At 46.8% G+C, this 136,261-nt stretch overlaps 2 protein-coding genes across 2 annotated transcripts; both read right to left on the minus strand.

Moving 5' to 3' along the window:
• Positions 1-18,835: 18,835 nt before the first annotated feature.
• On the minus strand, positions 18,836-76,449 carry LOC119377316 (centrosomal protein of 290 kDa). The gene is made up of 13 exons (XM_037646847.2): positions 76,386-76,449; positions 74,512-74,673; positions 60,640-60,754; positions 59,556-59,733; positions 56,473-56,574; positions 50,235-50,417; positions 41,075-41,284; positions 36,362-36,507; positions 32,122-32,181; positions 26,491-26,734; positions 24,041-24,136; positions 20,288-20,378; positions 18,836-19,234 (listed from the first exon to the last, which is right to left on the minus strand). Exons 1-13 carry the CDS (start codon positions 76,447-76,449, stop codon positions 19,146-19,148), a joined length of 1,740 nt encoding a protein of 579 aa, XP_037502775.2. The 3' UTR covers positions 18,836-19,145.
• A 3,018-nt stretch (positions 76,450-79,467) lies between these two features.
• LOC119377317 (uncharacterized) lies at positions 79,468-116,971 on the minus strand. Its single transcript, XM_037646849.1, has 11 exons — positions 116,837-116,971; positions 114,153-114,220; positions 90,945-91,023; positions 89,950-90,055; positions 89,854-89,891; positions 87,779-87,898; positions 86,687-86,821; positions 85,146-85,262; positions 83,937-84,086; positions 82,615-82,688; positions 79,468-79,579 (listed from the first exon to the last, which is right to left on the minus strand). The coding sequence occupies exons 1-11, from the start codon at positions 116,969-116,971 to the stop codon at positions 79,468-79,470; spliced, it is 1,134 nt and encodes a 377-aa protein (XP_037502777.1).
• Between the last annotated feature and the right edge of the window lie 19,290 nt (positions 116,972-136,261).

Consider the following 136,261-nt stretch of genomic DNA (forward strand, 5'->3'; position numbering starts at 1 on the left):
ACAGACACGATGTTTCTGTTACATCATCTACAATGGCAACTCAAGGACGTTCAAGAAACGCAATGATGAAGTATACTCACGCAAGCGTGATGTCAAGACGAAAAAAGAACATAGTGCGATGCAGGTTGCTCAGATAGTGACGTTCGCCCAAGTTTTTCTCGAGTTTGCTGGAAGACAGTGGGTCCCAGAAGAACACACTCACCTAAAGAGCGGACGTAGGGCCCTGCGGATGAACTGCAGCAAGTGGCCCCAGCGCCTGATCAAACCGGTAATATTGCCTTCGTAGATTCCGTACGCCTCATTTAGCCCTGTTCTGGTTTCGGTTTTGTTGCAACCCTTTCGAGTCACGTTCGCATTCGGCTGTTAAAATGTTCAACTACATCGTGTTTAACGGAGCGCAATTAAGAGTTGTTACATGTTGGTGTCATTTTCAGCCGGTGTCGCCAAGTTAGAAATCGATAGTGTAATTCAGGACGATGCTTCCCATATCGCAAAAGTGGTTAAACGAATATTTTCAGTCTGGTTTCATTCGTACTTTAGGACCTCCGGAACACGTCCAAACGCCAGTCCACGATTCAACATTGACGCCAGTAGAATTTTCAGAGCAAGAAATTTTAAACCCTCTCTTCCAAATGGACGTAAAACAGTCGCCTGAACCCGACAATATTTCAAATATGTTTCTCAGGCGCTACGCAAAGCAAGTGACTCCCTTCAATAATGAAATTTTCACAGCATTGTGCTAGCGTTCCAGCGGGATGGATACGTGCAAAGATAATCCCTATCCACAAAGGCGGGAGCAAGCTAGAGGTAAACAATCACAGACCCGTATCACTAACCAGCTGCTGCTGTCAGCACACGGAGCACATTATTAACAAAGCAATTATAACATTTCTTGAAGAAAAGAACTTGCTATACACTAAACAACTTGGCTTCCGCATAGGTCTTTCGACAACAACAGCTTTTGGAAACCGTTCACGACTTTGCTGCAGTAATTCTAGACTACAATTAAACGCTATATTCAGAGGCTTTTCAAAAAAAAGTCACAGTTTCGCCGCAAGGGCGAAGCAATGAATGCGATAGCAAGAAATTAATGCTATACGAAGTAAGGCTCGCCAATGGATACTCTCAGTTTGAACAGCGCTTCTGTTGCAAAGGCGGCCGAAGCAGCGAAGGAAACTAGCGTGCTTCAAGTGTCGAGCTGTGATACTTGATAGTTCGCGCTCATCTTCTGTTTGTTCGTTTAGCGGCGTCCCTGAGCTCGAGTTACATTCGTACGCGCCGTAACATGAGCGCGGACATCACGGTGAAAGCTTGAAACATTACTCTTCCCCTCAGCACGAGAAAACCGCGCGAGCAGACAGCGGAAGGGCAAGGTTCTCCCACGCGCAAATATAAGAAGAAGCGGGCGAGCTCGCCGACGACTTTTAAATGCGCCCGTCGGGCTCCTAACGCCATCTCGCTGGTAATGAAGAAACGCTTATTATCGCCTGCCGTCTCTGAGTCCGTCCAGCGGTGAAGGGTGTGTATATAATGCTCGCCGTTAGCTACGTGGAGGATCTGCGTTTCGTGGCGTAGTGGATAGCGCCACTCGCTGCGGAGCAAGAGGTGCCTGGTTCGATTCCGCGCCTCGGAAGCATTTTTCTGAATTATTTTTCTTTGGGGCTTATATATATATATACATACTTATACATATACGGTGCATGACGGCGGCGTCGGCGACGGCGACGGCAAAATCCAGCCGAGACTGTCCATATAATTGCTATCGCAATAAAACGTTTGACAGGGTAACCCACTGGAAGTCAACAAGAAAGCTTAGGGACATTGTAATACACGATAAAGTAGCATCCTGGATAAGCGCGTACCTTTTAACCGTATACAATTCGTTAAATTAAACAGTGCTAAATCAGAATGTTTGGAAGTCTTTTCGGGAGTACCCAAGGGTCTGTGTTAGGGCCTGGTCCTATCTTATTCTTAATATACGTGAATAACATGCACTTTGAAGTCGAATCAGACGTCACACCAAGATTATTTGCGGATGATTTCGTCATAGACAAAACAATACGAACGGAGGCGGATCAGGTTAAACTAAACTTATCCTTGCTCAGTATTTCCAAGTTGTCCGACAAATGGGGAATGCAAATAAACGTAACTAAGACAACATGTACGTCAATAACACGGAAGCTAAAGCCAGCATACCGTTCACTTACAACCTCATGGGACCAAATGTAGCCCATACAGAATCGCACAAATATTTATGGGTCATGTGCGTGTCACATTGAAATGTGACACGCACATGAGCGATACGTGTCAAAAAGCGTTCAAACAACTGCGGTTTCTGCGCAGTAAACTTGCAACAGCATCCCCGAGTGTTAAACTATCGTGCTATAAAACTCTGGCACACCCCATTCTCGAATACCGCAGTGTAGTATGGGATCCTTACCAAGTGTATCTTACAACAAGTTAGAGGCAATTCAAAACAAGGCGCTTCGTTTGATTTATTCTAGATGCTCTAAAAATGAGAGTGTGATGCTACTGCGCAGTCGCGCTGCGATACAGACACTTGAAACCCGCCGACGCGTTGCTTCTTTGAAATTGATGCACTTGTTATATCACGATATGCTGGCTGCTGATAAGAACGACTACCTCAAAGCACCCTACCAGCGCTCTTCCAGACTCAATCATACAATGTGTATCAGGCCATAAAAAACACGCTGTGACGCAGGTATTCTTTTTTCCTGTCTACCATAGAAAAATGGAACGCTCTTGCACATGCTTGCATGAATGTGGGATCCTTGGAGGCGTTCATCTCTATAATCGAGCAAATTTTTTTTTGTGTAACCGCTTGAAATTTCTAGATCTCAGCATTTCAAAAATTCACTCTTACACTGCGATATTAGTGCGTGCATAACAACGAGTTATGTATAAATGAAACTCTGTTGTTCTTTTCGAACTATGTAGAAAAGTTTGTCGCACAAAACACTGCACCGAAGCCGAAGTGTGATAGCTATTGTTTTGTTATTCTGTTGCGAAATTGACCTATGTATTCATTGTTCACTCATGTATGGACCTGTATAGGTTGACATTATGAATAAATAAAAAAAGTCACAGTTTCGCCGCAAGGGCGAAGCAATGAATGCGATAGCAAGAAATTAATGCTATACGAAGTAAGGCTCGCCAATGGATACTCTCAGTTTGAACAGCGCTTCTGTTGCAAAGGCGGCCGAAGCAGCGAAGGAAACTAGCGTGCTTCAAGTGTCGAGCTGTGATACTTGATAGTTCGCGCTCATCTTCTGTTTGTTCGTTTAGCGGCGTCCCTGAGCTCGAGTTACATTCGTACGCGCCGTAACATGAGCGCGGACATCACGGTGAAAGCTTGAAACATTACTCTTCCCCTCAGCACGAGAAAACCGCGCGAGCAGACAGCGGAAGGGCAAGGTTCTCCCACGCGCAAATATAAGAAGAAGCGGGCGAGCTCGCCGACGACTTTTAAATGCGCCCGTCGGGCTCCTAACGCCATCTCGCTGGTAATGAAGAAACGCTTATTATCGCCTGCCGTCTCTGAGTCCGTCCAGCGGTGAAGGGTGTGTATATAATGCTCGCCGTTAGCTACGTGGAGGATCTGCGTTTCGTGGCGTAGTGGATAGCGCCACTCGCTGCGGAGCAAGAGGTGCCTGGTTCGATTCCGCGCCTCGGAAGCATTTTTCTGAATTATTTTTCTTTGGGGCTTATATATATATATACATACTTATACATATACGGTGCATGACGGCGGCGTCGGCGACGGCGACGGCAAAATCCAGCCGAGACTGTCCATATAATTGCTATCGCAATAAAATAAAAACAAATGTGAGCATGCCGTACATACAGACGCAATAAGCAACATTTTCACTGAAAAAACCGCGAAGAGCCTTGATGGACCCGATCGAGATAGAATTACCTGGTTCCGACTCGAAAAGAATACTGAAATAAGAGCTATATTATAACAATTCTTTGCTGTTTGTGAGCAATTTCACATAATAGGAAGCAGTGGTGCCATACAAAAATGCTTATTAAGTGCGCATCTCTTAGCGAACAAAATGCACTTTCACCGTTTCTATCTATAGATAGATAGATAGATATCTATCTATCTATCTATCTATCTATCTATCTATCTATCTACCCGCCTACGTCTTGGCCCTCTCGTGGCGTTTTCTTCAACTTGGTACCTGCCAAAATTAGTACAAGAGCACGTGAATGAATGAAGAACCAGATGCGCCGGTAGTGACATGAATAACGCGACTTCCCTGTCGAGTACGTCATGAAATCATTTCCATCAGTCACGTGCGGGACACACTCGCATAACACAGACCGTTGTGTGCGGGCATGCGCCGTAGGTGATTCACAGTACAAATGAGTTCACACTTAGGAAATCTGAACACCACAGTGTGAAGGAGCCCACGTGACAGAAAATGCGGTGTCGGGGTCGACGACGTTGTCGATGGTTTAAATGTCCTGATGGAAGCAAGTAATAAAAATCGCAGCGCCAGCCGCAATCGAACCCGCGCATTCTGCATGGCAATCAAGTATTCCACCACAAAGCCACGCCTGTGCTTTAAACTGTTTCGGAAAAAGACCTTATACATGCGTCATGTCAGGACGACATTTGGTGTGGCAGTGTCGGCTATCCGCTTTGATATCAATGCCATAAACATTACGTATCTGAGTTCTGAAGCTAGTCAAGCGTAGTGCGAATACCCCTTCGATTGCTACGTATGACAGTACATTAACGCCCTGTAGCGTGCACATCGTAGTGATGAAACTGACGTCTATGCTCTTCCCTGAGTGGCCGCGTTACGTTGGACAATGAGCTACCCTTTACGCGCTGGTGTACTCGGCGTGCCTGGCAAGCCGATGACATGCGCACAACAACTGAATTTACACGAAGACCTCAAACCACCCGGTAAAGCTTGTCGCAAAGCGAAGAACCCGGCATAGGCTGCAACTGCCCGACTGCGTCGTACGAAATTGATTCCTACAACGCATGGGTTGTGCCGGATTTCTTTCTTGTTTACTTTGGTAATTGCACAGGAAATTTAAAGTATCACGCACTTGATAATATGTCAGAAGTTCAGTGAAGGATGGGAGCGATGAAAAATCCTCGAAATAACACGGCTTGTCGCATTCCGACAAGTGGTCTTGACCCGAAGAAGACAAGGCGAATCCTTGGCGCCAGCGACATACCGCGTTCAAGGATTGATACCATAAATCATATTACAAAGAGCAACAAGGAGAAGTTGTGGGCACCATGTCGAGAATAAGACGAGAAAAGTCCGCGTACGCGCTGCTTGTTTTTCCTCTAAAACGCAGCCCATGAGATCAGCACAAAAATGTTTTCAACGACGGGACACAAGCAAGGCAGCGCTTCAGACTACAACAAAGTTTGAGCCATGGCAGGCGACGTGTCGAGTAAAACTACCACTTGCTAACGAACCCCGGCTGGCGTCACGGCGTATATTCTATGCTGCACAAACAAAATACGCTGACATCACAACAAGCGTCTTGATATAACATCGCGTTTAACGCAAGAAACAGTAAAATTATGTCTGGAGACAGAAAGAAAGAGCTTACCGCTAGAGCGAGTCGACGTGTTCAAAATGCGGCGAGGCGGGTGTAACCAGCGGGAGATTACTGGCGAACCATCAGCGTCTGTATGGAAACGGGACTCGTGAACGCAACCTGGCGGATGCACGATAAGCTGTCGAACTTTGTAGTGAAGTGGACATCTCTACGCCGCCTGGTGGCTGATCACAACCACCCTTCTCAAAACGGCTTGTGTGCCGCTCTTTGCGTATCTGGGTGACTCCACGTAAGATCGAACAAAGAATGGCCGGTCGACCTGTTAAATTTACTTCAAAATTTTATATATTGTTGCTTGATGAGTGGAAGGAATAGATCTGCACTTGGTTTTGCTGGATAATTTTTTTTGAAGCACCGGGAATGAATAATGACGAAGAGGTGGAGTGCCGCTCTTACGTGCCCTGCTGTTTTTTCTGAACTTGGTGATAAATTATACAAAATATGTTAAATCTACGTACCTCAAATTTCTTTAGCTAAATATTTGCACGAATTTGTTTGCGTTCAGTTATTTTTGGTTTCTCTGGGTAGGGTAGATATTTTTATAAAAAATCTCGAAAACCACCTAAGAAACTTTTTTTGTGTAATTTGCAGGTCTTTTTCTCAAACAAGGCGTACGGCAGAGTGGCAACTATTCCACATTAAGTTCTAAGCGCACGTGTTTATCAAACCGCCAAGGCTTATATTTATATCACTTTTTAATAAAGAGATACAACCGGGCGAACTTCAAGAAAAAAACCCTACAATGGAAATTTCTGACGATAATTAAAAAAACCATTTTTGATATTTATTAAGCTTTTCCCACTTATTCTCTTGCACATCAGCTTTCATAATCATAAAAAACATATAGCTTAATTTTGTTTCGCTAATAGTTACGGCACGTCGTATGAGGCCCTGGCGCAAGGATAGGCAATTGTACATCCGACTTCCTGCCCGCTAAGTGTATAGAATGCAGGCTTAGATTTTAGCTTCTTAAAAAGCCAGCAGCACTGAAAATACTGTCGGCGGCACTGAGGACGCCAATTTTGAAATGATTTGGTCACCGGAGCGACCATGAGAGTGTGTTACCAAGCAGGCGCGCGCGCACAGTCCAGCATGTTCTGGCGCAGTGAGAGCTTGTTCTCGCGTACTCAGACCAATAGATTGCAAAACAGCCACACCTCCCGGGTAACTTTAGCGCATGTGCACTGCGTCGCTATTCTGTCCGCCCTTTGCTCGCATCGCAGCCAGGCGCTGATAACACGGCCGAGATGGAAGTGTAGACGAAGCGGATATTGTTTACGAGATAATTTGTGTATTCACAAGTAAACACAAGCAAAGGCACGTCTAGAATACCAACTTGTATATTTAAACAAAAGCGTTCCGAGGCGACAGATGCTTTTTGGGCACGGCGGCTGGAATTCCAACGCACGTGCATGGCGCCTAAACAGTGACTATCGACCAAGGTCATAGATGCACTGGCTGTAGCTGAGTTCACCTTCAATTTTCAGCGGTCGTACAAGAAACACTTTACGGCGTGGCCGTGGCAGCTGAAATTTGACTGCGTTCCCTCGGTGGTGCTGCTGTAGAAGAAGCAAGATGAAAACTCTTATCAGGGAGCTAGGAGCACTGGCTTTCGCCGCAGAAACGCGCTGCGCCATTTCAGATTAGTGGAAAACATGAGCGTGGCGTTTCAGCGGAAATACCAAAGAACCAAACGCAAAACTAAAGGTAACCGGATGCGCACGCCTATCTCAGATGACGGCAGCAGACGGCCGCTACTGGCCATGCGTACGATCCGCTGCTCACACTTCGTTCGACCCCGAGAATGCTTGTGGTTTGCTCTGCTCCCGTGCGTCTCATGGACGCAAAGTATAGCTCTGAGTGAGCGTAATGTGCAGACTACCTTTCGAAGCACGAGAAGCTCATTGTAATGAAGCGAGATTTTCGCAAAGTTACCGACCCAGACATCAATGTCTTGAAGCAGCTTTTACCATCCGAAAAATCAGCGACTGTCAAAGAGACGGGCTACTTGTGCTACCCATGCTTTCGCTACTTCTGTAATTAAATATCTTGACGCAACACGCAGTTTAGCGATGACATTTTTATGCCCCCTGAAGAAGAAATTGACGTCATCAACCAGACCGTTGCGACTACCGGCGTGTCCCCTTTGAAACCTCCAGCCGCAGTGAGAAGTCGGGACAGGCCTGCCGGCATCAAGAGAAAACAAACGGAGGTGAAGAAGGCGGGAGCCGAAAATGTTCGCTGCAAGATACGCCGGGCCTACAGTCACGGTGATGCATCGGGAATTTCATCCGAAGGAAAGTGCTCCTTGCGCGTGCAGTGGACCGAAAGCTTTCGACAAGCCTATCCAGCATCAGTGATACCACAGGAACGTTGTTAACCTCTCACTCTCCTGCCATGAACGCTAGTGAAAAATGATATTAAGAAGCTTATTCCTGAAGCATCGATGTATCGTATCAATAAGTGAAGGAGATTGAAAGAAAATCACGACGTATGGTATCGACCAGATGCTTTGACCAGGTGAGCCCTGAGTGCGTGTCTGCGGCGCGTGAATACTACACGAAGGTCAAGTTGGAATGTAGAAAGGACGTCCTGTCGGTTACGGTCGATGGAGAAAAGACATTCGTAACAAAGCGTTTCATGATAAGACCTGTTAGAGAGCCATTACGCATATACAAAGACGACCATCCCGATTCTGGCATTGGCCTATCGAAATTCTACACCTTGCCACCGCGCTGGATAAAATGTTATACCCAGCATATGTGCGCTTGTGTCCTTTGTGCCAACTACAAAGTTTTGCCTTGCCGCTCTTGAGAACCTTACTGGCCACAGAATCGACGCTGATGATCTTCACTCAGCATTCATTTGCATTCGGTCATCCCCACAGTGACTTTTAGACGAATGAAATCAGTGTCTAAAAGGCAGGTCTCTGACAGCGGAGGAACTTAATATCCCAGAAGACGAAGAAGTACTCCTAGCGACGTGAGAGGCTGCCGACCTTCTGAAAAAGGTTTTGTATGCTGACACTTTTTTAAATCATCTTCGGGTGTGATCTTCGTAAAGGTGGATCATGCACAACCACATCAGCAAGACACAAGGTGAATCTATCTACGAGGAAAACCAATGCACACAACGTGGGAGCATTGTTTTCCACTTTGATTTTGCCGAAAACTGGACTGCCGCGCTTCTTGACTAAGTTCAGGCATACCATTGGCAAAAACAGCAAGTTTCCGTGTTTACATGCGTGGTGACAAGGAAAAAATCTACGAAGAGTTTCGCGATTGTAATTGACGACTTGAGCCACGACTCCGCACACGCCTGCTTGGCTCTATAGAAAGTGAATGAACGGGTGGACGATAACCTGCCGGTGTACTCCAAGTGTCAAGGTGACATATGTCAGAGATGGAGCCGCCAGCCATTTCAGAAATGGGTACTAGCTTTTCGAGTTCGGAAAGAGCGATTGTCCCAATAGCCAATGGATATTCTCAGCAACTGGGCAGGGGAAAAATGCGTGCGACGGAGTTGGGGGACTCGTCAAGCATCAAGCAATGCTCAACAACTTGAGAACAAACCCTGAAAGTGCCATTTGTGCAGCCAGATACTCCGTAACTGTTTTGTAAGAAAAACTGAAAGGTGTGCATCTGATACATCTGGAAGGAAAAGAATTTGTTGCCTTCCGCAAGTTAGAAAAGGAATAGTGGACCAGAGTGCCCGCCTTCTATGGCATTCAGTCGTGGCATACCTGGCAGCTATCCAGGTCACCAGAAGTATCTCCTGAATTGTACGTGGCACGCATAGCCGGGTCTGCATGGAAGAAGCTATGTGTACAGGATTGAAGGCAATCTGCGTTGCAGAATCATTCAAGTGAACGATTCCTGCCCAGAAACAAGTTATTTTTCAATGAAGCGGTTCTCCATGACCTACACAATTTTTCCATTTCGCTAAAGATTATTTCGAATATTTTGCTTCCTTATTGATTATTGTCCTATTTTTTGTGCGCTGAGCCTTGCGCAAGGGCCTCATTGGAGTGGCCGTAACTGCTAGTGAAACAAAATTATCTAATATGTTTTATTGATTGTGAAAGCCGATGTGCAACAGAAAAAGTGAAAAAAGTTTTATAAACACCAAAAATAGATTTTTTTTAGTTGTCAGAAATGTCCACTTTACGGTGTTTTCTTGAAGTTATCCCGGTCGTATCTCTTTACTGGAAAGGGATATAAATATAATCTTTAGCAGTTTGATAAACAAGTATGCTTAGAACGTAATGCGGAATTGCTGCAACTCTGCCGTATGCCTTTTTCTTTTAGATAAACACCTGCAAAGTAGACAAAAAAAGTTTCCTGGGTCGATTTTGAGATTTTTCATAAAAATATCTGCACTACCGAGAGAAACCAAAAATAACTGAACGCAAGCAATATCATACAAATATTTAGCTAACGAAATTTGAGGTACGTAGATTTAACATATTTTGTGTAATTTATCCCCAAAGTCGGAAAAAACAGGAGATCGGGTAAGCGCGGCACTCCATCTCTTCGTCATTATTGATTCCCCGTGCTTCGAAAAACATTTTTACAACAAAACAATTGCGGACCACTTCTTTCCACTCATCAGACAACCATATATAAAATTTTGAAAGGAATTTAACAGATCGACCGGCTATGCTTTGCTCGATCGTACAGGAAATCACCCATCTTCATCTAGGAGTCGATGAACTTACACAGCGTGAAAAGCAGCGCGCAATGAATGCGTAGATAAAGTCACATTTCAACTAGAGCGCACCCTATGCAACTTTCTTGCTTTCAAGCACTGCAGACTGCGCAATACAACGAGGCAGTGCCTATAGTTGTTATCAAGGAAATATTGCAACATGTAAATACCGGGAATAACCGTTATCTATCCGCATACTTACCGTAAGCCGCAGAAAGCCGCGTCACGCCTTTCTCGGGTGCGTCGAGGGCATGTCTCCTGTTTAGGGTATTATCTTTCTATCCTCAGTCGAAGTTCGAACGCAAACTGGGCACACGCGGCGCATTCTTGCTCCTGCCCTTTCCCTCATTCGAATACGTTGGCATGCGACAGATAATATATTAGACAGTTCATTTCAGTAAGTATGTGTTTTGCATTTGGAACGCAATAAAGATTTAATGAGCAGCGAAGTGTAAAAAATTTCGAACTTTTCATCTCTAGCGGTGACACAGCGACGTTATTTTAGATGTGTTTACAGTTGAATTGATTGGAACGGCGATCACGCGGGCCGAAAACAGAAGAAGAGTGGCCTGGATGCACGATTCACTTACAGGGCCCCTCACCACCCCCCGTTGAAAGACGAGGGAGTGGTTTCCTCCTCACCTTCGCTACCCTTCCTTAGCCCGTATCTCCCGCACGCCACTTATTTCTTAGAAGCATGTATACCATGTCAGCACTAGGCGTTGTCTTTATCAATAATTCGCACTTATCGACTACACGCTCTTATCTCCGTTTGCGCAGTCGCAAACACAGAGAATGCAGTGAAATCCGCTGATCGCGCACGATATTCATGTGAGGCAAGGAAGAACGGATAGGCGGCTGCATGGTAAAGCAGTGCAGGAGACGACACACATCTGATATTTCGCGTACATGGACTGATCGAGAGTATGTACTATATAGCCGTCACGGGAATTACTGTTCTGCGTTACGAAGTGCGCCGGAAAGGCGAGAAACGCCAGGAGAAAATATTGCGTTGGTTTTTTGTATTTTCAAAGGCTGGTGAGGGTCCCTTTAAGCTCCTTCTGCTTCAAAAGACAGTTGGCTCCTGCAACACGCTGAGGCTGTTTGTTTCATTCGTTTAACAACGCAATAATATTACATTCGTGGCGTATTACACTCTCTGTCAATATTAAACGATATTCTAGCGCTCTGTTTCCAAGGCAAGTGTTTCCAAACAGCTCGTGCTGTTTCTTTCAGCATAGGAGTGCTGAAATCTAAAGTCGTGCTTTAGATTTCAGCACTCCTATGCCGGGCGTGTATACAGGCCATCGTTCAGTCGTAGTCGTCAACTGCGTTGGTAATTCTGTGCAAGGGGAATATTAACACATATAGCAAATCAGTTCTGCGGAAACCCGCAAGGTGGCGGAAGGGTTAAGAAAGGGAAAATAGACAACCACCCGTTTGTAGCACGAAGCCACAAGGAAATCCGTACGGATTTCTCAGAAATAAAGCCTCGTTGCTCTTGGATTTCCTTGTGGCTTCGTGCTACAAACGGGTGGTTGTCTATTTTCCCTTTATTAACACATATAGCCCCGCTTTGTTTGTTTGTTTGTAGACTTCCAAGTTTGGCACATACCCATTCTGGGGGATTGGCCTTCCACGTGACTTTGTCTTCTTAAGAACGCGAAGTACCCCAGTACAACAACGGAGACAATCGGCTAAGACAATCGGCTAAATGAAGTAGAAGTGAAAAAAGAAAAGCATAGAGAGAGGTTGCATATCGCAACTCCAAAGATGTTGCCTTGCGGAGTGCGCAACTTATTGTCACGCGCTCCGGCAAGAACAAAGGCACAGGCAGACGCGACTATCGAAATGTCAGACAAAAGAGAGCGTTCTCCGTCTAGTTCCTCGTCTTCGTCTTCTTCGTTGCTCGTGCGCGCCATGTTTTACAGGAATAGAACACCAGGTGGCATTACTGCTCCTTCCAACGGAGCATCCCCTCGATGCTCAAAAAGCCGGCAGATCCCACGCATTGTGGGAATCGATGTAACGCGCAGCAGCCAGCAAAGAGCTGCATACATCGTCTTGTATGTCTTTTAGGAAAATGCGTGTCATGGCTTTCATGTTAACTCCTATTATTAATGTTCGTCACACAGTAACGTCGCGCAATACAAACTTCGGGGTAGATCAAGCTAGCGAAACGGCCGCCAGCGCACCATGAGCCTGGCACGTAAGTCATGCTGTACATGACACGTGTGTCATGACTTTCGTGTTAACACGTGTTATTTATTTTCGTCACACAGTCACGTCACAAGATACCAATTTCGGTGTATATCAAGCTAGCGAAAGGGCCGCCAGCGCACCGCGGGCCTGGCACGTAAGTCATGCTGTACATGACATATGTGTCATGACGTTCGTGTTAACACGTGTTATTTATGTTCGTCACACAGTCACGTCACAAGATACCAATTTTGGGGTAGATCAAGCTAGCGAAACGGCCGCCAGCGCACCATGAGCCTGGCACGTAAGTCATGCTGTACATGACATGTGTGTCATGACTTTCATGTTAACACGTGTTATTTATGTTCGTCACACAGTCACGTCACAAGATACCAATTTCGGTGTATATCAAGCTAGCGAAACGGCCGCCAGCGCACCATGAGCCTGGCACGTAAGTCATGCTGTACATGACATGTGTGTCATGACTTTCGTGTTAACACGTGTTATTTATGTTCGACACACAGTCACGTCACAAGATACCAATTTTGGGGTAGATCAAGCTAGCGAAACGGCCGCCAGCGCACCGTGAGCCTGGCACGTAAGTCATGCTGTACATGACTTATGTGTCATGACTTTCGTGTTAACACGTGTTATTTATGTTCGTCACACAGTCACGTCACAAGATACCAATTTCGGTGTATATCAAGCTAGCGAAACGGCCGCCAGCGCACCATGAGCCTGGCACGTAGGTCATGCTGTACATGACATGTGTGTCATGACTTTCGTGTTAACTCGTGTTATTTATGTTCGTCACACAGTCACGTCACAAGATACCAATTTCGGGGTAGATCAAGCTAGCGAAACGGCCGCCAGCGCACCATGAGCCTGGCACGTAAGTCATGCTGTACATGACATGTGTGTCATGACTTTCGTGTTAACACGTGTTATTTATGTTCGTCACACAGTCACGTCACAAGATACCAATTTTGGGGTAGATCAAGCTAGCGAAACGGCCGCCAGCGCACCATGAGCCTGGCACGTAAGTCATGCTGTACATGACATGTGTGTCATGACTTTCGTGTTAACACGTGTTATTTATGTTCGTCACACAGTCACGTCACAAGATACCAATTTCGGTGTATATCAAGCTAGCGAAACGGCCGCCAGCGCACCATGAGCCTGGCACGTAAGTCATGCTGTACATGGCATGTGTGTCATGACTTTCGTGCTAACTCGTGTTATTTATGTTCGTCACACAGTCACGTCACAAGATACCAATTTCGGGGTAGATCAAGCTAGCGAAACGGCCGCCAGCGCACCATGAGCCTGGCACGTAAGTCATGCTGTACATGACATGTGTGTCATGACTTTCGTGTTAACACGTGTTATTTATGTTCGACACACAGTCACGTCACAAGATACCAATTTTGGGGTAGATCAAGCTAGCAAAACGGCCGCCAGCGCACCATGAGCCTGGCACTTAAGTCATGCTGTACATGACATGTGTGTCATGACTTTCGTGTTAACACGTGTTATTTATGTTCGTCACACAGTCACGTCACAAGATACCAATTTCGGTGTATATCAAGCTAGCGAAACGGCCGCCAGCGCACCATGAGCCTGGCACGTAAGTCATGCTGTACATGACATGTGTGTCATGACTTTCGCGTTAACTCGTGTTATTTATGTTCGTCACACAGTCATGTCACAAGATACCAATTTCGGTGTATATCAAGCTAGCGAAAGGGCCGCCAGCGCACCATGGATCTGGCACGTAAGTCATGCTGTACATGACATGTGTGTCATGACTTTCGTGTTAACTCGTGTTATTTATGTTAGTCACACAGTCGCGTCGCAAGATACCAATTTCGGTGTATATCAAGCTAGCGAAACGGGCGCCAGCGCCCCATGAGCCTGGCACGTAAGTCATGCTGTACATGACATGTGTGTCATGACTTTCGTGTTAACTCGTGTTATTTATGTTAGTCACACAGTCGCGTCGCAAGATACCAATTTCGGTGTATATCAAGCTAGCGAAACGGGCGCCAGCGCCCCATGAGCGTGGCACGTAAGTCATGCTGTACATGACATGTGTCTCATGACTTTCGTGTTAACTCGTGTTATTTATGTTAGTCACACAGTGGCGTCGCAAGATACCAATTTCGGTGTATATCGAGCTAGCGAAACGGCCGCCAGCGCACCATGAGCGTGGCACGTGTCATGCTGTACATGACATGCGTGTCATGATTTTCATGTTAACTGGTGTTATTTATGTTCTTCACACAGTCACGTCGCAAGATACCAATTTCGGTGTATATCGAGCTAGCGAAACGGCCGCCAGCGCACCATGAGCGTGGCATGTAAATCATGCTGTACATGACATGCGTGTCATGATTTTCATGTTATGACTTGTCATTTATGTTCGTCATACAGTCATGTTACACCATACCAACTTTGGTGTACATTCGATTAACCCAGCGACGAGGAGAGCACAAAGTCGTAGGCCGCTAGATAGATAGATAGATAGATAGATAGATAGATAGATAGATAGATAGATAGATAGATAGATAGATAGATAGATAGATAGATAGATAGATAGATAGATAGATAGATAGATAGATAGATACGCTCAAAGTCGCAGAAGTTCGCTAAGAAATGCTTGGCATTTAATAAAAATTCGGCAGATCCCACGCATTGTGGTAATCGATATCATGCGAAGCAGTCAGCGAGTACTTTTATGCTGTATTTTATGGCTTTGAGCCGAGCGTTGCGAGGTGGGCCAACGTGGTTTTGTAAGTGTAGTAGCTGTCTGCGTCGTGGGCTTACCAGGCACATCGTCAACACTGGCGTTTAAAGGGTAAGTTATGGTGCGACGTAACGTCAGCTCTCACGTTAGAGTGCATACGTCAGTATTATCGAAACTAAGTGCATTTTATGGTGCAGTCATGTGAGTATCATGCATACCTTTCGTTAATGTATTCCTCCGGGGTCGAGCAGTTCTTCAACATAGCTTGCTGAATTATAGGAATAAGAATATAATGTTATTAAACTGCTATAAAAGCGGAGCCAACACTGGAACCACAGACGTTATTCTGATATGATGCCTGTATTGCAGGAGTGCATATGTAGTGTTTATTGCTTTGTTATAAAATTACATAGCCAGCTCAACAACCACAACTGACGCTGCATTACGCCTGCATAGGCGTAATGTCGATGGAACAAAGTCATTCGGAGTCGCTCCGCCTTTTTGACCCGTTTTAGGGGCGAAGCTCCTTAAGGCGGCACCCGTTCGTCCCTCGTAGTCGTAGTCGTAGTCCGTAACCAGTCTTACGCTTTGACCTCCAAGGTGGTGCCGGTGGGAGATTTTTCCTGTGCGTTGTTGAACAATAAAAAATTCGCAGCGGTAGCTAAAAGCCGACTTCTTGTGTCTCTCATTCCCATTAGCAGCCATTCTTTACCTCCAAGGTAGTGCCTGGTGAGATTTCTCCTGTGCGTGATTAATCAATAACAATTTTGTTCAAAACGCTGTTGATTGATGAAATAAACCAACGAAAGACGCCAGATATTTTGTAAAAGCAAAACGGAAGAACGCCAGATGTTTCTAAAGCAAGAGGAAAAGACGCCAGCTGCTTAACGAAAGACGCCAGATGTTTTCTAAAGCAATGGTTTTCTAAACAATGAAAATTGACAGCGTACATGTAAAATTAAAGTGAGCTGCATGTCGTCATAACTAATCGAACCTTTAGTATAAACGCGCCCTATCTCACGTCGGTGATGATGTACTGGGCAGAATTCACGGAAGATTCACGGTTTACCGATGAACCTCCGCAGCTTCGCCCACTCATCATCATTCACTCCGTGGATATGCTGTGATTTTTTTGGTTTCAAACTCCATGGAAATCGTAGACTACCCAAAGGGAGATGATGAAAGGGCTTGTGATGCCTTCAGTGTTGATGTTGTTGTTCTTTTATATTCCGTTCCACACGGTCCCTTGCTACAAAGTGTAAAAGAGTGCATCACAAACAAAAATGATGAAGTGGCTTTTTGTAACGTCAGTGGGGTGTCTGTAAAGGTTTAGATATTGGCATTGTATCTATGTTCCACGCTAGTGGGATGGAATGACGAAGTGTACGTCCAGAAAGATCGAATTTGTATTGGTTCTAGTGTTGCCCCGATCCTGTGCAATTTTTTTGAGCACGCTCGACACAGCTGTTGAGAAGCAGCTAGATGGCATGGGTCTGAAGCTGTTCACATTCGTGGATGACTACCTCGTTTTCGTAAAAGAAAATCCGGGCACGAGCACGCTAGTGAATGTTTTGAAAACTTCAATGAAAAACGGGTGCGGCCTACAGTACACATTTGAAGTGCCAAAAGAACGACGTATTCAGTTTCCCGACCTAGTAATTAAGTTTTGTCCCTTTCACACGTTTTGGATGTATGACCCTAGATCAGAAAAATTTTTGCTATACTATCATTCGGCACGTTCAAAGATAGTAAATAACGCGATCGATATTACCTGCATAAAAGGCGCCCTCACAAAATCGTGCGTGCATTCGATGAATGAGAGTGTTTCCGCGCAAATTGAGCGTTTAAGGGGAGCCGGTTATCCAGACGAGTGTCTCCTCTTGGCTTGTGAAAAGAATCGTAGAGAAGTAAAGAAGAAAATAAGCAGCACAAAAGACGGGGACAGACAAGTTGAGGGCGGTACAGAGCGGATAGCTGTCATCCCTTATCGGAATAACGTTTCACATCGGTTTAAAAAAGTTGCGTCAAGGTATGGGGTGCGGGTTGTTTTTTCAGCCAAAAACAAATCGTCAAACATTTGCCCGGCAGTGCAAAGGTTGGCCACAAAGAAAAGCACGGAAGAAACACATGAGTGTGAGATAAAACATGGCAGGAGGTATGTTGAGTGCAAGAAAGATGCCGCCTACGGAATTCCTTTCACATGTGGAAAGGAATACGTCGGCCAAACAGGTCGTTGCCTGAATGTGCGCCTTCGCGAACATGAGAGTTCACTAAAGGGGGCCTTGTACTCGCACTTAGCGATGCACTGGAAGGAGTGCACTTGCCAGCCAAAACTGTGCGACACAAAAATAATCGACAAGCACAAGAAGCGAACGACAAGAGAAAAAATTGAAGAATTTCGAATTAAGAAAGGAGGCGATAAGTGCGTCAGCCAGGCGTATTGTGAATTTGCTTTTTTCGACGTAACATCACTCAGTGCATTTCTTTTCTTGTTTTTCGGGGGGTTTAACACGTACTTACCTGCTGTATGCCATCGGTTATCAGAGCGGTCTTTCGTTAATTCACGCTGTTTGTGACAATAAGGGTGGTTTGTGGTGACGTGCATTCATGTGATGCATATATAAGAATGTTCTTTCCGAAATAAAATTTTCAGTTGCTAGTAAGCGCTCCGTCCTGCGTCCTTTCTAAGTCTTCGTGTATATTGTGCTTGTTTCATCATGAAGTAGTTGTGTGCACATCGTGGCTTTACAAAGTGCGTCGACTACACTGGCGTTTAAAGGGTAACTTCCGGTCTGATTTCACGTGAGCACTGACTTTAGAGCACAGACGTCAGTATTATCAAAACGAAGTGCACTTTACGGTGTGATGGTGTGAATATCATAAGTAACTTTCGTTGGCGTATTCTTCCGGGGCCGAGCAACGCTTGAATATAGTTAGCTGAAATATAGGAATAAAAAAGTAATGTTAATTAGACTTCGATAAAGGCACAGCCAACACTGGAACCACAATTAACGTTAAGCCTGCATGACGCCTGTATCATAGGAGTAGATATGTAATGTTTATTGCTTTGCTTTAGAATTAGATAGCAAGTACCGCAACCACAATTGACGTCTCACCGACATTACGCCTGCATAGGGTACTTTTCTAAAGCAGTTTCAAGACGTGGCGTGGCTCTGTGGTAGAATATCTGACTGCCACGCTGAATGCTTGGGTTCGATTCCTGCTGAGAGCCGGATTTTTATTCTTTCATTTGTCGGGTCAATGCTGCCAATGTCGGTTTTTCTTTACGCTCTCACATTTAAATTACCATTGTTTGTTGTAGCCCTTCCTGGGGAGATATAAACTGTCAGTCACTTGTGGCGCATGCTCGCTTACCGTAGCCCGTGGTATACGGGTATGTGCCACACCTGTCTGGAGGGAAGGGTTTGACGACGTACGGGGCAGGATATTTACGTTATTAATGTCTTGACCAGACAGTCAAATTCGTCAAACGCTCTTACCCTGCCATGGGAATTTTCGTCGACACCAAGCTAAGCAGATGCAGGGCAGCTAGATATGTAGATAGAAACTCTCGAAGTGCATTCGGTTTTCGAACAATTCCTTCGCATTTAAAAATACGGCTTGAGACACAGAAGTCATTTATTCTAGAACGCGGTGTGTCGATAAAGTACAGAGTGTCGCCTGACTTCTTGACCACGCAGTGAATTGTACATTTATGTTGTAGAACAGAATGAAGACACTGCCTGCTTTCTATGGTTTCTCAAGATCATTTGGAAGTGTTAACCGGACGAGGCTGTTCATAAGGTGCGTCAGCAATCCTGGAATAATATCCCGAGCTGCAGTGATAATTCGACCGCCTTCCAGTCCACAGGGTTGGCTACGTCCCACGTCTTGTGGGAGCCTTGTGGAGCTTCGTCGTCCGCAACCTTTCCTCTTGGGCTTTTCGATGTTTTTCTTTCAATGCTTCTGCGGAAGTAAAAAAAAATTAATATGTTAGGAAAAGCCGCACACTATACCACATTTTCATGACGGTTCGACAAATGCCGTGACTTTACATGCCCTGATAAGCTTGAGTTGTCCCAGTGCTTGATATCTTGTTAATTATGAAGGGAAAGGTAACGTTAGTGCGCAGGATATTTGACCACCAAGCGCGTTTATCACGCAGTAAGCTTCCCGTGATGTTATCACCCATTGCGCGCATTTAAAAGCCTTCTTTCGAAGTAGTTCAAGCTTTTCCTAATGATAGAGACGCGAGAAGTAATAATTTTATAACCTATAGCCGTATACCGGGCTGCGCCATTAATTTATATACTTCTTGTGATCAAACAGTCAGAACAAAATCTATTTGCTTCGAATGTCGAGAACACTAGCGCCTGTATAATAAATCTTCTTAGTAATATGGCTCCAGATTAGCAATTTACATTTTACATTATATCCAATAAAAACTTATGAAGTTATATTATTATCGCCACTGATACACATCACAGAAAGCGCTATTACATTAAATGTAGTTCTTGAGATTACCTCATTTAAGCCCCGCAACAGTGGTCTAGTGGTTATGGCGCTCGACTGCTGACCCGAAGGTCGCCGGATCGAATCCCGGCTGCGGCAGCTGCATTTTCGATGGAGGCGAAAATGTTTGAGGCCCGTGTACTTAGATTTAGGTGCACGTTAAAGAGCCCCAGGCGGTCGAAATTTTCGGAGCCCTCCACTACGGCGTCCCAAAAACACGACATGATTATGTCGTGTTTTTGGGACGTTAATCCCCAGGTTACCTCATTGTCTCATTAATATTACCTCATTTAACTCAAATCGAGAATGTGTAAAAAAACGTGTGCAATTCTCCAATGAACAATAACGGCTTTTCTGACCTTATCACCAACCTACGCAGTTCCTGTACGCCACATTATCACACCGAAAACTTCACTCGCAATTGCTGCTGAATTTCCTCGTTCAGTATTAATTAGAAGAACAACGCCAGCTTCTTTGAGCATGAAGCGAAAAGGCGAAGCATCTCACCGTTCTCCTCTCGAAGGAGGCGAACTTCATCCTCGAGAAAATGTTCTCTCTCTTGCGCAGCTCGCAGTTCGTTCTGCAGTTGCGCCGTGTCCTGTACGAAGAGTTTCAAAAAAGTTCTTGGTGTAGAAATTGGTGTAGTTCTAAATCCTGCGTTAAATGCAGCTCCACTGCTGTGAAACCTGAGGATTGGTCAGTGTTTTATATAAGCATGTATAGGGTTTCCCGGGCACGAGTAGAATCTTGTTAATGAGATTCGTAAACTCGGTGTGCGACATGCACGCTACTTTTTGATGCGCTTCATCGACTTCCTGCTTGTTACGGCAGTTGATACACGTGTCGTCTGCAGCGAGTTCCGCCAGGCTGTTTCTCCCTTGCGATGTAGCGACGAAGGCGCTGGAGAAGCGCCGGTGACAGGATAAATCGAGTGCTTTGCGAGGCGATGGCAAGCACTCTCGCGCGGCGCAGGAATCAACCGCATGTTTACGAAGCGTCTTAGGCATTTTAGGTTAATTATTGCGATTGCTTCTTGGTTATATCTGTTAATTATATTATTTTAGATCTCGTTCATTTAATTCAATCCCGTTTGTAGCATTGATATCCTTGTTGTCGGCCTTTATAGACCATTTGATTTTGAGCGCGATCCCGCCGCGTCAGATTTAAGAATGGGCTACTGCCCCTCAAGTGCTACGCACTAAAAAAAAAACATTTTTGAACGTCTGAATGCGATGTCTGTCCGGCAATGGTGGCTGTGACACTCCGTCGCTCTCGGAGGTTTGGCCAAAGGCCTTCGCAATATACAACACTCTTATCATTGTTTCACGCGTGCTTCGCTGAATACATGTTTAGAAAAACTCATCATCTTAATTAATTGTAAGCTTTGTAGAACGAATGTCCTTCAGGGTTAAATGTTTTTTTCTGGGAAAACACTGACACTTCTGCAAATGACACTTGGTTTGTTCTCCCATAATTTCCGCTAAAGTAGCAGTTTATTTATCCTCAATATCGGTCTCGCCAACAGACACATGTTCACAAGCACAAAACTGTTCCACCTACTAGTTCCTTACTTAACAACGCGTCGATGAACTAGTAAAATCGAGGTGGCGCACGAACCACAGCATTCGGGAAAATAATTCAAGAGCTCTCCTTTACAAATGCCTCAGTGCGAGTTATTCAGTGGCCGAGGCGGTGAAAACTTATTTATTTGTAGTAAAATTTCTGCGGAGAAGCTCCGAGCATTCGGAGGTTCTTGGCTTGCGGTGGGGGTGCCCTCAGTCCAGGCCTCCGATTGCAGCAGCAGCAACTTCAAACCGGCGCGTTTCTAAATCTGCACGCCCTCAGTGACCCAGGCCCATAGCCAGGGATTTTTTTCGGGGTAGGGGCGGGAGAGCACTTGTTGAAGGCCTTGGCTATTTCAGAAAAACACCTATTGTCCTTATTTATTTTCGGTAAAACCCCCTCCTTCAACAACATTTCAGGGGGAAAGGGGCCCGGGTCCCTAGCGCACCCCCCTGGCTATGGGCCTGCAGTGGCCCAATTAACTGCATTTCTGGGTTATTTTCTGCTCTGTTGTTTTAGGATTAGACCAACAAAGAAATCAATTTTGTGCACAGTCATTAAAAATATGGGCAACGAACTTTGAGATATTTGTTGTGGTTGTATACTGATGACTGTGACCTTTACAAAGAAGTACCATTAACTAATCAGCACACCTTGCTATAGAACAGCATGCGTGCAATCGGAGATTGGTGTGATCAAGGGGGGATTAATTTAAACTCACAGATAATATTACTACTAGGTGCTACCAAGAACCAAATGCCGGCAAACTCACTCATGAGCCGACTGACTTCGACTAACGCAGACTCAGATCGAGTCGCGAGCCTGGGTCTGAGCGAGTGCGGATGAGTAATAGTGCGGATGAGCGAGTGCGGATGAGTAATAGTCCGAGTGAGTCCGCTTGAAAAAACATTTTAATGAGTCCTAAGCACAAAATACATATCTTGAGTGAGTCTGAGTGAGTTCCACTTTTTTGCCGACCTGTGCCGAGAGCAGAGTGGTTGATTCATTTCCATACCCAATTAATAGAAATACTGTCTCCGAAGTTTACAGCTTTCAATGCCTAGGCGTTACACTAATAAGCAAGTTCACGTGGTCAAAGCATGTATCCGATATTTGGTAGCCAGTCTTAGAAAAATGTGGTTCCTCTAATAAAAACTTAAAAATCACCGATTAGTACAAAAATTTTAGCTTAAAGTGCGTGCACATGATAAAAACAGGAGTGTCCTTGCATTGTATAGAATCCGCATTAAAAGAAAGATAATATGCAACTGGAAAAACGTTAAAAAACAATTAAATTGATATTTCGAATGTACAAACGGCTAGACTCTTCTTCAGGTTTAATGAAGCCCGATAGCATACATATGTTGGAAGGCCGGAGAAAATTTATTCGGCTTTCATCCCTTCACAGCTGCCTTTCTGCAAGCTCTCTTAATGTTCGTTAGGCATCTTTATACCAGGGCAACGTGGTTACACACTCATGAATTTAAACCTAGGAGGTTTAAATACAGATAAATTCCCCATAAGGTGGACGATAGGATGACCGCCTCCATAGCTCAGTGGTAGAGCATCGGACGCGTTATTCGAAGGTCGCAGGTTCGGTCCCTGCCGGCGGCAAGTTATCTTTTCGTCTATTTTACTTTCTTCACATTTATATCCTAATTATTACAAATACACCCCCTATACTTTCCTTGCCATTATTGTCTGTTAGTTCTCATTAATAATAATGAAATGCAGTATTTTGTATTGAACCCCTAGCGCCCTTAGTTGTATTATGCTTTTACTGGTTTTGTTCCTACACTCTAAGGCGAACGGGAATACTAGGGTCGTCTTTCTGTCACACAACAGTTATCGTCGCCGGGCTTGCTTACATTTCTTTTATGGAAAACTGTGCGTTCGTAACATTGCTATCAAGAGTGCAATGTCACGGTGACCGGGAAGTACACGGCTCGCAGCACTAACGCAGGGAAAGCACGCGAGATACGTGACGATTATTGCAGAAGGACCGACTGCTGGGCGAGTTGGTGAAATTGAAGAAGCGCACCTCATTCACAAAGCAGGCGATTCACGTGTCGCGAAACCCTGGTCACGTTACTTGCCGCAAAGTTAGACTTCTTGGAAGGGCGTCACTGAGACAATCTTTGCTCGTGGACTTTTAACACGTGTTCATTTAACCACACATATATAGCTTCGCTGTTTCAATGAATTCTGAGTTGCTAGTTTGCGCCATGTTTCGTTTTCCTTTCTCCTGTGTTGTCATTTCTTTTTGCGCACCACCGTTCTAGGAAGATTATTATTGTATAGCAGAAAGACGGCCCAAATAAGTTTTTTTTTCTCTTAGAGCGTACCATGTGTGTGCATACTTCCACCATTTCGATAGTCAGATCGGCAAAAGAATTTTCATGATTTGGATTTTAAATTTCTTTAGCACATCTTTGGTGTCCTGTGTTCATCTCATGCTTTGCTTGGTTTTACACTTTTGTATTGTACATAAAGCCTCTCCGGTTCGAGTCAACTCATTGCATTATTTCAAATGAAACAAGATTTCAAAATAAAGCAACATTTTGTTGCAGATAATAATGATAGCTACAGTAATATATTTTAGGCCATCCCCGGAACTTTGTTGCATGCCACAGTATCAACAATTAAGTACTGTACAATAACTACTTATTGTGTTCCAGCAGTGGCAACCACACTCACCCTGCTGTCCTCGGCCCCACTACTGGCAGCGACGGTGTGGAGCTCTACGGCCCGCATCATTTCTGTGCGCAGTTCCACCAGAGCTTGACTCAGTGCCTGCAGTATGCATTGCTATATGAGTACCTGTGCCCGCGTTACACAGCGCAATTATTTGTGTCGAAAGTGCAGACACGCAAGTTGTGCAGTGTTCCTGTACACCCTCACAAGACAGCGAGCAAGTAAGCACTGTGCTACGATTATCCAACACACAAAGGAACGCCAGATATACCACGTAAAAAAATTGGCCGCGTATCTGCGTGCTTCGCTGCAAATGTCGTGTAAAGACGATAGAAGAGGCGCTGTGTGAGATATGGACGCCATCTGGCAATACGTCGGGAAACATGAGTGCTGTGTTGCGTGCTGGTAGTCCCGGCGCAGCAGCAGGCGAAGACCGGCGGTGACCAACGCGACCGGCGGGGACGCCAGCCAGCCCGAAAACGCGGTTTGGCGCGAAGCGCTGAAGCAGAGAAACGTCCGCACTCAACGAGTACTCTCCACACACTCTTTTATTTACACGTCGCCTGGGTAAAACAGGAACGCCAGAGCGGCGCCCACAACCGGCAGCCTGAAGGCCGCCCACAACGCTGCTTTTTCATTTTTTAAATATTTTTTTTCACCTTCTTGGCCTTCTCAAAAGTAAAGTTTTTCAACACCAACCCATGGCATTCGTACAGTGCAACAGAACCGAAACCGAAACACAACAATGAGCTCGTGCGAAGGGCACGGAGGAAGGCAAATTTCAGCGCAGTCGCATTTTCAGCTTTGTTGAAACAGCGCTCACTAGACGACGACGAAGTAAAAGAAGGCACAGGACAGGCGCTGCCTGTCCTGTGCCTTCTTTTACTTCGTCGTCGTCTAGTGAGCGCTGTTTCAACAAAGATGAACGCATACCAACTCGCTCAAGCTTCCATTCTTATGCATTTTCAGCGCAGCTTAAGAAACTAGGGTCCTTAAAATTACGTATGTATGCATTTTCAATTAACGGAACACGCCACCTAATACTTACCTAGTGATGTTGCACCTCAGATATGCATGATATTTACTTTTTGATCGACAACGTTCACAAGTATGAACAGCCGTACCAGTTCAAGACGGCTGGCCCTTGGGCAAGTGGTTCAACTTTGGCCGAGTGGCTGAATCGAGGGACGTGCCGACAAACAGAAAGACAGACAGACCAAAATTTCTGCGTTTAAGTTCCCCAAGAAAGACTATCGTCTTTAATATCGTCTTTAATAACACAATGACACAACGTTGGGTACCGATGTATTTCTCCCAAGTGGCGCGAATCCACGCAGATGACTTTTCTCGAATTGCACTAGCTAAAACTTTTCGGCGGTTTTAGCACTACGGCGGTTTTAGCACTAGCTAAAACCGCCGTAGTATCTGGAGGAGTTCCTGAAGTGGGACACATACATTACGGTACACATGCATTTTTAATTGCATTTGATAAGGCCAGATAGGCGGCAGAAAGTGACATTAGCCCACAGCTAACCTACATTACCCAGCGCTCATGTATGGTGGGCTTCACATTAACTATACTCTGTTGTCAAAATTAGTAAACCCTTAGCGTGAATTTTCTCTAGACCAAAGTTGTATGTGAATGTTCGTATACTCTATTGATGTACATTACATCACGAAAGATTAGACAGTTATAGTTTAGCGTTAGCGTGATAGCGGGGGTTAAGGGAATAGCGTTACCGTGCCGCAAACGTTGGTTGCGGAAAGCGTGTTTTAGTTTAGCGGGATAGCGTTTACGTGCCCAAGCGCTGGTGGCGCCACCTAGCGAAGGGTGAATGCGTTAAAAAAAGTGAAAAGAACAAAACCGAGAATGCTTGCCTGTATCCCCGCACGCAGCAATATTACTCATTTTTTTAGTGAAAATAAAAGTAAATAAATATGAACTAAGCACCAAAAGCGAAAATTTTCATGTTACAGACTTGTTTACACCGATCTTCTAGATAGGCCTAGGGACGTTCAAAATGGGAAGCGATCTCAAAAACTACGCTAAGTTATCCGTAATACCGTGTCGTCGAAGCTACCTGAAGGCAAGCGAAGCAATTTCGCACAGTCGTTTGCTACGAAAGAAGTGGATCCGTCCACATCAACGCTAAATTCAGTTCGAAGCGGGCGTCGAAAACCGCCGCCATGTTTTACGTACACTACGTTAACCACGCAAACACGCGTGGTTTGCGTGGTTTTCTCCCCAGCTCGGAAGGAGGTTTTTCTTATTTTATTTAACCCAGAACTGTATCTGAGGCCTATAATGCCCTTCACTAAAACGTTGCTCATTAAAAAACTATGATGTATTGCAGATGTAATGTGCTTTAGGAAAGGTCTACAATGAATTTTTCCGTCACATTTCTTCGTAGCTACGGAAAGCAGGGCCGTGCGAGTTTGGGTCGCCATCTCACCTTCAGCTGCTTTTCTTTATCGTCGACTTGCGATTTCAGCACGTGCACGAGGCTTCCCAAGTCTTTTCTTTTGGCAGCTTCTTCCAGCTTGCTGTGAAGTTCAGCCAGCCTCCCTTCTAGGGCAGCGATCTGTTCGTCTTTCTGAACGATCACCGAATCTTTCTCCTCGATAACCTTCTGGAGTGAAATCACGGTGTCGTGGAACATTGTAGACGTCTTTGTGATCTGCTCCGGCTGTACTTCCCTGAGAAAAGCGGGTGGCAAAAAGAACATGTAAAGAGGTGCCGGAAACCTGTAGCCGCATATTCCCTGAAAGCGATGAAGGCAAGGAAATGCTGCGCACACGGGACCACCTTCACTTTAGGAAGGCACAAATATATCCTTTAAAATTTCTACAGCGCGGCTAGACGCGGACGGAGGGGAACATGCAAACACACACACGGCGCTGCTTTTTTTTTCAACCGTCCGCGTCTATTCGCGCAGTAGAAACTTAGTTGAAAAAAGTCACAGTTTCGCCGCAAGGCCGAAGCAACGAATGCGATAGCAAGAAACTAATGCTATATGAAGTGAGGCTCGCCAATGGATACTCTCAATTTGAACAGCGCTCCTGTTGCAAAGGCGGCCGAACCAGCGAAGGAAACTAGCGTGCTTCAAGTGTCGAGCTGTGACACTTGATAGTTCGCGCTCATCTTCTGTTTGTTCGTTTAGCGGCGTCCCTTGAGCTCGAGTGGCTTTCGTACGCTCCGTAACATGAGCGCGGACATCACGGTGAAAGCGTGAAACATCCCTCTTCGCCTCAGCACAAGAAAACCGCGCGAGCAGACAACGGAAGGGCAAGGCTCTCCCTGCGCAAGTATAAGAAGCGAGCGAGCTCGCCGACGACTTTTAAATGCTCCTGTCGCGCTCCTAACGCCATCTCGCTGGTAATGAAGAAACGCTTATAAGCGCAGCCGTCTCTGAGTCCGTCCAGCGGTAAAGGGTGCGTATATAATGCTCGCCGTTACCTACGTGGAGGATCTGCGTTTCGTGGCGTAGTGGCTAGCGCCACTCGCTGCGGAGGAAGAGGTCCCTGGTTCGATTCCGCGCTTCGGAAGCATTTTTCTGAATTACTTTTCTTTGGGGCTTTTATATATATATATATATATATATATATATATATATATATACATACTTATACATATACGGTGCATGACGGCGGCGACGGCGACGGCAAAATCCAGCCGAGACTGTCCATATAATTGCTATCGCAATAAAAAAAAAAAGCAGCGCCGTGTGTGTGTGTTTGCGTATCCCTCTACGTCCGCGTCTAGTCGCGCTGTAGAAACAGCATGAACAATCAACTAGCCCGCGAACGCACTTTGGCCAACTTCATATTCCTTAAAGTAGCGACACGTGGTTCGTTATCTCACGTATAGTTAAGCACTTCCGGCACGCTCTGTGAAGAAGCTCTGCTACCTAGTTTGTAAAAGCGTAAGCGATACTAAATAAGAGCGATAATTCTTGAAGCTCTCAGACGTTTGATTTAAAGGTAAAAAATAAAGAAGCCCAATAAAAGACAAACAAAGAAGCCCAATAAAACAACGAAGCAAGTTTTCCCCTTTTCTTCTGCATACTACTGACCTCGTACATAAACCGGGCAGCCTCTCTTAAGATAATATGATTCGAACCGACACCTTTCCACTCGAAGATTGTTGGTGCGGATTCCACCGACAGAAGCGGTCTTTTTCGTCCAGTTTAGTTCGTGTCACTTTACGTCATAATTAACAGCTGTCACTGGTGTCCTTAGAGTGAAACGTAATATAATTATTTCTAAGCATCTTTACACTTTCCGCGTGGCTGCTGTAGAGCGGTCATCGTTCACAAAACTTGGTCGATGCAGTATTTGGCTTCTTTAAAGTAAAACTTAGTCGAGTCTTACAGATGAGAGATTGATGGTACGGCGATTTAAGGTGGCGGTTCCACTACCACCATCTTGCCAATAGTTCGAAAAACAACAACAGACGACGCCACTCATCCACGTTTGCAGAAAGCGAGAAAATTGCGCGCGCAAGTATGGTCAGCGTCGCCTCGCGCGTGTTTTATATGTTATATGTTGTGCTAGGTGACGGAAATCGGCCGACAAAAAGCAAGGAGCACAAACGCGGACGGCGTCTTTCACCTACAATCGGGGCCAACTGTTGGCGTCGTTTCAACGACATGACGATAAGTGCCCCAGTTTGTAAGGACAAACGCTCGCTTCCTATTGCAGCCCTTGAGAAAGGACAGCGCAGCGTCTAAATACAATCGCTTGAAAACAAAAGAAAAAAAACACGCACACACACGCACACTGGTGCGTACAATAGCGTGCACTCACACACGCTCTCACCCACACGCACGCGATGCGCTCTCACTAACGCACTCACTCACACAATATAATGTGCCTCAGTGAAATAGTATTGAACAAAACATCAATCAAACGCTTCGCAGCGTTTCAGTGGAATTCCACGGCCGCTACTAAAACAATCATTTTGGTTCATTTTAGCGACCGTGCCAGTGACTTTTATAGCATCGCGCGAGCGCATGTCTTTTGTGTGTGTGGGTGGGGGGGGGGCGTGCTTTTGCTTATTACAATTGGAGGAGGAAAAAATGGACAAACAGATTTCAGCAAATTATAATTCGAGAGTTATCTACGAAATTTCATCCTCTCAAACTGCAATAAACGGTTACCAAAATAAAGTACATCTTGATGATCAGTTGAACACATGACTACCACTAATTACCGGAGTTAGAACCTCCTAGAACACATGCTTCTGCCAGCTAGACGTCTGACAATGAATGCGTTTGCGTGAGGAAGAAGACAATGATTTTTCCATGTGAGCCATGATTTTTTTTCTCTTGGGAACAGTAATATACCAAGATGGTTTGTGCGTTGGAGGGCAAGACACCCCGTTATTTTCGTCTCTTTGTTCTCATTTGTAACCTTTCGCGACGCTGTGCAGGCGCGTTCGTGGTCGTCTCGCACGAGCGTTTACAACGATGAAAGCCAGGCGCAAGACGCGCGTAGTCACACATACTGCTGACTGAACTTCTTGTATAGCTTCCACAGCGTTGCATATATTGTATGAAACTGAGTATAGGTACATCGGCCAGCGTAGGCGTGCACACGAGGGGGCTGGGCGCCCCCCTCCCCTTGGGAGGGAGAGAATACAACATTTATTGGTAGAAATAAGTCGCTATTGGGGGTGGGCCTCCTAGTCCGGAAGACCATTGGCTCTTGCCGCCGCCCGGGCACGACGGTCGACCAGGGCTTGTTGCTGCACTGGGTCAGAGCTGGACAGGGTCGCCTTGGGAGCTTACATGACCGGTCATGTAGGCTTTTACAGAATCCAGTTTTTATTTATGCTTGTTCTATAAAAGCATGAATACACTTATTTGTTGTGGAAAGCTGTGGTTTTCCTTTATTTTGACTTACAGGCACCATCGACAAGTTTTCCATTTAGGTTGCCGCAAAAGTTTTTCAACAAAATGTTCGTCAGTAGCATATGTATCGGCACTGTTTTGTTCATGTGGCCACTCTCACGTGCGTCTAAGTCAGGTTATTCTTCGTTGACCAGACATTGCACTGTCCGCCTTGTACTTTGCTACGAACTAGTTGTTATCCGATCATTAGTAGTAGTTCTGGCTACGCAGCAAGTCGCTTTACGACAAAGTAGCAGTGCGCGTTATCACTAGGTAGAGTAGTCCTCTTCAGTCGAACTGTTTCCTGACACCGTAGCGCTCATTAGTGGCAAAGACAGTGATCGCCTTATCCGAAGTGAGTGCGTCTTTTCACAAAGCACAATATAACTTTTCCAGGGTCCCGTACATTGAATATTCTGCCACGTTGACTAGAACGTTCTGCATATTCAACAAAGTCTCGCTTCTGTCGCATCGTTGCAACTAGGATGTAATTACCTGATTGGGTACAACTTACCACTACTGGTCAGTGGAAGTTGTCGGCACAGTGCTCGACAGGCATACTTTGAAAATTCCGGCAATGACAAGCTTTCATACGTTCACCATCGTGTCCCTTTTGAAGCGGCGCTACATACGTATCATTCACACGGCATGTCAGCGTCCTTCCTTTCACAATTTCGAACCTCACAGGCACGAAAACACTCAAAGGAACGCGCAAAACACGAGCAGCCGAACCACAAAGAGATGCACATTACTAAAGACGTGCCGGGGAACACCGGTTCTAAGAACGCGTGACGAACGCGCAATCTTCCTGCATACCGAAACCATTTGCCGCTTGATGAGACCGCCCCACCTGCTGACGTGGGGCGAGTGGAAAGGGTTTATCACTAAGCCCTCCTCCCTTTACGGTTGGTGTTTGTTACGCGCGGCGACTAGACTTAGCTAGTGAAGCGAACTATGAGGCCTGGAGATATAATTCATGCCTGTTCTACCCGTTTTATTATGTTTAATTGCGCCACTTTTGGCGAACGCTTGAACTCTCATAAAGCAACTTGATGTTTCATTTCATAGATGGAGCTACCACCAAAAAACGCCTGTGAGACTTATGATTCATTGAAAATATTTTGTTTGAAGCACTGAGTGGTCAAGTTAGTGAGCACAAGTAGATAAAAGACACAATATGCATCTACTAATGTGCAATACTCGTTGGCAATTAGCGTCTAAAAGAAAAAAAAAGCGAGTTTCTACGGGACTGGTCAGCAGGAAAATTACGTAAATTCACTGCTGTCTTGCAGGTTCCCTAATAAAGATAAAGGAATTTTCTCTTCATAGAATCATAGAAAGGGCCTTGCTTCTTCATTATGTAGAAGTTCACAGTATCAACTTGTATAGTTTTGTCGCTTTATCGGTAATGCGTGACCAAGTACAGCCATAAAATGCCGCATTGACACAATAATATTTCATCAAGTTTTCGTCAGAACACAAAGCAACATCGCATGGAAAATAAGTGTAATGTAGTCTACGTAGCCACTAAATATTATCGTTCTGCTTTGAAAAGTAAAAAAGATATTCTCACAAAAACTTTTAATATTTTGCCCATTTTCATTGGAGCGTAATTAAATTACTAATTATTTTGTGCCTAACATCTCTTCATAGAAACCTTAAATAGCACTTCTTCTAAAGGCACGGTAAATTTGGTCTTGTTATGTTGAACAGTTTCGCCGTACTGGCAGTACAACGGAGGCTTGTACAACGAAAATGCCTTTTGTTGCTCACACTATTTTCATTGCTATTAGGTAACGCTTCCGAACAGGCATTAACACCAGGTGTCATTAGAAAGCGGAGATCATAAGCTTTCTGAATTATTACAATTAATATTTATTTGTCAAGCGCAGCGAGCACAGTGCATCCGCAAACAATGCGTAAAATGCGGAGGGGGGTTCGCCGGTATTGTTGTTCTGTCATTATCAACGTGTCGCCAGTAGCTATTAAGGAAGCTTTCTTAATAAGCCTCCCCTTCCCGTAATATGATTCATTTTGCTAGTATACCACTCTTTTTCACTAATGCGAGTGAACTTGTTATCCTTTTTAGTGCACGTGAAATGTTTTTGTCAAGTTATATTAGTGTCGAATTCATCATCCTGCAGGGAGCAACGATTCTACACAGTTTCTGATATGCAAAATCCACATACACACCTGTCAAATGGAACATCGGCTGGACGACCAGCTGACTGCAAATTTGGTTTAGGCAGGGTGCTGAAAAAATGAATAGCGCAAAGCGTTAGACAAACGTGCATTTTGCAGTTATCACCTCAGATTTCACATCAAAGTCAACTTGTATTGACAAAAACTCAATGCGAAAAAAGGAAGCAAAAGCGTGTTCACATTCAATTAAATTTTCAAAACGTGTCTGCTCGATCTCACGAATAATGTCTGGGCAAAAAGAGCTTGGTTTTAGCTATGTTGTGTACAGCACTTTTTTTATTGTAACTTTGAAATCCACATAACAATAAACTTCGCAGACACTTGCTTGGTCCCATAGCCTAGCTGGCTAGTAGCGGGACCAATTTTGTGACATGCCAACATAATTACGCAAGCGCTTAAAACAGCGTCAAAGGACGACAAACTAGATACAAATAGTTAAAACAAATACATGATTCGAATATACAGAGAAAAACAGCAGACAAAATAACCGCCATATACAATTGTAAGACTTGTAAGACTTGTAATTGTAAGACACTGCACATGAAGCACTTCATCTGCGAAACATCGAGTTATATAGAGCCTCGTTATAAAAACAGCCTCCTTTTGGGTAGTAATGGAGATGGCAAGGCCATTTGACACTTTCTGCAATGAAACCGTTATCACGGTTATATATATATATGTCGACATTTCGACGGGAGCCCCGTCTTCTTCAAGACATAACATAACAATATTTACAGCGTGTGCGTGTCTTCTTATAATATGTTAAGAATAGAGCGGAAAACACGGAAAGGAAGGAAGACAGGAACGTAACAAAGAAGGGGAAAAAAAGAAGAAGAAATATAAAAAAAGAAGAAGAGGATGTCAAGAGGGTCAGTAAGAAGGATTTTGATTAACGCGAACATTGTGTTTGTTCAGGAAGCGATGCCATATTTTGATAACAATACAGTCTCCGCGCCCCCACCTTCCCCTCAACGGGCATTGTAATGACCCCGCGCATCTAGTACGGCACCTTCCGGTGTAAGGCCACGGGTGGCGTTTTTCACGTCCTTCTACGTCGTTTACCGTGTTAAAGTAATTGGTGGGGTGGAGACTGAGGGCTTTCAGCGTATGCTTTTACGTGTCGGCCTGGGTGTAAGATCAGAAGTAGCCGGTAGTGTTGCCGCGTCGTCAATATTTATTAAGCGCATGGGCTTTTTTTGGGAGAGGAAAAGATGTAGAAAAAGGGAAGGGTTGTAAAGGGAAAAGACGGACTAAAAGCTTGTTAGCGTAATGACAGCTTGGACAAGTGAGGAGGGGGCAGCCAAATCATTGGAGCTCGACTAGGGACTACAGGAATGTACTTCACCTGGACCATCTGTGTATATCTACGTAGTTTTTTTTTCAGGAAACACGTGTTGTTCGTATTTCAAGGATGTGCACATGGTGTGTTCGCGACTCTTTTTTCTTTTTCCTCAAGTTTCTTACTTCTCTCTCTTTGTTTCTTTTTATTTACTTTTTCTTTTTTATTACCTTTTTTTCTCTCTGTCGGCTCGAAGGACGATGATATAAAAGCGCATCGAAGACTGGTAAATTTTGTCTTGATGAAGATCGGTCTCCGATGGAAACTTCGACAAATAAACAGGTTTTTAGAAGCGTATACCTTCTTCCTAATTATTTTACGGCAACCGAAGACAGACTCTTCTTAATCTCTCTCTCTCTCCAAGGAGGTTATATACTATTTCTTCTGGAGTGGAGGTGGCGCCCCCGTAAGTGAAGCCGGTCGCCGCCATATTGCAAAAGGAAAAACTCGGAAGCAGACGACGGAGTGCGCTCCGTTGCCCCGCCGTCGCAGTTGTCTTTGGGGACGGTGGCATGCTTTTGTAAAGCAGTTAAACATTTTACGAGGCCATGGCGACTTCGTGCGTCGCTTATGGCTGCACAAATCGCAATAAGAAGACGCCTGGGATCACTTTTCACGTGTAAGTGTCCTCACTTAGTTCGCTGACGATTGTCTGTTTTTCGTGCATGCTGTTAAACTGGAAACAATTTGAAAGGTGCGCATACATGTAATACATGCGTGCAGTTGTAGCGACGAAAATTTTACGCTTTAAATGTTCGCTGACACGACGTTGTACGTGATTTTAAGTGTATACACGAAGTGGGTGCAGTCCAGCTGGACGTACCGAGCAATATTGGTACGAGTAGGAAGTCAGAACGCCCTTAGAATTCCGAGCTTTCTGGTGTTTTCTTGCAAGTCAAGACTGACGGCGTGCATGCATATTTATCCGGTGCATGGATATCGAATTTGATGGATGTTTATCGAGGAATTGGCAAACGCAACATTCCATGACGTGATTATCCGTGTTACATGTTTCCAAAAGACTGCGCGCAGCGTTCTACCTGGGAACGTGCCGGTCGAAGAAGTGGTTAGAGAGCTAAGGACGGTTACCAGCTCGACCAGCTCTGACCACCTCTGCTCCATGTAAAACAATTTTATCTCTAAAATAAGGTGCCGCCCGTTTCATGGCCGATACCCCGCGGTGGGTTGCGCCAGGTTGCCAAGGAACAACCAACCAACCAACCACCTCTGCTCTATTCACTTCGCAGAATGCTGCTTCGACAGAACGGGGCAGATCGACGCCCTGGCACCTACAATTTGTACCTACAATTTTTCCTGCTTTCCCAGCGCATCTACAAAAGCCTGTTAGTTTCTACCTCCTTGACGTAGCTAATTTCAACACAAATAGTTACGAAAAGAAAAAATTGCGGCAAAAGCAAGATGTAACTCTTTTGAAATCCGACCAAACCGAAATCGAAACACCGAAGGACGCGGCTGCTTTACTTTTTTATGCGTCTAGTCTGAGAGGGCGAGAGCTACCTCGTTTCGAGGCTGAGCGCGCTGCGCTTGCCGTGATGGCACACGTCGCCCACGTAGGTTAATGCTTGCGAATCCTCCTTCTGGCCAAATGTTCGCGTGATTGATGTGTGCTTATGTAAAGAGAATAAGTGCGTTCCACGTTAGCTTGTGGTTACCCCTTGAACACTGACGCCGTTACAACACAAAAACCCAGTTCCTAGTAACACATATGTAATTACAGCGCGCTCGATATACGAAGCACCCCTTCGACAACAGAGTATTCTGAAAGTCTGCAGCTGACATAATAGTATGACATAATTTGTTTCATAAACGAGAAGAGGCAACTGTTCGTGGGTTTAAAGCAGTTTCCATCTCATTTTTTGATTGTGGGACTGCAAACCAACGCGCTCGCCGCGCGTATTCCATTGCCGTCTATGGCGGTCGCGCCGTGTTTTTCCTCTAGCTACATGGCCGCCGGCGGCTTCACTTGCTCCCGTTGGCGGCGGCCGGGACTGCCACTCCAGAGGTTCTATAGAACCTCCTTGTCTCTCTCTCTCTCTCTACATATATATATATATATATATATATATATATATATATATATATATATATATAGAGAGAGAGAGAGAGAGAGAGAGAGAGAGAGAGGAATAGATGAAAAGGAATTGCTGGGAGGTTAACCTGGCGCGAGTGGCCAGTTTGCTGCCCTGCACAGGGGAGGGGAAATAAATAAGTGTATGACTATATCGGAATCACCCGAACACGTGGGCATCGTCACATATTATGGATATGAGTCATAATTTCGAGAAGTGAGTTTTTGATAGGCACTTCGTACCCAAGTAGCTACGTACCAACGCCCTACCGGTCAGGTTATGAAATGGGCTTCACGATATATCACAGTAAGCGCGCCACGTAACAAGCGCTTGACTATTTTGACAAGAAATGTAAATTTAAGCGCGCGTTGACTTTATCTAGCTGGAGGCGGCTATAACGCGCTGACATTGATAGTCTGTTTAGTGTACTGTTACAGACTATCCCCACCTTGTCTGATTGAACTCTAATGGCAGCTACAAAGGCATTTCGATTTACTATAGTGAAACGCTTACGAAATTTTCAGACATCGCTGGCTTAACAGAAGGTATAACGTAATATTTTCACAAATTTGTAACAGTGCACCGAAAACAGATATAGCAGTTTTATGCGACATCTGGGTGCTCTTATTTGTCTTACGTAAATCGAACAAGCACGAAAACAGCATACCAAAACATCTCATGCTGTGACACTTTCGCCCACCTTTCCGTAGGATAACAGGCGCCATGAAATCCCCTGGGCAACACCTAACGCCAACTTATTGGTAATCTGGGACTGATGAGAGATTTAAGAATGTGGCGGTACCCGATAGGGGAGAGGGGTCTTTCCACGCTAGAGGCAGGTCTCGTTTGTATCGCTGGTGCAGGACCCGGTGCCACTTTTGCTGCCTCAAGCAGGAGTATTCGCACGGCTTCCCTGTGTGCCTCGTCCAGTGCGCGTAGTTGATCCAGCTGCATAGGAAACATGACGAAGAACGGGGCAATGTAACCTTTCACCTCTGTGGAATTATTTGTCGAACTATTGCAACAGTCTGAGAGGCTGCCTTCCTACGTGAAATGTGGCCTGCAAGCTTGAGTACAAATGGTAAGCTAGTGCCGCGAAAACGACCGTGAAGCAAAGTACAGTCTTTAAAATCCTTGAGTAACCATTCATTCAGTTGAATGACCATGGTTTGTACGTAATCTGCAACGCTCTACTGTGCAGCTGCCCTAACAAGACGCTCTGCTATGCGCAGTGTCAGTCCTTTTCGGTGATCGCTCTCGTCTTGCTCCAAATTATTGCCAGGTCTATCCGCATGATTCCCGAACTTAGTGTTTAGAAGCAAAGTCCTGTAACATTCATACACAAATTCACTACTTGAGCGTCATAGTTTTTGTAAGTGTTTAATTAGCCCATAGCGTGAACTAAATATTAAGTTCCTTGATCACTAGTTATCAGACCGCTTGTCCATTTTAGGATTGCGCTTCACCTGCGCAGAAGGCATGTAAGCGAAGCTTACGTTACATTTACTTTTCGAGGATCGGTGCAACATGTCAGGAAAACGCCCATGCTGTATCCCGAAAATATTTAGGTGTACATGAAGGACATGGAGCAACACTGCAAGCTGGGTCAGTTGGTTAGGATTTATTCTGAACATCGCTACAGCGAAACGCTAGAAGGAAGGAACACGCAACACGGCGCTGACTCTGAACTACTATTTTATTGAAGAATTGTGGAAAATATATGCACCAAGTACAAAAACCGTGACACTCGCAAGACACAGAAATACATCAAGGCAGCGTTGTCAAAACCACAATAATCAAGATTGGCAAAGGCAACTAAATTCCTTGTTATGAAAGGTGACTGACGGTTCACTTATACAATTCTCGTCCCTAATAGTTATATTGTAGGCTTCAGCGATTTCTTTTGTCAGTTGGCTCGCACGTTTAAAAATGACGGTGGTTTTGTTAAAAAAACATGGCTGATCCCTGTGTCATAGGAATCGGTATAACACGAAAGTGAAACGTGTCTTCCCAAAAGTAGTGCTTATTGTGCAGTGATCTATGAGAGCTTGTACAATGTGTATTCGTGTTTGGCAGCTACAGCACCGTTTTGACGTGGATGCACCCATGTTGACGGCATGTCTCTATCGCGACGACTAACGCCCATGATCATGATTAAACCGGTGTGGTAGCTGACGTTGTGAACATATATTTGGACACAGCATATCGTGAATCCCGCGTAAGGATATCAATAAGCTCATAATCAACATTGGTACCCGATGTGCACTTCTTCAAAGCGTCGTCAATTAAGGAGAGAGACGGCACCATGTGCGCTTTCTAGCAATGGGTGACCGACGCCTGCGCTCATGCACACACTACCACACACTACGCTTCAGCAACACGGGAGGTAGAGGTTCGTAGCCTGAGCCGCAAACGCGTGCGTCCCGCTGGCCTCTGTCTCGCAGGCGCTCGTCTCACTCCACCAAGGCACGACATTCGCCCCTCGAAATCGCGTCCTTTCTGCAACTTATATTGCAGCAGTTTTGCTAGTCGGTGCTCTCGCAATCGAAGCAGTCGACGGCAGAGAAATCCCGTTCGTGCACGTGGAAGCGGCACCACTCCGATGAGCCGACACACGCTAACACGAAGCGAAAGGCAAAGAACGTAACCAACGTAACTGTGTCAAGGGTGCCTCGGTGACGCCAGCGCGGCCAGTGTACCTCGCTCGTATCGAGACGCTTTAACCATGACCTCCGATATCGCACGCAATCTCGGAGTAAGCGCTAGTAAGTGTCGATCACGGATATGACGTTATCAACGTGATATCCGTGACGGATGTACTTGGTAAACCCCGACATAAAACACTTTCGTGTTAAAAATTGGCCACGTATCTGCGTGCTTCGCCGCAAATGTCGTCGAACGACTGTAGTCATATGCCGGCCATTTTTTTATGCAGGGCGTTTCTGCGTCGTTTCAGCACAGCCTAAGAAACACCTAAGAAACACTAGGGTCTTTAGAATTACGTATCTATGTATTTTATAGCAAAGGAATACACCACCTAATACTTACGTATTGATGTTGCTCCTCAGATATGCGCAATATTTGCTTTTTGATCGACAATGTTCACAAGTATGAACACAGCTACCAGTTCAAGATGGCTGGGCATTCAGCATGTGCTTAAACTTTCGCCGGGTGGCTGAATCGTGTGACAGACAAACATACAGGCAGAGAGACAGACCGAAATTACTGCGTTTAAGTATCCCAAGGAAGACTATCGTCTTTAAAAAAAAGTGCACTCGACAGCGCGAGGCTTGTGACACAGCGAAGCATGGCCGATATGATGGCGTTCTCGTACAGCGGCACGCCTCGCTTCACGATGCGCTGCTTCTTCGGGAGTACGCACTTTCTTTGCGCGTCCCACGGCTGTATCTGATCGAGCGGCGGTAGCGCGGCGGAACTCGGTTGCGCGAGATGTCTCCGTCGCTGGGCGTGGCTTAGTGGTAGCAGCTGCGTGGTTGTCGCTGACGCGCATGCGCGGCTTCGCACGACGTAACCAGATTATGCCAGGTGTTCTAGCAGCTGCAGCGTGGCTGGTTGCCATGGCTACGGCGCAGCTGGCTTTTCGTGAAACGCACACTTTTTACGGCTGGCTTCAACAGCTTCGCTGTTAAAAAGTCACACTTTCACCGCAAGGGCGAAGCAATGAATTCGATAGCAACAAATTGTAATGTTACACGAACTGAGGCTGGCAGCTCTTTTGGATCCGATCTCGCGTAACTCTACAAAACGCTGGCGTAGGAGAATACGGCCGCTCCAGAGACAGATGCTCTTTCCGCACAGCCGCATCGCGTTGACAGCGTTCTCAACGCGGGTCTGTTCGCGTTGAAAGTCTTGTAATAAATTACACAGTTCACTTACAGAGCTTAAATAGGTCTTCCAATGATTCTTACGACTTGCTTTACCGGCTGAATGCGTTTATACAAAATCGTCAAAACCGTTTCAGGGTCTCTTAAATAAAAAGAAAGCAGTTCAAGGAAGGCTTGTCAACGAAGCAGAACCGCGTCGGCGGTGGGTGGCCAGGCCTACTAAAAGACGCCGGACTCGAATCTTATTGATTTGACAATAAAATTTACGCTTCTTCAACAAAGGCTTCTAATGAAGTACCGAAACCATCGATGAAGGCTGCTTCATGATTGTCATACAATAAGCAGTCTTTTATGCATTTCATAACCTGGGCATGTGGAAGGGAGTAATGTAAGTTTTCCACATCTACGCTGAAGGCGCCACGGATGTTCAGCGAGCTACTCTTCAGGTACTCTCACAGAAAATCAGAATTGGGTGTCCAGAAATGGTCAGTCGCTCTTCATGAGAAGGAATTTATTTACCTTTGGCAATCTTGATTATGTGCAATTTTGACAATGCTGCCTTGATGTATCTTTGTGTCTTGCGTGTGTCACAGTTTTGTACTTAGTACATATATATGCTTCACAAGTATTCAATAAAATATCAGTTGAGATTCAGCGCCGTGTTGTTCGTTTTCCTTCCTTGTGTCCGTAACAAAATTGTATCTGTAACAAAAATCAACATGAAGGACATTACCTGGGAAGTTAACGCATACATAAGTGTAGTGCCGAAGGGGTGTTTTATTTGGTCGTGACAGAAGTGGTTTCACAAGGGCATTGTTTTTGTGTATACGCGAGGAGCACTTTTTTTATTAATAAGTATGCGTTATTTATGAGCGCGCATGTATGAAAAGCACAGAGGTTTACGGTTCCCCTTGGTGTTCTTTTGATGTATGGCTAGAGGCACATAGAGCTAGCAATTATGATGTCTAGAAAGGTGGGCTTCAAAGTGAACAGCTTGTGTTCTACGTGATGAATGTTGTGATATGCAGAGCACAATTGGCTGTTAACACTAGAATAACAAGGGAAATTCGTTCTGTACAAGTACGCAAGGTGGTAGCATGCTCACGCAAGGAAGAGTATTGTTGTCCACCTAATCCTTCCTGATAAATCCTAAAAATTTCCTTTCAAGCAGGGCGCTACAATGAATGGATGAGTTTTCTTTTTTTTAATCTAACTTATATAAATTGCTGATTGCAATGATGTCTTAAAGTTGGCCGTAGTTTCTTTCCTTGGGAACATTTCGCTGTTCATTTTCCTTGCTAAATATCATTCGCAGAACTTATAGGCAAGCGAAACGTTAGTTTCGCGGAACGATCTGCTGCGAGGTCAGTCAGTTGAAGAGATTATTTTTTTGTCAATCTGCACGTTACACACGCAGCAATAAACATTATATGATTTGCAGCCACATGACTCTGACCCTTCCAGCGCTGCAACGTTCCGGATTTCGTCCATATTACAGGTGTATATGCACAAACCCTTCATGAGAGATCGCAGGTGTACATATCTAGTCACACACGCCACCCTTTAGGATGTAATTCGGGTGCGCTTGTAATGTCTTCTTATGGGCTATCTTTGACGACTAAATAATAACACATGCAGGCCGCCAGTAGGTTGTTTATGTGCCTCCTCACCTTGTCCTGGAAGTGGCGCGGCTTGTCGTGGGCAGCATCGTCGCCGTCTTGTTGAGACTTTTCCCGGACAGATGCTGTGTCCAGCAGCTTTACACGCAGGACGTGCGCCTCAGCTGATAGTTTCTGATTCTGTTGCTGCATCTCGCTGCGCAAGCTGGCTACACATGCTCGGTAGCGTTCTATAGTGGCCTCCTTTTGTCGCATGAGCGCCTGCACTCCAAGAATACAAGCTTTTAAACTTTGAGATGACTAGGTACAATAACATGCTGAGAATGTACTCTCCCATGTAAACACAGATGTCACATCCTTTCTTCTTTTAAGGAAAGTTGGCAGACATAGGGCAGGAACACATGCGACACGTTCCTGCAGCATGCACGTTAAAAAATTCGGCAGATCCCACGCCTTATGGGAATCGGTTTCATGCGATGCAGTCGCGGGTTATTGTCTACGCCGCGTTTTTTTTTTACTCTGAGCCAAGCGTTACGAGGGAGATGGACTAGTTTTTGTAAGCGTTGGAAATGTGAGCACATTGTGGGTTTACCAGGAACGTAGACTACACGGGCTTTTAAAGGATAAATTATGGTCTTACGTAAAGTCCCTACTCACTTTAGAGCACAGATGTCAGTATTATCGAAATGAAGTGCACTCTAAGGTGCGATGATGCGAATATCAAACCTAATTTTCGTTAGCGTATTCCTCGAGGGTCGAGGAACCCTTCAGTATTGCTCGCTCAATCATGCAAATAAAAGTGTAACGTTTTTTAGAGTGATATTGACACGGGGTCGTGACGTCGACGAAGGCAGCAGTCGGCGTGCTGAAGATGAAACTCTTTATTTGGCCGAACATGTGGCCGGGAAACGGAAAGTCAAACTGCAGCAATACACACTGTACACTGTTAGCGGCGAACAGAGCGTCGGCCGTCGATGAAACTGATCATTGCTGGGACGCGCCGTCTTTTATACATCATCCATCGAGCTTTTCTAGCGTTATCGCTGGTGGTTGCGCAAGCTCTGGAATAATTTTGACGATTCGCGTCATGTGCAAAATCTTGACAAAATGATGTACTACAATCTCGAATGTTCCCAGACATTCTGGCGCGGCCCGCGCAAGGCAGCGATCACACGTGCAACGGACCAGTTACATAAACATAGCAAAATAAGCGCGCGTGGCAATATAAAAGCGGAGCCAACACTGGAACCACAAGTGACCTTAACCCGACATGTCGCCTTCATCATAGGAGTGCTTATGTAATTGCGCTGTGTTTGTACTTTTCTTCTTCTGTCCGTCTTTTCATCGCGCAGTTTCATTGATGTGATGCTTATGTAATGTTAATGCTTTTTATAAAATTAGATAGGCAGCACTGCAGCCAGAATTAACGTCGCACAAACATTACCCCTGCCTATGTAGGGTCTTTTTCCAAAGCAGTTTCAGGACCTGGCATGGCTCTGTCGTAGAATACGTGACTACCACGGGGACTGCTGGCGTTCGATTCCTGCTGGGATCGTGATTTTCTTTCTTTGCATTCCTCGGGCGAACGCTGGGGATATGTCGGGTTTTCTGAAGGCTCTTGGATTTAAATTACCAATGTCTGTTCGATTCGTCACTGGGTAGATATAAACTGTCAATCACCTGTGGCGAATACTCACATACCGCGGCCCGTGGTGTACGGGTATGTGCAACACGTGTCTCGGGGAAAGCTTTTCGCGACGTACGCGAAAGGATTTTCTTGTTGTTCCTGTGTTGGCGAGACAGTCTTATTCGCGATGCCCTCTTACTCTCCCATAGCAGTTGCGGTCGATACCAAGTTAAGGAGGCGATCACGAGAGCATCCAGACGTAGGAGGCTAGACAAATAGATAGAAACGCTCAATGTGCCTTTGGTACGCTAAGAAATGCTTCGCTCTTAAAATAGGATAACCGACATTTGATAACCTCCTGCCACACGCGTGACGCGCTTTGGTAAATGCATTTTCCTTCACGTTACTAAAAATATGCTGACCATGTCCTGTGTTCTAAAGCCATGGCTTTTCGTGCCGAAAAAAAAAGAAAACATCACCGACGATTACAATACGGCCTAAAGCGAATTCTGAGCGCAGCTTCCTGTTGAGGCAACGCCAACTGTGTTTTGAGTTTTGGCTTTCCGCAGTCTTCGCAATGTAATATTGTCATAGAGCATGTAGCGCAAAAATTACGGGGACACAGGAAAGCAACATACACACGAGACGAGCGCTAACTTGAACTTCCGGCAGACATAGCGATGCCTTCGCATACCAAGATGTCGTTCTTGTGCGGCAAATGTAGATTGCGATCAATGATGAAAGATTGACGGGATTCGAGAGAAGTAAGTGAGAACATAAAAAATGAGCCCTGTGTACTAGAAATTAAGCTTACGAGAACGAAAATCTGGGGGAGTTTGTGAGAATTCATCATAGAGCATGTGGCGCAAAAATTACAAAATTTCTAGCGGCAACTTTGAACTTTGAATCTAAGGGCGTGGTCGCGATCGCTGGCGCGCGCGCTGTTTCGACAGCCATCAAAGCGGGAGGCTCGTATACCCTTCTACGTGCTGCGCTCTCAACGCGAAGTGACTATGCAGACTGAGCATCTCTCCCTGGAGCGGCCGTATTCTATTACATCAGCGTGTTGTAGTTCTGCGAGATCGGATAGAAAGCAGTTAGCTGCCAGCCTCACTTCGTATAACACTACAATTTAACAATGTGCTTGATTGGGCTGGTTGGTGCTGCATGGTAGACGAAGAATAAAAACAGCGCCGTGTATGTGTCCTCTTCTCGTCCCGTGTTTAGCGCTGTTCTTATTCTTCGTCTACCACTAAAATTTGTTGCTAAATCATTCATTGCTTCGCCCTTGCGGTGAAACTGTGATCTTTGTGTATTGTTAACTTGTCAACCACAAATTATTTTTATTTAAGAATTTGTGGCATTAGGGACGTAGTACATTCTTTATACTCATCACATCTGTATCGTTTGGAGCGTGCGAACTTCATTGCAGAAAACAGTACAATACGAAGACAGCAAATACCGAACAGGACCAGCGCTGGTCCTGTTTGGTCTTTGTTGTCTTCGTTGTATTGTGCTGTTCTATACGTTGCTTGGAAGGCCCTCCGGCCCCTCCAAGGAAGTACGCCTCTGCAAAGTGTGTTAGCACAATTTTTTTTTGAAAAAAATGTGGGTGATTATAACGTTAAACTACCCCGCATTGTCTCCTTCCGCATTGGTCATTAGCTGCTTATGATTGGTCGACATTTTCTTGGTCATGCACGCAGCACCTGCTCATAACGCGATGCAACAAATTACCACAAAATGATCCATTGCGTAATGACCACTCAAGCACGGCTACATGAAAAATAAGAGAATACACAATTTTCAACAAGGCATATTTTTGGTCATTGGTTCTTCGCCATGAGTCAAAAATTTTCGATATGCCTTAAGATCGCGTGCTTGTAACGCGACGTCACAATTCTGTGAAATATCGAGGTATTAAAATGGCGTGTGCTCACTAAATAGCGCATTGTTATGCTGAATAATACGTACGTTTTTTGGAATAGCCGCACAGTGCCTCATTCTGAATGTAATTCAAGAAGGCTTCCCGGCGATCACATTGGCAACGGCTACACATAGCAGTTGACGAGATGGACTCATATGAGTATAATAAATATTTTTAGTTGTAGTATAACGATGTTGGAGCTGTTTGCGCGCGTGTACAGGAGAAGGGAAGGAGAGAAATAAACAGCGCTGTGCGCACGTGCATCTTTGCCGCCCGAGTTGTATTTTGACCTGTACAAGTCAACTCGAGATGAGTCAAGACCAACTATCCCGGTTGTCAATTAAGTCTCCTTAGTCCAGAAAACCCAGGTCGCGGGATCGAATCCCGACTGCGGCGGCCACACTTTCGATGGAGGCAAAAATGCTTGCGGCCTGCGTGCTTAAAGGGGTCATGAAGCACCCCTTGGGCTTGTTGAAAAAACACATCCTGCGGAAAGCTGACACGACTATGAACTGCTCTGCCAAATATTACAGTCGTGCGCGCCGCGTAATGGCCACAAGCGGAGCGCGAAGTTGCCGTTTCCCCAGGCACCCTCTTTTCAAACAGAGGCCGGTTCTCACTCTCGTCGGTGGGCGGGGCGTCTGTCCGTTTACGTCGCGGATCTGTCACTTTACGTCGCAAGAGACATAGCATGCTTATTGGCCGATAGCCGACGTAAATCGAGAGCGGCGTTCGGATCAGATGCGCTTCTTGCCGCGGGGTGCCGCCACTTGCCGGCGCCGCACTCCTCAGTACACGGTAGCCGCACTCGCGCAAGCGAATCACAGCGGGAGAGCGATCGCGTCTCATGACGCGCGCTGACGTAACTTCTTTCCCCCGTGCCATCCCTCCCTGTCTAGCTTCCAGTGCGCTTGTCGGCACGAGAAAAGAGAGAAAGCGCTGGGAGCGTGCGCCAAACCCCCGTAACTCCGCTCATTCTTGACGGATTCGAGAAATTTTTGCGGCAATCGATCAGGGAGGCAGTACACTCCGATACTGAGGTCATTAGATCATTACTTGGGAAAGTGGTTCATGACCCCTTTAAACTTAGGTGCACGTCAAAAAATTACACCATCTCCCGCTAAAGGGGACCATGAGGCGATGCGAAGCCGGAGCACTTGCACGATCGCGTTCCGTTGGCGTTCGTTGGGCATGCTACCGACCTCGCGTCGTGGAACGCGAAGAGGGACGCTACGCGCGTCGTATCTTCCATCTAGCCTGGCCGTTAATTCTCACAGGGCGAGCGGGGAACGCGGCCTACAGGCGGGCGAGAGGGGGGCAGCGTAGGAGAGGAGAGAGAAGGGGAGGGGACGCGCATGCGCTCGAGCTCATCGCGGCGTTGAGCAGGGGAGAATTTCGGCATGTCTAGCCCGCGTTTCAGAGGAAGAGTGGAAAGGGGGAGGGGAGAAGGGGAGAGGGAAAGTGGAGAGGGGAAGGGGAGAGGGAAAGTGGAGAGGCGAAGGGGAGAGGGGAAGGGAGAGGGAAAGTGGAGAGGGAGAGTGGAGAGGGGAAGGGGAGAGGGAAAGTGGAGAGGAGGCGTGGAGAGGGGGAGGAGGTGTGTGGAGAGGGTATGCGCATGCGCAGTAAGGGTGGTCAGAACGCACACCACCACCACCACCACCACCACCACCGGATTGAGCTCCGCCTTAAGACACTTCGCATCTAAAACAACCCCAGGTAGTCGAAATTTCCGGAGCCTTCCACTACGGCGCTTCTCATAGTGATATCATGGTTTTGGGATGTTAAACCCCAACAATTCTTAGTCCAGAAAACCGTGGACCTTGACCATTTTGCTGGTCCTGTAGATCAAGTTGCGAGACTAGCTTGAAAGCTGGGCTTCCCATTGTAGTCGAGTCCACTGCCTTATTCCTCGCCTTATTCCACGCCGCCACGATCGCTGCGAGCTACCATATGATAAGCAAGGCCGACGTTTTTAGATTAATCTAAAAACGTTGGCAAGGCAAAGCACGTTAATCGGAAACACAAGCGGAAATATTATTCAGCTCCCCAATGCGGCCCAACTAAAATGCTGAACAGTTCTGCACACTCGTCGACACAAAGCAGCTTGCATATAGAACAGCGGTGATGCTAATCCTTTCTGATTAAAGAAAATTAATTTCCTGAAAGAGGAAGATCGTTTATCGGTCCATAAAACGCTTTCTAGTTCCCGCCAATATTTGCCTCGTCAATTGTGTAAATTTTAGGCCAGGCAGAGCACAATAATATCATGACAGAGTTATCTAACGTTAAGAGCCCATACTCAGAGACAGCCTTCTCTGCAATGCTGTAGCGCAAAGCGTGAAAGCATCGCATAGGCGGCCTGCGCCACAGGGAACCTAGAGTGCGTGGGCATGAGACACGGGAGACAATCTCCACAGCAGAAGCGCAGGACAAATTTCATTATATGAGGGTTCATCAAAAAGTAAGGGCCGCTTGGTCCCCAAAAAATAAATATTCGCTAGTAAAAATTTCTATCGGCTCGCTTAGTGCAGCACGAAGCTACTTCACTTTTCTACATAATCACTGTTAAATTCCAAGCATTTTTCGTACCGCAGCACCACTTTCTTTAGTCCCTTGCGTAGAAGTTCGCCGTCTGGGAATTCTTTGGTGTTTTTTGGTCGACAAGCTTATTTAGTACCCAACTTGCACACTCTATGGCCCCACCACGATGGTCTAGTGGTTATGGCGCTCAACTGCTGACCCGAAGGTCGCGGGATCGAATCCCGGCCGCGGCGGCTGCATTTTCGATGGAGGCGAAAATGTTTCAGGCCCGTGTACTTAGATTTAGGTGCACGCTAAGGAACCCCAGGTGGTCGAAATTGCCGGAGCCCTCCAGTGCGGCATCTCTCATAATCATATTGTGGTTTTGGGACGTTAAACCCCAGATATTATTATTTTTTGTGTTAGAAACAACTTGTAGATTTGGGCGAGTCGGTTCGTGATGCGAAAACTAGAAGCAGCGCGAAAAAAACGACGACAAAAAATAGGAACACACACAACAGGACTAGCGCTAGTCCTGTTATGTGTGTTCCTATTTTTAGTCGTCGTTTTTTTTTTCGCGCTGCTTCTAGTTTTCGTATTATTATTACTGCCCACTCTCTGTGATATTTGAGCTTTCAGTAACAATTGTGCAAATTGTAGCGCGGCTGACAGAGGAAATGCATCCGACAGACGACTAACGGTCAGTCGTGGATGTAATCTCAATTCCCGGTCCACTTGTTGAACAGTATCATTGGCCTGGATTCTGGCCCTCCCACTCCACTCTTCGTCGTGCACATTTGTGCGGCCATCTGTGAAGTCTCGACGCCATTTATGGCCTTTCCTTCACTCATCACTTCATGTCCATAAACTAGGTACAACTACGCATACGTATGCGAAGCTGACGGTCCTTTTGCAAGCAAACAGCGAATTACAGCTCCCACTTCTGAACACGCGCCAGCAGCGATTTTCGCAGACATTGCATTTCCCGACAAGCAGAAGACTACAGAGTCAGAACAATTCCTTCTATACCTTCGCGTAGAATTAACTAATGGGGCAACATAAATAAATCTTCATTTTAACGTGAAAATATTTAAAAATTAGCAAGCGGCCCTTACTTTTTGAGTAGCCCGCGTATTACTAAGTTATTTGTGTGTAGAATAAAGCTTCGCCTCAGTTGATGGTTTCCCAGTGTGCAGCCTACAGTGACCAATGTCAAAAGTGGGCGGGCTCCACCTTCCTGTGTTCCACTACAAATCCACTACAAATAAATCATAATTTTTTTGAAGTAGGAAAGCACCCACTACGCCATCATTCATCTTTCTGAGGATAAACGAGGTACCCGCTACACGTCTGTAAGGTAATATGTGCCCTTTGATGATGTTGTATGTGGCTGATGACGATGAAGAATTATGGCTGATCACTTTGCAGTGGGTGGGAAGCTTTAAGCCACACACTCGTTGCGCAATTAGCATTGTGTGGTGCATGGGCGTCTGTGGCGTAGTGGTTAAAGCACCCGGCTGTCATCGCCGGGGTCAGAAAGTCGTGCGTTCGACTCTAAGATGATCCATATTAACGAAATTTCTTCTGCTGTTGTTCATCACCATCTGTTCGTATGCTTTTTACCGTCGTCACATCTGTGACAGAAATAATGTCAGTGAAGTCTTGGTGGACCTCGGCACGGAACACTTTCGTGTTTAAATGCTTTCCAAACGTTGGCTTTTGAAACGTTCATTTTAACGGCAGAGCTGTTCTTAATCGACCCTTCGCCGTCCGCCGGTGTTCGCTCAGCTCAGGTCTTGCGGTGTGGCGAGAGTGAGAGGGAGCGATAAGCCACGACTAGAAAGGCGACAGTGAAGCTTGGTTGAAAGGAAAATGTGGTGTCTAGCCAACATAGTGGCGAGGGTGATGCTCGGCTGGGAGGGGGTGAGATAATGTGAGAGGCGTGCCTGTAGCAGCGAGGGTGGCGCACGGCGGTACGAGTGTCAGAACTCAACTGTCTCCTAGAAGTAAGATCAAGGAGGGATGATAGAGGCGGGTGCCAGTTCTTTGTGGCGTTTGCTCGCCAGGGATGGCCAAGAATGCTGGCACTCCCAAGGTAGAAGCCGCCCGACGTGAGCCACCACATCATAGCCTAACAAAGAGTGTCAAATAAAGAGAAACGATACAACGCAAAAATACTTAAAAATTAGGACGCAAGACATTGGAACGCAACAGTCTGACGAAGCGGGAATCAAATTCTCTGTTTCGACGGCTTCCACTGAGTGGAGGTGGCTGCATTTTTTTTTCGAACGACCGTGCACCCAGTCTCGAAGATGACGTTATTTATGTGGCGCTTTTTGCCGCGGCTTTCTGACGAGAGCGAGTCACGAACGAGTCAAGTAATGCTCTCGCACTGAAATTACTACGCCTGCACATCGCCTTGCTCTTAGACAGCGGGTTAGGGAATATTTAGGAAAGCACCCGTGCTAATTGTGCCTGAGATGCCAAAGGTGGCACTATTGTCACTCCCGTAAACCATACTAACACCGCGTCTCTTAAAAAACCTACGACATAAGTCACTTTTCTTTTTATTACTATGAGGAAAAATCGACGGATACAGAAATTTGTCATAACGTTTTGCCGTGATAGTATCAGGTGTACGAAAGTTGCAAACAACAGGCTCTTTTAAGCTCACCAGTAGCTTAAAGCATGACCTCGGAAGGAGATTTGTTAGATCCGCCGTTGTGGACGCACGCGGATGCGGGTTCCATTCAGGACCACGGTGGTAGCATTTTCAATGTGACGACATTGAAAAAGTCCCATGCACGTTAAAGAATACCGGGTGGTCACAAACATTCCGGAGACCCTCACTACAGCTTGATTCATAATGGTATGTTCGTTACTACATGTAAAGCCCGAGAAATTAATTTAGTGAACATTTTAGAGACGACCTGAACCCACAACATCGCATTAGCACAGCTTTACTAAATGTAGCACCAAGAAAAAGGGGGCGAGCTCGTGAAACTTGCACTAGAACGTGGTACCCTGATAGAACCATGCCAGTCTATTCAGAATGTTCCATGTTGATCATCCGACCGTATCATCAAGAAAATACTTCGGAATTGGTTCTTTTCTCGACAAATTTCAAGAGGTCCTACCTGTAAAGAGTTGATTGTCAGCATTGCGACGTGCAAGGTCTTCTTAAGTTTCGCCTTGTCCCACGGTATATGCTCCTCTGCAGCTGCCCGAGACAGTGCTTGCTTCAACTCCTGGATTATGGTGTCCTTGACACGGAGAGAGTTGGCAGAAATCTGCATGTTGCGGCGCTCCTCGTCCAGCCTCTGCACGAATTGATAAAAAAATAAGAAATTACCATAATATGTCACAACTTCGCTACTCGTCGTAACAAGATGGCGAATTTCCCAAGTTGTTGCACGGCACAATCAGCTGGTCGTTATCATGATCTGGCTCGGAGCTCAACGATGCAGAGCATGCCCTTAATACGAGTGTACGCTAGCCGAACGTACAGCCAGGTCAAACGGAAGCCGGGAGACGAGACACGTTCTTGTGTCTTCTCGGCCAACAAGGCACGCAGGCCCCGCGCGTGCGACGAGCCAAATGCAGAAATAGATTTATTACAACGACTGGTAAAAGCAAAGCGCCTAAAACAAAGAGATGGAAAAGCTTCCCTGGGCTTATGAGCTGTGTTGGGCCTTTTTGTACGTTCTATTCTTACCTTGCTGTCACTAATGGGCACAGAAACTCTGCGCAACAAAGCTTTGCTTTTTAACACTATAGCGTTAAAGAGCTCGTTTCGCAGAAATTCTGATGTCGGCGTCGGCGTCGTTGGTTGTGAGCGAAACACCAGTGCTGTCCGTGACCGCAAGGTCGGGAAAGATGCAAATAAAATAAATAATAAATATCTTCGGTCAGAGCGAGAATCGAACCCAGGCCTTCTGCATGGGCAAGCAATTGTTCTACCACAGAACCACGGTATTTTTTCTTCCTTTACTGCAGTGCTTCAGCTTTCAACAGTGAAACAATTTTAGAAAACGTGTACTTATCACAGAGACACGCCCATTGCTTGAAACTGCTTCGGAAAAAAAAAACACTATATGAATGGCATGTATTGGGAGGAGTCTCTTTACCGCATGTTTAACGCGCCAGCTAGGCGTCAAAACATGAGAATTGCGCAATGAGTGGACGATTTAGAGGCCCAACCAGACATATCTAATCATCATCATCAGTAAAAGCATCTACAATGTGATCAGGTGCGTAGGTTCGCGTGTTGTCTTACGGACCCATAGTGGACCCTTCGCTGATTTGCAAAAGGAAGTATTACGGCGTAGTGGGCACTGTGCAACTGCGCTTGCAGTAGGCATTGTAGGACAGTTTGAAACAGCCAATGTTACGCGCACAGACGTTTGTTTCCTTGTGGCACGGTTGAGGCGTGCATCGAGAACCGAAGCTAGGCTAGTAATTCAGAAGGCGATGCGCACCGGGCCGCGTAATTTTGTTTCCTCGAGGGATCGCGCACGGCAGAAAAAAAAAGGGAGGAGTGCGAGGAGGAAACCGCGACCGGCGGACGGCTGTTCTACCGCCGGACTGCAACACCGGGAGAACGTCCCGAGCAGGGAGACGTTGTTTTCACAACTCGCCCGTCTAGGGCGGGGCTTCTGCTCCGCGACGTCATTTGTCACGTGCGAGGCAGTTTCTTTTTCTCTCTCTCTCTCTTTTTCTGTTTAGTTTGATGCGCGCATTACGCGGGCGCTTGGGCTTTTCTGAGCAGTCTGCGCAAGCGTGCACGCATGTGCGCCATCTAATAGGGTTTAACTTTTTTCCAATCTTTCTTGTAATAAATTTCAGTTTCAAGTTAGCGCTCGTCGTGTCCACTCTTTTTCGTTTGTCCCTGTTTTTTAGCGCTTTGAAGTTGTGCCAGGAGTACAGTCGTCCAATGTAGCGCGGGCAGTGCCGGTTTGGCCACACTTTGTGTCTGCGTTGTCGGCGTACCCGCGCGTCTAGAGTTTGGTGTTCAGCTACTAACTACGGACATATCTACTAGCGTGAAAAACAAAGGGCGAGGTAAACACGGCAGACAGGACGCAGCGCTAATCTGCCGTCTTTACCTCGTCCTTTTGTTTTTCGCGCTAGTGCTAGTAGATATGTCCGCAGTTAATACGCACCAACTAGTCCAACTCGCTTCTCTAATTCAGCTACTACTTCGCGTACGCAGCTGCGAGAAACGGGGCAAATAAGGAATTAATGAATATAAGTGTGTTTAAGGCGGCTCTTCGTCCCGGGTCAGACGTTGCAACCACGTACTACTCTGGTACTGCGTCTTTTCTGTTTGTGTTTGTGCGTTTTACAGTACATCAGAAGGGGGGAAGGCCCGTTCCTAGGAGAAGCTATCGCATTGTGTGCGTGTGTGCGCGCTTGTGCGTGCGCGGCTGCTCCGTAAGGACTACACTCTTGACGTTTCTCCGGCGTACTAATCAGCGGCAATGTTGACCTACGAGCGCCCATTCTGGAAGTCATACAAGCATCCGCGAGGACATATGTAAAGAGGAGTCAGACAACCTTCCCACCCGGAATGAACTCCTGGAACTACGCCCCTTACCGCTAGGCTTTTTTGTCTTTTCTTTTGCATGGTCGGCTCAGGACCTTGAGGTCATGTATCCATCCCGTTGAGGGCCGATTATATGATCCCTGTATTTCTCACAATTATACTCCGTGCTTGATAATACGCGCTCGTGTAGAATATGCAACCAGTGGTGTTCATCGTAGCAGTGTTTGTAGATTTCGCAATTATTGATTATTTCCAAAGCTAACCAACCAACTGAAATGCTGAACAGGAAATAAGTCTCAATTTATCAGCATTATGTGCATTTCATATATACTCGGATTTGTATCTGTAGACTTCAGCCTAATGAATTTGAAGGCTATCAGCCATTAACGTATGAGAAGTAAGCATGCCATTTGAGATGAGGTTGTTGGGACTGCCTCCTCTAGCTTGATATTTACCAGTGTTGCGGAGTTGCCACTCCGGAATTGGAATGAATCCGGAATCATTCCGCATTTTCGCCGCGACCCTGTAATGGAATGGGAATGGCATGGGGACAACGCTTGGAGGAATGGAATGGGAATGGAATTACGTCTTTTTCCGTAAATATAGCACGTTTTCGTCTATGCGCTGTTTTTCAAACGTCAAACATTAGTAAGTTAGAGCCTCGAATTTAGCAATAAAGCCGTATTTTTAAAATGGCTTGGCTGATTACAAGCGCGGTACATTTATAAGCAACGCGCCTACTACAAACCGAGGCATAAGCTAGTGTACAAACAAATGTATTGTCCCAGCAGATACTCAAGGGAGAAACAAATTATCCCTGCGAATTTGTTCCCATTGATAACCCCACACGAAAGTAACAAATACTTTAAGCACAGCCTGAGCTTTATCTCACGAGCACTTTAGTACCTGACACACGTGAATAACCTTTCCGATTTTAGGTATCCAGACCAAATGCCATCTTCATGCTTTAAGTCCTGCAAATGCCTTCTGAGAATAGGCTCCTGAACGTCAACAGTACTGCTCATTGTCGACACGCAGATTCGCACTACGCTGAAAAGCTAACAGGACTCCCGCAGCCGCATGAGTGCTTTCGGAATCACTCGTGCCAAACCAGTCAAACTCGGTCGGACAGGGAGCCGGCGGCGCGCGCGTGAGCCTCCCCCCCCCCCATAAAAAAAGAAACAAAAAAAAGAAAAATAAACTGCCACACAAGTCTCCCTTCCGAGCTGTCCATCAGAGCGGTTTCCTCCTCGCAAACGGAGGAGTGCGAGGAGGAAACCGGTCTGCTGAACGTTCCTGGGGGTGCTGACCGGCGGTGGAACAGCCGTCCGCCGGTGCCGGTTTCCTCCTCGCACTCCTTGGTTTTCTTTCTCACGTGCGCGATCCCTCGAGCAAGCAAAATTACGCCCACCGGGCCCTATTACGCTATCGCGTGCTACTCTTGAAGGCCACGTGCAAGCGTCCTCCATGTTTTTTTTTTAATTTCGGCTGTTACGTAGGCAAAAATATCAAGTAATGACAGCACTACGCTGGAGTCCCTGATTCACAATTCACACGGGAGAGTACAAGGCATCCCCGCTCGCTTTACTTAAACAAGCTCTCCCCACCCAGTCTGAAATCTACAGAAACAGCGGTTCTCCTGTGATTTGCTTGCATTTTTTTATTTTCAGTGATGTTTTGAGATTTTTTGCGTATGCCTGTGATTACGTTAGCTGTAGATTATAGATGCATGGGAAAGCATGTGTGGCGGCCCCTGCTACAGCGACTTAAGGCACTATGCACGCTCGAGCCGCTATTCTCCGTTTCAGTGTGCGGCTACCGCTTCGTCCACGACCGAGGCTGTTACGCCATCTATGAGTCCGTCTGGGAACCGGAGCGTGACATGCGACGCGGACACTCATCTGTTGTCAGGCCCAGCCCTGGAACAGCCCCACTGTTAAAAAAAAGTGCATCAGACTGGACAACGTCGTCTGCATATCTTTTTGGCGAAGAAGCACTCCAGGCAGAGCTCTCCCGTAACGGACACTGGCAACGTCACGGGAATGAGACGGTGTACATTACCGCTAAGTGCATCAGCAAATGCTTATCTTGAGCTAGTGCACGTTGCGTCATATTCGACCAAATTCTTCGCGCCCGTCCTTCTACCCCGTCGTCTCTGTCGCACCGCGAGTTTTTTCTAGTGTTAATCAGGCTTCAGTGACTCGCACACTTAGTAAGATCGAAACACGCAGTAAAACTGTTAACTATGCACTCTCTCAAGTCTGCGTATTTACAAGCCGTGAGGAAAGGAATATATATCCAGCCCTGAAATACATATTTTACTGATTTGAACTGCGTGGTTCCTAGGACACAAAATCAGCATGCTTTTAAGCAGACATTTCGCCAGCTAGGCAGCGTTTTAAGTAGCAATATTTGAGATGGTCATCTTCGTATCAGAGGTAAAATGAGAAAATTCCCGATTGATTCTATCAGTGCTTCGCAGCACTATGAAAAAGTGAAATTATACCAATGTGAGTGTTGATGGCCACTTGTACGGTAGGTGAGGCTGTATCGAACCTTTTATTCTGTTTTCGCACAACAATGCACGCAATGTAACGTCTTAGATTAAAAATTTTAAAAAAAGTTTACCATCGTAGGTCATACTGAAATACAGCATGCGACTGCTTTGTCAATTATGGACCTACCTCGTGTGATATATTAAATTAAAGAAAGCAATAAGGCGCCATAGGATGCCGAGACCCATTTTCTTTGTGAATAGCCAATTTGACCGAGAACTGTTATAAGCGTACTGAAGAAATGTATCTTCCTGCATCTGTCGTGTGTTTGTGGTGCGTAATTCATCCTGTCCCAAAGAAAGTTGCTGTGGATTCTCAACAAAGAAGAAACCTGGTGCGAATATTTTCTGCTTTTGAGTTCATCATGACATTTACCATGAAATTTAAGTTGCTGTAGTACACTATCACGACGTGACTCTACCCTGTTGGTCCGTCTATGGCTTGGAGTGGCCTCCTCAAATGCCTATTCGTTTATTATTGGAATCGCTGAGAGCCCGTCATATGAAAGTCTGTGGGTGCAGCGAAACAGTCGCGCCATCTTCTCTGTGAGTTCACCCGCTTCAACTTCGAAAGAGCGATCCTCTCAGCCGCATTAGGCCAACTGGACAACCACCCTCTCACGGAGAACAAAATCCCAGGCCCTGGCCTACCCGGTCTTCAGCACGAGCCGCTCTGAGGGCGTTGTTGCGGTTTCTACAAGCAACCGGACTCAATGTCAAACTGTGACTGTTGGCAGAAAATGTTGCTTTGTAGTATTTTTGCCTACGGTCATGACTGTGCTCTTTGTTGTTGTTGTATATTGTCGCGTGCTGTCGTCACATAACTTTTTCTTTTTCATTCTTTTATATCTCATTTCCCCTTCCCACGTACAGGAGGCTTCTTCTGGTTAACCTCCCTGTCTTTCCTTTCTCTTCTCTCTCTCTCTCTCTCTCTATAGTACACTTAGCAATGTCGAATTTGATCATAAATGGAAATGAATCCCCGGTCTCAATCAAAAGTGCAGGTTAGTGGATGGCATAAAAAGGAAGGTAAAGAAAAGAACTGATAATTTTTCAATGATACAACATCTCGCTAAACATGGTAGTTTTATAGGCACAGTTATGACGTGTGGCAGTGCTCGGCAATCTGAAATGACCTTTAGCAACATACGTTGCATACACCACGAATCAGTGCAATAAGTTGACACCAACTAAAATATGCTAATTTTCTATCGTCATCAATTATCCAACCCTCGCCATGGCACCATATCAGAGGCTACGAAGGAAGTGGGCATACCTTCTGCAGAAGCTTTGCGTTCTGTCTGGAAGTGATCAGCTCTTCAGTCTGTGCTTTCACAGTGTCCGTGAGGGCTCTGCAATTCTGGCACGAAGGTTTCTCCTAAAAAGAAAACGGGTGCACTACTACAGGTGCTGTGTGACATACAGTGCTTAGTAATATCAGATGAAAGAAAAGTTCATATCTTATATCAAAAAAGCAACTAGGGCGCTGCGATGCTCCCCTCGGGCCATGGACCGAAAGACGCGTAAGTACTGCCTTGCACCAGCATCTCGACTCTTATTACGGTAAAGATTTTTTTTATCGTGCAGAGGAGAAAGTCAACTGTGCTCTTAAGATAATACTTTTCATGCTTGATTTCTGCAGATTATGGCCGTGTATGCGTGGTACAGGGGCGTAGCCAAGGGGACCCCCCCCCCCCCCGAAATTTTCCAGTTTTGCTTGCGTATATATACACGCACACATACAAACGCACGCACGAACATACATAAAGTATGGTTGACCCCCCCCCCCCCGAAAAAAATTTCTGGCTACGCCCCTGACGTGGTATTTCAAATGCTCAACGCTAGAAGTGCAGCACACTTGTGGCACTAAGGTATGACTAATCTCCTAGTGACACAGTTACAGCATATGTTAGAAAAAGACAACACAGCCAAAAAAGATTGAAAATAATGTCTGAACATTACGGTAAACGAAAATCAAAGTGCACGAAAACATCATTGGCAGTAGGTGAGAGCCACATTCCCAATTTAAATTCGAGATTCTTACGTGCAAAACCGATAATGTGATCATGAAGCTCGCGGATGTTAGAGAGTGCCGATTATTTTTACCACCTGCGGTTTTTGAACGCACACCAAAATTAGGTACCCGGGTAACTTCGCTTTTCACACCCATCAAATTTCGATCGCCGTGGCTTGGAATCGAACCCGCGCTCTCGCAGCCATTAACCTACCACAGCGTGCGCAGCCGCATCATTCTGAGCATTAATCCTCTGATGCGGCCCCGCCACGGTGGTCTAGTGGTTATGGCGCTTGACTGCTGACCCGAAGATCGCGGGATTGAATCCAAGCCGCGGCGGCTGCATTTTCGATGTAGGCGAAATTGTTTGAGACCCGTGTACTTAAATTTAGGCGCATGTTAAAGAACCTTGGGTGGTCCAAATTTCCAGAGCCCTCCACTACGGCGTCTGCCATATCATATCGTGGTTGTGGGACGTTAAACCCCAGATATTATTAATCATGTGATGCAGCAGTTTGGAGACTTTCGTAATCCATTTTGACGAAAAATAAAGCGCACGGAAATTACGGAAGAAAAAAGGCACACACACAGGCACATATAGCGTCTGTGCGTGTGCATATGTGTGCCTTTTTTCGTTCGTCATTTCCATGCGCTTTATTTTTCTTCGTAATCCTGTGATGTTTTAGCGATTAAGCTTCCAAAACGGCCACCATGCTGTTAACTTTCTCGAACATTTTGGGCGCATTCTTGGGGTGTTATCGAGTATACGTGTCATAGCATCGCTCGCGGCAATGACAACGTGGCTTAGCGTTCTGCTGCTTGGTTAGAGGTCGCGTGTTCGATGCTGTGTCGCGTTAGAAATCTCATTATATTGAAACGTTATATTTAATGTGCTTGCAACCAGCCTGAAATGTATACTTACACGATATGCAGGAGATCGAAACGGTTGGTGTCGAAACGCCCCACTTCCGTTGACACGATAGTATTTCTAACATTTCCACGCAGGCTTCTTTTTGTATTTCTATGTAACCGCCCTATTGCACGTGTAACCAACGCTCCCTCAGGTCGCGTCGAAGTATCTGGGGACCTTCGCGATTGTTTCACACTCGTCTGGTAAGGTTGCAGACACAACTCTAGCAGCCGAGTTTCTTCCGGAACTAATGTGACTCCCAACGGTAACGCTGGAATCTCTGATCCTGCATGCATAAAAGACAACGGGTTGCACCAACGATTACATTATCGACGACCGACAACTGTGCCTGCCGCTGTCAGTTTCGCTATCATTGCCTGTAACTCGAGTTTTCATTTGCTGCGCTGAAATTCGCCTAATAAAGCGTTTAGTCTTTACATCTTGGATTTCGTGTAATAATACTATCTGGGGTTTTACGTGCGCCGAAACCATGGTTCGATGGAGGCGAAAATGTTTGAGGCCCGTGTACTTAGATTTAGGTGCACGTTAAAGAACCCCAGGTGGTCGAAATTTCCGGAGCCCTCCACTACGGCGTCTCTTATAATCATACCGTGGTGTTGGGACGTTAAACCCCAGATATTATTAGATGCGAAATAGCTTAAGGCCGAGCTCAATCCGGTGGTGTGCGGCGTGACCACCATTACTGCGCATGCACATACCCTCTCCATACACCTCCTCTCCCCTTCCCCTCTCTACTTTCCCTCTCCCCTCCCCTCTCCCATACCCCTCTCCCCTCCCCCTTTCCGCTCTTCCTCTGAAACGCGGGCTAGACATGCCGAAATTCTCTCCTGCGCAACGCCGCGATGAGTTCGAGCGCATGCGCGTCCCCTCCCCCTCTCTCTCCTCTCCTACGCTGCCCCCCTCTCGCCCGCCTGTCGACCGCGTTCCCCGCTCGCCCTGCTAGAATTAATGGCCAGGCTAGATGGAAGATACGACGCGCGTAGCGTCTCTCTTCGCGTTCCACGACGCGAGGTCGGTAGCATGCACAACGAACGCCAACGGAACGCGATCGTGCAAGTGCTCCGGCTTCGCATCGCCTCATGGTCCCCTTTAGCGGGAGATGGTGTAATTTTTATTTGAAACCACAGTATGGTTATGAGGCACACCGTAGTGGAGGGCTCCCGAAATTTAGACCGTCTGGTGTTCTTTAACGTGCACTGACATCGCACAGCACACGGGCCTCTAGCATTTTACTTCCATCGAAATGCGACCGCCGCGGTCGGGATCGAACCCGAGACCTTCGGGTCAGCAGCCGAGCACCGTAACCACTGCGCCACCGCGGCGGACTTGGATTTCGTGTGCTTCATCGTCACAACCACGTGACAGTATGATGAAAATTTCCTTTCATATGAACTCCTAAGCTGGCCGTACTTACATGCTCTTGAGCAGTTTGGTTTCCACTCTTGAACTGTGAAAGGATGTTCTCCAGCTTTTCCAGCGGGACTGAACCACTGCACTGAATTCTCATTTGCGCCAGTGCCTCTTTTTCTTCCTCCGTATGTCTGCGCGATTCAGCTATGGCTCTCAGTAGCTCTCCATCCTTTTGCTCGTACCTGCGCAATACAAACGCTAAATAGTAAGAACGTCTACAAGGAGAGTGAGAATTAGCTGCTTCCCAGAGAGACATATTGTGAGTGTCTCACCAGAGTAAATCGTCCACAACGTGCTTATTTTGCTGCTACGTAATGTAGTTCTATGGTAGCAATCACCTATTCTTTAAACCAGAAATCTCTAGTCTAGCATGTGATGAAAAATTAAGAATCAAATAATTATTGCCATACTCATCGTATTGAGAGGTTCTGGATATTTTAATTATCTTCCATACACAACTTCTTGCCCGGTGTACTCTACCAGCTATCTAAATTTTCATTCGTTCATATTTGCAAGAGATACTTTGCAGGTAAGATTTTTCTTTTGCTTTTTTAGTGTAACACTCTAAGCAGACAGATTAGAACTAGTGCTCTGCTAATGAAAACACTTGCACCGCTGATATGTGCTTCCTTATAGCAGCGATCGAGAATTGACAACAAAACAATTCCCGCGTTGCTCACTTTAAAAGGTACAGGTGGGTATGATACAAAAAAGAAGTAAGTAACTGAAAAGCAGAATTTCGCAATCTCAACCGCTCTTACGTGTTTCTGCTCTAGCTGTGATTGGCGCCCACATAAATGTAGCAACACTTTGAAGACCAACTTCTACTAGGAATGCAGTAACACTATTAGCGAGCAGTAGGGTCTGATGCTTATAGCTGAGTGACTTAAGAATAACCTAATTCTTATCTTTACAAGTTCACCGCTGACTTCACTACACGGAGAAGCGCAACACGACAGGGAGCGAGAGAGAAGACACAGATACAAACTGAACTTTGAGGCACCATTGAGGTTCCGTTCACTGGTTTCTAGTTATGTCAGAATTGACTTTAATAAGTATAACTATTTTTGAGTAACACAATATTTCACCTTTTCTGCAACTCTTGAAAATGCGCCCACAGTCTTTCCAGCAGCATCTTGAGGCTGTCGACTTGCTCCTCTGCCGAACCTATGTTGTCGTTGCCAGACGGAGAGCTTGGCAATTCTGTGTGAAGAGCATCGAAGTCTCTCACCGAAAGTATTAAGAACCTCTCTATAACACTGACGATTTACATTTTTTTTAAGGAAACAAGTTTCTTTATCAAAGTCTTGTTGATATATAGATAGTGCACCAAAAAATTTTATTCTTCGTAATAATGCAAATAGCTGCCCATCTTCAGCATCGGTTTCCTTTAATGCCACATAAGAAAAAAGTGTCGACTGTATGCAACGGTGGTAAAGGGATTGTATACAGCCGTTACCTTAAGAACGTAGAAAACTTCTTCATATTGCAGACATTTAGCCTTACAATCTCCATAAAGTTGCGCTTTTGATCTTTCGGAAATATTTCTTCCTTTAACATTTTACCAGACAATATTTAGCACAGATACCCGGTAAATGATTTAGAGCCCGTTCGAGCTTTATTTTAAGTAGCGCCGCTCTGCTTAGTTGAGTTCAGAACTTCACATAGAAGCTTGTAAGTAGCGCTATAGTGGAGCTATCGAGAATGCTCAACAAATATTTAGTTCAGCTGACATCGTAAATAAAAATCTGCAGAGCTTGCGATCCGACGCATCCTGACGGAAGCCGCGGAAACCTTTGCAGATAATAGCATACATAATATCATAAGCCATGCTGCTTTAAGAATGCTTGTGCTTCTACTACAACGTTTTATAAGCAGTGATGCCATGCTTATTAGAGTGCCGTGTCCCATTAAAGGAAAACCGCTGACCTGGCCACGCAATATTGTTGCTCGCGAGCGTGCGGCTGCCGCATTGATTGTATTCTTTTTGGAGCATCTGGTCTCGCAGACATTACTGCCCTTGCCTGGTGACGTAGAACTAAAAATATATGACTGCGCCTGAGCGAGAACAGATTTGTTAAACTGAGGAAAGGCTAAAGGTACTACAGTTGGGGCAGGCACCCCTGTTGGATAAGTTGTCGTGCATTGCGAAAACTGAAGATAAGCCTCGGAAAAAATTTGGCAGATCTCACGTACCGTGGGAATTGATGTTATGCAAAGCATGCGCGGAATGGTGACTGTACAGTAATTTTTCACATTGAGCGGAACGTTATGTAATGACGCTAGAGAAATATGGAAGTGCTATACGCACACTCATATGTTGAAGAGTCGCATATCTATTATATAACCAGTTGTTTACAGTGGTGTAACGATGGCAACAGCAACATTGGTGTTACCAACACCAGACGCGGTAAGCTGATATGTAGTGCTTATATTCTGCAATACTGGATAGCGCGAATCCGAACAGGACATAGAAGGAACACAGATGCACAGGACAGGCGTTACTCGCAACTGAGCTTCATTCAGGCAAGTTTCCCTAGATATATACACAGCCGAGTGGCACGCGCAGGCGACCTGCACGTAGGTTACAGTCACAGTTAAAGTTGTTATGCTTATACTTGTCCGTTATTACGGAGAACGCACACACGTTTCACGAACCCGTGTGTATGTGCAGAAGGGGTTCTTGACAGTTCTTGAACAAGGTCATCGTCACCGTGATCAGTGTGCACCAGCAGCTGGACCGGACTTGTTAATCAGATCCGTTCCTGATCGCGGCTATGATGAGGCAAGTGTAGTGAAGTACGAGGTATAGTGCATCTGGTGGAAATCGTGGATGCCTCTTACGATGAATGATCTATGATGCCTCCTATCGTGGACGTGGCAGCGAGGTCTTTTGATGCTCTCTCCACATCCAATCCGTCTTTCACGCATTATAAGGACCAAACGTTGTTGGGCCTTGATAAATCAATGTTGAAGTCACCGTAATGATGAGAGGCCTGGTTATATCAGCAGATTTATTGTAGGAAGCACTGACGCCGGTTTTTGAGTAATCCACGTGATCCACGCTGCGCACCACGTGGACAAGTGGATAGTAGTTGAGCGTCTTCCAGGGTGTTCTGTGTTCAGTTTTCTCACTTTCCTTGTGTCCGCCGCTGTGGTGTAGCGGTTAAGGTGCTTGGCTGCTGACCCGAAAGTCGCGGATCGATCCCGGCCGCGGCGGTCACATTTCGATGGAGGCAAAATGCTAGATGCCCGTATTCTGTGCGATGTCGGTACACGTTAAAGAATACCTGGTGGTCAAAATTTCCGGAGCCCTTCGCTACGGCGTCTCTCATATCATATCGTGGTATAAAACCCTAACAATTATTATTATTATCACTTTCCTTGCGTGTCAATGTGTGTGTTCGCGGTTAATGTGTTGGTTGGAGACTCTGTATCACCTGCGGCACATACCCGCATAACGTTAACTCTGGTTTACGGGTATGTGCCACACGTGACTGAGAGAAAGGGTTTCATGACGTACGCGACAGCTATTTTGCGTTATTCATGTCATCATCAGTGAATCGTGTTCGTCATACACTGATCCTCTGTTGTGCCAATTTTGGTATATTACAAGTTATGGAGACGACCAGGAGAGCGCCCAGACGTAGGCGGCTAGATAGATACGTAGATAGAAACGCCCAAAGTGCATGAGGTTCGCTAAGAAATGTTTCGCATTTAAAAGCTGGACGACGTGATAACTAAAGCTAATGTAATTGAAAACCGTCTTACTACACTCGACGAAACAGAAAAGACGCTTTCTGATAAACTAAACGACTTGCAAAACAGAAGCCGGAGATCTAATTTGGCATTCTTTGGAATACCAGACAGTCATCCAAAAGAAACTGGGGAAAAATCTGAAGATCTAGTCAAGTCTATTTTTACGGACGTATTAAAGCTGCGAAATATATCAATTGAAAGGGCTCACCGTTTGGGAGCCTACAAAACGGAAAGAATTAGTCCGATAGTTTCTAGGTTTTCAGAGTAGAAGACAAGAGAATATTAGAAAAAATTCTGCAGATCCCACGTACCGTGGGAGTCGATGTTATGCGAAGCATGAGGCGGCTAGGTGACTGTGGCGTAACTTTTTTACTGACCGACACGTTACAAAGTGACGCTAAAGATTTGTATAAATTTTATACGCACACACATATATGTTGAAGAGCCGCATATGTGTTATACAACCGGTTGTTTACGGTTGGGTAACGCTGCCAGTGGCAACGTGGGTATCATCAACACCAGAAGCGGTAAGCTGATATGTAGTGCTTATACGTGTCCCAAGAACGCACACACGTTTCACGAACCCATGTGCATGTAAGCAAGAAGTTCTTGACAGTTCCTGAACAAGGGCATCATCACCGTGATCAGTGAGCACTAGCAGCTGGTCATGACTTGTTATGGGATCCGGTCGTGATCGTGGTGACGAGGGGTCCATGTGTAGTGAAGTATGTAGTATAGTAGAGCTGTTGGAATTCGTAGATGCCTCGGTCATTTTGTCGATAAATTATCTTTCGAAAGAGCCGGCGTCATGTCGGAACCTGAAGCCACCCTTCGCGTTGGTGAGGTATAGGCCGTCGAGGCTGGTAGGCCTGGATAGTGCTATGTAGACCAACATCAGTGGATGGTGTTTGTCGTATTCGTAGACTACCTGGGCGTATGTGGCCTACGTAGCCTAGCCTACAAAGCGGCTATCAATCAATCTGGCATCATCCTCGTTCAGCATGAGGCCATCGCCCAGCCTCGTAAGAAATGAAGAGGACGCTGCGTCGTTCTGGTGGACGAAGTGCACTTTATACGGTGCGGTGACGTGGATAATATGTAACTTTCGTTAATGTATTGTTCCGGGGTCGAGCAATGCTTCAATATAGCTTGCTGAATCATAAGAATACAAACGTAATGTTTATTAGACTGCTATAAAAGCGGAGCCAATACTGGAACTACAGACGTTAATCTGATATGACGCCTGTATCGTAGGAGTACACATCGTAGGAGTATCATAAAGTGTTTGTTGCTTTCTTGTAAAATTAGATAGCCAGCACCACAACCACAATTGACGTGGCACCATTATTACGCCTGCGTAGGCTGTTTTTCCAAACCAGTTTATAGACCTGGCGTGGCTCAGTGGTGGAATACCTGATTGCCACGCAGAATGCTTGGGTTCGATTCCTGCGGGGATCCTAATTTTCATTCTTTCCATTCATTGAGTCAACGCTGCCGATGTTGGTTTTCCTTAACGCTCTAGCATTTAAGTAGTTACCAATGTGTTCTCGCCGTTCCTGGGCAGATATAAGCTGTCAATCACCTGTGGCGCATACCCGTACACCGCGGCCCGTAGTAAACGGGTATGTGCCACACGTGTCTAGTGGAAAGGGTTTGACGACGTACGCGACAGGATTTTAACGTTATTCATCTCATGACCCGGCAATCATATTCGGCAAATCCTCTTACCCTCCCATGCAAATTTTGGTCTACACCAAGTTAAGGAGGCGATCATGAGAGCACCCAGACGTAGGCGGCTAGATAGATAGATAGATAGATAGATAGATACGTAGATAGAAACGCTCAAAGTACCAGAGGTTCGCTAAGAAATGCTTCGCATTTAATAGAATAACAGAGAGCTGAACTACTTGGTAAATATTCATTCTAAAAAGACAGGGCGTGCAAACACGGACACAAGAAAGAAGTCAGGACACCACAAACGTCGACTAACAACTGAAGAGACGCACAATGACTGAAAAGAAAGAAGTCACTAAAACTTATCTGCGCATGCTCATGCAACAGGCGAACCTATCAATCCGGTACGCTTGGCGGTCTACGTGGAAGATAACTGTTAAGGCATTTGATTTCATCTTTATGCAAGTTAATCGGCGGTTGGCTCACGCATGCGCTACCAATATTCTCCATATGCCATGCTTCAATCATCAGGCGCGTTTCTTCATTTCTATGCCGGTACAACACCGCGCATTCATCGAATTTTGGCGTGCACTTACAATCTCGACAATGTAAAGATAGATTAGAAGGTGAGCCTCCTGTTAGCGATCTCTTATGATCCAACAATCTCTGGTTGATGCATCGGCCCGTCTGTCCTACGTAGAAGCGGCCGCAGCTGAAAGGGACCTTATACACCACACTCGTACGGCAATCAGTGAATTTGTTGGTGAGTTTTACGAAACAAATATCGGTCCGCTTCTTGTCTTTTACGCGCTCATTCTTCCTCTGCACAGCGGCACAAATCTTACCTAGCTTATTGGCAGCCGTGAAAACAACATTAACGCCGTATCTTGTTCCTACTTTCTTTAGCCTCTGAGATACGCGATGAATGTACGGTATACCTACGACACGTTTCTTCCTATCGCGTTCTGCAACCATGCTCGGACTTAACACAATAGACTTCTTTAAACGTTCAGCGACCGTGGCCACTGCATCACGAGGATACCCTACATCTAAAAGACGTGTAACCTGTGCGTTAAAGCTATCACTCATTTTGTGCTCACACGACTTGGTGAGGGCTGACTTAAGGCAAGACATGGCGATGCCGTTTTTTACAGCCTTCGAGTGCTTCGACGAAAAATTTAACAGCGGTTCCGAAGATCTAGGAGAATACTGCCAACACACGTGGTTCTTCTGGAACGTTAAGGAAATGTCTAGAAATTGTATTCCATTATTCTGAGGCACCTCTTTAGTAGAGCTCAGCTCTCCTCTATTTAATTCAAATTTTTCGCTCACGGAAGTTACCACCTTTTCAATGTCCTCACCACTGCAAAAAATCAAGTAATCGTCCACATAACGAAAAACCTTAATAACCGAATTACCTAAGGCGCCTTCCAAAAGATTGTCAATGTTGCTAAGGTATAAATCACTAAGAACCGGAGCAACTTTAGAACCAATACATATCCCTGATTTCTGCACATAAACGCCTTCCTTTCAACCTACCAGCGTCGACATTAAATGCATGGAAAGGATTTCTAGAAATGCCCCGGTAGAAACACCACATTTATCGGTGAAAACTGTATGGTGCCCTTGTTCGTTAATACATTCATTAACACATTTTAACAAGTCCTCCTGCGGCAAAGAATAATACAGGTCTTCAATATCCATACTAAAAGCTTTACAACAGCCGGGGTTCTCCTCTGAGAGGAACTGAACTAGCGCCTGAGAATTGCGCATACGAAAAGGGTCTGAAAAACTCAAAGAGGTTAAGCAGTTCTGCAAATAACTAGATACAGCGACTTGCCAGGTGCCTTGCTCTGAAACGATTGCTCGAAACGGAATCTCGTTCTTATGTGTTTTGGCTGAAAAAAAACAATTCTAAAGTAAGTGATTTAGCCTTCTTGACATTACAAGCTATTCTCTCAAGATTATGTCTTAACAAAAGGTCGACAGGACGTTGCCTAACTACCGATGGCTTAAGCTTTACCGTCCTAAAATTCTTTTGTATGGCTGTTAATGCTTTTTCTGAGAACAAACTTTCCGGCATAATTACAAAGTACCCTTCCTTATCTGAAATTACTGGCCTGAGTTTTTTCTCGACACAGTAATTAACCAAAGGCCGGATAGGATCAGAACACTTGAGATGCATATTAGAACCCTTGAGCCGTTGTGCGTCTCTTCAGTTGTTAGTCGGCGTTTGTGGTGTCTTGACTTCTTTCTTGTGTCCGTGTTTGCACGCCCTGTCTTTTTAGAACAAGAGAATATGTTCTGCACAACGCATTCAAATTCAAATGGACGCCATGTAGCGTATCATAAGGTTTCAGCAAGGCAGTTCGAGAAAAACGCCGGCAGCTTTGGAGTATGATAAAGAAAAACCTTTCCTTTGAAAAAATAAACAGTTGAGAGTTAGCGCTCGTGTGTCTCTTGCTTGTCCTTGTCTTTTGTGCGCGCTAAAAAAGTTTAAATTATGGATCCATACCAACTTGCCCAGTTATCTGTCTTACCGGAAAGAAAAACAGCTGTAAAAGGGAAACCGAGAGCATTTAAGCTACAAGCTGCTACTCAATGGGCAAGCATTTGCCTGGGATACTGACATGCACCAACCAGTCCCTCTTCGGACGCATGCTCAGTAATGTGGGCATTGAACGTTATAGCTGAAGAAGGAATGCAGAAACTACTATCATGAAAAGTTTTACACCAGTGTTGTTTGTCGTCAATTGTCGAAGCTTAAACAATAAAATTGATGAATTTACCATTTTTCTTTGAAACGTGAAAGCACATATCGTTGTGGGTACCAAGTCATGGCTTGGTACCCAGAACTATTTTTGCCGGGCTTTACAGTAAATCGTAAAGATCGAAAGAGACATGGCGGTGGCGTGCTTGTTTTAATTTCAAGTAGCCTTCCCAGTGAAGAAGTTGGTTTTGATAATGAAACTGAATCAGTGTAGTGCCGCGCCCAATTTTCCCAGGGTAACAATATCGCTTTTGGATCATTTTACCATCCACCTGACCACAGCAATGAGCCGATAATTGAGCTTTCCAAGATGCTATCGCATATACCTGATTGCGTAATACTGCGAGGGGACTTCGATCTACCCGACATGAAACGAGATACTGACAACACAGCCCCACAGAAATCTCGAACTTGGTCTGCTTTCTCAGAGCGTCTATGACTTACAGTAATATGTGAACGAGCCATCAAGGCGTAACGCTATACTGGATTTATTGCTAAGGAATGATTAAATTGTTATTGCTCGCACAAATGTATGTCCACAAATTAGTGACCATTGTTCCGTTATTGCAGAGTTAAGCGATCCTAGAATACAGGCATGTGAACAACCACCTCGCAATGTCTTCATGTACGAAAGAGGGGACTTCGACGTCATTTAGAAAGAGCTGGTCTTCTTTCATCCCATTTTTTATGCATATCAGAGGCATGCGGCATTGATGAATTGTGGCTAATTTTCCGTAACAAAATAACTAAGCTGGTGAATGCACACGTACCTCGGAGGTGTCTAAGATGCAGAAAAAAGCACAAACCTTGGTTTAACTCTGAGATACGCAAACTTGTCAGAAAAGCAGCTAATGCACACAAAAAGTTTCTTAAAATCAAAACAGCAGTAAATGAGAAAAATCTCAAAAGTGCAAACAAACAGCTTAAGTTAAAGCAAACACGCAAAGCATGTCTCCTTTCACAAGCTAAACGCAGACCTGAAGCGTAACCCAAAATTATTTAATTAATTAGCTATCTCTGACCTAATAACTGAGGACAAAACTGTAAAGGATGACTTGGAGGAAGCTGAAGCATTCAACGCATACTTTCAGTAGTTGTTTTCCAAGAGGACTGAACACTCACCGATGTTTTTTCCTAAAAATATTGGTAATTAAATGGCTGAACTCGAAATTGATTATGCTGGTTTGGATAGTCCTGCCTACTCAGGACACCTCCAAGGCTACTGGGAAAGACGGTATATCATCTCATGTGCTTTAAAGTGTCACATTATTGCTTCACAATACCTATGCGTAATGTACAAATTGTCTCTCGATACAGGCCTGGTTCCAAAGGATTGGAAAACCCCATATGTTGTCCCTATGCATAAGGCTGGAAGCAAAAAAAAAACATGTACAAAATTATTGTCCCATATCCTTAATTTCCAACTGTTGCAAATGATTAGAGCAAATTATTGATAGCGCGTTGTTCAAATATGTTAAATCCACTCATTTTTTTGCTAACTCTCAGCATGGATTTCGGCAGGGTCATTCGCGCATAACACAACTATAGCTGAATTTCAGCACGCCATACTATTTGCCCTTGATGGTATCAACATTGTTGATGCTTTGTTTCTAGATTTTCGCAAGCCATTTGACACAGTACCACATAACCTGTCAGATAATCAACTCACTTCTTTAAATAATAATGCTAAACTACAAACTATTCGCAGATAATTGCGCCGTCTACCGTCGCACTGCTTCAATAGCAGACGCCGAATTATTACAAGATGCCTTAAACACATAAACACGTTGGTGCTCCACCTGGAGTATATCTATTGCTCCACCTGGAGTTGTATATTGAAGTGCAACCACGTTAGCTTTGCAAAAATAATTTAAAAAATCCAGTCCACATTCAGTATCGATGGCGGTGCAGTCAAAAAGTACCGGCGTGTAAGTACTTGCGAATTTACTTAACCGAATTATTCCACTGGAACACACTTATAGACCAAATATATTAAAGGCTAGTAGAATGCTCTTTTTTATTCGCAGAAAATTTCGTTGTGTAACAAAAAAAGTAACAGTTTCGCCGCAAGGGCGAAGCAATGAACGCGATAGCAAGAAATTAATGCTATACGAAGTGAGGCTTGCCAATGGATACTCTCAGTTTGAACAGCGCTCCTGTTGCAAAGGCGGCCGAAGCAGCGAAGGAAACTAGCGTCCTTCAAGTGTCGAGCTCTGACACTTGATAGTTCGCGCTCATCTTCTGTTCGTTCGTTTAGCGGCGTCCCTTGAGCTCGGGTGACTTACGTATGCTCCGTAACATGAGCGTGGACATCACGACGAAAGCTTGAAACATTCCTCTTCCCCTCACCACGAGAAACCCGCGCGAGCAGACAGCGAAAGGGCGAGGTTCTCCCTGCGCAAATATAAGAAGAAGCGAGCGAGCTCGCCGACGACTTTTAAATGCGCCCGTCGCGCTCCTAGCGCCATCTCGCTGGTAATGAAGAAACGCTTATTATCGCCTGCCGTCTCCGAGTCCGTCCAGCGGTAAAGGGTGTGTATATAACACTCGCCGTTAGCTACGTGGAGGATCTGCGTTTCGTGGCGTAGTGGCTAGCGCCACTCGCTGCGGAGCAAATTTTTCTTTGGGACATATATATATATATATATATATATATATATATATATATATATGTATATATATATACATATATATATATATATATATATATATATATATATATATATATATATATATATATATATATATATATATATATATATATATATATATATATATTTATACATATACGGTGCATGGCGGCGGCGACGGCAAAATCCAGCCGAGACTGTCCATATAATTGCTATCGCAATAGAAAGGTAAACGAAGCTCTTCACTTCCTACATGCGCGTATAAGACCAATACTTCACTATGCTTGCGCTATTTGGGACCCGGCTCAAACGTATCTTGCAGAAACAACAGAAAATGTTCAAAACCAGGCAGCCCGGTTCTTCAGCAATAACCACTATTCCTTTGGTAGTGTCTCATAAATAAACGCCAGATTAGGGTGGGAAACTCTACAGTCCAGAAGACAAAAACTTTGATTAAAACGGTATGTCATCTCATGTGCTTAGAAGTGTCACATTATTGCTTCACAATACGTATGCCTAATGTACAAACTATTAATGAGAACTAACAGACAATAACGCCAAGGAAAGTATAGGGGGTGTTATCTGTAGTATTTAGAATATAAATGTGAAGAAAGTAAAGTGGACGAAAAGATAACTTGCCGCCGGCAGGGACCGAACCTGCGACCTTCGAATAACGCGTCCGATGCTCTACCACTGAGCTACGGCGGCGGTCATCCTCCCGTCCACTTTATGGGGTATATATGTGCATTTAAATGCACATATATACCCCATAAAGTGGACGGGAGGATGACCGCCGCCGTAGCTCAGTGGTAGAGCATCGGACGCGTTATTCGAAGGTCGCAGGTTCGGTCCCTGCCGGCGGCAAGTTATCTTTTCGTCCACTTTACTTTCTTCACATTTATATTCTAAATACTACAGATAACACCCCCTATACTTTCCTTGGCGTTATTGTCTGTTAGTTCTCATTAATATTGTGTCTAACAAAGAAAACGAGCCCTTAAGAGTCATCATAATGTACAAACTGTCTCTAGATACAGGACTGCTTCCAAACAATTGGAAAACACCAAATGTGCTCGCTATGCACAAGGCAGGAAGCAAAAGACATGTACAAGATTATCGTCCCATGTCCTTAATTTCAAACTGTTGCAAATGATATATTAGCATATAATAAAATCAAACAGGAATTGATAAAATGGAATACCTACTACCACCAACGTATCGTTCTAAATAATGTCAACACACGCATAAAATACAAGAATACTCCTTCAGAAACACTGGCTTTGCCAACTCCTTCTTTTTAAAAAAACAATTAGAAAACAGAATGCACTCCTTAAAGATATGGCAAACGTAAGTGACAACAGTGCTTTTGCTCATCGTTGTGACTTGTGACATGTGTATTAGACCTTTTATACGTGCTTGCTATTGCCATAATGTACTAAAGTTTTGGTTGTATGCCGTCATTGTTATATGTTATTATTATTGCAATAGCAATTATATGGACAGCCTCGACGGGTTTTTGCCGTCGCAGTCATGTCCCGTACGAAGTCCAAATTGATAAGATCCCCCCGCGCAGCGTATGCTCTACAGCATGTAAAAGGGCGCGAGCGGGGGCGACGAACGTGGCCGAAGCAGAGATCAGACGAGCCGGCCCATTTCCGTAGTTGGGTGGGTGCACGCGATAACATCACACCGCTCGGGAGGCCTGCCGTCGAAGCAGACAGGAAACGCCTCGCCCATCTTTAACGAGCACGAAAAGACGCGAGGGGGGGGGGGTGACGCGCGAGCAGCAACTTTGAACTTTGGATCTAAAAGCGCGGTCGCGATCGCTGGCGCGTGCACTATCTCGACAGCCATCACAGTGGGCGGCTCGTATACCCTTCAACGTGCCGCGCTCTGAACGCGAAGTGACTATGCGGACAGAGCATCTCTCCCTGGAGCTGCCGTATTCTCTTACACCAGCGGTCTGTAGTTACGCGAGATGGGATTCAAAACAGCTGCCAGCCTCACTTCTTATAACGCTAGAATTTGTTGCTATCGCTATCATTGCTTCGCCCTTGCGGTGAAACAGTGACTTTGTTATTTTTGCCTTCTGTTTTTGTCTTGTCACAGAAATGTCAAGAACTATATGGACTTTACTAGTTAAAGGGATCCGGACACCGACCAAATGATTTAAAAACGAATGTATTGACGTTTCGGCTCCCCCACGGGAACCATGTTCACAATAAAAGATCGGCACAGCAGTTCGCCTTTTTAAGCGCGGCGCATCACGTGACCAAGACACCTGGCGTACATCGGAGGAAGATTACCCTCGTTGCGATTAAGGGTGTGCGGCGTAGTTTGGATGAACAAGGACTCCAGATAAAGGCGTGTAGCACGATTTTTTTCCTTGGCAATCACACGGGCGTCTTTCCAGCTGATAGCGTGTGACGTAGTTGCGCAGTGTTCGGCCACGGCATTGGACGCAACATGTTTATTCGTGACGTCATTCTTGTGCTGTTGAAGTCTCGTCTTGAACTAGTATGTTTCATCCCGGCCAGACGGGTTTCCGTCATACTCTCAACTTCATCTATATGGACTTTCTATGTGCACTTCCCTCAGGCCCGTAGCCAGAAATATTTTTCGGGGGGGGGGGCACTTGCTGAGAACCTTGACTATTTGAGAAAAACACCTATTTTCATTGTTTATTTTTGGTAAAACCACCTACTTCACCAAACATTCGGGGGGGGGGGGCTTAGGGCCCCGTCTGACTACGGACCTGACTCCCCTGCTGCAATGCCACTACGGCGTTGCAGGAAGTATGTAAAAAAATAATTAAAACAAAGAGCGAATGGTACAGCAGCCTTTATTGTGATAACCATCAATAGCTCTTATGGTTTTGTTTCACTATGCCAATTAGTGAGGAGCAGTTAAGCACGAAGTGTAATGCAGAATATGGCATTACTTTTATTAGGCATTACGCAAGTAAAGCAAACAAGAATGCTGTTCTCACCATAAACATGGACAGCAGATTTATACCATTATCTGTGGGCTTTGTTGGGGTGTACCTGACACACAAGCTGGCGCTTCGATTCATTCGCCTTGTCTTGTAGGGTTATGTGGAACTAAAGGCGTGACCTTTATGTTTAGACAGATTACTTATTATAAGCACTAACACAGCTATGAAATGGAGGTCACTAGGCGTAGGTTACATAAAGGGGCTAGAATAACACAGTTTCCCCTCTTCGGTTACGCCATGACGCGCTTGCTGAAAGCAGGAACATTACAAACTGCATGCTTTGAATATCGGTGTACGCAAACATTAATGGCAAGTAATGGTAATGACAAGGAAGCGTTCAAAGAAGTAAGTGATAAATGCGGCACCAGTTCGTAGCCTCGACGCCTTTGGGCGAGTTAGGCATTCACGCTTGTGGGAACCACACGAAATAATGTATTTCAGAGGCGGTTAAGGGTCTCGTTTCCACCGCAGCGGTTTGTTCGTTGGGCAATTGGTAAAACGCAAGATTAGGCGGAGCGGAATAAGCGTTATGGCTAGTCTAAAAACAGCTACGGTCGCACAGTGATCCAACTAGACGCACATTTCGGAAAGATATGATGAAAGCAAGAAGGCAAAGGGACATCAGCCACGAAGAAAAATGAGCTGCCCTAGGATTGTGTGGACCCTTTCTGGACTCCGTAGGGACAGAGAGCGAAGCGGGCAGTCTAGGCACAAGGTAACAGCCAAGGCTGTGGCGGGGTGAATAGCAACTGCGTTTTCGGCATAGTCTTTACCAGTGGCGCCGCTTATGAAGTGACCATCGTAGTCAGCTGTAAGAACTTCAACTTGCGGAAACAGTCTGTTATTCCGTAGCCCGGCCAAAATAGTATTCTGATAATCGTTTTTAATGTTTTTATAACATGAGCTGACATTATTTTGCGGAACTACTCTGCATGGATAGTCCGTTTGTGCCACACTCAATTGCCCTAACCATTTCCTTAACGTTTCTCGCACTAGTAAATAGGTCTCAGCAACTGCAAGGCAAAACGATCATCGGGTATGACTGGTGTACTCGACTGATCAGAAGAATTTGCGTAAGTCGCGGTGGTTCTGCAGGGATATTGCAATGCAATCCCTGATAGAAAGTACTTACCATTTGATTTCATCTCGCGATGATGCTTGAGCCTAGCAATTTCCCCTTGGAGCACTTGCACTTTTCCCGTGCAATCAGCAAGCAGAGATTGCAGTTTCTCGTTCTCCTCCTCGAGGACGCGAAGCTTGACGTCATTAGTTGCAGCCCTAAAGGGCCACTCGCCTGAAGAATTCGTCATAAAATGTCAAACACCAAATGGAATAATGAAAGAAACTGAAAAACGCAAAAGCGGTTCATTGGTTGGTTTGTTTATGAGGTTTGACTTCCGAAAACGACTCAGCCTATTAGAGACGTCGTAGAGGAGGGCTTCCTATAATTTCGACCACCTGTGGTTCTTTAACGTGCCCTGACGTCGCACTTTACGGGTCCCTTGCATCTTACCTACATCGAAATGCGACCAATAAAGAAGCGGGGGGCAGGGTGCGCGAAAGTTGACCAAAGAGAGGACACGACAAAACAAGGGCAAAGTCGCTTATGCACCTTCGATTTTTATAAATGTTCAACCTGAGATTCTGAAGCAACGCCTAAATTGAAATAACCTACAAGATGAATAAAACTGGTAGCCATGAATGAATAGAAGTTAATACAATAAAAAAATGGCACTCATATGCTGCTCATGCGGCTTAGCACCATCTTTATGAGGAGGGAACACTTCCAATGAAAGGAGAAATAAAGTGAATGTGCCGCAATATCCGGTAAAAAAACGGACGTCATTTCATTGGCACTAGCACCAAATTTGTCCGAAAAGTAGTTTTCGTAAGCCTCTGCTCGTTCCGATAAGTTAACCGTACGTGTGATGTATAAAGGCATGCAAGTTGTAGCGCGAAAGAGGGCTCACATCTTTGCTCACCGATAACAGAAAATATTGTAGGCACTACGTGTTCACGAAGGAAACCGGGCCACAGGAATACACATTCATGAACATGCAGCGCACTCATTACTACGAACCACTACCCCGGCACCTCATCTAGTGGACATGAGCGGCCCGGCGCACGCGTGTTGCTATTTCTCCGTTGTGCCGCACATCGTTTCCGCGGATACCTAGGAAAGCGTTTGGCGTTAACAGCACCACACCGAAGGACACCGTAACCAACAACTGAAGATTACAGCGCACCAAAAAAACATGGGCAAAGAGAGACGTGACACACACAGGGACTAACTTGCAACAATGTTTATTTTGAAAACAGGGAACAACATACATAGGCAACATTGCTTTTCCACCACCATCATTACACGCACTTTTCAAGTTCAACTATCTTTACGTAGATAGGCTAACTCCTTACAGGAGAGGGCAATCGACTGTTTGGAAATACACTTATCTTCCAGCCTATCAATCAATTCAGCCTCAATAATTTCGCTGGTTAGCTGACCTCTGCTGGTATTGACCATTGAACACTCCTGAAAAATGTGCATGCACGTGGTATGAACATCGTCACTTGCACTGGCACCTGAATTACTGCAGTGCCGGCAGTGGGCATCCAGGAACCCACCTCTTTCCTCTTTCACGTTGTAGAATAAGAATCATATAACGCGTGATATTATAGAAGTAGGGGAGATGAAAACGATGGTTGACAAGTTCACTAGCATGCCGCCTATCGCACTAATAGCAAACTAATTGACTATTTTTTTGTGTGCCAAGATCACGGGAAAAAAGACGCTGGGTGCGCCGATGTGTAAAGACGCATCCGCGTCGGCTCTCGCTTTATGGGACGCTTCCAACGGATTTTTGCTTGTGTGCGTCCGATTTTGCTATAATCGGTTCCGTGATGTTGTGAGCTACAACTGGATACCAGACTTTTAGCAGTAAGTGGACTTTTTCAAGTTTTACGACCTATTTTCACTTCGACTCCGCCACCGGCGGAGCTAAGCCTCACCGCTGGATCTTTCAACGGGAGGTCGCTCCCGGCCCTTGGGCCGTTTGGTGGACTCTGTTGCCATGCAATACGTCGTGGAAGGAGATGAACTCCACCCCGAAGACTTCTCAGAAGATTCTGGCTGGCATTTGGCTAGTCAGAGACGTCCTTCACCCAAATCCTCGCAAGCTGGGCAAGACGCCGCTGTCGCCGGAGCATAGGACTGGAGCTAACGCCACGTCCGAGCAAAGTGAGCGCACCAAGAATGAAGCAAGCATCAAGAATCGCATTATTCGCCGTAGCAGGATGCCGCCGCTTCCCAGAGAGGATATCAAGATTGTGCTTAGAATCAGAGGAGGCCTGAACATCTCCAAAGTAGGCCCGACTATGGTGGCTGATGCTGTCACCACAGCCGCCTGCATTGAGACATCGAAACGTGAGTTGGACACGATTTGCCCTAATTTCCAACAGAATATCATCGTGGTTAGCACTCCCGAAGAGGAGAATGCTACCAAGTATGTCAGAATCAGAAGCATTTTGGTGGCGGGTCGCATGCACGAGGTAGCGGCCTACCGCACGGCACCATACGCCACGTGTAAAGGCATAATCAAGGACATCCCCCGCTGTGACGGACCCGGGGTTTTGCAACGCAAGATCGTTAACTCAAGGAACCCCCTGGCCTTGGCGGCCAAAAGAATCAAGGAGACCAGCACCGTCATAGTCGCCTTCGACGGTTACCGGTTGCCTAACTACGTCAGATACGAAAATGCACTAGTCAGATGCACACTGTATCGGAAACAGATTGATATCTGCTACGTGTGTGGTAGGCTCGGCCATCGTGCCGATGTATGCCCGTCGCCCAGTGAAGCCATATGCAGGGGATGTGGAGCTTCAAGCCCCGATGAAGAGCATCAATGCACACCCAAATGCAAACTGTGTGGTGAGCGCCACCTCACGGCAGGAAAGGAATGCAAACAACGCTTCCAAATCCCATACGTCGTTCGACGCCGTCGACGAGAACGAGCCCGAGCCGAAAGAAGCCGTACAAGAAGCCCTTCGCCTGACCAACGCAACAGGGATGCCTCTAATGCTGGACAAGCCGGCCCTGATGGACGACCAGACAAGGAATGCCGTCCCAGCTCGAAGGGGCGCCGTGGTTCCAGATCACGATCCAGGGGCCGACGTCGTTCCAGAGGCCCCTCCAAGCGTCACTCCCAAGGTCGTTCTAAAGGGCGATCCACCTCCTCGGTTCGTTTCGAGTCTAGGAGTCACTCCAGATCCCGCTCCAGGTCCAAGGGCCGCCAGCTGCATCAACAGTCGTCGGCTGCCTACAAGGGGGATCTCTCCAGCTGGGCCGATCGGGTGCGTGGAGGACCGATAGAGGTGACTTCGGGTTCACTGCCGGAGCATGATGATCATTTCTCAAAGATAAAAAAATTAGAGCAAGAAAACGCACGTATGAAGGATACCATTGCTAAACTAATGGCCGAAATAGCCGAGATTAAGAACGCTAGGAACGCGCAACCACCTGCTACTGTCACCATAGAAGCTATGGAGGTCCCTATGGCCGAGAGCAGTGACGAGTGTCGACCGCAGAAAAAGAGGGCAATTGCTCGCGAGCAGGAAAATGCGTCAGGCAGAGCGAAATCTGAGATACGCGAAATGCTAACCGCGCTTAGCGAGGGTTTGAAGCAGCTTGGTGACAAATTCTCTGCACTGCAGAATAACGTAACCGCCGTAGACGAGGGTACCAACAAGCGCTTAGCCAAAATGGAATCTTTTCTCGAGAATGTGGTGGCACCGGCTCTCCCACCGGTACCGCCCGTACGCTCTACTCATATCGATGCTGGCTCTATAGCCACGCTCCTTACTCCAACTAGGAGCACCCCACAGCCCATACATGATGGCAGCGCCCCTTGAAACATTTTGTATTTGGCAATGGAACTGTAGAGGCTTCACTAAGAAGAAAGCTCCTCTACAGCAATATTTGCGTAGCTGTGAAAAACCACCTCACGTTATTCTCTTACAGGAAACCATGTCACCTAGTGTCTCGCTAACCGGGTTTCGCCCGGCCCCTAGTCAAAGTGGAGGTAGGGGGGTTTGCACCTTTGTTCGCAATAAGCTCACTCATATAACTCATGATCTCAATATGACCACTAGCAATATTGAATACGTCATGACAGAGATTATTCCTGGCCGCATCTTCCGACGCAGCATATATATTCTCAATATCTACAGTAGCCCAAATGATAGGAGACAGCGCTTCAAGGCCCTACTTCGTAAAGCTGTGAACCTAGCAGGCTCCAACCCCCTCATTATTGCCGGGGACTTTAACGCCCCGTTTCACACCTGGGGCTACAGGTACGATACTAATAAGGGCAAGGAGCTCTGGCAGAATGCTACGGATCTCGATCTGACACTGATCACTGATGCTAAATTTCCTACCAGAATCGGTACGTCCTCCTGTAGGGACTCTACCTCTGATCTCACTTTTGTAAAAAACATTGCCGAAGCTAAATGGCATAATTTGGCTGAGGACCTTGGCAGCGATCATTATATCAATGCGACCCAGTTTTCCATCGCAGGAAGAAAACTGCGCGATCTCTTTTACACGGATTGGGACAAATTTCGTAAGCTGCGGGACGACAGACCTCCTTCCGACTCTAGGCCCACCCTAGAACAATGGATGACTCAGGTTCGAGAGGACGCCAGGCGCGCTACCTCAAAGATATGCACCGACCTCCCCGTCGAAACAATGGACAGTCGATTAGCTCACCTACTAGAAGCCAAACAGTCCCTTCTTAAGAGGTGGAAGAGACAGCGTCTGAATCGTAGGCTTCGCAAAAAGGTATCTGAGATTAACAGACACATTGAAGAGCATTGCAGGATCCTCTCGAAACAACAGTGGGATGCGGTCTGCAATTCCGTAGATGGTCAAATGCGTAACGGCAGAAATTGGAACTTACTCAAGCTCTTACTCAATGAAACTAATACTAAATCCAATCAGAGGCATGTTATAGCCAGAACCATACACAAAGCCGTACGAGAAACTTCTGAGGAGGAGTTGATACGTAATTTGGCTAGCAAATACCTACCAGTCAAATCAGGTCAGTCTCCAGCGCATCCTGACTACTAAGGTCAGGATAACACCTTTCTTGATGCGGAGTTTGGAGTAGAGGAAATCCGTCGGGCCCTGCACGGACTCAATGGCCGATCTGCATCGGGCGCGGATGGTATTTCAAATAAAACATTGCGCAACTTAGATGATAAGTCAGTGGAATACCTCACGGATGAAATAAATGAAATTTGGAAGAACGGAAACGTCCCTTTAGCTTGGAAGACTGCTGTTACAGTCCTCATCCCCAAGCCGGGAAAAACGCCCAGCATTGACAGTCTGCGACCCATCTCGCTAACATCCTGCGTGGGCAAAATTGCAGAGCATGCGGTTCTCAACCGACTCTCGCGGTTTTTGGAGGATAATGACATTTACCCCTATACTATGATCGGATTTAGAGCAGGTCTATCTACACAGGACGCCATGAAATTAATTAAACATCAGATTATTGATAGCAACTCCAGTGACACACGAGCCATTCTAGGCCTCGATCTTGAAAAAGCTTTTGATAACATACTTCACTCGCATATTTTAGCCTCAATATCTTCCCTTAATCTAGGCAAACGCTTTTATAACTACGTTAGGTCCTTCCTCACTGACAAGAAAGCTACTCTCAAAGTTGCTGAACTTGTATCGCAACCGCTAGATCTGGGGGAGAAAGGTACACCACAGGGTGCCGTTATCTCACCCTCATTATTCAACATTGCCATGATTGGTCTTTGCAGAAAGCTTCTCAGAATTGAGGGCATCGGACATACGTTGTATGCTGATGACATCACTATATGGTCCACCGGTGGTAGCGATGGCCAGGTAGAGAGTGCTCTTCAGGAAGCCATAGACGTCATCGAAGCCTATCTCGAACCCTCAGGCCTTAGATGCTCTCCGTCGAAATCAGAGCTCCTTTTATATCGACCCAAGAAATGCGGTCGGCGGCCTAAGGGCTGGGTACCCCTCGAGAATAGCAACATTAAGCTATTCACTAAGAGTGGCGGCCACATACCCAGAGTTGATTCAATCAATATCTTAGGCATGACCATTGAGTCGGGCGGCTCGAACTGTAAGACTATAGCCAAGCTTGTTGCCAAAACAGATAACGCCGTTCATCTTATTCGGAGGGTTTCCAATCGACATTGTGGACTCAAGGAGGACAATCTCCTTCGTTTAATGCATGCCTTTGTACTCTGCCACATCACGTACGTAGCAGCTATGCACCGCTGGAAGCGGGCAGAGAGAGACAAACTGAACACACTGCTTAGAAAAGTCACCAAGCGAGTTCTTGGAATACCGATTTTTGCTCACACAGAGCGTTTACTTCAGCTCGGCATTCACAACACCCTAGAGGAGATCGCGGAAGCTCAGAAACGCTCACAACTAGCTCGTCTCACTACTACCAAAGCGGGTAGATGCATCCTACGGGATCTCGGTCATTGCCCCGATGTGATCGCAGGAGACTTTTCCAACATTCCTCATTCTGTTCGCGAAAGCATTACGGTGGCGCCTATCCCTAGAAACATGCACCCCGATTATAACCGTGGTAGAAGAAAAGCAAGAGCTGCTAACATCCTTAAGCAAATATACAGTGATCAGCGACAGGTCAGCTTTGTGGACGCTGCCTCCTATAGAGGACGCCAAGCCTTCTCAATTGTAACCATTGATTCTAACCAACAAATTACCAATGCTGCCTCGGTTCGGGCCAGGAACTCGGAAATTGCGGAACAAATGGCAATTGCACTAGCCTTGCTTGATGACACGCGAGACGCTATTTATAGCGACTCGAGGTCAGCAGTAAGAGCATTTGAAAAAGGCGTTATTTCTAAGCAGGCCCTTCGGCTCCTCGAGGGTAAGGAAATCACACACCACTTCATTTGTTGGTTCCCCGCACATCAGGGTCAGATAGAGGGTGTTCCCCCCAACCTCAATGAGTCGGCTCATGGGGCTGCGCGCGACATAACCTACCGCGCTTCCCCCGGACAGCTTGGAGACGACTCCACCGAGAACAGGGACACTTCTTCTACCTACAACGAGATTACAAAATATTACTACCTCGCTCGCAGAATTTACTCTCTTCCACATCCGCGGCTCAACAGAGCTCAGGCCCTCACACTACGGCTTTTGCAAACGAATACATATCCGAACCCGTGTCTCCTACACAGGATCTATCCCGATATTTATACCGACAGTTTTTGTCCCTCGTGCGGAGAAATCTCCACTTTAGAACACATGCTCTGGCGGTGTGCCCGGTCACACTCTACAGTCGATAATAACTCGGCCAGGTGGGATGTGGCCCTCCGTAGCCCCCTTCTGGCTGAACAACTCTGGGCTGTCCAGCAGGCCCACGATGCGGCCGAGAGGCTTGGCCTTCCGGTCCCTACGTGGGAGCGGCCCGCTACGTGTTGAGACGCGTCCTGCAGGACCTCAATAAAGTTTACCATACCATACCATACCATACCATACCATACCAAGATCACGTGTGTACGAATGTTGCTTTATTATGTTCTGATATTCCTACGCAGCGAATGTGCGCAATTTTGGTATGTATGTAAATTGTATCGGGATCACAAAAATAAACTGTTCGAAGTAACGCTATGTATGTGCGTGTGTGTGCCTTCTTTGCGTCCCCATTACTGGCGCAATTTTAGCGATCTTAAAAATTCTAGTACTCGTAGCATGCATGTACCAACTGCGACAAATAAACGCTACAACTGGCGCCCATACTACATGCGTTTACCTGTCTTTTAGACCATTGTGGTGAGCCGTCATTTGCTCTTTTCTTAATAGCTGAAAATATCCCATTTCTAGGGTTTTGTTTCAAAATTCCAGTTACCACGTGTGTATCTGTCTTCTCAGCAAATTGTGGATGTATACTTATATTGGGTGCACACAGATTCCCCGATACTTTCCGTCACCGTTCTATAGCAAGCTTGTTCTTTTTTTTACTTTTCTGCAATCGGTTGGTGATACGGTATTGTGGCTCACAGTCTAGCTTTTTCTTTTTTTCTTACAAGTATTTCCATTCTATGACAAAGCTGGTCATTGTTTAACAACATTTCACTTGGACAATGTCATTATTATCAAAGCCAATGTGCGTTCTCCCACTCACGGACCACTTCTGCTTTTTAGCACTAGGAGATTCACCTTTCGATATCGTAGGAATGGGGGCGCATACCTGTATCCGTCGATGCACAGACCTCCTCAGCAAGTTTGTTATCCTGTGGTGCAGAAAAAGAAGGCTCGCATAACCTGTCATGCTGACGTGACCTTCTGGTCACGTGTTTAATAAGGAAATTTATGATTTGTCCAAATCACAAATCTACTCGCGCGTATCACACCTCTGAATTCGTATCTTTGCTCCAAACACATAATAACCGTAATATTCATTATCATTCAAAAGCCCCATGTCCTTATTTACAGCCCCATTATAAGAATTATTGCTAGGTGCACAGACATACGCAATCATCTCTAAAGGAGGCATTCATCGACAATTTCTTTATACCCGAGGTACGAAAAATGCATAGGCAAGGGCAGGTTGAAAAACAAGAAAATTGGAAATAAATTGAATGGAAAGAATAAATGGTGCATCGTTGTACGAAGGCGGACAAAAATATAAGCTGGAATCATGGCGATACTTAGCGTGTGGAAAACTCGACACAGAGAAGACTGGTCACATAGAAGAAGTGGGTTTCCTTTTCCCTTTCATTAAACTTCACTTTTCACTCAGCGCCTGTCCCGTGTCTCCTTCTCTGTGTCCAGTTTTCCACGCGCTAAATCTCGCCCAGTACGCCACTCTACTTCAGTTCATAAAAGCTGCAATAAAGCTACTGCAAAAAACAAGCGCAATAGTAAAAATTGATATCTATGAAAAAAGCCCACACACAAGTGGTCAAAGAGCGATTAGTAAGCATAAACAAACGGAGTTAGGCATAACAAAATACACACGCGATCCCTTAAGCATTTGCCCAAGGCGACGCGGAGGAGAAAGGCGTCTTTATCTTTTTCGTCTCAGCTGAGTGTATTGACCCCATAGTTTTGCACAGCCGCCGAGATCAGCCCACTTTTGAAGAGGCGACGATGTTCAGTGATGACTTCGTCATGTGACAACAATAGTGACGTCATGGTCACGTCAGTCTGAACTAAAGAACTGTGGCGATTTGTGACGTCATGATGTCATAGGGTGACTTCATCACATGATGATATTGGCAGCACTCATGTGGACGCCGCCGACGGTCACTTTTCGCATTTTATGAGACACCTAAGTCTTTCGCCTTAATTATCAGAACGGAAGTAGCTGAAGGCGAACCTCCCACGCTTTAGTGGCGGAGAGCTTACCACTGCGTCGTCGCTCTTTCTTTTTTGGGCACCGTTACGCTACAGCATTGAATCTGTCACTGAACGGTGCAATGAAATGTGCCCTGCACAACTCCGGGCCTCATTGACCTCTTCATGATGGCGCCACTTACCGCAATGGCAGCATCGGCAACTCTCGCGAGGAGCCTCGTTTGACTGGCGGCCAGCTTGGAGTAGGCTTCGCTGAGCGACTTGAACACCTCTTTCGGGACACTCTGCTCCAAGCGCCGCTGCAGGCACTTGATCCGCATCGCAGACATCTCCTGAACATGACGAGATTGAGAAATCGACCACAGAAACAAGGCCTCTGTAACGCCCGTTTAATATTGCGTGCATGTACGTAAGAGGTGATAAGAGATCTCATCACTGAAAACATCACGCATAGGAGAAAGATTCCAACCAACCCGGATTTTTTTGTTTTTGTGTTTTTGCTAATTGTGGGATGTTTTTACAAGTACTCCCAACCATTTTACCGCAATACTCTTCATTACAGGTCACCCTGTCGCATTCACACGAAGTTACATTTGCCATGGCGTAGTAGTTTTTCTTCTGATAGAGGCTGGTCGTCTAACTTGTTGAAAGCCTTACAAAGAGGTTGTCTCTGCTATACTCCGGAAAGTCGCACAGAACATGTCGAATTGTTTCTTCGTCGCCGCAGTGTTCAGAGGCGGCGGTGTCGGTTACCTCTATACGGAACGTGACAGAAGGCCTTACAAGCGCTACTAGGCTTCCTGCGAACTACTGGCCTGTCATAACGACTCCCAGTGGAACGCTCTCGCGTTTGTGTGTGTGGTTGTGGTTGTTTTTGCGCCCTTATTAATATTTTCTCTCTCTCTTTCAACCCCCTACTCCCCAACCGCAGTGCAGGGTAGCATACCGGACACTACCTTCTGGTTAACCTCCCTGCCTTCCTCTTCTCTTTCTCTCTCTCTCTGCATTTCCCATGGTTTTTACCTCTTTACAAATGTCAGCTCGTGAGCGGCAAATCAAAGTTCGGAATCAGCGGTGTGCGCGTCCCCACTTTTCAGCACATTGCATTCGCATACTAGTTGATGCAAATCCATAATAACTTTCTGCGCAAGGAGCACAGCACAGGTTCACTGTCCTGTACTTTTTCACGTGTTGTAATTTTTTGCACTTAGGTGTTGCAGTGAATTTACTATTTACGATTTCTATTTTTTTGTTCTGATGTAAGTTTAAGATAACGCATCCTACAGTTAGCACTCAGACATTTCAACAGTCACAAGGCGTCCCCACATGGCTCACTTAAGACATATTTTCTGACAGTCGTAAGCAGAATCCATCATGCTTCAAAGACTAACCTGAAAGGCTTCGAGGTGCCCTAGCTGCTCCAAGATGATGTGGTCCTTCAGGCGGTCCAAACTTGTCTGACGGCCCAGCTGGCTAGTTTGGGACACTTTCTCCTCCATGCTTGGCAACTGTGAGCAGGAGATATATCGGAGGAGAAATTAAATAAAGTTGCGTTCTATTAACATAGATCTTCCACCGAAAAGGTGTCTAGGCTTACTTGCACTGTTGTCATAATAATTACCAAGATCTTTTTCAATACCGTGTCGCAGAACTGTTTTCTATAGTGTTGATGTTAGTACAGAGACTGGCTGTGCTTTAGAACATAGATAGAAAAAACAATAACATTCGAAGGGAAATCCCATGGATATGAGTAGGTCGATAATTGCGTGTATCAGTGAGGCCCTCTGTCGAAAGCGTTGCCTAACTCATCGCTCTGCAGCAGTGTGCTTCACTGGACTGGTTCGTGCATTATGAAAGGGAATAAAAGAGTGCTTTGGACAGGACGAAGTGACTACGACAGAAACGGCATTGTGCTTATCCTCTTCATTTCATTCTGTGCAAAGCGCTGTTCTGTTCCCTTTCATCGCTGTGGCAAATATGGCCAGGAGAGTGCATTAAACATTGCGGGTGTTATGTTATTTCGATTAATATTCGCAGAATTTTTGTCACCATACAGACTCTGCTGTTTGCTTTATTCTACCCAAAATAACACGACTAAGGAGCAACACAAACCCCGTTTTGTTCGAATGTGCGAACCATTATGTCGTTCACTGACGTGGTATGGCATCTCTAGAGTTACCTCAGCGCCTTAGTTCAGTACCTTTTTTTATGTCTCGACAGCTCTTCTAGCTTTGAGCCGTCTTTGAAGATGTCATACAGATAGAGTTAGTTGCATGCTGCTCACTATTACAAAATTGAGGTTTTTAGGTGGTCATTAGTAAAATAAATATCTAATTTGCCTTTAAAGCTTTTAAAAATTGAACTAAATATGCTTTGTCGTTTTTTCATAGCCGGCATGGTCATGGCAGAAGATACCGTAAAAGTGAACCTGTTGAATGTACTGAAAGTTTTTGTGTTCATGAGGAGAGCCTGCAACAACTTTCCTTTTCAGCGTGGTACAAAACAACACTCTCCAAGAAGATGCAGAAATGGGTAATGCCGACATAATACTATTTAATAAACGAGCTTCACCACTTTAATTAGTAAATATTATTGATATGTTGCATAAGATATTAAGCTTTTCAAGTCCCCATGTTATCCTTAATATGTGATGGCGGAGAAACCTTAGGTGAAGTGGGGCGCACGCCTCATCGACACGCACCTGTTTCTGCGGCCGGAAGCAGCCTCTTAGCGCATTCTTTTCTGCGTTAACGCACGTTAACCACTTGCGCGCTTGCTTCACTATCCTGTGACCAGTGCGACATAACCAAACACTGAGCACTGTCGCATGACGGCTACCTCTGATCGCCGCTACTGATCAGAACGAACGGAGCCTCGGCGAGACATCATACACCGATTAATCATGTTTCTTGTGCGAAAAAAGAACCGGTACCGTTTCCTTGTCGCCGCTGCTACTGCCATCCGTCCGACGAAGAGCGTCGGCTCTCCACTCCTTAGCCACACGGACAGTCTCCTCGTACAGCCTGACAAGGGACGCGCCTTTTCCATTCACCAGTAACACCTGCGGCTGGATTAAAGATTTAGCGTCGCAATGGAGCGTAAAATGTCGTCACTTTCTGAAGACGTCCTTGTTTAGATCGTTCAGCAAAGTATTATGAAGTGTCATCGCTCATCTGAGACGCATATAGTGAATTGAGAGCTAACAACGATAAACCACTTAAAAGGCCACTTACAATATACAGGCTACCTTACATTTGCTGCTGTTTTGAATCATGCATAAGCTAACGGTTGCACGACATATAGCATTGCTTGAGCCAACCTACAATGATATCTTGTTAAGCAAGTAAATAATGAGTGTGTATAACCTTCGGTATTTGCTGTTGAAAAGGCTGACTGTTAACATGGCGCATATTTTACTTTGTTCCGTAGCTGTTTAGTAGTTGTTGCGCGACTCTTTTTTAAATTATTTATCTAAATCTGATGGCTGCAATTTAAACACACCTTCAAACACAGCAATTCGTTATTTGAAACGCGCCTTCGAATCCTTCATTATTGTGGTTTGACGCGCCCGTTCGGCCTCTTGCCGATTAGTAGGGCTGGTGTCGAAAAGGTTGGCTGACAAAGAACATAGGACTGATTGAAGAGTCGACTAGGATGGCGATGCGGGCTTGTTGGTTCGTCATACTTGGTATATTAGTCGGCAGGTGAAAGAAATAAACCATTGTTGTTAGTAGCGCCAATGTGAGTATGTTTCTTCATTTTGTCCGTGTTCTTATGTGCGCTATCTCTTTCAAGCCTGATTGAAGAGATTACTTTATCAAACGTTAGCTAATTCAATAGACGGTGCAATTCACATGCCAATAACATGGAACGCGTTTGAGATTGTTCATTTGCCGAGCAAGTACGGTATGCTTATTCTGCGAATCACTTAGCAAGTTATATACTTCCAGCGTGTAATAAATTGCTTCACAAGCGTACCACTTAACACAGGTTCGATAATGTCATCATAATCACTTTTTCTCACCTCTGCGACGTCTTGATCAGAAGTCACATTGTCCTCTAGAGGCCCCAAGGGTGCGCACTCTTCTTCCTTGCATTCATGTATCTCTGCAGTGTTTTGCCTATCCAGTGCCCCTTGAGTATCCTGTATAAATTAGCAGATGTGCAATGCGCACTGAACGCCCAAGCTCAGCACAGAGCCATTGATAATAGAAACTGCTAAAACAGTAATAAACTGCCACCACAATAAAAAATAATGGAAGTGATAAGTGTGTCCTCTACCACAGTTCGTGATTTGAATATGGTGCTGTTTTCGAATACGAAAGCCTTTTTTCCTGGACACTGAATCATACCACTGACCTCGTGCTCCTCCGCACTGTCACAAATAAATGGTCTGCTGCCGTGGCCTGCCCGAATGTTAGTTGCAAATATAGTACTGTCGATGGTTAGATTTCTTGCTCCTGGCTTACATGAGCCAAATGAGCGACGTGGCAATCAACCGCATCTCGACGGTTCACCGTGGCAACTATTTGTGAACTCTCGAGTGTGCATTCTATTCAAAGTAAGTTTTCTTCTGTATAGCTACAAGTATATGCCGTAGCGCTGTTACAAGCCGTTAAACTTCTCATATGGGCCTAGATGTACAGGGTGCCCCAGCTAACTCTAGCCACAGTTTGAAAATATGCCAACGCACTCTATGGCGACGCGATCAAATTCATGTTGCTGACTATTGCATAGAGTAAGACACACTTTTTGTGTGTTCTGCTTAATTGATTAAATAAGCATGTTCGATTAACTGCCTTTTGAAGCAACGAAGCTGGGCGAAAAATTATATTGAGAAAATTATAGATTGGCTGTAGTAGATCGGTTGTAGCAGATCGGTTACAGAAAGTTGTAATTTGTACCTTTCTATCCATTAACTATACTTGTTTTTCTGCTGACTACATACGCCCGCGAAATACAAAAGAGCTGCCTGCTCGTAAATAGATCACGTGCTACGGGATGCCAAAAAGGCAGAAAAAAGAGTGTTCCACACTCGCCGCCATGGCTGCGACTGGCGCTGACTGACACTACTAAGCTTCAATCCAGATATATACCCTATAAAGTGGACGGGGAGATGACCGCCGTCGTAGCTCAGTGGTAGGGCATCGGACGCGTTATTCGAAGGTCGCAGGTTCGGTGCCTGCCGGCGGCAAGTTATCTTTTCGTCCACTTTACTTTGTTGACATTTATATTCTAATTACTACAAAAAACACCCCCTATACTTTCCTTGGCATTGCTGTCTGTTATTCTCATTAATATTGTGTCTAACAAAGAAAAACGAGCTCTTAAAAGTAATCTCCTTTCCTTCATTCATAGCGAGGGTCTCGTTCTGGCAGACATGATGCCTTCAGGTAGTATACGAGGGATTATTGGTCAGCTGCCTGCTCGTAAATAGATCACGTGCTACGTGACGCCAAAAAGGCAGAAAAAAGCGTGTTCCACACTCGCCGCCATGGCTGCGACTGGCGCTGACTGACACTCCTAAGTTTCAATCCACATATATACCCTATAAAGTGGACGGGGAAATGACCGCTGCCGTGGCTCAGTGGTAGAGCACCGGACGCGTTATTCAAAGGTCGCAGGTTCGGTCCCTACCGGCGGCAAGTTATCTTTACGTCCACTTTACTTTCTTCACATTTATATTCTAATTACTACAAATAACACCCCCTATACTTTCCTTGGCATTGCTGTCTGTCTGTTAGTTGTCATTAATAAAAGAGCTACCGAGTAAGATGTCAGTCCCTACGAGCCGCATATATGCAAAATATTCTTTGTTGGCGACTGTGTGTTGCACGAGCGCCAGTCGTACGAACCACTGCGGTTACTCCTTTAAATATACTCACCGACAGTCTTTCTGCCAAGCAACACTATCTCCTTACGAAAAACAACATGGCCATCTTCTGACACGATATTAAAGAGTAGTTTATGTCTCGCATTGAAACACGTACTTGAACTCTTATAAGTAAAAAGTGCACGCTATTTCAAGAACCCGCTCCACAACGTATTATTAAAATGCATGATCCATATATACTAATGAGTCAAACAAAAAATCATTACCATGTCAACTTTCGCTGGCGTTTCTTCTGTAGGACTCTCTGTAATGAGAACTTAATGCATAAACAAGAAGGCAACTGCATATATGCCGCTCCTCACCTATATCTTCCTGAACGGTGCTCGCACTTGTAAACCCACGGAACGAGGGCAGGGATCTTCTGTCAGGTAAACTTACGCTCTGTTTCTTATCATAACGTACTTGAGTCTAGATAAAGACGTATGGAGATTCTCGTAAATGATTTTATTTGATATGGTGATCCATAACTCATCAGAAGTGCAGGCGAACGTAGCAGAGCCAAGACACACAAAAAAGGCATTTATTCTACGTTTCAACCGGACACTTAACCTTTTCAAGAGTGGCTGTTTCCTCTAAGTAAAAAATTAGTTATATTTTATGTTAATGTCTAGAATTAATGCTTCTGCTATTGTCTCTGGCCATTTTAAGGCTTCTGGCTCCGTAGCGAAAGTAATTATGAAGGCATATAGCAAATAGCACACTTGCATTGCAATTTCAGATTTTTCAGACACATTTGAAAAACCCCGTACAACTCTGTGCACGAACGTCGAGATTTGTTTTCGCGCTAGCTCGCGCAAGTATGGAGCGCGTGCGAAAAAAAAAAACGTCGCCGTTTTCGCACAACTGTTACTGTAGGCACATGTATTCTCGGGATTCTAGAGAATAATACTTCATCGCGCTAATTAGCTTACCAATTATGATGACCGGCTTTCCACTCCCATATTTTTAGAGATTGCTACACCCGCCCTATTGTCTGTAATGCGTCTTTTTAATGTGTACGGACATAGTGCATATCTCTATGTGACTTAATATGACTTTTTGGTGGCCTAGTTGGTGCATACTGACAGAAATTACTTAGCGCTGTACAAACATGGCACACAAGGAAGGTACACAAGGGACAAACGCTTGTCCCTTGTGTACCTTCTTTGTGTGCCGTGTTTGTATTACGCTAAGTAATTTTTATCTCTATGTGAGTTTAGCAGAATAATGAGCAAAAATATGACTGTAGTATAAGGAGCATCCTATGATAACTATCGCCTGCTAAGCCATGAAAAATTAATTGTTAATTGGCACGCACCTTCTCTGCTTTATCCAGAACGGGTGACGTCTGGGCAAAGTTGTTCAACAGCTCCTTTTTCTGAACTTCTGACGTTGACCTGAAATGAATATATAGCAGAGTCCGTCAATAAAAGGCTAACATTCGATACATCGGACAAGAGCAAAAGAACAAAAAACATGTTAAAAGAAAAACTTGGAGGACGCTTGAGCTTTCTTTTCAAGAGTGTAAAGCGATAGCCTAATCAGACTGTGTTCGTATCGAATTCGCAATAGCTAGCCTAGCTTCGCTTCTCGGTGGAGATCTAAAGCGTGCCGCAATGAAAGCCAAAGTGCGGACGCGGATATCCATGCATGCGGCGCGACGAAGCACGGCCCCGCGGCCACACGGCGGCGCGATGTCGTTTAAATCGCGGCCGTGGGCCCTTTGCGCCATCTCGCGGGTGTTGCGCCAATTACGCAGCTGAAGAACCTCCTAGATGTGCGTACCACCAACGGTAAATGGGGAATATATAAACAGCTCGCCGTTAGTATGCTAGAGGATATATGCGTGATGACCGAGTGGCTAAACGCATTGCGCCACGGAGCAAGAGCCCGCAGGTTCGAATCCCCAGGCCCACTCGCACCACATATTTTGTATGATTTCTTTATTTGCATCTACCTCGAGTTGTCCCTCGCGGACAACGCTGAATTTTCGCTCACAATAAAAGACGCCGACACCGACGCCAACATCACCGACCCCGGCACCTAAATTTTTGCGAAACGAGATCTTTAACGCTACTACGTTAAAGGGGTGGTGCCGCCAAATTTGTGGCTTGCGCTTTCTTTGTTGTAAGCGTTTCCTATATCTCCAGGAAGCATGATGCACGCACCAAGATTTATGTATTCTCGCTAAATAATTTAATATCGCCTTTTCATGGGAACAACTTTCGGTTTCGGTTTCTGGGCGCCGAGGTTGGGCAGTGACGTAGAAGTGTAGGGGGCTTGGTCACGTCACCACACAAGGCTGTTACGCACTTAGCCAGAAAGCGATCGAAACTCGGCGAGTGATGTAGCAACCGATGCTTTGCCGGTACTATAGTGAATTGGAATATATTCTAGTTCACTACAGCCGGTACGTACGTTGCGGAGGTGGCAGAGGTCCCGAGGTCACTCACGTCACTACAGCAGGTCTGGTCTGACGTCACTACAACTTTCGTTGCCCATCCTACAGATCTACGTCAGTGTTGGCGCGCTAGCGATGGGTTTTGATCGGGATAATGGGCATTTAGGTACACTTTGGAAGTGAATTAAAATATATTCTAAACGTTTGCTGTGTCCGACTCTTCGTGTGGACTGTCCTTGAATACAAGGAAACCCACAAGAGGCTTGTTATAGCCTCGAAATTTGATGGCACCACCCCTTTAAAAGACAACATAACGGCCAGAGACAACCACAATTTAGCTGGACGTACGAATTACGCGTCCAGTATGGATCATTTCAGAAATCGGAATTTTCATATGACAACCGATATAGTGCCAACGAAGGAGCAGCCAACCAAACACTGAAAGACAAACAACAGCTCGAGCTACCACCAATACACTTTTCGAAGGAACATCGGCAAGCGCAGGGTTGATTTAGAAAAAAAAGATGGTTGATCTTCTGTCATAGGAATCGGTATAACACGAAAGTGAAACGTTTCGTCACAGAAGTAGTTGATCGCTTTAGTGCACTGATGTATCAGAGCTTGTATAATGTCTATTGTTGTTTGGCAGATGTAGCACCGCCTGATGTGAACGCAGTCACGTTGACGCCTAGGGGCACATCTCCATACCGACGACTAACGCCCATGATCATGATTTAACCTTTGCGGTAGCTGCAGTACTTAATATATAAGTGGACAGCGCATGTAGTGAATTCCGCGCAAATATGGCAAGAAGCACATAATAAACCCTGATAATCGGTATGCACTCCTCGAAAGCGCCGTGGAACGCGAATAGAAACGCTACGCGCGTTGTGTCTTCCCTCTAGCCGGGCTGGTAATTCTCACAGGGCCAGCGAGGAACACAATGCGACAGCCAGGCGAGCGTCGGAGAGCTATTTTTCGATACGGATAGGCGCTATGAGCGAGGCTTGGGCTGAAGGCACCACCTCGCGGTGTGTTAAACGAAATACACTTCCATAGGCACCGCACACTGACCAGATGGAGCTGCGTTGCTCACACTGCCCCGTCTCAAAGTCTTCGACATTCACCGTTAGGGGCACGCAGAAAATAGACGCGTGCTCGCGTCCCCCATGTATCCCGGCCACAATCCGCCGACAGATGCAGGGCGCGAAATGCGCGCGTGGCGTTCCAATTTCATTGAGGCCGTCTCAAGGTTGCTTTATTTATGCGCTAGGCTATGTATTCTGGCGCTGCAGTCAGAATGGCAAACTCGACGCGCCGAATGGGACGGTCAATGGCTCGTTTAGTTTTTTTTTTTTTTCAAGCCTGGTGGCACACATATCATCGCCCCGTTTTAAAGGGGACACTGATAGCATCCACACTCCCATTCACGATCACTCTGAGAGGAAAGTGTGAAAGATAAAAGGCGCGTTCATGTAGCCTCCGACATGTGTTTGGCGGTAGCTCAGTGGGCTAAACGCCCGCCTGCCATGGTCGCGGACCGTGAGGCCATGGGTTAGACTTCTGTCAACGAAACCTTTTCTCATAGTTGCTTTTTTTGCCAGGCTTTCATTTTGCTGACGTATTTCCGTGACAAAAATACGTCAATAAAATCTTGATGGACCCCGGCATAAAACATTTTCGTGTTAAAAACAAGCTTCGCAAAGGAAGCAAGAACGTATATGAAACGATAGCGTGCTTTCCGCATCGGCCCGCCTTTGATCCCTAACCTTCCGGGTAAAAATCGCTAGCAGACAGCTCCTGGAATGCAACACCAGTCCTCGGTCGCCATTATCGTCGATAGGCTGCATGGCCATAACATTGCACTTTAAAAAAAAATACACATCACCTCCCCCTACGGACAACCATGGTGGGATGCGAAAGCATCGCAGGGGATGTGCATCGAGTTTCCGTTTCTCTTATGTGACTTATGAGACGGTGGTTGTCGAGGCGTTCGAATTACCGCTAGCCGACGCTGACGTTTACGTTCGGCTTCCCGAGCCTTCCTCTGCTCCGCGGCGGTGGCGCTGCCGCTGCATCTAGCGTCGACGTTGACGTTGTTCATGGCGTTTCGCACACCGTTGCACAGAGAGAGAGTGACGGAAACACAGCGAACGCGCGCTTTCGCAGCTTCGAGATTCGTTTGCGGCGTTGCCACTTACCTTCAGCTTCGCGAGCATCCATAGCGCCGATAAGATGAGAGTGCAACGCTTGCCGGCGTTGCCATTTACGTTCAGCTTCGTGAGCGTCCATAGCGCCATTGCGAAGGAGAGTGCAACGGGAGCGAGCGCGCGCCGCATTATATACTAGCGCACAGCTGTGGTGGCGAGATAAATGGGAGAGGAGAAACGAAGCGGAGGCAGCGCTCACGCCCCCTCCTCTCGCCTCCTCGCGTCACGCGAGGAGGAGGGAGAGTTGGCGCATGCGCAGTATGGGGGCGGATGCCGCAGAACGGACACTGCCCCGAGCATAAGATGCTTTCGTATGTAAAATGATGGGAGAGGTACGACTGAGTAACTGTATGGAGCAGACTTGGCACCCTCCTTCAGTTGATTAGGGGGAGGGGGGGTCGACTGCTTCCTCAGCCCCGCTCGTGCGAAGGAATGCTTTTCTGTGTAATTTGGCGTGCCATTTCCGAAGCAAGAAACGAGAACAAGTAACTCGCATGGTCTCTCGTTCGTCCAAGAAAACTCGAAAGCGAAATACATCATCATCAGAGCTCGAGAGTTTGTTTCTGTAGCGCACGCCGAGGTTTCAAGGCCAGCGTCTTCGTTAAATGTTGTGGCTGCTGCTGCTGCTGCTGCTGGTGATGATAATGATGGTGATGAATTATAATGGTTTGGCAGCTTTCAACCCTCTACTCGTTATGCAGTTTACGCGGTGTGCCGCCTTGTGCAATTCTACGCTTCTACGACTCAGTAATAGATCTGTTAACGTGACACGTTATCCAACCGGACGAGTGTATAGTGTATTTCTCCAAGCCGGTTTCAAGAACTAACATGGTCTTGTGGTAGAATACTTGACTGCCACACAGAATACCTCGGTTCCATTCCGGCTTCAACCAATAAATTCACTTGAGTTTTCGTACCGGACGCCGCGTTTTTTAAGGCTAGCGTCTGCTGGTGCACCTAAGAATTTCGCCATAGCGAGTTGATGGCACAGGAGCGAAGGAAAGACACGCCTGAACGATAATCGATGCCAGCAAGGAACGTGAGCCGTGGCTCCACGTGCCATAACCTAGCGCCTTCTTTATTTTCTTGTCTCGCCATCGCGCGCTCTCATGTTTGCGCGCCGCCCGAACGAGGGCGCTACAGGGCCCCCCGTGTAGACTGGAAGTCACAATGTGACATGCCGTTTGTGGTAGTCCAACGGGAGGTCAGGCGTAGATGAGAGGCTTTCTATGGCGGTCTCCAGGTACGCCGGCTTAAGTCGGTCCAAACTGACTGTCTCTTCGCGGCCGTTCTGAAGAAGAGTGGCAGTTTTGGGGCTGCGCTTAAGGACGCGGAATGGTCTGTCGTAGGCTGGTGTCAAAGGTGGTCTGACCGCGTTGTGGCGCATGAAGCATGTGTCGCAGTGGCCAGATCAGGGTGGACGAATATGGTCCTGTGTTCGGAAGGTCTGGGTGGAGTGGGCCGGATGTCTTGAACGCAGTCGAGGAGGCGTTGTAGGAATCGTTGTGGCTGGTCTGGTAGCTTCCTTGACGCGAAGAAGTCTCCCGGAAGCCGTAGAGAAGTACCATACACCAGCTCTGCAGTTGAGCACTGTAGGTCTGCCCGGATGACAGCTCGTAAACCTAAGAAGACCAGTGGCAAGGCCGTTCTATTGAGGCGGGTAGTCAAGGCGGTCTTCAGTTGTCGGTGGAGGCGTTCCACCATGTCATTGGCGCAGGGATGATAAGCCGTAGTATGGCAATGTCTGGTCCCGAGGATGCCATTAAGGCAAGTAAACAGCGAGGACTCAAATTGACGTCCACGTTCTGTTGTCACGGCGCCAGGACAGCCAAAACGGGATATCCACGTAGGAATGAAAGCGCGTGCCACTGTCTCGGCGGTAATATCTTGAATTGGAACAGCCTCTGGACAGCGTGTGAAACGATCGACCATGGCCTGTATATAACGGTACCCCTGAGACACCGGTAGAGGGCCCACCATGTCCAGATGAACATGGTCGGAACGACGGCTGGGTGGAAGGAAAGGTTGGGGAGGTGTCTTAGTATGACAGGAGACCTTTGTCATCTGGCACGGCAGGCACAGGCGCGTCCAAGAGCGCACATCACCGTTGATTCCAGACCAGACATGACGCCGGGTGAGAAGACGCTGAGTAGCCCCAATGCCGGGGTGACAGATGTCGTGTAAGGAGTGGAAAACGGTGCGTCGCAATGAAGCGCGACCCAAAGGGCGAGAAAGGTCAGCTGAGACATCGCACCACAAGGGCTCAGATGATAATGAATGAGGGACCAGGCGTGGTTGGAGAGAACGGGGCTTCTTCCGAAAAGCGGCAAGCTCTCTGTCATCTTGCTGTGCGGAGGAGAATGAGGCCCAGTCGATGGTTGGAGATGGAGAGTCAATTACGGCTATACGAAAAAGGGCATCTGCGGTGGTGTTGTCAGCTCCTTTCACGTGGCGAATATCAATCATGAACTCCGATATATAAGCAAAATGGCGGAGTTGACGGGACACGTACTTGGATGAGATAGGGTGGAAAACATGCGCCAGTGGCTTATGGTCAGTCAGCACGTAAAACGAGCATCCTTCCAGAAAATGCCGAAAGTGCTGTATGGCAGCGCAGATGGCTAGTAATTCTCGGCCGAAAACGCTGTAGCGGGTCTCAGCAGGAAGTAGCGTCCGAGAGTAAAACGACAAGGGTCTCCACTCGGAGTTAATGCACTGCTGTAAGAAGGCTCCGAAGGCCACGCTGGATGCGTCCACCATCAACCGAGTAGGGGCGTTCCTGCGCGGATGAACAAGAAGCACGGCGTTAGCGACCGCTTGCTTGGCAGCAGTAAAAGCGGCCTGGGCCTCTGACGGCCAGGAATGGCGGAGGACGGACCGGCGGTTGACCGAAGGAGGTCGATGAGCGGTCGTAGCAGTTCGGCACAGTGTGGTATGAAGCGCCTGGAAAACTTCACAAGCCCCAGGAATTGGCGTAATTGGCGCAGTCTTGTATGCTGAGGATAATCCTGGATTGCTTTAACGTGGTACCGGAGAGGGCGTATAACTTTGGATGATATATGATAGCCCAAGAACTCGAGCTCAGATGCGCCGAAAGTACACTTCGAGGCGTTGACAACGAGGCCGTACTGCTGTAGACTTTGGAACAGAGCGCGAAGATGGTGCTCATGATCCTCAGGCGTGCGGCTGGTGATGAGGACATCGTCAAGGTACGCAAACACAATAGGGAGGCCCCGTGTGACCTCAGAAATGAACCGATGGAAAGTTTGAGCCCAATTGCGGAGTCCAAAAGGCATCCGCACGTATTCAAACAACCCAAAAGGCGTCGTGATTGCGGTCCTAGCTACGTCGGCGGGCTCGACAGGAATCTGGTGGTACGCCTTAACAAGGTCCACTTTGCTGAAAATTGTGCAGCCGTCGAGGCGCGATGTAAAATCCTGGATGTGAAGTAGGGGATAGGTGTCGCGGACAGTCTTGGCGTTCAACGCTCGATAGTACCCACAAGGATGCCTGTCACCAGTATCACGATTTGGCATCAAATGCAGCGGTGAAACCCAATTGCTTGACGACGGGCGTATAATGCCGAGCTGAAGCATGTGGTCAAACTCCCGTTTAGCAATAGCTAGGCGGTCTCCAAACAAGCGGCTACCGGTGGACCCCGGGTAACGATGTGATGTGTCACCGTATGTTTAGGCGGCTGAGTGAGGTTGCACAGTTTTGTTAACTCCGGGAAACTCGCCAAGATTTTTACGAAAGGTGAGGAAGGTATCAGCATGCGGATGACTATTGGAGCGATGTCGGACAGGACTCCCGAGATGGAGAGACGAGTCTGACCGTCTACGAGGTGGCGCCGCCGCACGCTGACGTCCAAATCGAAGTATGAGAGGAAGTCAGAGCCGATGATCGGTTGAACCACGTGTGCGATGACGAAAACCCACCGGAAAATGCAGCGAATGCCGAAGTCGAGGGTGAGAGATCGAAGTCCGTAGGTCGCTATAGACGAGGCGTTTGCAGCACGAAGCACTTGTCCATGTGACTTCGAACCGTCAGCTTTAGTCGGGGGTACAACGCTAATTTCCGCGCCCGTACCTACAAGGAACCTGGCACCCGATAGCTGGTCTGTGACCATGGAAAGGCGGATGGAACGGGAAGTGAGATCACACGCCGCCGTCAGTGATCCCGGCAGGCGTTTTCCTGCCACGAACATGTAGATGTACACTTCGTGGCACGGTGTCGGAAACGCCGGTGGTACCAGCAGAGAGGTGGAGGGCTGGGGCTCCGAGCATCTCGTGTGCGTGGAAGAGCTCGATGACCGGAACGAGGCGAATGAGTCTCCAGCAGGGGGCTCTGGAGTGCGCCATTCGAGTTCGTCGATGCGGGCCCCAAGGCGCGAAATCGCCGTGCCTGCTGGTGGTAAGACAGCCTTGACAGATGGAGAGGTCGCTTCATGAACCTGATCGGCGAGTTCCGCCAGGTGGTCGAGGTTGATGTCGCCGGCCACCGGGAGGACGAGGCGGATCGGCTGAGAAATGCGTTGGAGGAAGAGCTCGCGAAGCAACGCTGTGTGGGCAGAGACGCCGTGTTCCACAAGAAGCTGTCGCATTCGGCGAAGTAGTTAGGAGGGGCGCCTGTCGCCAACGTACCCCTCTGCAAGGAGCTTCTGTAGGCGGACGCGTTCTGAAGGCATGACTCGCTACAGTACCTTCATTTTAAGGTGCTGATATGGTGTAGTGTCCGAGGAGTCGGAGAGGACGTCGGAGAGCTCGCTGGCAACATCAGGAGGAAGGACTGAGGCTACGTGGTAGTAGCGTGTCGTTTCCGAGGCAATGCGGTATAGGAAGAATTGCGCCTCGACCTGGTGAAACCAAACTTTCGGGGGCTCCTGTGGCCAGAAAAATGGGAGACGCAGTTGCACGGCCGAGACGCCCTGCAGACGTGAAGCTTGTTCAGTTGAGGGTGCATTCGAGTCCGTCATTGTCTTCGTCCTAGGTCACCACTTGTAGACTTATGCCACAGGAGCGAAGGAAAGACACGCCTCAACGATAATCGATGCAAGCAAGGAACGTGAGCCGTGTCTTCACGTGCCACAGCCTAGCGCCTTCTTTATTTTCCTCTCTCACCATCGCGCGCTCTCCTGTTTGCGCGCCGCCCGAACGAGGGCGCTACAGCCTAAAAGACGGACACAACTCTTCATGAAGTGAAAAGTCCGAGCCAACCATCCTTGCTTTCATCTTTTATGGTTTCGCGCTACTGGCCTCCTGGATGTAATGGCAATTCGCCAAGCTTACCATCTTGCCCTTTCAGCATGATCAAAGCGAGCGCTAATTCGCACAGGATCCGCAAAACTGACGCTTTACATAACTCATAACAGACATTTTTTTTTTAATCCAGAAATCTTTGTCCAGGAAGCATCGCATGGAGTAAAATGAATATGAATCTATATGCAGAGTGGTCATGGCGGTTAAATACGAGTGGTATAGAAGCATGTAATCAGAGCAATAGGTTTCATATGGTCGAAACACAGGGTTTTTGCGAATCTGGTTGTAGTTGCATGTATACATAATTTCACACTGAATGGGCGGTCTGCGGTCTTTTCGGTATATTTCCATTATGGTGTCGCGAGATTCAAACTGCCGTCGCACGCGCTTCTAAAATGCGATTTTGCTGGTGGTTGCACTCAATGGTAGTGCATGTAGTACGTTACGACAGAGCTAACAGGTACCGTTCATTGAGGGACATTACACCGCGCGGGCTAGCGTCTAATTCCTTCATCCAATTGTCTTGTTCTACAATAGAAACCGCAATGAATTTTCGCAGAATTTTCGCAAGAAGCATAACGCGGTAACAAACAAAAGATCAAGCAGGAAATAAACAAATACCCGAAAGGCAACTTGCTCTAACTCCGGTGGTCTTTCTCCGCGTTCGCAAACCAGTTTTAATAAAGCGCACGTAAGTTCACTCATGCCGTGCCGATGTTCCATTAGTTGTAGGTTTTAGCACGGAATAGAAAGGGTAATTGCTGCTCCTTTCTCGCTTCTTACACCTGTTTTCTTTTGTGCATAACACATACCTTACGTGTGTCTATCGTAATAATAAGTACACAACATATGTGAACAGTGATTTAATTTAAAGGTTTATGTAGTAGCACTGTTCAGATAGTCAAGAAAGCCACAGTTTCACCGCAAGGGCGACGCAATGAATACATTACAAATTGTAATGTTATGCGAACTGAGGCTGGCAGCTAACTCTTTTGGATCCGATCTCGCGTAACTCTACGAAACGCTGGTGTAAGAGAATACGGCCGCTACAGGGAGACATGCTCTTTCCGCACAGTCTCTTCGCGTTGAGAGCGCAGCACGTAGAATGGCATACGAGTCGCCCGCTGATGGCTGCCGAGATAGTGCGCGTGCCAGCGATCCCGACCACGCTCTTAGACTCAAAGTTCGAAGTTCCTGCTCGTGTGACACCTCCCTACTTCACCTCGCGTCTTTGCACGCTCGTTCAAGACGGGCGGGCCGTTTCCTCTATGCTTCGACAGCCGGCGTCTCGAGCGGGGTGATGCTATCGCATGCGCTCTCCGAGCGACGGAGATGGGCCGGCTCGTTTGATCTTTGCTTCAGTCGCGTTCGTCGTCCACGCTCGCGCGCTTTTAGCCGCGGTAGAACATAGGATGCGCGGGGGGTTGTTATCAATTTGGGCTTTATACGGAACATGACGGCGACGGTGACGGCAAAAGCCCGTCGATAGTGTCCATATAATTGCTATTGCAATAAAAGTAGTAGTAGTAGTGATGTGGTACATGTAACTCAAGGTTAGATACAATATAAAAACGTTTAGCTACATACAGTGAAGCTCACGACACATTTTAGAGGGCAATGTATACTATATTGTCGTCACGAATTACAAAGGGCTGGAGCGAAATCTGAGAGCCGGGACTATGAAAAAAAGAACGAACCAAAATCCTCAACCAAAATCTTCCAAGCAAGTTAGCAAGAGTATACAAAGCAGAAAAGGAGCACCAAAGCCCAGGACGAGAGGAAACAGAAGAAAGAAGAAAAGAAAACTGCATCAAGACGGTATCGCCTAGCTGCAACGTCAGGCTGTAGTGTTGTTGTATTTTGTTATATTAATCCTAGGTGGCGTCACTTACCCTAACACGTTAACAGACGGCGCCACTAAGGGGTTACAGGGGTATATATATAGTAGCAATAAACATGGCCGGGCACTTAGTCGCCGGCCGAGCCGAACGTCGCGTCGTCATATCGTTACTCTCGACATGGTGTCAGAAGTGGGATTTGCATCATAGTAAAAATGCCTCTCGGCGAGAAGAACAAGGACAGCCAGCTACCTGCAGCGACCGGCGGCAAAGCCATGGTGGCCATGGTCGCGGCCCAACTTGCAACCGCCACCCCATTTCGACTTCGAGAACCCAGCGGCTTGGCAGACGTAGCGTCAGCAGTTCGACGACTACAGTTCTGCAACGGGTCTTCATGCGGCGGACGATGAAGTTCGCGTCACAACGCTGCTATACTGCACGGGCACCAGGTCACGGGACATTTTGTGTTCATTGCAAGTACGGGACGAAGACTATTCAAAGTACGGCGTCATCGTTGGTAAGCTGTACGGATACTTCTTACACCCCGCCAACGAGCTCTACGAGAGTGCCCGTTTCCACCGACGTGTTCAACAGGCAGGCGAGACAGCTGACGCTTTCTTCACGGCACTGGGAAATATGGTGAAACGATGCAATTACTCTGCACCGGACATAGAGGAGCGACTGGTCCGCAATCGTTTTATCGTTGGCCTTCGTGACACGAAGTTATCAGATAAGCTTTGCCGCAATCCAAAGCTTACGTTAGATGAAGGGCGCATTTTTGTCCGATTGACTAAAACGCGTTCTTGGGCTAGTTGGTGCATGGTCTGACAAAAATTTTGGAGGCACAAAGGAACAAGGACAAGAAATGACAGGACTTTGGCACCGGTCCTGTCATTTCTTGTCCTTGTTCCTTTGTGCCTCCAAAATTTTTGTCAGAGCATTTTTGTCCGTGAAGCGGAAGACGCAGAGAAGGAAAGGGCAAATCTTTCAGCATGTTCGCCAGCGGTGATAACGCATCATGAATCGATAAACGTGGACGTGGCGAAAGTCATGCAGAACCACCCACAGCAGCGAGAGACGCGCAACGCAGCTGTCCCATGGATGCATATTTCTTTGCCTTGTGTATTTTGTGGCCGGTCCTTACATTTGCGCTCAGAATGTCCCGCACGCCGAGCGACCTGCAACAAATGTGGACAGAAGGGCCATTTCGCAGTGGTTTACCGGTCTAGCAAGCAACTTTCCATTGTGGAATTGGGTGCTGTCGGTTCGAACAGCGAAGAGCGGGCCAAGTTCGTGGATGTAACAGTGGACGGAACGCCTGTACGCTTCAAAGTTGACAGCGGCGCCGAGGTCACAGTCGTCCCCAGTACATTTTCTGAAATTCCGCTATATCTTGAGCCGCCGGAAGGGGAACTTTCATGACCGGCGGAACTACCGCTGGACGTCCTGGGAACGTTTACCGCCACTTTGCAATGGAAGAACAAGTCGGCAACGCAACGACTTTACGTGCTTCACACAGGTCATGCCACTTCTGGGATTTCCTGCTATCCAAGAGCTGGGTGTGGTCAAGTTCGTGGATCCGGTGGTCGAGACGCAAGGCAACCAGGCGGCATCAGACAAGCTGTTCTGTGGTTTGGGCGAGCTGCAAGAAGCGTACACTATACGCCTAAAACCAGATGTGGTCCCCTATTCGCTGCTGGTCCCAAGACGTGTGCCCATCCCTTTACACGGTGTCGTGAAGGCGGAGCTTGAAAGGCTTGAAGCGGAGGGCGTGATCAGACGTGTGAGAAAGCCTACTCCGTGGTGCGCCGGTATGGTCGTCGTACCGAAGGCATGCGGTTCATATCGCATCTGCGTTGACCTCACCAAGTTGAACCAGGTACGTAGTGATGCGTGAGCGCCATATCTTGCCCACCGTAGACGAAGTTTTGGGACTACTGGGTATTGCTCAGGTGTTCTCGAAGCTTGACGCTACATCAAGTTTTCTTCAAGTAAAACTGGCAGAAGAGTCTGAAGAATTAACAACATTCATAACGCCGTTTGGACGTTATTGCTACCGTCGACTGCCATTCGGGATAACGTCCGCCACCGAATACTTTCAGCGCCAAATTAGTTACATTCTCGAGGGTCAAGAAGGCGTCGTAAACATGATCGACGACATTTTGGTTTTTGGCCGCGACCGTGCAGAACACGACAGCCGGCTTCAATCAGTGCTGGCTCGACTGAGAAACGCCGGGCTGACCCTGAACAAGTCGAAATGTCAATTCGGCGTCACAAGCGTCAAGTTCCTCGGCGTAGTTATCTGCGGCAGCGGTATTTCACCGGACCCAGACAAGCTTGCTGCTGTCAAGAGCATGGAACCTCCTGTCGACGTCGGTGGCGTCCGCAGACTATTGGGTATGGTAAACCACGTGGGACGGTTCTTACCCCATCTGTCAGAGGTGACGGCACCCATTCGAGGACTGCTCAACAAAAGAAGTGACAGGGCGTGGGGACTGGCCCAGCAGGTGGCCTTCCAAAAGTTGAAAGACATGATGTCGTCCAACATCAGCATGGCTAACTACCACCGACTGAACCCGACCATCGTATCCGCAGATTCCATACCGTTTGGCTTAGGTGCCGTTTTGCTACAAGACCACCCGAGCGGAGAGCGCAGAGCCGTGGTCTACGCATCACGCTCCCTCACACCAACAGAGCAAAGGTACAGCCAAACGGAAAAGGAGGCCTTGGCAGCTGCATGGGCTGTCAAGCGGTTTGACGAGTATGTCCGGGGCTTACACTTCACCATCGAGACCGATCACTTACCGCTCACGTCTTTGCTTGGTTCCATGGATGTCGATGCTTTACCACCCAGGATATAAAGGATTCGACTGAAACTCATGAGGTACCAGCACACGGTATTGTACATTCGAGGGAAGCTGCTGGCAACGGTTGATACCCTCTCAAGAGTCCCCGTCACATCAGCGTCCCCAGCGGAAGGAAACCAAGTGGAGTTCGTACGTCAGTGAGGTCGTCGGCAACATCGCGGAAGGCGCACCAGTTAGCCTTAAAGCGGTTCGTCAGCACCAGGTGATGGATGGCGAGTGCGTTACCCTCGTGAAGTACTGCAGGCAAGGTTGGCCTCAGAAAAACAAAGTGCCATCAAACCTCTCCAAGTAATGGATGTACCAAGGGGAGCTGGCAGTGTGCAATGGACTGCTCCTTCAAGGAGGACGTCTCTTGATTCTGGAGGCTCTGCAGAAGGACGTCTTGGATTCACTTCACGAGGGTCATCAGGGTGTGAACCGATGCAAGGCACGTGCGCGTGATGCTGTTTGGTGGCCTCATATAGGAAACATATCGTGTCTATGGTGGAATCATGTGAACGTTGTGCAACTACCAGGGTCCGGCGTGCCGAGCCTCTCCTGCCAACACCTTCAATGGAGTACCCATGGCAACATGTGGGTGCAGATTTGTTGCACTTGGAGGGACAAAATTTTTTGGCCAATGAAGATGTACGTGATTACGCACGTCAAGAGGATTGTCTAAAAGAAAAGTTGCAACTGCACAAATTCTCATTTAGTGGTTGAATACGAAGGAAGATTCAATAAATTCCTCCGGTATGCTGGCTCGTTCTCTTGGTTACGGTTACCTGGACGGTGGTGACTTGTGTTTCTTTTTAATAGCGAAGCTGTTCTTGGTCGAGCATACATGTCCGGGATCCGTGGTAACGCTTGTGGGCATCATAAACGAGCATGCGCCACAGACAGTGGCTAAATCCCACAACTCACCACTAGTATACTAAAAATGAAGACAACAGTTAGCCCAACAAACGGGGATGTGCCACAGAAATCTGTGCGGCCTGTCAGAAAACTATCATCATCATAAACGCGTATGTGCCACAGAAATTGGGTGAATCCCACTACACGCAACTTCCACTAAAAAGGAAGAAGTCAACAGTTACCCGAACAAATGGCGTGCGCGTCAATACCAGCAGCAATGAACCAATGGCGTGGAACTTGAGTAAATGACGCAGCGATTTTGAGTAAATAGTATCATTTATCGAGAGAAGAGGAAGCGCTTTTTAGCTGACTTTCAGAATTTATTGTCAATCCAAGGCCGCGAGCTGCGCTATAATGTTCGGCTCGCGTGTTCTCGGGAGCCTCGACTACCGATCGGCGTTTTCTGACCATGCTGAAAAAGTGTTGCAGGGCTCCCTTACGCTGTTAGCATAGGCGCAGTTACTTGGAGGGGCCAAAAGGCCCTCGAAGCAGCGTCGCAAATGCAGCTACCTTGAGTATTTATTTAACGTGCCCAGGAATAACAGTAAGGTCTTAGTGCAGGCGCACGCGAAATTAAAAATTAAGCAGAAAATAAAAATAAGAGAGCAAAAACGCTCAAAGAAAAAGAGATGAACACGAAACGGGAGGAGTAAAATAAGCCAACACGAGATATATTGAAGGGGAATAAAAAATAATATTGCATCTTTACAATTATGCGGAAAGACAGAGAAGGGAAGGCTTTGTACATTGTGCCATACTATGTCACGACAGTGCCAAGCCCGGATAAAAACAATGATTGTGGACTATGATAAACGTCAAGATCAAGAAAATTACCATTACAGAGACTTTGTACTCTGTGAACGGTAGAGTGTTGGAAGAAGCAGGCGGGTACATGAAATGGTCTAATCTCCCTGGTTAAGTTACGCAGAATTCGAAATTAACACAATTGAGAAGTACAGGGCTTGCTGTACTATATGATACTGTGAACTAGCTTGTAAAGAAATAACAGATCAGAACGATTTTGTCGGCAGTGAAGTGATGGCAGTGTTACTAATCCAGCAGTATTTGAACGAGATCTAGAGTCATTTCTGTAGAAGCGATGGTTATATATGCTGGGGAGTTTTTTCTAGACTCGTTCAATGGTGGTACTGCTGGATTGAGCAACGACATTCCATATCACGGACGCATACTCGAGTTGTGGAAGACATATTGCTGTGTACATTTTGTGGAGGGCTATAGGAGAGCTGAATTCTCGAGATATTCTGCAAACACATCCGAGAGAACGAAGGCCCAGCATAGCAGCACGCTTAACTTGAGCAGAAAAGTTTAACTTGCTCTCAACAACGAAAAGATCATTGATCTCATAAACCTTACATAACGACATAGAATTGACAGAGTATTGAAATGAGACGCTAGATTTTTTGCGAGTGATAGACATGAATTTTTTCTTTGAGTTATTCAGACAAAGGTTATTGCTGTTTTATTCGTTCAGCAAACTCGGAGCGCGGAAAATACACAAAGGACAAAGCGAGGAACCACATAAGAAGAAAATGAATTACCAACTGGCCCACCTTTCGATCCTCCTGCAATGTTATTGCTGTTGCACCGTTCGGAAAATAACACAAATCTGACTGCAGCAAGCGACAATCCTTAACTTTTTCCTTCAATATCGGCATACAAGAGGAAAGAAGAATTACGAATGGCAAAAGTAACATCATTAACGTAAATTATTAATAGTAATGGGCCTAGTACCGACCCTTGCGGGACCCCAATAGTCGCTTTAGACAAAGAAGTTTGGCCATTTACGGCAACGTAACAAGATCTATTGAGCAGGTAGCCATGCAGGAGATTCACAACCGAGAAGTCAGAAACAAAGTGCTTAAGTTTAACCATAATTTGACTTATCAAGACTTGTGTTTAGGCAAGTTGGTTCATACGTGATGCGGAACAGACAAGCGTTATAGAACGGGGACATGGACAAGAGGCACGCAGGACAGGCGCTCATCTCTGCGTGCCTCTAGATTTTCACACGAAAAGACAATATGTTGGGAAGAGCGAGCTCAAAGATCTTTGATGTGGCACATAGCCACATCAAAGGGGGTGATAATTGGAACCATCTGTTTTAGAGCCCGACTTAAATACTGGAAAAACACGAGCAGTTTTCCACATGCTTGGAAATGTGGAAGTGTCCAGACAGTTACTTAAAGCGTTTCGTTAGTTAACAAAATTTTGATTTTTGCAAAAGTCATTAGTTGCACTATTCGTATTCGAACATATTGTCACGTGGCCGTGACGTCGACGAAGAGAGCAGTCGGCGTTGTCAAGATGAAGCTGTTTATTTGGCCGAACTTGTGGCCGGGAAACGGAAAGTTAATTTACAGCAATACACACGGTATGCACTGATAGCGGCGTACAGATCGTCGACCGTCGATCAACTGACCAGTGCTGAAGCGCGTCGGCATTTAAACGTGTGCCGTCGAATATTTCAGCGTTATCGCTGGCTGTCGTGCAAATTCTAGAATAAGCTTGAGTGTGCGCGTCTTGCGCGCAATCTTAACAAAACGATCTGCAATGATCGCGAAGGTTCTCGAATAATGAGGCGCGGTTCGCACTGAGCGTTGCTGACAGTCTTTGTGCCCGAAAACCGAATACAGCAAAAGTAATAAAGAAACGCACGTGGCAATGTCCCCCTCTGAAAAAACATCGTCCCTATGCTTAAAACAGAACAGGCCGATGCATGCAACAATAAATAACAAGAAGAAAGCAACAAAGTACAATAAACAATAGCACAAGAAAGCACAATAATAAAGCAAAATGACAGTCCTCAGATTTGCTAACGCGCGTAATATGGTTTCAGGCGCACGACATGGACGACTTCAGGTCGTCCACGGCGCCGCTGAGAGTTCGTAATGCCGTCAGGGACAACCTCGTAGTCGAGTGCGCCGAGGCGTCGAAGTACCCTGTACGGTCCGAAGTACCGTCGAAGAAGCTTCTCACTGAGCCCCCGTCGGCGTATTGGCGTCCATACCCATACACGGTCACCGGGTTGGTATTCCATGTGGCGTCGTCGAAGGTTGTAGCGGCGGCTGTCAGTGGTCTGCCGGTTCTTGATCCGTAGGCGGGCGAGCTGTCGTGCTTCTTCGGCGCGCTGTAAGTAAGCGGCGGCGTCGAGATTTTCTTCGTCGGTGACGTTTGGTAGCATGGCGTCGAGCGTCGTCGCCGGGCTCCTTCCGTAGACCAACTTGTACGGCGTCATCTGCGTTGTTTCTTGGACGGCCGTGTTGTCGGCGAAGGTCACGTACGGAAGGACGGCGTCCCACGTCTTGTGCTCAACGTCGACGTACATGGCCAGCATGTCGGCGATGGTCTTATTTAGACGTTCGGTGAGGCCATTGGTCTGTGGGTGGTAGGCGGTGGTGCGGCGCTGGCTCGTCTCGCTGTATTTGAAGATCGCCTGAGTTAAGTCCGCAGTAAAGGCGGTACCTCTGTCTGTGATGAGGACCTCTGGGGCGCCATGACGCAAGACGATGTTCTCCACGAAGAACTTGGCTACCTCGGCGGCACTGCCTTTGGGCAAGACCTTTGTTTCGGCGTAACGGGTGAGGTAGTCAGTTGCTACGACGATCCACTTGTTGCCGGAAGTCCACGTCGGGAACGGCCCCAGTAGGTCCATCCCGATTTGCTGGAATGGCCGGTGAGGTGGTTCGATTGGCTGCAGAAGTCCCGCTGGCCTGGTCGGCGGTGTCTTCCGTCGCTGGCAATCTCGGCAAGTCTTAACGTAGTGGGCAACGTCGGCAGCAAGGCGTGGCCAGTAGTATTTTTCCTGTATTCTGGCGAGCGTGCGGGAAACACCGAGGTGCCCAGCCGTCGGGTCGTCGTGTAGGGCCTGGAGGACTTCTGGTCGCAGTGATGAGGGCACGACGAGAAGGTAGTCGGTTCGAAGGGGCGAGAAGTTCTTGAGGAGAACACCGTTCCGTAAGAAAAACGACGGCAGTCCTCGCTTGAATACCTTCGGAACAACGGCGGTCTTGCACTCGAGGTACTCAATAAGGCACCCCAGTTCCGCGTCGGCCCGTTGTCTTTCGGCGAAGTCGTCGGCACTTATAGTTCCGAGGAAGCAGTCATCGTCGTCGTCTTGCGGCGGCGCGTCGACGGGGGCACGCGACAGGCAGTCGGCGTCAGAGTGTTTTCGTCCGGACTTGTACACGACGGTAATATCGAATTCTTGAAGCCTCAGACTCCATCGTGCGAGACGACCTGAAGGGTCCTTCAAGTTAGCTAGCCAACATAAGGCGTGATGGTCACTGACAGCTTTGAAGGGCCTGCCATAGAGGTAGGGGCGAAACTTTGACGTAGCCCAGAGGATGGCAAGGCATTCCTTTTCTGTTGTGGAATAGTTTGCTTCTGCCTTGGATAGTGACCGGCTAGCATAACTGATAACCCTTTCAAGCCCGTCAGTCTTTTGCACAAGGACGGCACCGAGTCCTACGCTGCTTGCGTTGGTGTGTATTTCCGTATCGGCGCAATCGTCAAAATGCGTAAGTATGGGTGGCGTCTTCAGGCGTCGTCTAAGTTCTTGAAAGGCTTGCACTTGCGTCGTTTCCCACCTGACTTCCACGTTATTCTTCGTGAGAAGCGTCAGTGGTTCGGCGATACGTGAAAAGTTTTTGACGAAGCGCCTCTAATAGGCGCATAAGCCGAGAAATCGGCGCACGGCCTTCTTGTGGGTGGCGCGAAGTCGGCGATGGCAGCTGTTTTCCGCGGGTCTGGGCGCACTCCAGACTTGCTGATCACATGACCCAGAAACAAGAGCTCGTCGTACGCGAATCGGCACTTTTCTGGCTTCAGGGTCAGTCCAGAGGCCTTGATTGCTTGAAGTACTGCCTCAAGCCGCCGGAGATGCTCGTCGAAGGTCGAGGAAAACACGACGACGTCGTCCAAATACACAAGGCACGTCTGCCACTTCAATCCGGCCAGTACGGTGTCCATGACACGCTGGAACGTCGCAGGTGCCGAGCAAAGACCGAAAGGCATGACCTTGAACTCAAAGAGGCCGTCGGGTGTTATAAAGGCAGTCTTTTCTCGGTCTCTCTCGTCGACTTCGATTTGCCAGTAGCCGGTCTTGAGGTCCATCGACGAAAAGTACGTCGCGTTGTGAAGTCGATCCACGGTGTCGTCTATTCGTGGGAGGGGGTACACGTCCTTCTTCGTGATTTTGTTCAGGCGCCGATAATCAACGCAGAAGCGCAGTGTCCCGTCCTGTTTCTTCACTAACACCACGGGTGACGCCCACGGACTCTTGGACGGCTGGATGATGTTGTCGCGTAGCATCTCATCGGCTTGTTTCTTTATCGCGTCGCGCTCTCGAGTAGAAACTCTGTAGGGGCTCTGACGGAGTGGTCGAGAATTTTCTTCTGTTATAATGCGGTGCTTCGCAAGGGGCGTTTGTCGGACCCGCGATGACGACGAGAAACAGTCCTTGTATTGCAGGAGCAGGGTTTTGAGCTGGTTTTGCTTGGCCCTCGGAAGGCTCGGGTTGACGTCAAAGTCCGGGTCGGGAACTCTATTCGTCGAAGTAGGATCGGCGGCATCGAAGAGGGCGAGAGCATCGCTGGCAGCTACACATTCGTCGATGTAGGCAACCGTCGTACCAAAGTTGAGGTGCCTATATTCGTGGCTGAAGTTTGTCAGCACTACCTTTGCTTTACCGTCACGCAGTTCGGCTATACCTCGTGCGACGCAAATTTGACGGTTCAGGAGTAGGTGCTGATCGCCCTCGATGACGCCTTCAAGGTTCGCAGGTTTTTCGGTGCCGACGGAAATAATGACGCTGGAGCGCGGCGGAATGGTCACCTGCTATTCTATCACATTCAATGCATGGTTGCCTGGCATCGCGTGGGGCGAGAGCGCTTTGTCTGAGGTGAGTGTTATCGACTCAGACCTCAGGTCGATAACGGCACCGTGGTCACTTAGGAAGTCCATTCCAAGTATCACATCCCTGGAGCAGTTTTGTAGGATTACAAAGCTCGCAGGATAAGTCCGGTTATTGATAGTGACCCTCGCCGTGCAGACACCAATCGGCGTTATCAGATGGCCTCCAGCGGTCCGGATCTCGGGGCCTTCCCAAGCAGTCCTAACTTTTTTCAACTGTGCTGCGAACGGCCCACTGTTGACGGAATAGTCGGCTCCAGTATCGACGAGAGCGGTGACGTTGTGGCCGTCGATCAGAACGTCGATGTCGCTAATCCGCCGTCTTGCGTTGCGGTTACGTCGCGGCGTCGGGTCACGGCTACGTCGGTTTGCACCGCTGATTCCGCGTTGCGTCGTCAGGTCTGCTTCCGGTCGCTAAGTATCGTCTTCAGGACGTCGTTCGGCGTGTGGCGGGGGCTCGGAATTTCGTCGCGGCGGCGTCGTCGACGGCGGAGGATCTTCAGCATTTCGTCGTTCAGCAACCGCACCTCCATCGGTTGCTGCCCTTAGTTTTCCGGATACGGGCTAGGCGACCGGCCCCGGTTTGGGCCAGTGTACTGCCGGCGATGCGGTGACATGTAACGGCCGGGCGACGGCAAGCGGGAAGGTCGTCGTTCTTGCCACTGTGTTCCGGTGAGGTAGTCGCCGATGTCGCGAGGCCGTTCGCCTGGCCGCGGGCGCGGCGCGTTGACGGCGAATCCGCGTAGCCCCATCTGACGGTACTGGCAGCGGCGGTACGTGTGGCCGGCCTCCCCGCAGTGGTAGCAGAGCGGGCGGTTGTCAGGGGCGCGCCAGACATCGGTCTTCCTCGGGGTGTAGCGCTGGCCGACAGGTGGGCGGTAGGGCGTCGGTGGCGGCGGCGGCGTCTGGCCGACAGGTGGACGGTAGGGCGTCGGTGGCGGCGGCGGCGTCTGGCGACGGTACTGCGGCGGTGTGTCGCCTTGGCGTGGGCGTAGAGGAGGAGCATGACGGCGGGCTGCAGCAGCAGAGCTCATAGCTTGCGCCTGCGGCTCTACTAGCTGAGGCGCACCGAGTGAATGCTGGATCTCCTGGCGTACGACGTCGGCGATGGAATCTACTTGAGGTTGCGACGAAGGTAGAAGTCTTCGCAGCTCCTCTTGCACGATTGCACGAATCGTCTCACGCAGGTCGGTGGATCCTAGCGCTTGAACGTAGGCGTAGCTTGTGGTCGAGAAGCTGCGGTTGTATTGCCTTGTTCGCATCTCAAGCGTTTTCTCGATTGTTGTTGCTTCGGAGACAAATTCTTGGACGGTATTCGGCGGATTCCCCATAAGGCCAGCGAAGAGCTGTTCCTTTACTCCTCGCATGAGGAAACGAACCTTCTTTTCTTCAGGCATGTTGGGGTCAGCATGGCGGTACAGCCGGGTCATTTCTTCCGCGAAGATGGTCACGTTTTCGTTTGGGAGCTGAACCCGTGTCTCCAGCAAGGTTGCGGCCCTTTCCTTTCGGACGACGCTCGTGAACGTCTCCAAAAAAGCACTGCGAAAGAGATCCCAGGTTCGAAGCGTGGACTTCCGGTTCTCGAGCCATGTCCTTGCTGCTTCTTTCAGGTAGAAGTACACATGGCGCAGCTTGTCGTCGGCGTTCCAGTTGTTAAATGTTGCGACCCTTTCGAAAGTCTCGAGCCAGGTTTCCGGGTCTTTGAATGACGACCCGCGGAAGGTTGGCGGCTCCTTGGGCTGCCGGAGTAGGATCGGCGAAGGCTGCACGGGGTCGGTCATCGTCGCTGCGGTCGGTGTTGGGACTTGGGGCTTCCTGGTTTGTTCGGGAAGGAGCCCGTGCTCTGGCGGTAGCCCCTTCTGCCTGCGGCTTGTTCGACGATCAGGGTTTTCTTTGCCGTCGTCCTCCTCGCGGCTCGGGCTTGGGACAGCGCTTCGCGAGGGCGTCCGGATCATGGAAGTACCACGCACCTCCACCAGATGTCACGTGGCCGTGACGTCGACGAAGACAGCAGTCGGCGTTGTCAAGATGAAACTTTATTTGGCCGAACTTGTGGCCGGGAAACGGAAAGTTAATTTATAGCAATACACACGGTATGCACTGATAGCGGCGTACAGATCGTCGACCGTCGATCAACTGACCAGTGCTGAAGCGCGTCGGCATTTAAACTTGTGCCGTCGAATATTCCAGCGTTATCGCTGGCTGTCGTGCAAATTCTAGAATAAGCTCGAGTGTGCGCGTCTTGCGCGCAATCTTAACAAAACGATCTGCAATGATCGCGAAGGTTCTCGAACAATGAGGCGCGGTTCGCGCTGAGCGTTGCTGAGAGTCTCTGTGCCCGAAAACCGAATACAGCAAAAGTAATAAAGAAACGCACGTGGCAATATTCTACTCACTTTGCACTTGGTTTTTATGATTCCAATTCACATAGATTTAATATTCGCACACCCCTAGTTTTGTTATCGGCAGCTTGCCGACAAGCGGAGAGGAATTGTTCAAAAGAATAGTTAATGTATGTCATTTTTATGTAATTTTCCTCCGTTTCCTTTGCTTTGCGTTTTCTTCTTTCTTCTGTTCCTTCTTTTTTTTTTCCATATCTGTGCATGTGCGCATTTTACTTTTTAATATGCACGTTTTTTGCTATATTGCATTTCATTTGCATTGCATTGCTTTTATTGTGTTCATAATATTTCATTTCCTAATTCGATTGTTTTTGCGTGTTAACTACCTGCTAATCTTCTATCAATGGTAGAATTGAATTTTGTTGTCATTTCTAACAGAAGGCCCTGTTTTCATTATTTATACTCTGCGAACCTCATCTATAGAAAGCTATTGCGTAACTGATGACTATGAAACCAATAAACTGAAACTAAAACTTACTGCTCTTGTAATACGGCGTGAACTTATGTATGCTGCTCTCTAAAACTATAATTGTATTAGCTATGCGTTTAGAGTACGGCATCAAAAACTGGCAAAGGAGGACATGCTCTGACGTCGTACATGCTTAAAGTTGCAATTATTCATGTGACATTTTTTCTCGTCATCCATGATACGATCACTGCACAGTAGACACCGAATTCCACGTATGGCCGCTAAAAATATTTAGAAAGATACAGCACACTTGTACCTCATAATACTCCTTTGGGCAGCTAGGCGCAGCCTTTGACGCCTGTTTTCCCTCTCCAGCCTCTGTATCTGTAGAAGAACAAAAACAGCACCTATAAAAACAGCTTAAGTGGATGCTTTGGCGTGTTGTTACGACATAGTGGAAAGAAAACAGCGCAGAAGACGGAGCACAACAAAAAGGAAGACACAGACAATAGCACCGCTTTACAGCAACGGTTCATTCGTCAACACCGCGCAATATGTTCTAGCGCAGTCCAAAAAGAAAGAGAGAAGGAACAATGATAAACAAAGATAATATGAACAACCTAACAGCATCGTCACTGCAATGCATGCACATTTCGCGTACAATCATATTATCTTTCTGTGTTTATCATTGTTTCTTCTCTCTTTCGTTTTGAACTGCGCAAGTACTTATTGCCCGGTGTTGACGAATGAATAGTTGTAAGTCGGCGCTATTTGTGTCTTCATTTTTCTTGTGCTCCGTCTTTCGCGCGGTTTTCTTTTTGAAACGACTCTGATACGAAAATTTGCCTGTGATAAATATGGCAAAATAAATGGAGTTGCACTCCCTCCGTTATGCAATGTAAGAGGTTTATTAGACGTCGTTAACTAATTATTACATTGGGGCTGGCTACAAAGCTCTTCGCTGCTTCCAGGGGCGTAGCCAGGGGGGTGGGGGTGGGTTGGGGGATTTAACCCCCCCCCCGAAATTTTTCGGTTTTGCTTGCGTACATATACGCGCACACATACAAACGCACACACGAACATACATAAAGTATGGTTGAACCCCCCCCCCCCCCCGAAAAAAATTTCTGGCTACGCCCCTGGCTGCTTCCATGTATTGCGTGCACGTATGTGAAACACTTAGGTTTAAAGTGTGAGTAATATGTATTGAAAATTTACACCATACGTTCACTGTTGTGTCAGTGTCCCAGCTATGCTGTGCTTGTGAGTGAGAGATGAGGCGATTCTGACAAAAAAAGAATGACTAAGACCTAATGAGACGATCCATGCGCATGTGCCTTCATGTCATTGGTAATAAACGAATTTCTAAACATTGTACTTCCGGCTGAAAATGAGGAGGCCTGGATAGACGTACTTTCCGTCGGTGTGTAGGCGCCGTCGCAGCCCCCTTCGTTTGTGCTATGAAGACAGCCCCATGATAGACTATCGTAACGTTAGCGTATCCTAGCATATTATTTGTAGTCGAATAGTTAGACATGTCCTGGGTAATATATTTGTCTCCAGGAGGGGGAAATATATTTGCCCCTGCCTTTGCACCCTCTCTTCCGGCTGCACCTTAGTAGAGTCTTTTAGCAAGTTACGGAGATACGACACGCAAATACGGTAAGGCAGTACGGTACCGCTCCTCCTTCCCCGGTCGTTGAGCGGCCAAAGCACAACCAGCGGGAAAGGAGGAACGCTAGTACTGCCTTACACACACTGGCCATGTTTTCCTACAGGCGTTCTTTCGTTGGAGGAATGAAGGTCAAGAACAGAGTCGCATCGAAAATGTATCCCATTCGCTCTTTGTGCAAGGCCTTGAAAATGCAAGCCCCTTTTAAAGCAAGTAACGTCGTTATCCTGCTTTTGCTATGCCCGATAACCAAAAATACCAGCGTAGCCTGCACTGGAGGCGCAATGACAAATAGACAGCGGAGCTGACGGGCACCCAGGTAGTCATCGCTGTTGCTGTTTTGCTACAATTTTAAATTTCTAAATTTTCTCGTTCTTTCCTCTACTTCTTTCGTTTTCTCCATTCTCTTTGTATTTTATGTATGTATTTCTTGTCTTTGTTTATTTCGAATTTTCTCTCTACTTCCTTCTCTTTCTCGGTTTTTCTGTAGTTCTTTCTCTATCTTCCCGTTATTTCTCTCTCTCTCTCGCCATGTATTTCTCGCTTCCTCTTTCTTTCTGTCTCTTTCTCTCGATCTGTATTTATTTCTCTCTCTTTCTTTCATTATCTCTCTTTATGTCCCTCTTTTTCTTTCAGCCTTTCGTTCTCACACACTTTTTCTTTCTTTTTATGCCATGGTTTATTCTCTCCTTTTCTCCTATCTCTCCTCCTCACCCTCACATTTGTCCTCTTCACCCTCACTTCCCTTTCCCACCCCCTTGCTGTACTACACTATAGAAGGCTATGCTAAGCTCGTCTAGCGTGCCTGCATAGCCGAGTGGTTAACACGCTCGCATTCGAATCGTGGGTACGCGGGTTAGAACCTCGCCTCGAGAAGAAATTTTCTTGCCTTCGAATTGCTCTCATTTTCTATCTTCATTTCTCTTTCTTTCTCTCTCTCTCTGTACTAGTTGCCTCGCCCATCATTTATTGCATCCCGCGCCGGAGAAATCGGCGCACGTGTTCTGGGAGGGAAGCAGAAGATAAAGAAGAGGATGAAGACAGCGCGTGTCGGTTCGTGATGATGAAAGTTTTCTGTTTGCGACAGACAGATAACGCGCGGCTTAAACACCTCCTCTGTTAAAATTGAAGTCAATGAATACTAGTTCAGTGTCAAATAGTTGTACATCTCTCAGTAAGAATTGCGTTTAAAGCGCTAAGCTGAGCTCTCGATGCTGCGAAGAAGTACAGCTGAAGTTTACATAACAAGATGCAGTACTTTCCGCAGTAACGGATGGATGCTGTACGAGATGACGACTGCCTTCGACTTCGGAGATTGACAGGCGCACCTTTTCCTCCAGTTCACTCCTGGTCGGCCGGAAGTGGTGGCGCGGTGAGGCGTTGCCGTCGTTGTCGCACTCTTCCTCAACCTCCATCTCGATGTCGTTGAGCTGGCTGGTCAGCTTTTCGATCTCCCTGAGCATTTTGCCAAACAAGAATTGGAGAACTGAGTAAAAATTCTTGCTAAGCAGTTTGTACGTGCTCATTGGAATCAAATACGTACAACAACAACAAAAACAAAAAAACAAGACGAGCCAGAAGAAGGCCTTCTTTATTCCAGTGAGGTCAACTGAATTTCATTGCACCATATAATAAACATGGAGCAATCATCAGCGAACTACTAAAACACGTTGCCATAATAATGTTCGGCGTATAGAGACAGCTGCGGTAAGAAGAACCGTCGATATTAGTGCCGGTGCCGACTAGGCGCTCACTACGGTGAGGAATCCAGTCATATTAACAATTGCTATATAGGGATGGCGCAATAGTATTCATTCACGTGCGGTGTTCGCACCGCAGAGCGTCGCAGCAGTTTCTAAAGTTGAGCGGCCTGCCCGTATCACTTGGGCGCGCGTAACATGCGGCTAGGCCGCTACGTGTAGGGGAGCCATTTTGTACGCGTTCTGTGATAGAAGGAACGAAACATCCCGACAGGACGAAACGGAGCCGCACAGGGTTGTTTGAGGCTTGTCTGACGGTCGGACGTGGGAACAGCAGTGTTGTCAACGATTTTCGCAAATAACGGCGCAGAACGCAGGGAGGCACCGTTCAGTCCGATAGAGCGAATATATAACGGTCTCAGGACGACTTAGATTGGATCAAAACCTTAGCGCTGGGGCCGGAGAATCGAATTAGCCTGCTTTGTGTCTCGATTACTCCAATAACGCGCCGATATAGTTTCGTTCCGTTCTATCACACCACGTGTACAAAATATCTCTGTAGTATAACTATTGCCCCGTCACTATAGTGGCGTTGTTAAAATTACAGGCCATCTCCCTATAGTCATTTCCGCACCGACTGCGTCTGTGGAAATCGCTGAAACCCAGGAATTTGGGACATCGCTTTTAGTTCGACGTTTTTTACACCACGTGCACTCTAAGAAAAAAGAGAGTCAAAAGAGGGTCATGGAACCGTGACTCTCTTCGGGTGTCCATCTGACCCCTTTTGGAAGGTACAGGCAGAGAGAAAAAAATCACAGCATATCCACGGAGTGAATGATGATGAGTGGGCGAAGCTGCGGAGGTTCATCGGTAAACCGTGAATCTTCCGTGAATTCTGCCCAGTACATCATCACCGACGTGAGATCGGGCGCGTTTATACTAAAGGTTCGATGAGTTATGACGACTTGCAGCTCACTTTAATTTTACATGTACGCTGTGAATTTTCATTGTTTAGAAAACCATTGCTTTAGAAAACATCTGGCTTCTTTTGTTAAGCAGCTGGCGTCTTTTCGTTTTGCTTTAGAAACATCTGGCGTTCTTTCGTTTTGCTTTTACAAAACATCTGGCGTCTTTCGTTGGTTTATTTCATCAATCAACGGCGTTTTGAACAAAATTTTTATTGTTTAATCACGCACAGGAGAAATCTCACCAGGCACTACCTTGGAGGTAAACAATGGCTGCTAATGGGAATGAGAGACAGAAGAAGTCGGCTTTTAGCTAACGCTGCGATTTTTAGGGGCGAAGCTCCTTAAGGCGGCACCCGTTCGTCCCTCGTAGTCGTCGTAGTCGTAGTAGTCCGTAACCAGTCTTACGCTTTGACCTCCAAGGTGGTGCCGGTGGGAGATTTTTCATCTGCGTTGTTGAACAATAAAAAATTCGCAGCGTGCGCGTTAACTAAAAGCCGAATTCTTCTGTCTCTCATTCCCCATTAGCAGCCATTGGCATGTTCCAGTAGGAAACGTTAGTAGAAGTAGAAGTGTAAGTGTTAGCTAAAAGCCGACTTCTTCTGTCTCTCATTCCCATTAGCAGCCATTGTTTACCTCCAAGGTAGTGCCTGGTGAGATTTCTCCTGTGCGTGATTAAACAATAAAAATTTTGTTCAAAACGCCGTTGATTGATGAAATAAACCAACGAAAGACGCCAGATGTTTTGTAAAAGCAGAACGAAAGAACGCCAGATGTTTCTAAAGCAAAACGAAAACACTGCTTAACGAAAGACGCCAGATTTTTCTAAAGCAATGGTTTTCTAAACAATAAAAATTCACAGCGTACATGTAAAATTAAAGTGAGCTGCAAGTCGTCATAAGTCATCGAACCTTTAGTATAAACGCGCCCGATCTCACGTCGGTGATGATGTACTGGGCAAAATTCACGGAAGATTCACGGTTTACCGATGAACCTCCGCAGCTTCGCCCACTCATCATCATTCACTCCGTGGATATGCTGTGATTTTTTTTATTGTTCAACAACGCACAGGAAAAATCTCCCACCGGCACCACCACCAAAGCGTAAGACTGGTTACGCACTACGACTACTACGACTACGACTACGACGACGACTACGAGGGACGAACGGGTGCCGCCTTAAGGAGCTTCGCCCCTTAAAGGGTTCGCATTTGGGAAGGAGTCACTGGACCCTCCTGAAGCGCGTTTCGATTGGCTTCGGAAGAGCCGCCGTATACGCCATACATATCGCGCGCTCGCCCTTTGGCGCCGTTGTGGCGCCTTGCTCGGCGACACAGACGGCGTTGACGCCTGGGTGGCGCGCCGCTCTCCTCTCTCAGTCGTCTCAGTCATTCTCAGTCTCCTGGTCTATTGGAATGCGGCTCGTGGTTGCGTTGGTTGCGTGTCTTCGGTGGTGTTGACGCCGGCTCGAGCCGTGCACGAAGTGACGCTTGGAGGGCGGAATATTCATGGAGCTGCGGACACCGACAACGGGCGCCAGTTAACGGTGAGTGTACTGCTTTCGTAGGTACTAATTATACAGCTTTAGCTGGGCGTCTGCAGCAGCTCTGCGGAATCTGCCAGCCATTTCCAACAGTAGCCTGTGCTCGCGGGGCTGTTGCGGATGCCCAACTAAAGCTGTCAGTTAACGAGTTGCCACCGTTATGCGCGTGGCTGTACAAGCTCCCATAAAGTGAGCGATGCAAACAATTATCGAGGGTCATTTCTTGCTGATCGCACGTCGTGTCTGCACTACTGAAGGTGCAAGATGTCGTTTTGAGATGCACTTTAGTCTACTTCATAATAACATTTCCATCGACCTTGAGTGTGCAGCGTGCTTCCACGCGTGGGAACGTGAAAAAAAAAAAGCCTGTGTACAGAACGCTCAGACGCACTATATGTAATGGTTTTTGTTGGCTTAAAGACGGTAGTTTGAGGTGCAGATATGGTACGGTGGCTTCCAGAACGTACGCGGTAGTCATTCAAGTTGGACACGCCTCGCCGGTAAAGTGAAAAAGCTCTAGACTTTCGACGGCGCGCGTTGTTGCGGCCGCCGGCGTGCACTCTTTTCCCTCGTTTCTGTTTGCTGTTTTCGTGGTTTGCATACACTGCGATGACGTTGGGCGCTATAACAGAATCGAGTGAGTGTACGTGATTGTGGGAGTTATGTGCGCTAATTCTACCATATGACATGTCTGATCTCGACGTAGACGGCGTACGCACGCGCTTGGTGTCGTTCGGGCCCTAGTACTCGCATCTGTTTATCCGAGTATTTAAGGATGGATTACGTTTGTAAAACATGCGGTCAATAACCACTCACGGCATGCCCCTGGCTGCCGGAGGATGTGCTTTGTTGTTTTGTTGTTAGCCTTTATTATGTCTGTGTGAACCACTTATTGTGTAGGTTTTGCAAACCTTTACTGCAATTTCATTTTCTCATCATATTATCACGTTCTGCTTTTCAGATACCGTTTTTCATGGTGCTCACGCTGGACAGGAGCGACAACCTAGCAAGCCACAAGTCTGATGCCTCAAGCCGTCACCACTTTTTGATTTATTCTTAATCACAAGGAATAAATACGGAAACATGATGGCGATTTCTGCTGTTCATTTAGCACCATATGACACTGTGCACATCACAGTCACACATTTTAGTTGGCTATACTCATAGAAGCATGTAAATGAGGAATACCTAAACTTCTTAATTGGAAATCACAGACCATCTTTTCGCGCTTTCTATATAACTTTGCTGGAAAGTATGTGTTGTTCTGACGAGTTTTACTAAAATAATGCTAAAACTGAACTATTCTTTTTTTACAGTCGCTGGGCAGAACGGCAAGTATTACTGGACTTGCTTAAAATGAATACTCCACTATTTTCAACAGTAGTCGCGCAAAAGTAGAGCAAGGGTCCAATGAGTAGCTTAAAATACTTGTGGAGTCGCTTGACGCTTCGGTGGGGGTCTCTTGACCCCCGTATGAGTGTTACCGGCAAGAGTCGTCTGACTCCCTATAAGTGGTAACGTGATCCTTTGGATGAGAGTCTTTCCACTCTTCCTAGAGGGTCAGGGGACTTTCCTAGAGCGACCCGACCCTGACCCACCAAGAGAGTCACCGTGACTATTTAAAGAGAGTCCTATACTTGGCAAGTCAGAACTCTCCGAAAAGAGTCACGCATACTCTTTTTTTTCTTAGAGTGTGGCGTACGGACCTTCAACCTTAAAAACTGGCGCGATCACACATGCCGCGCGGTAGACAAAACGAAAATACGTATAGAAAACATGGCTGATCCCTCCGCATTAAGCAATTGGTATTACACGAAAGTGAAACGTTTCTTACTTACCAACTTGCTGAGATAGTTGGTAAATACTTACCAACGAGCTTAGCTCTCTGTTATTCTAATCTTCACAGTAGTTGTTCATTGTTTATTGTGCATTGATATATGAGAGCTTGTACATTTTTTTTTATTGATATGTCTATTCGTGTTTGGCAGCTATAGCACCGTTTGACGTGGATGCACCCATGTTGACGCCTAGTGGCATATGTCTCCATCGCGACGACTAACGCCCATGATCGTGATTTAACTGTTGCAGTAGCTGAAGTTGCTAACATATACCTTGACACAACATATCGTCAACCCCGCGCCAAGATGGCATCAACGAACACATACTAAACACTGTTACTCAATATGCACTTCTTCAAAGCGTCGTTAATTGAGGAAAGACACGGCGCGATGTGCGCTCTCGAGTAATAGGCTAACCTACTAGAGGTGTGCACGGGCTCCGGGTAGCCCGAGCCCGACCCGGCCCGCGGGCCGGGCTCGGGCAGGCCGACGGATTTTCACCTCGGGCCCGGGCCGGGCTCCGGCTACTTGGAGTCTTATCGGGCCGGGCTCGGGCCCGGTGCAAAGCCCGACTCAAGCCTGAAATATTGAGAATGAGCGGCAATTGCTCTCCAGCACGCATACAGCGCCATTTCCGCGACCGCCCTTTACCGATTTTCCTTTCCATTCGCTACTTTGAACAAAAGGGGAGGAGGTAAAGCACTGCCTCTGTTGCACTCCGACAGAGAAGTAACACCACCTGAGCTCGTGGCGGCGCCACGCGACTTTTCGCGTTAGATTTAAGGCCAAATCCCATATGAGTGAAAATGCACGCGACAGCGACGAGCGACCCGATGTAGATCGCCTTCGTGCAAGCTGACGCTTGCATGGGCATACCGCATACACGTGACGGCTTTGGCGAGCGAACTCCATTGTAGCTGGCATGAGGCCATCTACTTGTATAGCAAAAGTGCCGCGCTGTCGCAGGTATGCGACGCAAATAAAATATTTGTTGCATGTTGGTACGTAAAACGTTTACCGTTGTCTCGCAGTATCTTTTATATGCACGTGCATAATTATTACGTTATTTGTTGGTGTACAGCTGATGTGCTTAGTACGTCGCTGATGTACATCCGGTTCGGGTGTTTTGCGACTTCCGGGTGATGAGCGACGGTTTCCAGATGTGAAAAACCTTAGCGATCGCGCGATTTCAACCACGTGATACATCGCGCAAACGGCCCGTTTCGTTGCTTGTCGCTGTCGCGTGCATTTTGGCGCATATGGGGTTTGGCCTTTACTCGTAACTACTCTACGCGAACTCTGGCAGCACGCAAGAAGAGTGGATGTGACTCGCCGGTTGTCTCGCGTTCCGTTTTTCCTCCGCCAGCCAAGCCCGATAAAAAGGACAATAACCGAAATTTCCTTCATTCTGTGAAAAAATCGCTCGATATAGAAATGCATTACCTGCTCGTTCAAATGTCGTTCAAAAAGCCGGGCCGGGCCGCGCCGGGCCCGGGATTGTGTTTTCGTACGTCGGGCCGGGCCGGGCGTGCTCGCAGCCCTTTGCTGTCGGGCTCGGGCGGGCCTTCGACAAAGTCAGCGGGCCCGGGCCGGGCTCGGGCTCGGAAATACGGTCCGTGCACAGCTCTATAACCTACGCCTGTGCTCATGCATACATTACCACACTGCGTTTCAGGAATACGGGAGGCAGAGATTCGTAGCTTGAGCCGCGAACACGCGATGGCGTTCCACGTACCGCTGACCTCTGCATTAATCCACGAAGATACAATATGCCGCCATCGACATCGTTGCCTTTCTGCAGCGCTTATTGCAGCAGTTTTATTAGTCTATGCTATCACACTCGAAGCAGTAGGCGGCGGCGACACAGCGTTGGTGCATATGGAAGCTGCACTACTCCGACAACGAGCCTTCACACGCTAACACGAAGCGAAAGGCAAAGAGCGTAACTGCGTCTAGCGCGACCCTTCGATGCTAGCGCAGCCAGCATTCCTCGCTGGCAACGAGACGCTCTAAAAATATCGTTGCCAAATCGCTCTCTATCGGCGCTCGTTCGTGTCATGCCGATGTGCTTCATTTCACCGCTCACAGACGGCGGCACCACCCCACCCCGCCTAAAGTGAATAGAAGAGGAAAAGTACCGCATTCGTTTTCTCTTCGCCGCCGTGCGCTTCGCGCATAAATGGTCCAACTCACTCGCCTTCCTAGTGTCTCCCGGCTGCCGACGGTGCTTTGGAGGGCGATTGTTTTTATAGGCCGAGAAAAGCGTGCAAGAACTTTGCGATATCCGTTATCGTCTTCACGCTTCAAGGGGTCGTGAACCACACCTCGCGCTTGGCGTGAAAAACACCTTAGAGTGAGTCGGACCCTTCCCAGGAATAAATAGGCGAAATAATTGTTCGAAAAGCTAAAGTAGGACCGGAGATAGAGCCATCGCTACATTTACCTGACGCATTCCCTCTCAACTCGCTTCATTCCGGAGGGCAGGGCGGCTTCGCTCCAGGTGCCCGGCCTAATGCATTACGTCAAATCGCTTCAGTGTTGTGTGCTTTCCTTTCCGCGTAACTTGGCGGTGTGGAGAGTTGCTGCTGGCAACTAATAGTTCCGGTCGATTGCTTCTCCCTGCGCGTCTGGCGCGGTGTATCGAGTCTGGTGCCTAGGCGCTGACGCGATCTATTTGCATTGATATTTTCGTCTAATCCGCTGTGTTTCCCTTAGACGCACGTCTGCTGGCTCGGAAGTGCGCATGCTTACGTCCTGTGTGTGAGGCTTGTTTCCGATTGTGCGCGTACGTCAGCAGCAGGCGTAACAGCACGCCGATGGATCCCGCGCTCCGAGCAAGGATTGGACTTACGACACGGGGAATGGGTTTCGACACTTATAGTGACACAACACTAAGGTCTACAACTCGGGAACCGGCGGCTGCCACTGACCGTGAAAAACAGAGGCTGTGTGTTGCACACTGCAAGCACAAACTAGCCTAATTGGGCGTTTTAAGGGCTGCAGTCCTCCTTAACAGTACCTGCATCTGGACCATACTCTCTTAGGGTGTAATGAGGTGGGTGTAATAACGTTCTGCGTCCTCAATTTTACTTCGTTAAGAAATTATGTGGATAAAAGGTGGGAGAAAGGAGGTAAATTCACAATCTAACGTCATTCATCACGAACGAGACCAAAAACTCCAGTTTCACCTGCTCTGTCATGTTTTCTTTTTATTTATTTCCAAAGCTCTCTACAATGCCTTTAGTGCTGCAGCTGATCACGTAGCGTGACGTCACGCCTGCCACGCTTGCGCTCCGGTGGCTATACAGTATAGGGATGTCTGGGAGTGGGGGCTGCAACGCATGGCGCTTCAGTCGGCATGGGAATGGTGAGTAGTACACGGATTTGTGCATGCTCCTTTCTTTCGGCTCCGTCTGGCTCCGTGTCACCTGCAGCTTCTCTGTCGCAAGACGAAGTTCAACAAAGGTGCAGCAGTTTCACTTCACCACCTTGACCTTCTAAGGCTCTTCGGTTCAAATCGGGTCACGAAGTTCACAACAATCCATTGTTTTATCCGAAACAAACACCAAAACACAACAATAAACAAAGCCGCAAGTGCGTTCGAACCCGCAAGCACGAAGATTGGTCCATGTACTACCCATCAATCCCACGGTGGCTGAACGATCCCAGCGGCAAAGTTCCCTCTAGTAAATATTCTAGCAAACTCTACGACTCGAGGTGATAGCGACGCGATGAATGACCTTAGGAGCCATGGCGTAACAAAGCGTGCGCTCTAAAAATCAAGTGTAATGTTTATAACAAACCGCACAAAACAGTAGAGGAACATCAACGTTTTCTTGCACTAAAAAACCAGCGGCAGAAAGTGTAAAGTCCATAAAATAGGCAGTCGTTTTACTTGACGAACCTGCTAACCGTAAACTTCTTGGGTGTGTCCAGATAAGATCGAACAGGAGGTCCCGGTCACCATTCCCGATTTTGATGAAATTTACTGTTGGCCTAGGCATTAGACCGAGAACAGTAGTTTCGAATTTAGTTCAATGAAAAAAAAATGTTGCTTGCCTGAAAAAAATATAAATCTTGGCCGAAAAAAATACTTTTCCGCCAATTTCGCGATTTCTGAATTTTGAGCGCATCTAGGGAAAAAAGCGGTGCACCCCTTGGTCGGAATATTTATTACCCAAAAAGAACAAGTGAAATACAATCTTATGCATCTATTATTTTACTTACCTGTCGAAGCACGTTTGAAGAAAAAAATCACAAACTTGGCAAATCGCACAAAATACCTGTATATTAGGAATTTATTGCTGGAAACAAGTTGAGCTGAGGATAATAAAAATCGGTACATATTAGGTTTGATATTTCTGCGCTCTTTTAAAACAACTTGCGTGGTTTTATAGCGCTACGTTTTACTCCATAACTGAGCTGACACGTAAGTGTTTTACCAAAAACGCCGAAATTTGAAAATGCTTTTCTCGAAAATGCCATTTTTATTTTTTTTTAGATCTCGCTGATTTAAGTCATGGACGTCATCTACCATTCTGAGTAAAAAAACGTTGCGTTATTTTGGTTGCTAACAAGTTATAATTCGTCACATGTGACCAAGTCAGCCTAGCGGCCACGCCGTTCTTTATGTGCCGAAAATGGGATATAAGTTGTTCAAAATTATTGTACGTGACATATTCAAAAAAGAGAAGCGCCACGACAACAAATGCGCAGCCAGGTGTCATAGTTCAGCAAACTTTGTCTTGCGATTAGCTGCTTGACAAACCCGGACCAGAGGCCGCTCGATGCTGCGGGCGCTCACATTACATTAATGGTGCCGCTTTGACTGCGGACGAGCTCTGCTTGCGCGCCAAACTACGCTCACAGGACGAACGACATAAGTAATGAAGCACTGTGAACGGTAGAGGCTGTGAAACACCGGCCACTAGGCTGACTTGGTCACATTTGACGCATTATAACTTGTTAGCAACCAAAATAAGGCAACGTTTTTTTATGCGGAATGGTAGATGACGTCCTTGACTTCAACCAGCGAGATTTTAAAAAATGGCTTTTTTGAGAAAACTATTTTCAAATTTCGGCGTTTTTGGTAAAACACTTACGTGTAAGCTCAGTTATGGAGTAAAACGTAGCGCTATAAAACCACGCAAGTTATTTTAAAAGAGCGCAGAAATATCAAAACCTAATATGTACCGATTTTTATTATTCTCAGCTCAACTTGTTTCCAGCAATGAATTCCTAATATACAGGTATTTTGTGCGATTTCCCAAGTTTGTGATTTTTCGCTTCAAACGTGCGTCGACAGGTAAGTAAAATATTAGACTCATAAGATTGTGTTTCACTTGTTCTTTGAGGGTAATAAATATTCCGGCCAAGGGGTGCACCGTTTTTTCCCTAGATGCGCTCAAAATTCAGAAATCGCGAAATTGGCGGGAAAGTGTTTTTTCCGGCCAAGATTTATATTTGTTTCAGGCAAACAACATTCTGCTTTCAGAAAACTAAATTCGAAACTATTGCTCTAGGTCTCATGCCTAGGCCAACAGTAAATTTCATCAAAATCGGGAATGGTGACCGGGACCTCCTGTTCGATATTTTTGGACACACCCTCGTATCGACGGAGCGTGCAAGAAACTTAGCATAGCTTGCTTTCGGCTGTATAAATGTCACGACATGATCGACGAAGAAGCAATGCGAATTATTTATTGCACCATATTTCACAATCACTGACCATGACTGTGTACGCAAAAAGTCCGCTTTGATATAGCGCCGTTGGAGTACTTCAAGTAGCTTCAACTGTATTCTATTCTACGAATACTACTGCTGCGACTTCTGGGAATGTTTATACTATTTTGTCTTTTAATCACGCGCAATGAACACTAAACTTTCCTTTAGTACGCTTCAGGCAACACAAGAGTCTCACAAATGCGCCCTTCCTATACAGAGCTGCAGAGGCAAAAATATTGGCAGTAGCTTCAGCCCAATTTGCCTTTAGCAATAAATCAACTTGTGTCTAGATGAAGAGGACGTTTATAAACATGTTAATATTCTACGAAACCATGGAACCAGTTATTTGTTTTACGAAAATTTTGGTCAGATAGAAAGAAACCAAACAAGAACCGTAACTAAATCCTGCATTTTGTCACATGCCATCCGGCGGAGAACTGCCAGACTAAGATGCCAGGAGGCGATAAAAAAATGAGGCGCAGCGAGCTTCGAACACACGAACTCGCAATCGTGGTATCGGCGATATTGATTTCTCGTCGTTCCACGCGCTCGCCTATCGCGTCGGCGCGCTACTGCGGTCAAAAATCTGGTTTTTATATCTACTACAATGAATTCCGCGACCTCCTTATGAAAACTGCAATTTCGGAACAACATTTTTGTCATTTCAAGAGCTGCTGGCTGCTGTAACCAGTTGAAAGCTGAGTCACTGAAGTTGATAGATCCCCGGGAATACATGAACCGATGCAATAGTTTCATCGCAAATCACTTTTAGCCGCCAGAGAAACCTCCGAAATTTTAACGTTTCCAAAGACTCCCATACTTCAATCTTCGCCCGTAATTTGAAACGGGTTCTCGGCCGTAAGTAATGGATATTTTGGAGCCACATAAAGGCGCTAGGTAGGAAGTCTATCACAATGCAACAACATATTGTAGATGAAAGAGGAAATCAAGTGGAAGGGCACGAAGCGCTAGGTTACATCCGAAAGGTAACAGCCGATTCGTTTAAAAAGAGCGTCCAGGGGATTTCCCCGGTGAGCAAAAGTGTGGCGGAGAGAGCAACCGAGGAAGAGCTAGTACTGGAGAATTTCAACTGGAAAAAAGGCTGAAGGAAAAATTCCAAAGCGCACTGCCGCGAGTTTAGATGGGGTTCCCGTTAGCCTCATTAAAGAACTAGAACATAGCACTAAAGAAGCATTGCTGAAATCCGTAGAAAAATGCTTAAAGGACAGGCAAATACCGGATAGTTGGCGAAAAAGTAGAATCAACTTAATCTATAAAGGCAAGGGAGAAAAGGATAATATTCGCTCGTATAGACCACTAACCATTACATCGGTACTATACAGGTTGGCGATGCAAGCAGTAAAAATGAAAATAGAAACATGGGCAGAACATAACGATATCTTGGGAGAACTTCAGAATAGATTTCGAGTCGACAGGCGGTTAGACGATAACCTGTTTGTTCTCACTCAGTGTATAGAAATATCCAAAATGGAAAATAGGCTCTTGTACGTGGCCTTTCTAGACATCACTGAGGCATACTACAACGTTAATCAGAAGATTTCGTGGGATGTATTGAAAGGAATGGGCATAGTCGACCCCGTATACAGCTTTTGAGGGAGATATACCGAGAAAATACAGTTTGCATAGAATGGGAGGGAATGATTAGGAAAGAGAACGTTGAGATTAGCAAGGGGCTGAGACAGGGATGTCCTTTGTCCCCGCTGTTATTCATGCTGGGTGAGTATGGTGAGTATGGAAAAAGCGCTAGAAGGTAGCAACATTGGTTTTAATCTGTCACACAAACAGGGCGGCGCGATGATTGAGCAGAAGCTTCCAGGTTTATTTTATGCGGACGATATCGTCTTATTTGCCGACAGTCGAGATGATATACAGCGGCTGGCGGATATATGCGGAAGGGAAGCTGAAGCTCTTGGACTAGGATTTAGTGTAACGAAGTGTGGATCGATGGTATTCAATGAACCCTGTGATCAGACGGTGTCAATAAAAGGCCAAAAAATACCGAGGGTAAGCGAATAAAAGTACCTCGGAGTATGGATAAATGAGGGTGACAGGTACATGGAGGTACAGGAAAAAGCCTCGGCAGCAAAAGGAAAGAGGAATGCTGCAATAATGAAGCACAGAGCATTGTGGGGATACAATAGGTACGAGGTGCTTCGAGGTCTGTGGAAAGGTGTAATGGTTCCGGGGCTTACTTTTGGGAACTCAGTGGTGTGCATGAGGGCAGAGGTGCAATCGGGAATGGATGTAAATCAAAGGACTGTGGGACGCCTCGCGTTGGGTGCTCACGGGAAGACGACAAATGAGGCTGTAAAGGGCGATATGGGATGGGCAGGTTTTAAGGCGAGGGATGCTCAGAGCAAAATAAGGTTCGAAGAAAGGCTAAGGAATATGAAGGAGAGTAGATTGGCAGAGAAGGTGTTCCGTTATTTGTATAGAAAGAGCGTGGACACACACTGGAGAAAAAGACCTAGGAGGCTCACTAATACGGCTGGTAGTATAAGCAATATATCAACAAAGAGTGTTAAGCGAAAAGTCAGAGAGGCGGAGAGGACTTACTGGATGGCAGCTATGGAGAAAAAAACAGCTTTGAGTAATTACCGAAAAGGCAAAAATGAAATAAGGAGGGAGGCATTTTACGATAATTCAAAGGGAAGCGCTTTACTCTTTGAAGCCAGATCGGATTGCCTTAGAACGCGTAGTTATAAAGCGAGATTCAGTAACGAAGAAGAACAATGCACGTGCTGCGGGGAAGATAAGGAAACTGCGGAGCATGTTCTGATTGAATGTGGAGATATCCACCCAGGTGTACGTTTGGGCACGAGCCTACATGAAGCCTTGGGTTTATGGACTACAACGGAAAGCTGAACACACCAGCGATTGAAATAGGTAAGAGACGGTGGGAGTATTGGTGGCAGAAAATTAGAGAGAAAGGACAAAATAAGGACATTTTGCCGTAAAGGGCAGCGAACTGGGCTGAGAACTTACGCTTTTTTTCCTGTAGTAAAACAGCGTTAATTGAAGTAGAGACATTAGGCCAACATTAAGAAAACAAACATAAGGCCTGCGCGGAGAGCGCAGCACAGTCACAGCGAAAGCTTGAAGAGCGGCATTTGTAGAGCCCGTTATAAACTGTCTTGTGGGTACTAATACAAGTACACGAGCAACGTACCCACTACGCCAAAAATGATATTTTTGTGCAGTTGGGAAGCACCCACCACAACATTACTCGTCATTCTGCGGAAAAGCGAGGTGCCATCTGTAAGACATTATGTGCAGTTCCTTGATGCGACGGCTGATGACGATGAAGAATTATGACGGAGCCTTTTGTAATGGATTGGAAGCTTTAAACGACCCACAGGTTTCGTAATTCGCATTTTGTTACGCCTGGTCATTATTTCACTCTCCCACCACGCTCTGTAGCATACGATAACGTGAGAAAGAGATAGAGAGAGGGAATTAACTTTATTGAGACCCTGAGGAAATGGATCATGGGAGCCTTATGGGCTTCCTTAGCAACCAATAGAAGTGCACTTGCGAGGATCCCACTACGCTATCAATCGTCATAATTTTTGCGAAGTAGGGAAGCAGCCACTATGCAATTTTTCGTCATTCAGTGGAGAACCGTGGTAGCTGCTAAAAACCTGTAAGGCTTTATGTGCACTTTGTTGATGCTGTGGCTGATGACAATGAAGAATAATGGCAGAGCCCTTTGTAATGGGTTGGAAGCATTCAACAACCCACTCGCTGCGCAATTCGGGTTGTGTGACGCTCGGTTGTTATTTTACTCTTCTACCACGCTACATTACATATGTTAATGTGGTTTCTTCCCGACATCAAGCCTGTATACGGTCTTTTTGCAAAGCAGTCTTATGCACCGGCATAGCTCTTACGTACAATACTTGCTCCCACGCAGAGGGCCCAGGTTCGAACCCCGTTCCATCCTGGAAGTTTTACAGCGAAAGCTGTTATGAGATCATTTCAGCGGCCGTTTTTCGCGCCGTAGTTGTCCGCCGCCGCCGCCGGTGTCCGTAACCAGTATCACTCGAAATAAGAAAAAAAAAACGAAATAAGAAAACAAATTACAGCATGGAACGGGGTTCGAACCTGGGCCCTCTGCGTGGGAGCCCAGTATTCAACCTCTGAGCCATGCCGGTGCTTCACACTGCTTTGCAAATAGGTCCTATACAGGCTGCATGTTGGGAAGGAACCACATTAGCATATGCAATATAGCGTGATACAAGAGTAAAATAAGCACCAAGCGTCGTACAACGCGAATTCTGTAACCAGGCGTCACAAAATGCGAATGGCGCAACGAGTAGGTTGTTGAATTCTTCCAACCCATTACAAAGGGCTCCGCCATAATTCTTCATCGTCATCAGGCACAGCATCATCAAAGTGCGCATAATGCCTTACATGCGTTTAGCAGGTACGACGGCTCTCCGTAGAATGACATGGCACAATGCCTGCTGCCCTAGTTCTCAAAAATTACAATGATTTATAGCGTAGTGGCTTCCTCGCAAGTGCACTTGCATTGGTTGCCAAGGAAGCCCATAAGCGCAACATCCATTTCCTCGGGGTCTCCGTAAAATTACAATGATTTATAGCGTATTGGGTTCCTCGCAAGTGCACTTGTATTGGTTGCCAAGGGAGCCCATAAGCGCATGATCCATTTCTTCGGGGTCTCAGTAAAGATCTTCACCCCCCCCACCTTCTCTCTCCCACGTCAACGTATGTTATACAGCATGCCGGGAGAGGAAAATAGCGACCAGGGGTCACCCAATCCAAACTACGTGACTGGTGGCCCATTTAAAGCTTCCAACCCACTACAAAGGGCGGAGCCATAATTCTTCACCGTCATCAGTCGTCGCGTCAACAAAGTGCACATAATGCCTTACAGAGGTGTAGCTGGTGCCTCGCTTCTCCGCAGAATGACGAATAATGGCTTAGTAGGTGCTTCCCAACTTCACCAAAATTGTGATTTATGGCGTAGTAGGTAGCTTGCTAGTGTACTTGTATTAGCAGCCCCAGGAGAGCTTACAACGGGCTCTAGAAACGCCGCTCTTCCACCTTTCGCTTTGACTGTGCTGCGGTTTCCAGCGCAGGCCTGGCGTTGTTTTTTTATTTCGTTTTTTTTTATTTAGAGCGATAGCTGTTACGGACACCAGCGGCGGCGGCAGCGGTGGACAACTACGGTGCGAAAAACGGCCCTTGTCGTGATCTCGTAGCAGCTTTCGCTGTAAAAGAAGAGAAAAGGGAAACATTTTTTTATCGAGCCTCGTGGCACACTTGTCACCACCCCGTTATAAAAGGGACGCTCGTAGCATCCATCGATACATACATCCATCCATCCATCCTAATTCCTGGACATGAGTGTGTGATTTCCTTTTCATCAATGCATGAGGTGAAACGATATGGATGTTAGGATACAGTGGGCTCCTAGCGAACATATGTACGGTGTTACAGCGGTGTTACTATTGAAGAGGACGACATTTTACGAAATTTATTCATTTTCTTTCGCCCGTTTGCCCCGCCACGGTGCTCTAGTGGTTATGCCGCTCGTCTGCTGGCCCAAAGTTCGTGGCATCGTATCCCGGCCGCAGCGGCTGCATTTTCAATGGAGGCGAAAATGTTTGAGGCCCGTGTACTTAGGCTTCGGTGCACGTTAAATAACGCCAGGTGGTCCAAATTTCCGGAGCCCTACAATGCGGCGCCCTTCATAATCATATCGTGGTCTTGAGACGTCAAACCCCAGATAATATTGTTACTATCTTTCGCCCAGTTTTCACACAAGTGAAGATCATACAAGTCAATTGTCATTTATTATTTGCTGGACACAACCGAATGAAGCCAAGGAAGCGAAAGCTGTTATGAGATCATTTCAGCGGCCGTTTTTGGCGCCGTAGTTGTCCGCCGCCGCCGCCGGTGTCCGTAACCACTATCGCTCGAAATAAGAAAAACCGGATCAGATCGGATCAATTAACTTTATTGATTGCCCTGCGAATTGGTGGGATGGGCCTGGATCCCGCCTAGGCTTCGGCCAAGGGTTGCTGGCCCTTGGCGGCTTCCTCGGCTCGCTGGACGGCCCAGAGTTGGTGCTCCAGGTCCGTGCTGAGCAACGCAGACTCCCAGTGCGCGCGGAGGCTGTCACTGTTTAAGGCTGCATCACAGCTATTGTTTATTATATCTGGACATCCCCATAGTATGTGCTCTAAGGTGGCTCTAGAGTCACAATGTCTACACTTGTCTGTCGCATATAAGTCTGGGTGTATTACATGCATGATAGCTGGACTCGGGTAGGATCGTGTTTGTAACTGCCGCCATTCGACAGACTGTTTCTTGCTTAATTTCGGGTGAGGCGGTGGGAATGTACGCCTCTGCAATCTATGGTGTACTGTAATTTCGTGAAATGTGGTCATTCTATCTTCCCACTCCCACTCATCGGTATTCCCTGAGACGGCACTAATCGATGCTCGGTCTGTAAGCCCTCGAGCCATGCGGTAAGCCGCCTCATTGCTACATTCTGATAGTGCGTGAGCGGGTGTCCATATCAGATGGACACTTTTTTCTTGATTATTACCGAGTTTTAGAACTTGAAGTGCCTCTGGGGAGATTCGGCCCTTTGCAAAGTTTCGTATCGCCGTCTGCCAATCACTGACGATCACGTCTGCTTGTGTTTGTGCTATGGCTAATGCGATAGCTATTTCCTCTGCGGTTTCTACGTGTGGCGTACTGACGGTAGCACTCGTCAAACATTTTCCCTCATAATTTATCAGCACGGCTGTGTAGGCGCGCTTGTGTCTGTATCTAGCTGCATCTACGAATACGGTGTCCATGCTGTGACCAAATTTCTTTTGTATATCGCGTGCTCTGCTTTCCCGTCTGCCCTGATGGTGGGCGGGATGCATATTCTTGGGTATAGGAAGCACGGTTATCACGCCTCTAATATGTCTGGGCATATCTACTTTGACGCCATGTTGGGTGTGATAAGTAATACCTAGCCGATCCAATATTTGCCTGCCTGTTTTAGTTTTGGATAGGCGTTCGTATTGTGCGATGCGCTGTGCCTCGATTAGCTCATCCAGTGTATTGTGAAGACCTAGCTGCAGTAGACTATCGTTGCTAGTGGTGATGGAGAGTCCAATTGCTTGCTTGTATATTTTCCTGATTAAACAATCTAATTTGTATCTTTCTGATGAGTGCCATCGTAAGTATGATGCTACGTAAACTATTCTGCTTATTACAAAGGCTTGAACTAGTCTAAGCAGATTGCCTTCTTTCATCCCGCTATATTTGTTGGCGATGCGTTGAAGTAGCCGCATGGTTTGAGACGTTACATCGTCTAATTTGCGTATGGTCTCTCCATTATGGCCGTTACTTTCAATAATGAGTCCCAACACTCTGATCCTGTCCACCTTTGGTATAGACCTTATGCAAAATTGCTGCCATCTGTCGGAGGTTTGACGAAGGTACCGTTCGACGCCATGTTGGAGGCTTGTGTCCGAATCGTATTGCTGTTGCTGCTATTTCTTCTGCTTTGATAGTCGGCAATCGGGGCGTAAAAACGTCAGACGAGCCTGTACACGCTACCGGCCTTTTTTCGTTTTTATGCTGACAATTATTGTGTGTGAAGAACTGCCTCGCAACGAGAAAAAAGTACAAGTTTGTCATCGAGTCAAGTGTAAGCCTGTCGTCGCTGAGAGTGAAGCTTTGCGCGTGGTTATAAATTTTGTCTGCTTTCAGTGTAGCGAACGAAGCGTTGTTAGCTGTCGGAATATCATGCGTGCAGTGTAGGATGGTTGGGAGGAGGCATCAGCGCGTGACGCGGCTAGGCACAGCGATGACGGTAAGAGAGTGCTGTGGACCCATTTCAAAGCGTATTTCATAAGGGACACCTACATCGACGTAATGTATTGCGCATCTTATTATAAATAAAATGTTGCCCTGTTTGTTATTTTTGAAACAAGAAATATTTCACTGCTGTAGTCACCGACGTATGTTTTGCTTAGAATTAGCGCACGGTTAAAATGTAAGAAAGGTTCGCTTCTTATGCACGTGGCAAGTGAACATGAAAGGCGTTAGTTGCTCCAAGAAGTAGGCGCCGATTAGCTGGCATTTTATCGAATATCCTTCCGACATGTACGCGTAATGACACATCGTCGCTTTCGCGGCCTACTGGCGCTTTAAAATTTCAGCCCGTTGCAGCAAGACATTTTCGCGTCGCCGAATGAACGCTTGCGAAACTCCCTCAGCGCGTAACCAACGGTAGCTCACCCACGGTCGAATGTAACACATCTGGGGGGGGGGGGGGAATCGGAGATTTCTGTTCGTTCCGCGTTCGTTCTGGCGGTGTTACGTCACAAAAGTGGGCGGTCCGCAGCTCTCTTTCGCCGAGGGGAAGACGACAGCCAATCGTCAAGCGGTGAGCGGCGAGCTTTCCGGCAGTAGACGCGCATCATTTGTCCTCGGCAAAGGGACCGAATATTTCAAAACGAAGTGTTTCTCGCCTTCTAATAAATACAGTTGTTATACGAAAAGATATTGTTTTTCTTTTCAAGCTCAAGGAGTTTCTGAAAGAGCAATAGGTTTGAGTGCTGATATTTATTAGTGCTAGTTTATCTAACGTGCTTGCTATGTTAAGTCGCGCACGAGAAAAAAAAAAGAAAAGTAGCGGTTGGCGCAGTTTTTGAAAATGTCGTCCCACCGGAATGTCTGGCTTGGCTCCCGGGTGTCGAATCGTGAAAGGGAGCTTCTGCCGGCTTTTATAAAAGAGCACCCATAGATAGCTACGCCGTCGCGCCCGCTGGGGCCGTCGTTCACGAGTGAGAACCGGGACGCCACGTGGCAAGAGCTGGTAGCGCTTTTGAACTAAGAAGTCCCTGCGCGTAAGACCACAGCCCAGTGGCAGGCCCGTTCATTTCGTTCGCACTGTTCGTTTGGAGAACCGAAAGCGACGCTGCACTCGC

This window comes from Rhipicephalus sanguineus, unplaced genomic scaffold, assembly GCF_013339695.2.
Source record: "Rhipicephalus sanguineus isolate Rsan-2018 unplaced genomic scaffold, BIME_Rsan_1.4 Seq4305, whole genome shotgun sequence".
Lineage (NCBI taxonomy): Eukaryota > Metazoa > Arthropoda > Arachnida > Ixodida > Ixodidae > Rhipicephalus > Rhipicephalus sanguineus.

What these genes read in the sequence shown, in the direction of transcription:
- LOC119377316 (XM_037646847.2), bottom strand. Translation starts at nt 76,449, where the DNA reads ATGGCAACAGAGTCCACCAAACGGCCCAAGGGCCGGGAGCGACCTCCC. An exon ending in ACGCAAAGCTTCTGCAGAAG is followed by an intron (nt 50,418 to 56,472) that starts GTATGCCCACTT and finishes CAATTCGTGCAG; the next exon opens with AGGCTGGACGAGGAGCGCCG. An exon ending in GTGGGGCCGAGGACAGCAGG is followed by an intron (nt 20,379 to 24,040) that starts GTGAGTGTGGTT and finishes CTCTTCGTACAG; the next exon opens with GACACGGCGCAACTGCAGAA.
- LOC119377317 (XM_037646849.1), bottom strand. Translation starts at nt 116,971, where the DNA reads ATGCTCAGGGAGATCGAAAAGCTGACCAGCCAGCTCAACGACATCGAG. An exon ending in GCCCAAAGGAGTATTATGAG is followed by an intron (nt 91,024 to 114,152) that starts GTACAAGTGTGC and finishes TATTCATTTCAG; the next exon opens with GTCAACGTCAGAAGTTCAGA. An exon ending in GGCACCTCGAAGCCTTTCAG is followed by an intron (nt 84,087 to 85,145) that starts GTTAGTCTTTGA and finishes CGTCATGTTCAG; the next exon opens with GAGATGTCTGCGATGCGGAT.